Source organism: Lontra canadensis, unplaced genomic scaffold (assembly GCF_010015895.1).
Source record: "Lontra canadensis isolate GAN:19392208 unplaced genomic scaffold, GSC_riverotter_1.0 scaffold62, whole genome shotgun sequence".
Classification (NCBI taxonomy): Eukaryota; Metazoa; Chordata; class Mammalia; order Carnivora; family Mustelidae; genus Lontra; species Lontra canadensis.
Window position 1 is genome coordinate 6,979,937 of NW_022631056.1, and position 143,731 is coordinate 7,123,667.

At 37.2% G+C, this 143,731-nt stretch overlaps 3 protein-coding genes across 7 annotated transcripts; 1 reads left to right on the plus strand and 2 right to left on the minus strand.

Annotated features, from left to right (window-relative positions):
- Positions 1-4,839: 4,839 nt before the first annotated feature.
- LOC116879648 (protein CEBPZOS-like) lies at positions 4,840-5,202 on the minus strand. Its single transcript, XM_032878022.1, has one exon. It carries the CDS (start codon positions 5,137-5,139, stop codon positions 4,894-4,896), a length of 246 nt encoding a protein of 81 aa, XP_032733913.1. The 5' UTR covers positions 5,140-5,202; the 3' UTR covers positions 4,840-4,893.
- Positions 5,203-7,371: 2,169 nt separating this feature from the next.
- On the plus strand, positions 7,372-16,769 carry HSPA13 (heat shock protein family A (Hsp70) member 13). The gene is made up of 5 exons (XM_032878021.1): positions 7,372-7,474; positions 9,090-9,430; positions 11,104-11,317; positions 13,324-13,491; positions 15,549-16,769. Exons 1-5 carry the CDS (start codon positions 7,450-7,452, stop codon positions 16,214-16,216), a joined length of 1,416 nt encoding a protein of 471 aa, XP_032733912.1. The 5' UTR covers positions 7,372-7,449; the 3' UTR covers positions 16,217-16,769.
- A 9,443-nt stretch (positions 16,770-26,212) lies between these two features.
- On the minus strand, positions 26,213-116,827 carry LOC116879649 (multidrug resistance-associated protein 1-like). 5 transcript variants are annotated; one of them, XM_032878023.1, is made up of 28 exons: positions 116,701-116,826; positions 111,391-111,452; positions 104,252-104,399; positions 103,369-103,511; positions 95,851-96,028; positions 86,437-86,691; positions 83,701-83,766; positions 81,550-81,687; positions 79,616-79,762; positions 77,694-77,778; positions 77,534-77,600; positions 77,011-77,137; positions 72,633-72,809; positions 69,481-69,648; positions 67,741-67,903; positions 62,320-62,395; positions 55,081-55,141; positions 54,407-54,626; positions 45,016-45,170; positions 43,020-43,175; positions 39,724-39,923; positions 37,955-38,081; positions 36,332-36,433; positions 33,537-33,680; positions 30,493-30,651; positions 28,794-28,960; positions 27,678-27,872; positions 26,213-27,329 (listed from the first exon to the last, which is right to left on the minus strand). In XM_032878023.1, exons 1-28 carry the CDS (start codon positions 116,770-116,772, stop codon positions 27,203-27,205), a joined length of 3,885 nt encoding a protein of 1,294 aa, XP_032733914.1. In that variant the 5' UTR covers positions 116,773-116,826; the 3' UTR covers positions 26,213-27,202. The 5 variants fall into 5 exon arrangements, with proteins under 5 accessions (XP_032733914.1, XP_032733917.1, XP_032733915.1 ...); XM_032878026.1 differs by lacking the exon at positions 69,481-69,648 and having other exon boundaries at positions 116,701-116,827; XM_032878024.1 differs by lacking the exon at positions 79,616-79,762.
- Between the last annotated feature and the right edge of the window lie 26,904 nt (positions 116,828-143,731).

Sequence of the window (143,731 nt, forward strand, 5' to 3'; positions counted from 1 at the left end):
AGATCACTAACATCTAAACTTTGAGGGTTATTCTTTTTTTTTTTAATTTTTTAAATCATTTTTAAAATTTATTTTCAGCATAACAGTATTCATTGTTTTTGTACCACACCCAGTGCTCCATGCAATCTGTGCCCCTCTTACATTGTTTGTGGGAATGTAAGTTGGTGCAGCCTCTTTGGAGAACAGTGTGGAGATTCCTCAAGAAATTAAAAATAGAGATTCCCTATGACCCTGCAATTGCACTACTGGGTATTTACCCCAAAGATACAGATGTAGTGAAAAGAAGGGCCATCTGTACCCCAATGTTTATAGCAGCAATGGCCACGGTTGCCAAACTGTGGAAAGAACCAAGATGCCCTTCAACGGACGAATGGATGAGGAAGATGTGGTCCATATACACTATGGAGTATTATGCCTCCATCAGAAAGGATGAATACCCAACTTTTGTATCAACATGGACGGGACTGGAAGAGATTATGCTGAGTGAAATAAGTCAAGCTGACTAGATTCTTAATAGTGGAGAGTTACTTTTAATATTTACATTTGACAATATTATTTTGTGTTTAAATTTTTATTATAGGTACTTATTGAAATATTTAAGGATAAAAGGATTTATCTCCTATTTGCTTCAAAGTAATATGAGGTTGAGGAATAGGGCAGATAGACATAAACCATGATCAGTCACTCACTGATAACTATTGAATCTGGATGAGGGGCATAGTAACTAACCATCTCTGCCTTATGCACGTTTAAAATTTTCTATAATAGGGCACGTGGGTGGCTCAGTGGGTTAAGCCTCTGCCTTCAGCTCAGGTCATGATCTCAGGGTCCTGGGATGGAACCCCGCATTGGGCTCTCTGCTCAGCGGGGATCCTGCTTCCCTCCCTCTCTCTTCCTGCCTCTCTGCCTACTTGTGATCTCTCTGTGTGTCAAATAAATAAATAAAATCTTAAAAAATTTTTTTCTATAATAAATTTCTTGAGTTTTCCTATCCAAAAAGGTATTGTCTTTTTATTTACTTCAGTATTTTATTCTAGTCTTAGGAGAGATTGATTAATTGATTGACTGATTTTTGGAGATATTTAAAGGTTTCTTCTTTTATTCTTAAATGTACTTCTAAGGATTTTGTTTGCTACTGTAAATGGTATGTTTCCTGCCATATTTTTTTCGAGCTAGATATTCTTTGCATATAGAAAAGTTATTCTTGTACAATATTATTAAAGAAGCCCTCTATTCAATTCTCACTGTTTCTCAGACATTTTCAGTGTGTGTTTTTAATTTATATAATTGTTAAAGACTGTGTCTCCACTCTTCCCCACCCCCCAAATCTATGTTGAACCCCAATCCTCAATATAATAGTGTTAGAAGGTGAGACCTTTGAAAGGTGTTTAAATCATGAGGGTAGAATCCTCATGGGTGGGATTTGTACCCTTATGAAAAGACCCCAGAGATTTCCCTTGTCACTTCCACCCTGCAAAGACACAGAGAGAGGACAGCAGTCTATGAACCAGGAAGCAGGCTTTCACCAGACACCTAATCTGCCAGTGTCCTGGTCTTGAATTTCACAGGCTCCAGAACTGTGAGAAAGACATTTCTGCTGTTTAAGGGCTACCCAGCTTGTGTTATTTTGCTATAGTAGCCTGAACTAAGACAATAATCATATAATTAGAAAATGTTGATAAATTTGCCTTTTTATTCTCCCTAAATTTATAATTTCTATTGTGTTTTCTTACATAGGCTGTTAAGGCCAAAGCAATGTTATATTCTAGTTATAAAGGAGTATTCTTATCTCGTTCTCAATTTTACTGGTAATAATTCTAAGTTTGGTACTGGTTCGTTGTTTGGGACATTTTTTTTTAAGATTTTATTTATTTATTTGTCAGAGAGAGAGAGGGAGAGCAAGCGAGCAAGCACAGGCAGAAAGAGTGGCAGGCAGAGGCAGAGGGAGAAGCAGGCTCCCTGCCGAGCAAGGAGCCCGATGTGGGACTCGATCCCAGGACGCTGGGATCATGACCTGAGCCAAAAGCAGCTGCTTAACCAACTGAGCCACCCAGGTGTCCCTGGGATATATTTTTTGATCATGTAAGAAGTACTAGTATGTTCATATGCCTTTAAGTTTTTGTTATGTTTTGCTTTGATTGGAAATAGATTTTTTTTAAAATAATGTTTATTATAAACATATGTAATATACATTTCCACTTAAATTCATTTGAAACTTACAGAAAATAACCAGAATATAAGCTATTTTTAAAATAAAGGGCAAACATACTCATCCTTCAAAAGTTTGGAGGTATGATAATAAGTTTCTGTGAAAAAGCAACAACACTGGTACCAGCATTTTGGTTACAAATCGGGTTTCTTTCCCAATACCTTTACATGAAAAATCTTCATGCAATAAATTTTCAATTCCCAGAAAACAGAAATAGATGGAGCCATAACAGTCTAGCACAAGGGGGAAAAATGTGTAAGTACCTGGTTCAATAAGTGAGATTTGTCCTGTTATGGCATAATTTTAATATAGTGGTAATTTTTTATGTTTAAATATTACAGTGTTCCATAGAATCTAACAATGTAACTAAAACTAATTTGTAATTTTAATACACTTATTCTTTTAATGAATGTGCAGAGAACTGGATCAATTCTCCATTCAATGAACTTTTCTTATATAGATGAACGAAGAGAAAAAAGTGTGAGTTAAACAACAAGGACAATATGTCCCCTGAATTAGACTGATATTTAGTAAGATTTCTGTTATTTGGCAATGATTTTCCTAACAGAGCACATTTCTGAAATAATAATGAGAAATATTGGGATATATAATTAGACAATTTTTCACTCCAGCTTCTATTGTTAAAGATTACCTCTAATCACTAAATTGAAGGTGAAGTATAATTTTTTAAGAGAATGAACACTAATTGAGATCATAATTTTCTTGACTTCTCTTGGCCTCTATTTTTCTCTCTATAAATAAGGGGGTGGGTCCAGATGCCCTCTAAGATATTTTCCAGCTAACAACTTCATTTAGTTACCTATTTTAAAAGTCTCTAATAAATAGTCACAACTGTATATAAAAAAAAAGACAATCTGGCAGTTTTTAGTCTATCCTGTTTGTATGTATGCATATAATAAAAATTGACCTTAAATCTGTCGTCTGATATATATTTTTTGCCATATTGCTTCCTTTGTTCATATATTTTTGCTATATGGATTTTTTAAACTTTAAATTGTATATATTGACACTTCTCTATGGAAAACGGAAAAAAAAAAGTACACATTTAAATTTTGTCCCACTTATTCTTCTCTATAGCCTACTCTTTTATCTATATGTTTTATCATTTTTTAGTCCTTCAGAAAGTTGCCTTCATAGTCTTAAATTACCTATTTAGGTTTCTATGTCTCAAATTCTCCATTCTAAGTATCTGTGAACTCCCTGCTAGGAAAAATGAAGAAAACAGTATATCTACATTTCTTTTCATATCCCGGCCCACACCCTTATTTCCCAACTCTCTTGCTGTTCTTTATAACATTAGTATAACCGACATTCTTATCTAAGTATTTCATTGTTCCTTTTATTGTTAAGCAGACAAGAAGAAAGAAGTGATAACAGGCCACAACCCAATTTAGATGATTTAGGACAGTTAGGACTTTTGAGCTGATGAGATTTAGAAGAGCTTTTCGGACTTTGAATTGATGCTGTAATAGGATGAGACTTTGCATTGGGATGGACGTAAATCTTTGGGAACCAGAGAGCAAATTGTGGTAGGCTTAAGTTCACATTCTAATTCCTGGAACCTGTGAATATGTTATTTTACAAGACAAAATAGACTACAGATCTTTTTTTTTTTTTTTTTTTAAGTTACAGGGCTTGAGATGGGGAGATTATCTTGGATTGTCTAAGATAGGTGGATCCAATTTAATCACATGATGTCGTCTGAGCCTACTGTTGCCACGTAAGTAGAAAGTTTCTCAACTAAGTAATATGGGTGGCCTCTAGAAGCTGGGAATGACCTTCAGTTTACAGCTAGTAAAAAAATAAGAACTTTGATCCTACAATCATAAGGAAAAAAAAATTCTGCCCGCAACTCCTATATAGCAGGAAACAATTCTCCCCTAGAAACTCCAGAAAAGAATGCAGCCACCTGCTTACTTGATCTGTTCCACTGAGAACCACAAGAGATTTCTGATCTTACATAAATGTAAAATAATAAATTTGTGTTGATTTAAGACACCAAATTTATGGTAATTTGTTAAGGCAGTAAGGGAAAGGTGGAAACTGTTTTAGTTCATTTTAATCCTTCCTTATATTAAGAGCATTCCACTCATGTAATCTCTACTTACTTCTTGACCATATCAGGATCCTATTAAGAGGAAGGAGTGGTGGTAGGGATAATAAACAGCGATGGCCAGTGCCTGCCACAGATAACTAGTCCCCCTGATTTGGTTTATGTCTCTAGTCCTACCTCTCAGACTTTCCCCTCATGCTTTATGATCCAACACTTCTAATCTATGAGATTATCTTCAGTTTCTATGCTCTTGGTAATTCAGTTCCCCCCTTTCTGGAACACCTTTAGCCAATTGCTTCATATTATCCTATTAACCCATCTCCTGGCTCCCTTTCACTCTCCTACTTCTTCTTTTTTTTTTTTTTTTTTCCTTTCTTCTCCTAGTCTTTTATTTGTTAAACAGTAATCTTTAACAATAAATGCCAAAGGAAAGCAACAAACAAAAGCAGGGATTTGCATAATAGATGGGAATGACTGTGAGCCATGGCAGACCAGAAGTTTCTGTTTTCTTCTGTGGGGCCAGGAGTCCACAATGTGGTGTGCTCATCTTTCTTTTCCCCCACAAAGGTCACAAACAGCTTAGATGGGAGGCTGAACGCGATGACTGGTCCTAATTTTTGCTATTCAACCATTTTTCTTGATCTTGCTCTCTGACTCCGTACATTCCAGACTGTTCAATGGATTTGTAATAAACTTCCAAGATGAAGGGAAATTTCTTGCTCATCATTTGCCTGAAATCTTGGCTTGTGTTCATCTTATTAAATAAAAAATATGCTCCAAAAACGCCCAAGAGTTCAGCTACTAAAACTCCTTTAAAGATCTTCTTTGCCACTGGTTCCATAGTGCGGGCCATCATATAATCAACAGGCAGGTGAGTGGGTGGGGAGAACTGTTTTGCTGTTTACGATGCTGTACCTGAGGTGCTCTCACTCTCCTACTTCTTAATGCATATTCTTTCACTGAGTCTTCTTGACTTCAAGATTACATTACAGTGTTTATTCAGTTCTGTGTCTGCCCTTTATCCATACACAATTATGCTTTTGTTAAACCTAAAGCTAGCCAGTTATTTCACTAGCAGAATGAGTTTATTTGGGAATAGCAGAGGAATTACAATTCAGGACAAGCAAACTATAGTGAATCATAGGCAAGTCCAGAGAACCAAATGAGAGAGGTTTATTTCTATGGAGGACAGGACAAAACTGTGAAGGACTTTCCTGAACAAAAGTGCACTGGAGTGGGGTGAGAGTTTGAACTTAAAAAAAAAACAATTTTTTAACAATTTTATTTGAGAGAGTAAGAGAGCGTGTGAGTGATGAAACATGAGTGTGGAGTGGGCTGCAGACTGGGGGAGAGGCAGAGGGAGAAGCAGAGGGAGAGGCAGAAGCAGACTCCCCACTGCAGCCCGGGAAGCCCAAGGTGGGGCGAGGGGGTTCCATCCTACGACTCCAGGATCATGACCAGAGCCTGAACCAAAGGCAGATCTCAACTGACTGAACCACCCAGGTGTCCCTAAAGAATTTGAACTTCTCATTGGCTATTCCTATTGCTGGGCAAGGAGAAAAGTTTACTGGGGCAGTAAATTAAGCTTCTTCCTGCTGAGGATGCAAGGTATGGCTCTTCCCTCCCTCCCCGCCCCCCCTTCTTGGCATGCAATTGACAACCTGTGGTAGTCCCAGAGAGCTCTCCCTTCAAGGCTTCTCCTGCTCCATTTGAGATGATATTTCCTTTATTTTCACAGTATATACCATAATAAATTATGTTTGTGTTTACCTTCTGTCTCTCCTTCTGACTCTTACCAGTGGCTACCGCTATGGTCAAATGTTTGTTAATATGATCATTATACCTAATAATATTCATGACTTGAGTGTTTGAATTATGTGTTCTTCATAAGGAAATTATACTGAACAGTACTCACTATAGACCTACACACACTTTTCATAATTTACATTATTAAAGTTTTTTTAAATGTACAAAAGTGGAGAGATTATAATTAATCCCCATTAACGATACTTCAACTTCAATAATCATCAATATTTTCATATACATTTTAAAATCAGAAAGCCAGTAGTATATATCCCAGCAGCATGACCTATTGTCAACAGGAATTGACTTACATCTAAAATGAGGAAACATATTTCAATTCTCCAGGATTATAGTTCTGGGGAACTTTAACAACAATGACAGACAAAACTCAAAAAGAACCATGAAGTACTACCAGTGACCAAGAAGGAAAAAAAGAAGGTTCTCTTACAGACTAGAATCTGAAAAACAAGTGTCCTGGGTGGCCATCACATGCTACAGGACTTGTCCATGAAAGCCATTCCTGCCAATTATGACTTAATTCAAGAGAAAGTTCAAGTATTTTGTTTTCGTTTCCGTTTACAACAGCCGATTTCAGTATTAGCAATTGAGAAAACGCGTCCCTGCTCTCTTGGATAAATGACATTCGCTGAAGATTGCTTGAACTCATTTATCCCAAAACAAAAGCAGCGGGCTGATGATGTCATTAGAAGTTAACACGGCTGTCCCTCCGGCCTTCCTCTGCGCCCCGCAAGGAGGTAGGGGTTTCTTGTAGGAAGGCTGGAGGGGTGTGGGGTGTTTAGAGGAACCCCATCCAGAACCCATCCAGATCCCAGGCAAAGGAGCATTCTTTAAAAGGTAGGAAGAACGAAAAGACAAAGGCTCTGAACCTAGGCCTGGGATAGGAACACGGCTTAACAGAGCGAGCACCTAAGGTTCTTCACTCCCCTACCTCGAATGGGGGGCGGGAGGGGAGGAATAGGCCCGAACTACACTTCCCAGAATGCAAAGCAGTGGGGCGGTGCTAAAGAAATGGTGTGTTTTTACCTTAACGTGGCTCCAGGAGCTTCGGGTTTGATTATAAACTGCAGTCGCTCTTCTTGGCTCTCCTTAACCTCAGCCTAATTGGCTCCGTAGTAGTGGCGTGGGAGGGCGCTTAGACGTCACGGGCAGCGGTTGAATGGAGGCTCTCAGCCCCGCGACCTGACGGTAAATGAAGTCCCATCTCTGGTCAGAGCCGTAGCTTCTCTAACTATGTTGGAGCAAGAGAACTACATTACCCAGTAAGCCTCGGGGCTGGGAGAGGGCGTGGGGGCGGCACCTCACGTCTGGTACAGTCATCCCAAGCCTCTTCGGCGGGACTGTGATGGCTGGAGAGATGACGATCTTAGGTCAGTGACCAGGGGTTCCTTGTGGTTGTGGGCACCCGCGCAGTTTGGGGAGGCCGGGATGGGCGTGGGTGGTTGTCACTTCCTGGGTCCAGTTGGCGCAGTGGGAAGGATTCCGGAAAGGTGACTTAAAGGCGGTTTTTGGTTCTTCGGGGCGCCGGATTGAGGGTCGCGTCTAGAAACGGTCTGGGCCAGAGTAGGCCTTGTGGGGCCGGCGGCGACCCTCTGCGTACATCCCAGGAACATCGGGCCTCGGGAAGGGTTCTTTTCGAAAAGTCGTTGGTTTTGAATCGTTGGTTGAATTTGGGCCTTTGGGAGGCTGCAAGAACGTGCGTCTCCAGGACCCCTTCGTAGAGGAAGGGGGAGGAGCAGTACCGGCGGCCTGAGCTGTAGACGCAGGGGATGCTGCGTTTTGAGAGAGCCAGGCCTCTTGGAGGTATAGTCTGACGCACTCTCCGCCAATCTGGGTTAGTAATCAACCGTCCCCGAGCGAGAAGATAATGAAATGTTTCTGGCGTTCTCCACGTAGGAGCTAGAGGAAAGTGGGGTTGGCACTTGATTTTTCTTTTCTTTTCTTTCTTTCTTTCTTTCTTTTTTTTTTTTTGAGTTATGTGTTGATGAGGATGAGCTCACAATTAGTAAAACAGACTCCTGCCAATTGACGTTTTGGGTCGTATGTAACACGTATGGACATAGTCGCCTGAAACCGAGTAACAGATTAGTTGTAAATTCGAAGTGGCATCTTCATCCCTAATGTTTGCGATCTGCATGGCGTTTGTTCATATTTGTGTGTGTGTGTATGTGTGTGTGTTTCTTTAAATCATTATTTGTTGAGCATCTGCTGTGTCCTAGGAGACATTCCTAGTGCAAGGGATACAACAGAGAATAAAACCTGCCTTCAGGGAGCTTTATGTTGCATTTAGGGTTAGACGTTTATGGTTCTCCTTCCCTAAATGTTAACTTCTGCAAGAAGTATTTGCTTAATTCGTATTTAAATACAGAAAAAGTTAATTGTTTCTGTTAATTAATTCTGTTGTAAAGTAGCAGTTTCATATTTAAACAACTTTCAAAATAATCTTCCCAATTTATCCAGTTCATCCTTTTGAAAGGAAAAAGAACATGAGGGGATAAAAAGTTTTAGCCCTTCAGTAACAGAGTTTTTGCTGTCGAAATTCTAATAATGGAGTTTCTTTTTAGTAATGATAAAGCTGTCTATAAAGCTATGAGATCTAAATATTAATTGACCAAGAAATTGAATTATATCTATATTCCATTTATCTAGTTTTTGGTAGAGCTAAATGGCTTTTCCTGTCAGCATCAGCACAATTATTTATGTTTTTACTTTATCTTCACCCATAGGTGAAGTAGTCAGACATACAACTACAGGGTTTTGGTTTTTGTTTTTTTGGTTGTTTCTTCATTTTAACGGTATTATAGTTGTTTTGCATTATGAAAAACTTGGTGTCTGAGGAAGTGTTATCTATAGTACTATAAAAGAAAATATTTGAGAGTGCATTAGTCTTGTTTCAAAGAGTGATATTAAAGAGACTTTGCTATGGTAATTTAGCATATTGTACTAGTTTAATAAAACATATATTTTAATTTGCCTATATTTCAGGATCAGCTGTTTTGACTCTTCTGTTGGCTGGCTATTTGGCACAACAGTATTTACCGTTGCCTACTCCTAAAGTGATTGGCATTGACCTTGGTACCACCTACTGTTCTGTCGGGGTGTTTTTTCCTGGTACGGGAAAAGTAAAGGTCATTCCAGATGAAAATGGGCATATCAGTATACCCAGCATGGTGTCGTTTACTGACAGTGATGTATATGTGGGTTATGAAAGCTTAGAGCTGGCAGATTCAAATCCTCAGAACACAATATATGATGCCAAGAGATTCATAGGCAAGATTTTTACCCCAGAAGAGCTGGAGGCTGAAGTTGGCAGATACCCATTTAAGGTAAGTGATTAAGCTAAAAATCTATTGTAATTTTAGTTCAGCATACTGTTTCAGTTGATGCCTTGGCCTCGAGGTACAAAACATTCTGTTTCAATTTACTTAGTCTGCATGGAAGCTACATTATAACAGGCTGTCCTACAGCAATTCCAGGATGAATTAATTCATGGGCTTCACAGAGCTGCTGTGTTCTTGCTCTGCCATTTTCAGAATATCTTCTCTCAGAATATCTGCTTAGCTCTTTTTTCGCTGTAGCAAGAAAGCTGATGAAACCCCATGAAATATGGTTGGATGGAGGGATGATGGATGTCTGCTTGCCTACCTGCTTAGCTCTTCTGTTGTAGCAAGAAGGCTAATGAAGCCCCATGTACTATGGATGGATGGATGGATGGATGGATGTCCAGATAGATGGAAAGATGCTCTCTGTGTTAGGATAATCATATTTATATACTTAAAAAGAGATAATAGAGGCATGCGATTTTATGACTTGTTTGAAACTCAACAATATGACTGGTTCCTTAGAATGATATTTGGAGTTTTTTAATTTTCTAAGTGTTGGATTTTTGTTGTTTATGTTTCATGTGGGATCTGACAGGATAGTGTCTTTGGGCCTCATTTTAATAGTATCTGTAGCTTTTTATTTTTCCCTGATAGGTTGGTAGATGGTCAATTTTTCATCATTGAAACCTAATTATGTAGTCTAGAATGATGGGGGTAAAAATTCTTATAATTTCTTAGAAGAATAATTCCCTTTACTCTTGATATGAATAGTCTTTGGTGAAAGTAGGATAGTATGTTTTAGAATTAACCTAGTTTTTTAAATGCACAACCACATTAGCAGGGATAGTGACCTAATACATGTTTTCATGGAAATATGAATGTAAGTGATATTTGATTCTTTTTTTTTAATTTTTAAAATTTTAAAAAATTTTTTTATTAACATATAATGTATTATTAGTCCCAGGGGTACAGGTCTGTGAATTGCCAGGTTTATACACTTCACAGCACTCACCATAGCACATACCTTCCCCAATGTCCATAACCTTACCACCCTCTCCCTACCCCCCTCCCCCGACAACCCTCAGTTTGTTTTGTGAAATTAAGAGTCTCTTGTGGTTTGTCTCCCTCCTGACCCCATCTTGTTTCATTTATTCTTTTCCTACCCCCCAAACCCCCCACGTTGCTACTCAACTTCCTCAAGTGATATTTGATTCTTGGATAAGAACATAATGAAGTACTAAATTATTCTTGTTAATATGTTCCAGAGCATTTTTTCAGGTATCTATTATTTTTGGAAACAAGTTAACTAAATAAAAAAGATCCTAAGTCAAATACATGATCCAGCAACTTTTATTCCTTATATATTTCATCTTTTTTTCTTTCATTCATTTAACATATATATTAAGAATCTTCTGTGTTGCCTTCATATGCTTGGTGATGGATTATTTTTATTCTGCTGTTACTGTAGATTACACTTTATGGATTTTTAAAGTATAGCTTTTAATAACTTCTAATCTTAGTAAATGATAGATTACAAATAAATGACCTTATAAAGTTTTTCTTGAGTAAGTCCAGTGTGTATGTATGTATTTAAGTATATGTGTGTATGTGTATATGTATGATTTTACTTTTCTTTTCTTTTTTTTTTTTTTTTTTTTGGCAAATCCTATCTACAGGTTTTAAACAAAAACGGAATGGTTGAGTTTTCTGTGACAAGTAATGAGACCATCACCGTTACCCCAGAATACGTTGGCTCTAGACTATTGTTGAAGTTAAAGGAAATGGCAGAGGAATATCTTGGAATGCCAGTTGCCAATGCTGTTATTTCTGTACCAGCAGAATTCGATCTAAAACAGAGAAATTCAACAATTGAAGCGGCTAACCTTGCAGGTAATATCACCCTTGCTTGAGCTGTATTTTTCTCAAAATGTTCTTAGGTTGAAAATCTTCCGTAGTAAGGTGTATCACTTTGAAAACCACCTAACTAGGCACATAAATAAACCCAGAGTGGGTTAATTAGGTGGATTTTGATATGTTTACAAACAAAAATTAAGAAAATTCTATAGCACAATGTAAGTTGCAACATGCTATGACAATAGCCAGTCAGGTAGGCCTCTAACAAAGGCTGAGAACGTGGGTGCACGTTAGCAATGAGGAATTTTTTTCTACCAACTTTCTTTAACGTTAAGATGACTGAAATATTTTTTTTTGAAAATCTGAGGTAGAAGAGAACTCATTTGAAGCCATTCATTAAATATTGAGTGCCTTGGTAAATGAAGCAAATAAATCTCTGTTCTCATGGAATTTATATTCCACTGGAGGGAAACAGAAAGTCTGTATTAAAGATAAGTATATTCTGGGGTTTCCCGCTCTTATCATTATTGACATTTTGGGCTAGATAATTCTGTGTTGTGGGCAACTGTCCTGTGCAGTAGAGGTCACTTAGCTCACCCCTAACCTCTGCTCATTAGGTGCTAGCAGCCCTCTCCTCTCCAAGTAGTTGCAACCTTTTTTCTTCAAATGCTGTCAGATATTCCCTAAGGGGCAGAATTGCCCCTGGTTGAGAACCTTGATAAAACATACATCAGAAAGTAACATGCTATGGAAGAAAAAAAGAACAGAACAGGAAGAGGATTGCTGGCGGTGATCAGGAAGTGGGGGAACTTGCAGGTTTTAGAGTGGTCGGGTAGGCCTCATTGAGAAAATAACGTTTAAGCATATTTGAAGGAGACGACGAGGTTGTTAGCCAAGCTGATGTATAGGGGAAGGATCTTGCAGGGGAGAGAACAGTCAGTGTTGCAGCCATAAAATGGGAATTTGCTAGTGCTAATGAAGATGGGAAGTTGGTCAGTGTGACCAGAGCGGAGTGAGCGATGAAGTCAGAGAGCTAAGGGAAAAGGTATGAAAGGTTTTTAAATAAATTCTTCAGAATTGGAATAGTTATTTATGGCTCCTGATGCATAAATGCCATATTACTTTCCAACCACTCATGACATGTGGCAGTTGGTTAAAGTAGGAAGTTTGTGCAAGGAAATCTGATCTTTTCTGCCTAAACTTTCACTGTTTTGCATTACCTTCAAGATCAGATTTGCTGTATATTTCAGATTTACATGTGAGAGTCTTAAATTTTAAGTACGTTTTTAAGAGTCATTGTACCGATTGGAACACTATATGGTCTGTGGTGTGAGTGGGAGGGGTAGAGAGGAATAAATCTACATCTAAAATTTTTTTATAATCTCTTCTGTTTACTTACCTGCTTTTTTTCAAAGTCACTTTAAAAAGAAGAGCTTAGTAAGCTTATTTCATTTCCACAGGAATTTATTATAGTGCATAATGATTAAAGTTTTATTACTCTTATATTCCCAAGTAAAATAATGAAAATTAAAAGGGGCTAGGATTTTTTAAATTAAATATTAAATAATACAGAACATAATGATATATTCCACTAAATCTGGGCTTTTCTTATATTAATAATTTTTAAGATGATTTTAGTGATTCCATTTAGAACAACCAATATTTATCATTCCCATTTCACTATTTTTTTTTAAGATTATTTATTTATTTATTTATTTATTTGACAGACAGAGGTTACAAGTAGGCAGAGAGGCAGGCAGAGAGAGGTGGAAGCAGGCTCCCTGCTGAGCAGAGAGCCCGATGCGGGGCTTGATCCCAGGACCCTGGGATCATGACCTGAGCCGAAGGCAGAGGCTTTAACCCACTGAGCCACCCAGGCGCCCCCATTTCACTATTTTTGATGGGTTTGTGACTGCTCCCATTGTTACTCAGTGGAGTCCTTGTCACATAAAACACACTAACATGGTATGAGGTTGAGTGGGAAGGAATTTTGATAATGCTGTCCTCTGATGACTTGTTCTTCCTTCCAACCAATCTTACAGGACTGAAGATCTTGAGGGTAATAAATGAACCCACAGCGGCAGCTATGGCCTATGGCCTCCACAAAGCTGATGTCTTTCATGTCTTGGTGATAGATTTGGGCGGAGGAACTCTAGATGTGTCATTGCTGAATAAACAAGGAGGAATGTTTCTAACCCGAGCAATGTCTGGTAAGAAAAATACATGGAGACTGAAAGAGGTTCAGACGTGCTTTTCTTATTAGCACACCTAATGTGTTGTGTTGATTTTAAAACTTTTTTCAGGGGGCACCTGGGTGACTCAGTTGGTCAAGCGTCCAACTCTTGGTTTAGACTCAGGACACAATCTCAGGATTATGAGATTGAGCCCCGTATGAGGCTCTGCATTTGGTGTGGATTTGCTTGAGATTCTTTACCCCTCTGTTCTTCTCCTTGCTCGCACGTGCGTACGCTTGCTCTCTCCAAAATAAATCAATGAAAATAAAAAAACAAAATTTTTTTTCACTATACTTGGACTTCATTTTGGTGGTCTGTATATGTGATTTTATAACCACCATTTATATATATAATAACAACAAAAAGTGAAGTAAAAAAAAAAATGAGCACCCTCTCAAGCAAATAAATACATTGCCAGTTGTAGCTCACTGAGCCAGTAGGACTTCATGGCTATGGTGAAGGGAACAGAAAGCAAAAAAAATCCTTTAAGTATTTACCCTAAAGATACAAATGTAGTGATCCGAAGGGGCACATGCACCCAAATGTTTATAGCAGCAATGTCCATAATAGCCAAACTATGGAAAGAACCTAGATGTCCATCAACAAATGAATGGATAAAGAAGATGTGGTATATATATACAATGGAATACTATGCAGCCGTGAAAAGAAACAAAATCTTGCCATTTGTAGCAACGTGGATGGAACTAGAGGGTATTATGCTGAGTGAAATAAGTCAATCAGAGAAAGACAATTATCATATAATCTCTCCGATATGAGGAATTTGAGAGGCAGGACAGGGGTTCATGGGGGGTAGGGAAGGAAAAAATGAAACAAGATGGAATCAGGAGAGAGACAAACCATAAGAGACTCTTAATCTCACAAAACAAACTGAGGGTTGTTTTGGGGTTGGGGGGAGGGTTAGGTTGGCTGGGTTATGGACATTGGGGAAGGTATATGCTATGGTGAGTGCTGTGAAATGTGTAAGCCTGATGGTTCACAGACCTGTACTCCTGAGGCAAATAATACATTATATGTTAATAAAAAAAATGAAAAAAGAAAAATCCTTTAAAATGAAGAGTGATCAGTTTATTTCATTTGATACATGTTTTACAAAATATGTTTAGAAAATCTAATAATAGTGTTCCCTAGGAAATTATAGGATTTTGTATTCTAAATCTTTTAAGTTTTTTTTTTTGTTTTTTTTAATTTCAAGAATGGAGGCTGTTTGAAAAGTGAAGCTATAAGTTATAGGTTGTCTAGCATTTTTCTTTTTCCTACCTGGACTCTTTAGAACCATATTCAATGCCAGAGAGTTGTATCAACATTAATCTTTTGCTTCTAAATCTCTCTCTCTCTCTTTCTTTTTTAAATTTTAGCTCTTAAGCAAAAGGATTGAAAGATAAAGATAAAATGGCTACTGTTACTTTTTAATTATAAAGACTTTTTTTTCTCATGAGAGTAGTAACATTCAGTGTTTTTAAATTGCTATTAAAAGCTAATCTTTCGTCAACTTTTATCTTTGGAAAAATTATTTGGTATCATTAAGTGATAGTTCATTTTTTATAAAAATTTTTTAACCAGGGGCTCCTGGGTGGCTCAGTGGGTTAAAGCCTCTGCCTTTGGCTCAGGTCATGATCCCAAGGTCCTGGAATCGAGCCCCACATCTCTGCTGAGCAAAGAGCCTGCTTCCTCCTCTCTCTCTCTGCCTGCCTCTCTGCCTACTTGTAATCTCTGCCTGTCAAATAAAATAAAATCTTAAAAAAAAAAAAATTAACCAGATATCCACTGTTTTTAAATAATATACATTAGAGTTAAAATTATTTTAATCCAATTATTTTACATCAGTCTTTGTGTGAATAAAATCTAAATAGTTAAGTACGTTAAGCAAGAGATTTGTTATTCCTAGTATATTGTTTTCATACGTGCTACACAGACATATATATATATATATGCATATATATATATATATATATATATACATGTACACATACAAATACATAAGTATAACATATGCCTTTTTATTTCTAACTTAGGAAACAATAAACTTGGAGGACAGGACTTCAATCAAAGACTTCTTCAGTATTTATATAAACAGATCTATCAAACATACGGCTTTCTACCCTCTAGGAAAGAGGAAATTCACAGATTAAGACAAGCTGTGGAAATGGTCAAATTAAATCTGACTCTTCATCAGTCTGCTCAGTTGTCAGTATTACTAACAGTGGAGGAAAAGGACAAGAAGGAGCCTCAGAGTAGTGACACTGACCTGCCAAAGGACAGATTTTCTCCTGCTGATGGCCACCATGTGAACAGTGTGGTTGGAGCTGGGCTTTCTGAAAAGAAAAGTGGAGAAAGTCAGGTGTTATTTGAAACAGAAATATCACGGAAGCTCTTTGACACCCTTAATGAAGATCTCTTCCAGAAAATACTTGTACCCATTCAGCAAGTATTAAAAGAAGGCCACCTGGAGAAGACTGAGATCGATGAGGTGGTTTTGGTTGGGGGTTCTACTCGTATTCCTCGAATCCGCCAAGTCATTCAGGAGTTCTTTGGGAAGGATCCCAACACTTCTGTAGACCCTGACCTGGCAGTGGTGACAGGAGTGGCTATCCAAGCAGGGATTGATGGGGGCTCCTGGCCTCTCCAAGTCAGTGCTTTAGAAATTCCCAATAAGCATTTACAAAAGACCAACTTCAACTGAATTATGGAGGAATGATTATTTGTGATTGTCTGATGAGCATTTCCTCTTTATCAGACCACCTCCTCCAATAAAGAAAAGTCTAAAATACTCAGAAATTTACCTGAAAGGTAGCATTTAGATACACAGAATTTTACATAACATTTGGTTTTAGGATTAAATGTGACCAGATTGAGCCTACGTGATTTTGGAGAGATCTCATTCCAACAAATAATTTTCACATGATAGAGTTGAAGTAAAACTGTTGCAGGAGCATGGGTGGTTTTATTTTCTGGATTCTGTAAGTAGATAACCACATGCACTTAAAAGGACATTCTGTAAACATTGCCTAGTGCCAATATTACGATTCCCAGTTCTTACTAAATTGTATTAGCAGGAGCTGGTAATTGATTTACTTGGATATCACATGTAACTATTAGTTTGAACTATACTTGAAGGACAGTATTGGTGTCAGGTTTTTACATTGGCTGGGAGATAGCAGTATTAGGAATATAAGCTGCATATATAATGTTCAGTAACTGCCATATTATGTAATAAATTTACTTTCACAAATTCCGTGTCCTATTTACATAACCTGCATTCTTCAGATTTTTAAATTATTTATTGTATCAACTTTCTTTCTAAAATAGCTACAGATTTATTCAGGTGTTTCAATACCAGACAGTAAATGTAACCAATGTATATTCCAGTTCTTTGGTTGCCATCATCATCTTTCTCTGCTTGGATTTCCATGATTCTGCCTGATTAAACACAGTTGGGAATTATTTATTTCATTTTACACATGTCTTAATGTCACAATAAAGCCATCATTACTATCTCTTCTTTGTTACCCAAGACCTTTGCAGACATTGATAAGTACCAGTAATTAGCCACAGTATTTATGTTTTTGTTTCTTTATTTTCAGTAAGCCCGGGAGCATGTAGCTTGCATTTGAACTAGCCAATCATACTTGATTCAGTTTTTACTGAGATTTTTTTTCCATGTATTAGTTTTGAATGAGGAAAACATGCTCACTTGTAAAATATTGTTTCCCACTATCGCTTTACAGTAGTCCCAGTTGGACTGCTTTTAGCCTTAAGGTGGTTAGTATGTGATGCGAGTAAAAAAAAAAAAAAAATTAAACATTGGAAGTAATGTGGCAATATAATGTGGAGGGCAATGTGGAAAAATTTCTACAAATCAGCATTTGTAGCAGTTTTGTATGGATTTTGTTTGTTTCCTTTTAGAAATGCTACAGGGACCAAGATAGAAAATGTAGCAAGTAGTTCTATTACTGTGATGCCCAAAGTTGAAGGGTTTTTTTTTTTCTTTTCCTTAATGCATGCTTCATACTAATATTCAAAGATTATACTCTGGTCAACATGTTTGTTAATGTAAAAAGTATGTCTGCTTTATCTGTTGTTGAATTTAAAGGTTATTCAATTTCCAATCACCGAAAAAGAGAACTAAGCAGACATTTCAGCAACATCGAACATTTCAGCTTCTCACAGTAAAAAGCTTAATGTTAATATTTTTTGCAGATCTAAAAAAAAAAAAAAATTGTAAGCGATGAGATTGCTGTTAAAACACAATTTCAATCACATAGTTTTGTGTACAGATTGTCTAGTAAGTAGATAGAAAAGTAAAAAATGTTTGTTGACATATTTTATTTTAAAACTAACGGAGAAATGCCAAAGATGAATCCTTCACTGCATTATGAAAATCTTCATGTGTTCTCTTGGACTTGATATGAATCTTTAATAGACTTAAAATTGGAAAAGATCTTTTTGCTTAGGTCTTAAGAGGAAAGTGTTCAATCTATCAAAGTCTCCACATATATTATCAGCTTTAACCTAAAGCATTTTAACATTTAAAAAAAAAGTCTTGACTCTCTCAAATACATGAGATAGTTCAGGAAGATCTGTTACCACTTTTTAGTGGAAACAGTTTGCAAAACAGGGCAGCTAATCTCATACTAATGTTAGAATTTAAATAATTTGATCGTGTCCAAAAAAGAGAACAGCGGTGCTGGAACTTGGGGGCAAAAGTTTAGCGTATTCTCTAGTATAGTTACGCCTTTAAAAATACAAAGCAATGTCTATCTTCAATCATATTTTAGGGGCCTCTGTATAAATGGTCTTGAAATCAATGTAGTTTATTTATTTAAAAAATCAAAATGCATCCCAAAAGGGATCGTTTATGCCTCATAATCTTGACATTTTCCGTAAAAGAATACGTTTTGGCTGTACCTGTAACTAGTGTTTTTTGAAGTGCATTAACTTTTTAAATATTAACTGTTGTATGAGTAGAATATGTGAATGAGTAATTTATTTTGTATCAGGAATGTTTCGGTACTGTGTTTTCACTCCAACCACTGACTTAACAGATGCTACCATGTATAACATGTACTGAAATTTATATAGTTATTGTGCATAACAGATTGTGCCTCTTAAATTTGTGTGTGTACAGGTAATTCACATTTGAATGTAAATAAATACCACTTTGCAGTTTGTTTTTTAAACTGTGTACTTTCTTTTTCCATGCACGGCTAGGCCAGAGTACTTTTTTGAGGTTTGTAAGTGAAAAGGGAAGCAGGGCCAGCTGATGGGATGCTCATGGCGCATGAGCTCTGTGGCTCTTGCCCTCTCCCCTGCATCCTGACGCTGGGGTGGCTTATGTCCTTTTCCACTTACTTTCCTAATTTAGAAGTGACAGTTCCTTTATCATAGAAGCAGCAGTTCCAGAATTCTGAATACCAATTCATGACCTTTGACTATAATGGAACAAAGACCTAAATTAATCTGTAGTTCGTGAATAATCCCACATAATAGACTACTGTAATCCTTTGGTGGATTCAGTAATACTTCATCATTTTCTAATAAAGTTTGTTGTCTTCTTTGCATAAAAACTATATATACATATTTTATCTATTTAAAGAAATTCATTTGATTAATGTAGTCTTTTCAGATGAGCCCTTGAAGATAGTAGACTTGACTTTCCAATTGTTTTCTGTGATTCCTTCATGGTTTTTCTAACCACCATTGCTGAGGGACTCAAATGAGGAAATAGAGTGACCCTCCCGCAACAAAAACACAGCAGCCCACTGAGATAGGCAGCCTACAGTGTAGCTTCCAGTGACCCCTATTTTCTGGTATTCACCTTTTGTGATCTTCCCCTGAATGTGTGCGAGATTGGAGGACTCCCTAATGATGGGAGGTAGGTACATGGAGGTGAATGAGCTCCCCAGCGGACAGCACCAACTTCCGGCTGTGAGAGCCTTCTCAAAAGTGAGCCCTCTCTTCCTTAGATAATGCGGCCACAGTTGAAATTCAAGTATAATCTCATGAGAGATTTAAACCGGAATAGTCCAGCTAAGTGGATTCCTGACCAAGGAAATTATATTTTTATGGTTTTAAGCCATTGAGTTTTGGACTAATTTGTTGTTCAGCAATAGATTAATAGAGTACTATGTATCAGTACTGCTCTAAATGTTTAATGATAGGGGCACCTGGGTGGCTCAGTGGTTAAGTGATTGCCTTTGGCTCAGGTCATAATCCTAGGGTCCTGGGATCAAGTCCTGTGTTGGGCTCCCTGCTCAGTGGAGAGTCTGCTTTTCCCCCTCCTCTGCCCCTCTCCCCGCCACTCACTCTCTCTCAAATAAGTAAAGAAGTAAAAATCTTTAAAAAAATGTTTTAGTGATGACCACTTAAGTTTTGTTCCAGCAAACCAATGAGTAGGTACTATTATCCCCATTTTCAGATAGGGAAATTAAGGCACAGGTGTGTCAAGAAATTTCCCTAGGATTGATTATACAGCTAGTAAGTGGCACAGAGTCAGGATTCAAATCCAATCCATGCTCAAATGCAGTGCTGTGCTGCTTTATCCATCACATAGTAAAACCCCATAGTACCGACTTTATTCAGTTACTTAATTACTGGATGGTATCCATGAAAGACTTCTTATTTAGCAGATGATAGATAGTAAAATTAAAGATTTTGATGCTATTTAATCCTTTATACTTCTGACTAAATAACTGGTTTTTGAGAGTACCTAGAGCAAAAAAGTACTTGATATTACAAATGGCTGTAGTAGAAAGATAAAGAAATAAGCAAAGAAGTTCAGTGACTCGCCAATTTATGTGGGATTGTAAGAAAACGCCACAGTAAAATACGTTATTATTTTACCTATGACTCTCAAGCCCCTGATTCTATAGTTCTCAAGTTTCTGCAAGTTACTGAAAATTTTCCTGAAATATGAAAGAAAATAAATTTACCTTGGTAAAGCATGTATGTACTTTGTAATAAGAATTAATAGATATTAAGTAAAAAACATGTTTTTAATTGACATTATTTGGATGTTAAAGCTGGACCAAATGCTGTTTTATACCTTATTGAATTAATTATCATCTGGCTGACCTAAAAAATCTCCTTGTAACTTTATTAACGTATGCATATCACATAAACACACATACATTTCTCCTATTAAAGAGTTGATCCATTCACCTTAAAATCATCTAATGTGGCCTATATAGTATTGGAAATTGGGAATTGGATCTCAGTTAGTACTTGTAATAACTGCTCTTCCTCTGTCTCCCACTTTGCTAAATTAAAGTTATTTTGCTGAGATTAGTTCTGGTTGAAAAAGACTGTGGCAGAAAGCAGTTATGGCAGAACCTGCCGAATGCTATATTGCAGTATCTTTCCTATCAAAGATAGAAATATGTTTAAAGCAGCAACACCCACTGCTTTAAAACCTGTTTCCCATCTTTCTTTGCAGCTAGGGGTGGCTAGTGATACAATTCTGACCACTGAGATGTAAGCATAAATCCCTAGATAAAAACCCCACAGGCTTTTATTTTCTTTAAAGTTTACACATTTGTGCTATTAAATGTTTTGTTCCTCACCATTCCTTTCTTCTTGCAATGCAGACAAAAACAACAGGTTTTTCCAACTACCAACGAAGATGGGCTATGGATGATGTTTGAGCAAAAGATAGAAGCAGCCTGGTGGTATTATCGAACCATACTGGCCAACTTTGTCCTCTCTACCTTGAGACTTCTTTCTACTTAAGAACAATAAACCCCACAAGGGGTGCCTGGCTGGATTAGTTGGTAGGGCATACAACTCTTGATCTCAAGGCTGTGAGTTTGAGCCCGTTAGGCATAGAAATTCCTTAAAAAAATTAAAAAAAAAACAAACCCTTAGTTGTTTACCCTTCTTTCTTTGTTTTCCTTCTTTTCTTCCTTCTGCTTTTAAACTTATGACCCTTAACTGCATGGCTAAACATTTGGTCCAAGTGTCATTTGTTGGACTTCTGGTTTTGGTCAAGATGGAATAAGGAGTAACTCATTTGACTAAATAATCAGACAAAATATATGAAACAACAGGACTTTGTGCACATCATGGTCAACACTAATTCATATCCATTACCACTGTAAATCACTGATACGGTAGTACAGGGAAAACAGATGGCTGTTCTGTAATACCTGGAGATTGTTACACAAAGATTGAGAACCAAGAGCCAAAAGCAAATGTTCAGAGGGATTTAGTGGCGACTGAAGTGTTATCAATACATATACCTAGTTCCTATTTGTGCTCCACTGCCACTCATTCCAAATCATTTATTCCAGCCTTACTCTCTGATCATTACATTATATTTTCTACTACACGTGTCGGCAAGAAATCAATGATCATTCATAAGTATATTAATGAGTTACATTTTTTAAGCATGAATTAAAAAATCGATCCTATATCACTTCGCTTGGTGCACACAAAGCAATGCATAGGTGTTATTTTCGTTCTAAACATTGTGGAGCAAATATTTTTCAAATCTTTCAGATTTTTTAATATCACAAATATTTCTTAATTATGACCTATTTTTACATTTTACTCCTATGTCTGTCCATTTTCATTTTGTTCTTTGTGCCAGGAGATAAAACAAGATGGCTACCTTTGATCAACTATATGACTAACTCTGTGCTCAGACTGCTCAATTTATGAATAACCAGTGGGCAACTCTGGGTACCTCGTCAGCAGCCATCAAAAGAAGCCAGTTGGCCTTTTCCCAGTTGATACCTATTACCTTATTAATTTAGTCACAGAGCAGCCACATGGATTACCTATATACTCTTCATCTCCATAAGCACATTTAGAGAAATGTAGCTTACAGTATAGCGGCAAGTCTTGATTTCCGTATTCTACAGATGGCCCACTCGCTTGCAAAATGACAGCTAGCAGAATATGAATCAGGAAAGCTAGAAGGAACTGGATCTGTACTGATTGCTCCCTTCTCAAGTGACATAATACAATAACCCAACAAAAACAGGATACCATATTGTGTAGCATGGGGGACTGTATATTACTTTAATCTCCAGTTATCCCAAGTTGCTGTGAATAGAATAGACTTTCATAAACATTGGTATGATTTTGCCCTTTTTTTTACTTAACGTGTGTTCCATGATGTGGGTTTGTAAATGTGAGACTACAACTAAAGGGGCTGTGACTGTTGATATTTAAATAATAGCTAACATGTTATTGAGTATTTTCTACATGCCAGACACTGTCCTAAGTGTTACATGTTATGATTTAATTTTCAAAAACTTTAGGAGGTAGATAAAATTGTTACTCCCAAGTAAGCCCAGAGAAGTAAGTTAACTTGCCCCAGCTGACTCAACCAGAAAGTGGTGGGAGTGGGATTTAACTCAGGCACTCTGTCCCAAGATCCTGAAATCTTTTTAACCAGTCACTATATTTTCTTATTTTATTTTTCTTCGTTATTTTTCCTAAAAGGAAGTCCCTACAGATAAGTTATAACTATTTGTGTGTATTAAAATACAGCATTATGTCTTCTTTTTAAAAAATATTTTATTTTTTAATAAGAGAGAACAAGTAGAGGGAGCAGCAGCAGGAGAGAGAGAAGCAGGCTTTCCACTGAGCACAACGCAGAGCTCGATCCCATGACCCTGGGATCATGACCAAAGGCAGATGCTTAACAGACTGAGCCACCCAAATGCCCCAGCATATGTCTTCTTAATACTGTTTGATATCAAAAAAAGTATATGAAATTTAATTTAAAAGTATATGAAATTGGGATGCCTGGGTGGCTCAGTGGGTTAAGCCTCTGCCTTCGGCTCAGGTCATGATCCCAGAGTCCTGGGATCGAGCCCCGCATCAAGCTCTCTGTTCAGCGGGGAGCCTTCTTCCTCATCTCTCTCTGCCTGCCTCTCTGCCTAGTTGTGATCTCTGTCTGTCAAATAAATAAATAAAATCTTTAAAAAAGAAAAAAAAAGTTTTTAAAAAAAGTATATGAAATTGCCATTATTAAACCATTTTGACCTACAAAATGCCTATTTCATATGGTTCAAACTTAAGATATATTTGTAAAAGCAGCCTGCCCCCAAATTTTAATTTCATTCGCTATACTTACAAAGCTGTTGGTTTAAAATCTTTCTCCCTCACTTTCAACCACCAGACTCTCTAACTAGTTCTCCCAAGAATGAGACATTTAATTGGAACTGGAAAAGACATCAATTTTCTCACCATGTAGACCTGGATTCCACATACTATTGGCCAATTTCCCCTTGAAATCTTGTTTTTGACAAAATGGGGTAGATAATAATACCTTTCTTATATTCTTTTTTCAAGACCTTTCTTATATTCTTTAGTGAAGACTGAAGTAATAAAAGGTCCCAATGCCTTGCACATTATGTGGCATATGGTATGCTTTCAATAATAAATATCCTCATTATCCTTTAAAGAATTCAACTTAATCCTGCTTAGGATTTTCCTTCTATCGGCTAAGGTAAATATTTCTACCTATTGAAATTATAATCATTACTTTCTTAATATATTTTATGGTTAAAATCTTTAAACAAAGCAGACAATCATCGAATAAAAGTGTTTTTTTTTTTTTTTAAATAAAATTCAAACTACCTCTCTGTAATCCAGTCATATTGAGAACCCAGCTCTTTGCTTACAGCGGTCTTCAGTGACTGGATAAGCTTGGTGAACATAACTGAAATGAACATGTAATATTAATTTCTTAAAATAGGGCAAAATTATCTTTGAGTACTTTGGGCTTAGTCTTTTTGTTTTTATTTAAATTTCAGTTAGTTAACATATAGTGTAATATTGGTTTCAGGAGTAGAATTTAATGATTCCATCACTTATATGTAACATTTTTTATATTTATTTTTGCTTTCTTTTTCTCTTAAGTATACTATATATTTTAGATATATCTGTACATATGTTATACATATTTTGTTACACATATATCTGTATATGTATATATAAAACTGCAAATATCCTAAATATACAGCTTGGTGAATTTTCACGAACTAAACCGATACTCAGGCCCGGATCAAGAAACAGAACTTCCCCATTATCCCAGAAGCCTATCTTGTGTACACTTCCATCTTTACCCCTCAATCCTTACCAAGAATAGCCAGTATCCTGACTTCTAATAGTACTTAGACTACTTCTCCTTTTTAAAAAAACTTCTGTATAAACAGAATTACAGAATCGCATACTAATATTCTTTTGTCGTTGGCCTCTTTAATCCAACATACTTGTGAGAGTCATCCCTGCTGCTGTCTGTCGCTGTGCACTCATTCTCATAGCCGTATAGAGTTCCACTGTTTGACTCCACTGTAATTTATCCAGGCTATTTAACCACTTTGTTTTCTCTATCGGAGTCTGTTTTTTTTTTTTTTTTTTTTAAATTTCTCTTCTCATCTTTATTTCTTCACTTCTACATATGAGTGAAATCATATGGTTTTAGTCCTTTTCTGACTTCTTTCACTTAGCATTATACCCTCTACATCCAACCATGTTGTTGCACATGGCAGAGTCTCATTTTTTTAATGGCTAGGTGATATTCCATTACAGAGATTTTCTTTATCCATTCATCTATCAATGGACACTGGGTTGCTTCTATATCTAGGCTATTGATAATGAAAACACTGGAAGAATATATGCTACAATAAACATTGGGGTGCATATATCTTTTAAAATTAGCATTTTTCAGTTTTCTGAGTAAATACCTAGTAGCATAATTATGGGATGATATGGTAATTCTATTTTTAATTTTTCAAGGAAACTCCATTCTGTTTTCCACAGTGGCTGTACCAATTTGCATTCCCACCAACCGTGCATAAGATTCCTTTTTCTCCACATGCTTGCCAACACTCATTATTTCCTTTTGATGTTAACCATTCTGACAAATGTGAGTTGATATCATACTGCAGTTTTGATTTGCATTTCCCTGATGATGAGTGATGTTGAGCCTCTTTTCATGTCTGTTGGTTACATCTATGTCCTTTTTGGGAAAATGTTTATTCAGGTCCTCTGCCCCTTTTTAATTGGATTACTTGAGTGTTGAGGTGTAAAAGTTCTTTATATATTTTGGATATTAATTCTTCTGAGATATATCATTTGCAAATATCTTCTCCCATTCTGTAGGTTGCTTTATCTACTCATTGATGGTTTCCTTCACTGTGCAGAGGCTTTTTATTTTGGTACAGTCCCAATAGTTCATTTTTGCTTTTGTTTCCCTGTCTGAGGAGACATATCCAGAAAAAATACTGGTAGGCCAGTGTTCAAGAAATGACTCTGTTTTCTTCCAGGAGTTTTATGGTTTCAGGTCTCTCCTTTAGATATTTTTAAAAATCCATTTAGAGTTTATTTTTGTGCTTAGTCTAAGAAAGTGGTCCAGTTTCATTCTTTTGTAGGTAGCTGTCTGATTTTCCCAGCACCATTTGCTGGGAGTCTAGATCTCTTTCTTAATGGAATTCAACAGATATTTATTCATTGTTTACAAAACATACTGATGGGCACTTCAGGGATTGTAAAGACAGGATAACACTTCTAGTGGCTTACATTCTAATGGGAGGAGATTTTAGATAATATAGTGTTTTATAACTTAAGGCAACTTTTCGAAAATACCTGTAGGGAATGAAGCTAGGTTGTACATGGTTTTGCATAGAAGGAGAAAAGGTAAATAAATAGTTGGTAGGTCTTCAAGAACATGTTAAAATATTTTATTAAAATCACCTTAGAAGGAAAATACCATTAAAATTTGAATGCTTCAAATCTAAAGGGCAATTCAAGAAATAATATTGCTGCTATTACAATAAAACTACTAAGTTAAAAAGTCCTTCAAAACATGATTAGTATTACAAGAAAACAATCTTCTTGTGAATGTATACTATCTGATTCCGAAGTCACTGAGGTTAATCCAGCCAAAAAAATAATGTTGCATAGAAAGTACTGTTTTTACTCAAAATCAATAGTAAGAAATATTATAAAATATTATTTTAAAATAAAGTACACCATAAAATACAGTTAATATATAGTTACTATTTCTAAAAAGTGACTGAATAACTCCTAATATTTTTTCTGTGATTCCCCCATCATTTTATACACTGTACAGCAGCTCAACACACATCACATCTGTCTATAAATACCTGCATTATATTACTCGAAAATGCCAAGTCATTAATTCTTCAAACATTGCTCAGGTATCAACTAGATGAAAATAACTATGCTAGAAACCCAACATATAAAGATGACTGACATTGGGTACTTGCCTTCAAGTAGCTTTAGTGGGAAGACAGACTAAAATAATTAAAATAGAACATGGTCCCTGCCATGACACCAGTAGGCACATGGGGTTGGTGAGACTACAGAGAGGGACTAGATCAGATCAAAGAGCAGGGAGGAAATCAAGGGACACTTCACAGAGAAGGTGACTCATGAACGAAGTCAGAGACTTAAAGGATACGTGGCATGTAGCACTTTGGGCAATGTGGAGAAAGCAGACACTCCAGAAGCACGAGTGGAAGAGAGAAGGTTGGGTGCATCCCAGGATAGCTGGAACGCTGATGCTTTTTGGTATTTATGCCAACATGCAGCTGGGGGCCTGCCTTTGTGCAGTTCCCCCCATTGCTATTTTTAAAAATACTAATCTATTTTGTATTCAGTATAATCAATCTATTATAGCCAAAAGTATTTATTATTTTTTCACTGAGTCTTGTGTTATTCCAGCTTCTGTTAGCATTTCAAAGAAAAGTCCTTTCTGGCATATCAAATTCTGCGGTGTTTCAAATTCCGTAATCCTTCCAGAGTCTAGAACAAGTACCCTGCAATGCGAAAAGAATCCAGTTAGGAACCTTTAGTCAATTTCCTGGTTTACCCCTTTTTGTTTTCTTGCTAATGTAAAATGTAGTTTACTGTGTGAGTTATGTCACTATCAAATACGGGTACCACTGAACTCAAGAAGTATATCCGTTTTCAAAATATTCTTTTGGCATGAATGTATTCTTTTAATTGTTTGAAAAATATGTTTCCTACTCTTAAGGAAAATTTTGTATCTCTCAGCATGGATACAATCCTTTATGAGCGGCAATTAGTATGTTTGGTATAATCAGTGGCTAACTCTGTAGAGATAGATAGATATGTTTTATTTCTGAAAAACAAGTAAAGCGTACCTATCTGAATCAAGGATAGAGTGCAGTCTATGAGCAATTGTCAGGATGGTACAGTCGGAGAACTCTTTCCTGATCGTGGTCTGCACCAAGGTATCAGTCTCAAAATCAATGGAGGCTGTTGCCTCATCCAAAATGAGGATTTTTGTTTTTCGAAGCAAAGCACGAGCAAGACAGACAAGCTGCCTTTGTCCAACGCTGTTGGAAAAAAAAAAAAGTAAAATAATTTCAATAGTGGACTTCATGGTTACACATTTTCTGTTCTAAAATTCCAATTATATCACTACTCCCTCTCTTTCTCAGCCACACATTCATTCTTTTATTCAAGAAACACTTATTTTGTCAAAAGAGACAAAAATCTCTACGCAGAGTTTACATTCTCGTGGGAGGACAGAAAAGAAATAAACATGATACATGAGTAAAATGCACAGTGAGAAGAATTCAAGCACACAGAAGGGGAGGTATAGAGTGTGGGCCTGGGGTAGACATGTCAGATGGGCCTGCCAGAATAACCTCATTGGACTGGAGGCACAGCCTTTTAATTCAAGACCCTTAGGAAGGGGAGAGTGAGCCATGCAGATTTCCAGTGGAAACTTGTTCTTGGCAAAGGGAGCAGCAGATGCAAAATCCCTGAGGCAGGCAAGAGCTGGCCTGGTATATTCAGGGAACAACAGCAAGGAGGTCCCTGTGGCAGAAAGAGTGAGGTAGGGCGAGCATCAGAGAGACCGAGTCGTGCAGTGGAGGGCTGGAGCTCACTTTCCGTTGGTCTCTGATCATGTGAAAGGAGCTACCATTGGGTATCAAGCAGCTACGAAGGAAAAAGGAGCCCCTAACAACCTTTTTAAGGAAGAAAGCTATTCAAATAGGAGTCTTTACAAAAGAAGAGTCAATTAAATAGTAACTTTTCATACCAGATTGTTCCTTTTTTCCCCTTTCTTTCCTTCACCAGTGGTATCCCAGCCAGTGGTTACCATTATATTCCTTGAGCAATCGTGTGCTTTCATCAGACCAAAGGCGATCCTTGGTGACTCAGGCATGACTTCCCTTTAACGCTAACTCAAAGTTTCTAGGGAGCCTTGGAGTGTGTAAGTTGGCCAAGCTTTGTTCTTAGCAGCTTACCTGAGGTTTTCACCTCCCTCTGAAATCTCATGCAGCAGCTTCTTGGGAAGGGACTGCACAAAGTCTTTTAAGTGACACAGTTCCAGCACCTCCCACAGCTCGCTATCAGAATACTTGTCTAGGGGATCCAGGTTCATTTGAAGGGTACCAGAAAATAAAACAGGATCCTAGAGAATAAAACCATCACCAGTAATCTTACTTTCACATGAGGCACAAGCACATTTAAAAAAAAAAAAAAATCAGATTCAGAAAGTAAAGAAAAAACAAAATGATCAAACCTAAATAGTTATAAAATTCATTTTATATTGAAAATAAAAGAGAAGAAAATCAGGATAAGCTGTAAATGAGATTAAATCATTATAAATTTCATCATCTTTCACCTTCTCATGAACAATGTCAACATCAGCCACAATAATAATGATGATGATAGCTGCCATTTAGTCAAAGATATAGAATAAATGCAAATTACAGTATGGATATAATATTATCAATCAGCATAGCAACTCAAAACGATGGAAGTCATTATCCCCATTTCACAGAGACTGAGGTGAAGGGTTCAAAGAGCTCTTGTTGAAAGCCACACAGACAGTGAATGGTTGAGCAGAATTTGAACAGGACAAGTCACGCTCGTTGCAATATACCAACATGCCTGGTGAAACTGTATTTTACTCCCCTGTATTTATTTATAAGAAAGGAATGACTCTCTTTTCTTCATTAAATGTTTTTCTCTGCCTGAATTCCCTTCAAATTTGCTTTTGAAGTAAATTCATGAATATGAGTATATGTCTAAACAATATGAAAAAGAGATTGTATTTTAAGCTTTTTATTAGAAGGTAATACAAAGATAGCTTAATCTCTAAAACAAAAATCAGCTAAAACAAAAATACTCAGCTTAAATCTCTCAAACTCAACTGAATAACTCATCTTTGACTGTAGATGCATGTTCTTGAGCCAATTTGCATATTTGTTAATGATAACGTTCCTTTGATGGCACAGACAGACAAATCAAAGGACTTAAAAAATTATCTAACTAAAATATTGTTCTTTTCATCTTTTTAAATGTTTTTAAACTTCAAATCAAAGAGGCAAAATTTTACACTCACTCTACCAATTAGGCAAAAGCCTCAGTAATTTTTTTTTAAATATTAAAAAAAATATTATTTGACAAACAGAGATCACAAGTAGGCAGATGCAGGCAGTGAGAGAGTGGGAAGCAGGGTCCCCGCTGAGCAGAGAACCCAACGTGGGACTTGATCCCAGGACCCACAGATCATGACCTGAGCTGAAGGTAGAGGCTTAAACCCACTGAGCCACCCAGGCACCCTAGTAATTTTTTTTCTTCCAAAAAACAGCAATGCATTTCAGTCTGATCTCTTCATTCAAATTTTATTATTTGCATTTACTATTATGAAGGAAACTTGTAAAGCAACATACCAGTTTTTCAAATGGATAAATGCTTTTAGGAAAAATGTTTTAGAGTAAGAGTGTTTAATAGGATTTAGTTATGTAGTGATTTTTCATAACACATTTAAATGCACTGGCTTCTAAAAATGAATTTAGACACTTGGAAGGAACACACTTTAAAAAAAGAAAAAGAAGAAGAAGCAGCAACAGCAGCAGCAGTAGAAGAAGAAGAAGGGAAAGAAGAAGATCACCTAAAGGGAGTTAAAAGAAAATCTACTGACAAAATAGGCTTTACCTGTGGAATAATATTAAGTTTGCCCCGAAGGTCGTGAAGTCCAATAGTTGATATGTCAATGCCATCGATAATAATTTTGCCTCCTGATCTTTCCACAGTTCTAAACAGACAATTTGAAAGTGTTGATTTGCCTGCTCCAGTCCGTCCCACAATTCCAATCTGTAATGAAATGATCATAAACAGTTTGCACTGTGCTTTTGGTAAGGGACTGGGGCCTTTTTGTACTGACAACAAGTACATTAGGTGTTGGCTCAGCGGGATTTAATTTTGCCTAACAGAGTAACACTGCCTGACATGGAAGATGTAATGTGACTTCTAAGGTATAGTCTTTATCCAAATACTCATTACTCAGTGGAAAAGCCTGGGGTAATATATAGGTTTTCTCTACTTTTGAGTAATTTAATAACCACCTAACTAGAGCACACCAGCAGTCGCAGGAAGAGCAGACAACCCCTGAACCATCCTGGGACTAGCTCTTCAGAGTGTGGCCAAAGATGACTCTGATAATGGGGTAGTTTTCTTGGGACTTTCAAAATGAGGCTTCTCTACCCACTCTTCCGCAGATAAAACAAACTAACAAACAACAAAGGGGACAGGAACCCTTTGCCAGAAGGACAGAAAACCCAAAGGAATGCTTGCAGATTTCCTTGGTTTATCAAAACAACTCTGGCATTAGAACTATTGAGGATGGCTATGGGTAACATCTGAGATCTTGGATTCCTGGACAAGATAATCAACCTGACATAAACATCAAGTGACTGTACACAGTCCTTTCACCACAAAGACTAAAGCAATCCCTAGAGGGGAATCTGTGTGTCTCAGTTAAATGTCTGCCTTTGGCTCAGGTCATGATCCCAGGGTCCTGGAATGGAGCCCCATATTGGGCTCCCTGCTCAGCTGGGAGCCTGCCTCTCCCTCTACCTCTGCCTGCTCCTCTGCCTGCTTGTGCTCTCTTCTCTGTGTCAAATAAATAAATAAAATCTTAAAAAATAGATAAATCAAGCAATCCCTCTTGGTGTTGATTTGTATCTTGGTTTTAATGGGAACATTAAGCCAAGAAAACATTAAGGAGGTTGGTTTGCCCTGATAAAAGATCTTAAATCTTAAACCTGACCCACTATACTAGAAATATCAGATTCTGTTGAATTAATTGGGATCATCAAAATTCTACAATGACTTCCTTTGTTCCAAAGACATTTTTTGTTCTTGATGCTCCTGCGGTGGACATGGTTTAGACAGTTAGAAAAAAGAGATGCTTGGGGTTATAAAAGTCAGGTCTCTGAAAAAGAAAAAGTGGGACATTATTGTCAATTTTTTTCTTCATTTTTTACTTTTTTTCACTTGTAAAATCTTTCTAAGGAAATAATATTTTTTCATAAAACAGTTTGAAAAATGCAGGAAAAACTATAGTAGTAGAAATTATTTATAAACCTGTCACCTGAAAAGAACCACAATTTATGTTTTACAACTGTTTTCTAGGATTTTTGCTAATGTAGTATACCCGTCTGCTATTTTAAAACAGAAAATTGGTATACTATCAACAGTTTTGAATATAGTTTTTTTTTTTTTTTAAGATTTTATTTATTTATTTGAAACAGAGAGAGAGAGATCACAAGTATGCAGAGAGGCAGGCATAGAGAGAAAGAGGAGGAGGCAGGCTCCCCGCTGAGCAGAGAGCCCGATGCGGGCCTCGATCCCAGGACCCTGAGATCATGACCTGAGCCGAAGGCAGAGGCTTAACCCACTGAGCCACCCAGGCGCCCTTGAATATAGTTTTTATTAACCAAATTAAATCTCAAGTATTTTCCCTTTTCACTAATAATCCTGGAAAACATGGTGTCGAGAACTGCATAAATATTCTCTCCTATGGATTTGCTATATTTTGGGTAACTTAATTTTACTATCTTCTTACTGCTCTTTACATAATAGAAGGAAGTAAAAATAAAGTATACTACTGGGTATATATCCAAAGGAAACGAAATTAGAAATCTGCACTCCTGTGTTCATATTCACAATAGCCAGGACACCAAAGTGTCTGTCCATAGAATGGATAATGAAAACGTGTATATATATACACATATACATATACACTGGAATAATTCAGCCATAAAAAGGATGGAAATCCTGCCATTTGTGCCAACACAGATGGACCTGGTGGACATCATGCTAAATGGAATAAGCCAGAGGGAGAAAGGTAAATACTATACGAACTTCCTTATATTTGGAATCTAAAAAAGCCAAACCCATAGTACCACAGAGTAAACAGTGTTACCAGGGACTGAAGGTGGGGAAAATGGGAAGATATAGGTCAAAGGGCATGAATTCTCAGATGAATAAGAAGAATGTGTTCTGGGGATCTAAAGTGAGATGATTACAGTTAATAGTTATGTATTGTATACTTGAAATTTGCTGAGATAGTAGATCTTAGGTGTTCCTACCACATCCAAAAAAATCAAAACAAAACAAAAACAAAAACCTTATAACTATGTGAGGTGATGGATGTGTTAATTGATTGTGATAATCATTACTCTCTCTATATATGTATATATATCCCACCATCATGTTGTATACTTTAAATATATACAATATTTACTTGTTAATTATAACTCAATAAAGCTGAAAAAAGTATGCTAAAATTATGGGGTGCCTGGGTGGCTCAGTGGGTTAAAGCCTCTGCCTTCGGCTCAGGTCATGATCTCAGGGTCCTGGGATCAAGCCCCACATTGGGCTCTCTGCTCCTCTCTCCTCTCTCTATGCCTGCCGCTCTGCCTACTTGTGATCTCTGTCTGTCAAATAAATAAAATCTTAAAAAAAAAAAGTATGCTAAAATTATGTTTCATAATACAGTATGCACAATTTAAAAACAACTTTTGTTTTTAAAGAGGAAAAACTTGCTCTGTATATACCAATGACATGAGTTTATTACTTTTATATGAAATTTGAACAAAGACCATATTATATTCAATACCATATCATAGTTAGACCTTAACAATGAATGAATTCAGACAAAAGAGAAAGTGAAACTTATGAAATATATATGGTACCTTCTCTTCACCATGAGTCTGGAAAGTGATATCTCGTAATGCTAAACCAAGATCATCTCGGTATTGAGCCTGGTAATTAATAAATTCCACTATCCCTTTCTCGGGCCATTGTGATGGAGGCCTTTTAGACATTATCCAGGGTGCCTTAAAACAAAGAAATATTATAATAATCACAAGGAGGGAAATCACGTTTCCCTCCAAAAAATAATTATCCTGCATATAAATAAAAGTGATAGAAAACATCCATGGATATTACGATCTCCTGAAAATAGTTTTAAATATTACCAACACAAAACTTCTCATGTAGTTACAAGAAAAGCTTAGAAATGTTTTTGGGGACACCTGGGTGACTCAATTGGTTGGGCGTCTGCCTTCGGCTCAGGTCCCGATCCTGGAGTCCCAGGATCGAGTCCCATGTCAGGCTCCCTCCTCAGTGGGGAATCTGCTTCTCCCACTGACCTTTCCCCCTCTTTCACTCTCTCTGATTCTCTCTCAAATAAATAAATAAAATCTTTAAAATAAAAAAAAATTTTAAAAAGTTTTTGGAGGTAACAAGGCTTTCCATCTCCTATACAGTTATTAAAAAGAATCTTCTAGGGGCGCCTGGGTGGCTCAGTCGGTGAAGCAGCTGCCTTTAGCTCAGGTCATGATCCCAGGGTCCTGGGATGGAGCTCTGCACTGGGCTCCCTGCTCAGCAGGGTGTCTGCTTCTCCTTCTCCCACTCTCCCTGCTTATGTTCCCTTTCTCTCTCTGTCAAATAAATAAACAAAATCTCTAAAAAAAAAAAAAAAAAAAAAAAGGAAGAATTTTCTAACTACAAAGTCGCTGAAGGTAACCTTTTTGAAATTTTAGCTGAGAAGAGGACTGTTTGTCATTCATTCATTGCCCAAATACTATTTCCTATGCTAGTCAGTACTTTAGCTGATGGGATTAATTCGTGAGCAAAACAGATAAAAATTCTTGTCCTTACACAGCATACAGGATGCCAGAGAGAGACAGAAAGAACCATACAGCATATGTAGAATGTCAGATAGTGATAAAGCTTCAGAAGATGGCGGTGTAATTTTAAGTAGGGTGGATAGAGAACTCTTGGTTGGACAGTATATGGGAACAAGCCCTGTGGATACGGGCTGAAGCGCTTTCCAGGCAGACAACTAACTATACATGCTGAGGTCCTAAGACAGGGGCCTGCCTGAGACACTGAAGGAACAGCTGGAGGCAGAGAGTGTGGTGTTTGGGCAGCGAGAGGAAGCGTGAGGGGGGGTGATCACTGGTGTCAGAAGATGGATTAGGTCAAGTGATGACTGACAGGAGACCACTGGTGATCTTGACAAAGGCAGGTTCAGTGGAGTGGTGGGATTTAAAGCCTGTTTGGCCAGAGTCCAAAATAGAATGAAAGACATATAGGCAATTCCAGAGAATTCTTCTGCAAAAAGGTGCAGAGAAATGGGGTTCCAGAAAGATAAACAGAATTAACTGAACAACTGACTTCTTCCACGTAAAAGCTTTTATAACAATACTCGTCACACCTGCATCAAATTACATAAAGATGATTTTTTTAAATGTGTGGGTGTATGTGGTTTTTTAATATGAAAAGAATATATATTATAAATTTATACATACATAAATAAGAAGTTTATACACAAAAGTATATATACAAAAAATTAGAAGGTATATAAAACAATAAAGTTATACAAGGTATATAAAACAATAAAGTTATACAGTGGTCATCACATGGCAATAGATTGAGCAAACTGAATGTTGATAATTGGAAATGGTGAAGGTAGGTTAATCTTCCATGAAATTTGTGTGAAAAAGGAAGGTAAGACCTGGGGAAGAAACTAGGGTGGGGGGATTCAAAATTTAGGGAAGAGTTGGAAGATGCAGATAATATTTAAGCATGTTTATAGGTTGAGAGAGGCAAGGGGGTCAGGGTGCTGAGATGTAGAAATGAAAGGAAGTGGTTAATGGAGCAACGTTTGACAGAAGACATGAACAGATACTACCAAAAATTTAAGAGGAAACTCTGGTTTTCTCTTTGAAGGAGGGACACCTCTTCCTGAGAGTCATGAGTGAAAGAGGAACATTTCATGATTTAGATACCTTTATAGGTGGTTTGAAGAAGATACAGAAATTCAAGTCAACTTTAACACCTGCCTTGTTAATTCATGGAACTGGGAGGCAGAAGTAACCGAGATGAGTAACATACGCAAGTAACTCAAATATTATACTCTGTCAATAGTGTAATCCTTCTCCTTTCTAATTATAATTAATTAAAAGGAACAAAACAGACTGATGTATTCTCCTCCTCCTTTCCATCCACAGAGATGTTAATGATGAGTAAATGGAACACAAAGAATAAACAACAAAAATGTAGTTAATTTAAAAATTGCACAGACTTCCATTATGAGATGATTATAGTAAGACACGTTTCACAATGTACAATCCTCACAGTTATAATCGTAAGTTGCATATTTTACTCTACTTTGGTAGAGGACAAATCATTGCGCCTTCTAAGAACAGGCACTCATATTTCATCTCTATAATATAACATATCCTATAATTTGTATACTACTGCAATTCAGTTAACTGGTATTTTTTCTATTTTAGTGATATATAAAATAATGGTGTATTTAACAGTAGATTGGGTTTTAATTTCATTGAAATGCTGAGTATTACAACATGAATTTGGAAAAGCAGGTTGTGTTTAAAACTTATTTTTTTAAATGTCAATTTAAGGTGCATTAAAATGTCTTAATCCTGCATCTACTTATTGGTTATTTGGGACTGCTTACCTCTTTATCCATATTTTCATATTCACAAACTCTTTCAATGGAAACTGCATTGGTTTCAATTTCACAAGCTTTCCTCACCCAAAAATTCAGAGACTGAGTAATCTGGAGGAAAAAAACCCAAGCTTCATGAATGGTTCTTTAGTTTTTTACATAATATGAATAATACTTCATGAAGTTTCACTTTCCATCATTTTCATATATTTTATCTCTTCTGATTATTCAATAACTTTAGAAGTAAGCATATTTACACATAAACACACAAGTGTTTAAGTATATTAAAATCATTCATATCATAAATAATGGTTTTTTGGCATAAGAAATAGTTCAGCATATGTTGAAGGAGTCCCTACTTGGGTGTAAGGAATGATGAATATTGATGAATCTATTTCAAGAAATGTACACCCCGGAGCGCCTCGGTGGCTCAGGTGGTTAAGCATCTGCTTTAGGCGCAGGTCACGATCCTGGAGTCCCAGAATCGAGTCCCGCATGGGGCTCCCCGCTCAGCATGGAGTCTGCTTCTCTCTCCGATTCTCCCCCCCTCTTGTGCTTTCTCTTTTTCACTCTTTCTCTCTCAAATAAATAAATAAATAAAATATATAAAAAAGAAAGAAATGTACACCCCGTGAGAAAAGAGTTGCGCACAGTATTACCTCTGGCATTCCTCACTATCTTTTATCGGAAGGAGGATTCTCCTAAGTTTTGACCACTCTTGTCTCCCCTTTTCCTTTCTTTCTTTCTTTTTTTAACTCTACTTTCTTCTTACCATATCCACAAATATAGGTTGTAATCCAAGCCTAACTCTAAAAGTCAAAAAACTCTGCCAATTCAGTGTTTTCTCAAATTTGGTGCCAAATAATTTGATGGCCAACCTGACTTGAAAACTAATATGGGGCTCTTTGAAGTCTTTACTTAACACACTTAGGGTAAAATACCCAAATATTTCACTGCAGAACAAGTAGTCTGATTGTGGGATTCTGCCCTAGACCTTGACTATGGTATGTATATCATATTTCCTTTCTACAAGCCCAAGTTCCGAATTCTGAAATGCAACTTGCCTTAAACGTTTTGGATAAGTGATGAAGGGTAAGTACTCAAATCATCTAGACTTATCGTTTAAATAATGTATAAGTATATTTAGTAGTTTAGGGAATATTCTATTTACAACGAGGGCATGAACACACTGAAACAACTAGTACTTTTCAGCATAATACAAAACAGGGGTTATCCGGGAAAAACTTTTAAGCATAGAAGAAGCAGAGCATATGTTCTCCCCAGAGTCTGTATTATCTCCTCGGTTAGGCTGGGCAAACTGGAAGCACGGGCCACGGCGCAGAGAGGCTTACAACGGTCACACTGTATAAATCTATAAGGCTATGAGAACAGGAAACTTCTAGGTAACTATGCCACCCCAGGCGTTTCCGAGGCTTCTAGCACTTAGTCTGTTCTTTTTGTGAGCTAACTTGGAATTGCTGAGCCAGCTTCCTACTACAGAGGAAGAAATGAGCCTCCAGGGCCTCTCATTACTTAGCTAATACGATCTATAATTCAGACAGGCAAAGGAGAGGAGAGTTTAATTAGCTGGATTATAAACATATCACATACCACAAAGTCATTATTACTTACATTTAGGGCATAGGATATGGACAAACCAACTATTGCTGAATCTATAGACTTGCCAGCCAGCACAGCGAGCAGGGCTGCAAAGAATACCATTAAGTTGCCAAGGAATTCCAGTCTGACAGACAGCCACCTGTGATAATGGAAAATATTCCTCAGCTGAAATGCAAAGGTTTTGGTACACTTGCTGTGAAATCTCTCCTGGGACATGAAAATGTAAACATCGATGGCCGCTTACTTTTTTCCTCACATACTTACAACCCAATCACAACAGGATCACTGCAGTGACAAAAGACTAAAGGATTCCTCTGCATAAAAACACACTTTACTTTTACAGAACTTTGCTTTAAAACTTAAACAGAATTAAAACTCAAAAAAAAAAAAAAAACACCAGTTATGCTGCATCATATTTTAAAATCCTCTCAGAAAATCAATCACCTTTTGGATTACCTGCCCTTTCTTACATGATAAAATTAGTCTCCAAAAGTTAAAAATGTGCCCAGGTACCATTTAATATTTCTTTTTTCTCCTTTATGTGAAATGATAATTTTTTTTTTTTTATTTGACAGAGATTACAAGTAGGCAGAGAGGCAGGCAGAGAGAGAGAGGAGGAAGCAGGCTCCCTGCTGAGCAGAGAGCCCGATGCGATGCAGGGCTCGATCCCAGGACCCTGGGATCATGACCTGAGCCGAAGGCAGAGGCTTTAACCCACTGAGCCACCCAGGCGCCCCTGAAATGATAAATTTAAAATATAAATTATTGTATGAAAATAAAATATATTCTACAAATACAAAATATAACACAGAGTCATATTATTAGTAATTCCAATAGTATCCTATATAACCTTCAAAAACTTGAGACCTGAGGTGCCTGGGTAGCTCAGTCAGTTAAGCCTCCAACTCTTGGTTTCAGCCCAGGTCATGATCTCATGGGTCATGGGATTGAGCCCCTGCATCGGGCTCCATGCTCAGTGGGGAATCTGCTTGAAGATTTTTACCTTCTGCCCCTCTCCTTGCTTGCTGTCTTTCTCTCTCTCTCTCTCTCTCAAATAAATAAATCTTAAAAACAAACAAACAAACAAACAAACAAAAAGGCGCCTGGGTGGCTAGGTGTGTTGGGCCTCTGCCTTCAGCTCAGGTCATGATCTCAGTGTCTTGGGATAGAGGCCCGCACTGGGCTCTCTGTTCAGCAGGGAGTCTGCTTCCCTCTCTCTGCCTGCCTCTCTGCCTACTTGTGATTTCTCTGTCAAATAAATAAATAAAATCTTAAAAAAAAAAACAAAAGCAAAAGCTTGGGACCTTATTTTCATGTAAAGTAGTATGTACTTTTCATTTGAATATAAATAGATGCACTTTCACTTAAATGTATATTATGAACCTTGAGAGCTTGTTTGGAGGTTCTAGCAGGGGAGTGCAGCTACTCGTATACCCTTGACCGAAGAATGGTCCTCTCCTCTATCGGGGAAGGTCATCCTCTTCTACCAAGCGCGCAGCTTCGGGAGGGATGCACATGGAGCGGTGAGGGAGGAAGGGGACACCCGCCTAGCCAGCCAGATCAGCCGAATCAACCCTGGCAATCAAAGGGGTGACAGATGTCGCAGCCAGATTGCCCTCACATCCAAATGTATATTAAGTATTAGAAATATGTAAGGCTTTCTTCTTTTTTAAAATAATCTGATGAAATGCCATTACAAAACTCTCTTTCTGTTTAAAAGTTAGTGCACAAGACATCTAAAAAGAGACTGGTCTTGAACTAGGTATACTGATACGACTCACCTGTTTGAAATTACGTTATTGTAGAAGCAGACCAAGTTCTCATTCACTACCTCTTTGTTTTGCTGGATGAACCTCTGTTCATGTCCAAATGCCCGGATAGTGGACACCCCTGATAAGGTCTCACTAAAGTGTGAAATGATGGGAGACCGAGAAGCTCCTGCCAACCGTCGAATTTGCCGAGAACTCGCCACGTAGTATCTCTAACCCGAAGACAGAAACAGGCAGTTGGAAAGATGTAGCAGAAATTGCTTCAATGGTTTGCCAATGGCAAGACACTTGAGTGACCCAAAAAGTGAAGTTCAAGTTTTAACTCCAGCACCTGTGAATGTGGCCTTATATGGAAATGGAATCTTTGCAGCTGTCATTAAGGATCTCAAGATGAGATCATCCTAGACTTAGGGTGGGTCCTAAATCCAGTTCTGGCTGTCCTTGTAGGAGACAGAAAAAGAGAAGACAAAAACACAGGGGGAAAGCCATGTGAAGATGAGATTGGAGGGATGTACACATTCGCCAAGGAAAATGCCAAGGATTGCTGACAGCTGCAGTTAGGAGAGAAGCATGAAATCAACGTTCCCTCAAAGGATCCAGAAAAGAACCAACCCTGCCTATACCTTGATTTTGGATTGTTAGCTACCAGAACTGTGAAAGAATAAAATTCTTGTTGTTTGAAGCTACCAAATTTGTTACCGGAGCCTTAAGAAACAACTACACCCTAACAGTAGAAAGCCCCAATTCTGGACAGGATGGCTAGAACAGCATTGGGCAAATCTCCACTTTGATAATCCTTTCAAACAACCATTACTGAGGACCGACTATGGAAGAAGCTCTGTATCACAGGTTGGCAATGTGACTAGGGCGTTAACCCATTAAACGAAGGAAGTCAACCAAGTGTATCAACAATAGTATTTTTGTTCCTAGATATCATCATGAGAAAATTTTGTTGTTGTTGATGATGAAAAACTCCTACCAGTGCAGCCACACAAGTATTACTGGCTACTTCTCCTCTAATTTGGTTGAGACTGGTTGAGATAAGTGGAGACTGGAGAGCTGGAGGGAGAATGCCCTAGGTTAACCGGACCATCATTCACCAGCCCCAGATAATTGCTACAAACTAGAAACGCCAATCAAGAGTTGCCACATCCTGCAATTTTTTTCAAGGAAATCTTTGGATCTGGAGTTTTACATAAAATCCCTGATTAAAATGTCCTCATTTTGGTAAAAACCTTGAGCAAGCTGAGCAAAAACCTATTTGAAACTACCTGTCAAGCTGCAGCCTACGAGATCTACTCTGTGCAAGTGCCCTGAAGAACACAGAAGACTGTGGCATTCTGGGACTGCAAGGGGACTTAAAAGAGATTGTCATAAAGAAATTTTGACTCTGGGCCTCACCCTGATAGATTCTTTATTTCCTCCCAGTTTTATAAAAATGTGATTAACAATAACAACAATACACAGACACATAAACAGACACAGACATTGTAAAATGTGACTTAAAAAAAAAAAAAGAGGTACAGGGGTGCCTGGGTGGCTCAGTGGATTAAGCCTCTGCCTTTGCCCCAGGTCATGATCTCAGGGTCCTGGGATCAAGCCCCGCATTGGGCTCTCTGCTCAGCAGGGAGCCTGCTTCCCCTCTCTCTTTGCCTGGCTCTCTGCCTACTTGTGATCTCCCTCTCTGTCAAATAAATAAAATCTTTTAAAAAACTAAAGAGGTACAATTAGAGATTCTGATTCAATAGGTCTGGGGTATGGCCCACAGATCCAGGGACCATCCTTTGAGTAGCACTGATATAAAGCAAACCTCCTATTTAATAGGGGGAAGCAAGGAAGCCTGGAAACACAAGTGATGTGCCAAGCATAGGAGTCAGGAAACAACTAGAATTTGAGTCTCCTGAATTCATATTCAGGGCTCACTCTATACCGTGTCCCAAACAAGATATGGTTTCTAGACTCATTTCCACTCCTGGTCATCCTATTCTAATTCACCAACCACAAGACCATCACATACATTTTCATTTGTGATATGAGGGTTTGTTTTTTTTTTAAGCAGATATAATTGATTATCAATACCACCCCTCATATTCTAGATTTTTTTTCTTTTAGCTCTAAGACACAGTGTCTTCCCTGGAGGACTTACAATCTCATTGGCGAGACAATTTGTGGTCTAAAAAAAAAAATAGCCTGTAATAATAGCAGTATAATAAATCCATAATACCTGGATGAGTCTGAGCTCTTTGCACTATTTTGGTAGAGAACAGTTCAAACAGAAATGAAATATGACCTAGGCCATGAAGGGTAAGTAAGATCCAGTCAGGCAGAGAGAATAGGGAAAACATAGGAAGTAGGTGGAATAATAATAGCATAGGTGTAGAAATGAGAACATGATTAACATTCTGGTTTGGGAAGATTAAACTCCAATATGAATTTTAAAAACCTGAGTTTTGGGAAAGCGTCGAACTACAAGAACCACATCCTTTTCTGTAAAGAGCCTCAAAATACTTCTGTTTTTAAATTAAATATGTGTTAAGAAATTTCCTTTTACACTGTAGCCTCCTGGTGATATAACCTTCGAATGTGGTTGACCGCATTTTAATTGGAATATAAAGATACGTATCACGAGAGATCTATTTAGTTCCTCTAGGAGTCCTTTGCTGATATTGGGGATAACGGGACAAGAAGGCAGTTACTGGTTTCTTTTTTGGATTTACAGGAAAAGTTACTTTCTGCTAAAATGTAAATATAAGACAGATTCTGTGGTGGCCATAAAAATGCACAATTCCATTCTACTGCAGCAGGGGCCACAGCTGACTGACGGCCCGGCCGCTGCCCCTCTGGATCCGCTACTCTATGAGCATGGAGGCCATGTTTCCCACAGGTGGCTTCCAGGCAATGACTGAGTACGGCAGGGGTGCTATAAAGCACCCTTATGGGTGCATAAAGCAGGCCCATTTCAGGAACACGTGGGACACTCCAATGCGTGACACTGATTGTAGACTTCCCATTCATGCAATAAATCTTTCATCAAACTGTCCTGTAATCCAAGATGTTTCCTACCCAATCCTCTTCTCTCCCTCGCAAGCATCAGACCTGCATCCTTGTCGGAGGGCTCACGCAGCCTTCTGCAGCTCCCTCTCCTTTATCTTCTACAGGCATTCCCCAGGAACTCTCTGCTATATGGAATTCTTTCTTGGAATCTGCTTTTTGGAGAACATAAACTAATGGGCCATCGAAGTGGGTCTGAACCTGAAATCTGACTGTGAACTTATGTTATTAACACACATAAAAATCCATGTACTTACCTGTATAGTGAGATAGAGGAACATCAAGGGAATAACCCCAAGAATGAAGAGTGGTAAAGCTCCCCCAATGACCAAAACTGTTCCAATAACATCCAATGTGCAGTTCACCCAGGTCCGCAAGTAGTAATGGAAACGTGTATCAATTATAAACATGTCCTGAAAAAATTGGTATCAGGTCACTTTATTTTTAACTTTTCATGATTTAAAATGAGGAAAGAAGAAATATATCACTCAATGTAAAAATTTAAAAGAAAATTTCTCAGATGTGACAATCTGATGATTGAATAAGTCTAACTACATGGTCTTTTTCCTCCCCAATCTACCCTTGTATATTTTTCCCTTGTGGTCAGTTGTAATAGTTAACAAGTTGTAATAGTAACTATTCTAGCAACAAGATGCCCATGGTCAAGCAATTTGGATTTCCCAATGAAAACTACGCAGCACTTAGTATATATGACTAATGTCAGACTCTGCTTAAAAAACATTTAAAAAATGGAGTCCAAACCCCAGTAACTAGGTGTTCAGGAGCACTGGCCTAACCACTATTTACTACTCTGTAAAATACTAGTGAGCCATTCTTAACCAATGAGAACATGTTCAGTGGTCTTTTGGATAGCTGGATCCTGTCAACATGCTGAGAGGCAGAAAAACAAAATAATCTCATCTGCAAAATTAGAAACTGAAAGATGGAAGTGGACAACGAACGAAAGAAGAACACAGGAAGGTCATGCATCAATTCACAAATTACTTAAATCTATGTTGTCAAATCTATGGCATAAGGCATGACCTAAGAAATTCCAGGGAGTAGGAAGATACTCAACGTAGAGGCATGGACAACTACTCAGTTCATGACAAATATGAAGTTTCCTGCCTGTCTTTAGAACACATCTTCCCATATTCTCACCTGTTTAAGACCCAACCATTTGACATGTTACTGTATAAAAGTGACATATTTTCATTAGGGTCCCAGACAAATGTCCACTGAGAGATAAAAATGCTAGAATTAGTTTTCCATACATTTTCAAAAACAGTATGTACATTGGTATGACGAAGCAAGATTATTCCACCACACATTTATTATGTTAGGTACTTTCTTTTAGATTTTCATGTTTTATTCTCACTTCCTCCCATATACACACCAAAAATCTTTTACGTGTCCACACAATATATTGGCATATTTTATGGTTGTGGGTCTGTACTATCTTATTCAGGAACCACTAGCGATATGTGTCTACTGAGTGAGCACTTGAAATGTGGCTACTGCAAACTGAGAATGTGCCATAAATAATACAAATCAGTTTTTGAAGACTGTGTAGAAATAAAGAATGTGAACTATTTAGTTAATAATTTTAAACAACTTTAAGCAAGTTTAAAATGTTTCAGACATTCTCTGTTAAAGTATATTATTATAATTAATTATTTCCAGTGGTCTCTTTTTTACTTATTTATTGCAACCATCAGAAAATTTAAAATTACTTATGTGGCTTGCATACTATTTCTTTTGGACAGTGTAATTTTAAGTGTTTGATAGAAAATGAGGAGGAAAACCCTGTAGGTAAGCAGAGACACTCTGGGAAGCCCCCCCCATCCCCCATTCACCATAAGTGAGTTGACAGTTTTCTTAAAAGCAGAATGCTTAAAATTCAGTTATCGTCATATAGACTTCTATTTTTTTTTTACTTTCTCACCCCAAACCAGTGATTCTCAAGCTAAATGTATGTAAGAACTGGAGTTGTAGGCACCAGAGCACACGTGCTTTTTGGATCCTTTCAGCCATTTTCAGGGGTTATTTTGATTATGTGTATGAGATGTGGTACTGCTGTACATCAATAATAAATGTTCCAAGAATTAGAAATAAAATAACAAGGAAATCTATACTACACATAACCCATATTTTCAGGATGATATATATATATTTTATAAATACTATTACAAGGTCCTAAATACGAGTCATCGTTTTTAGGTATGCTGTTCAATAAGGTGTGGCTTTACGGACCTTGGTGAAGCGGTTGATGATCTGGCCTATGGGATTGGTTTCAAAAAACCTGAGCGGGAGGTGCAGCACATTATCTAGCAGTTGAGTATGCAAAGTTCGAGAGGCAGCCAGGGATCCTCTGGTGAGTATATAGGCTCCAGAGCAGACAAAGAGACCTAAACACAAAATGGTGGCAGGGGTATGTTAACCTCTTAAAGGAATTTTGCACCTTAAATCTCAAAAAGTTGCTTATCCTAGTATCTTTTAAATGGCAAACTCAAACAGCAAACTTAATCATGTATAATTGTGGACCAAACCAAGTACAGATATACAAAGCGCATTGATAATAAATATACACTCCGATGGGTTGCCATCTCACCAAAGGCTCTCCTTATTCACAGGCACAGATTCTAGAGAAATGCACAAAACATAACAGGACAACCAGGTTCACAGAATACTAGCAACCTATTAATTTTGTGATGCCCTACAGGACAATATGGTATTCACTGGTGCTGCTAGCCAAATAATTATAGCTCTCCTAGCTTCTAGGTCCATGACAGAATTGTTCTTTCTAGCCTCCTTGTGATTTATGGGACCTTATAAAGAGTTCTGAGCAAGCTGAAGGAGAAATAACACGTAATAACCGGTTACAGCAATTAATTGCTGATATTGGAACTGCTGAAGTTTACTAACTTTGTACGGTGCCTGCCAATATTTATAATGGTGGATGGATTGCTTCTTCAGCTTGGGTCCCAAGAATAAGGATAAACCTTTTGTTATTAATTAATTAATTTATTTATTTATTTATTTTGGTCTGTTAAGCTACTGAGGTTTGGTCGGTGGAAGGACTGTTCTTGCAACAACTTGAAAAGGCAGACATATAAATAATAAACATATAGCTGTATTGGAAGAGGTTGGAAACAGTCATCAGCATCTATCGATTCTATAACAATAAAACTATTGTTACACGCATTTGACAAGCTATGACAGGAAAAAGACAAGTTCATAAAAGAGCTATCCATGTGTGAGAAGAAATGAAAGGAGAAAAAGTTGTCAAATTGGAGAACTTGTAGGGCTGGAAGAAGACATGCTTTGTTACAGTGATTGGTCAAAGATGGATATGTGATTCAAATTGTTTCAAGAAGAGTAACTTCTGGATTTCTATGGAAGGAAGTTCTTTGAGGGAGAACATTTCCAACACCATGTGAAGCCTGATAATTAAGGCGATGCAGAGCTGATAAATAAAGAGTAGTGAACACTTCATCTGAGCACAGGGACAGAGTGCATATACAGAACCACGCCTGGACTTTTTAGTTTGGGGAGTCAGTAAGTTTCCATGTTACTTAAGCTAGTTTGCTCTGAATCATAGGGGTTACACAATTGCTCCACTGCTTCTAATACAGAAAATTGCTAATAAAAGTGTATTGCCAATATGGTTCTCATTCCTTTGTTAAGTATGTGTAAAACAAAACAATGACAGTTGACCCCAACCATCTTAAATTATTTCGGCTAATTGTTTTATATTTGAAATATCACATACTGCTGTTAAATGACTTCTTAGCTTTAAATATTTTCTATTTTTTTCCTACCTCACTCTCCCCAAACTCCCTTTTTCCTTTTTCAATAACAGGTTGTCACCCTCTTTCCTCAAATAAACATTCAATATTTATATTGCCACTAAGCATACATTATGCATGAAGTTCACCACTCTTTTCCATATTCTTAGTTTCCTATGCAACAAGCACTAATTTATTCCCAAGCACTTCAACAGTCAGTGAATCTCTTCTGAATATATTCAAACTCATCAGATAGTCTATTATTTCCTTCATCCTATGTAGCCCCCTTCTCTTAGCAATATACACTACTCTCTTGGATCCCTCTCTTTCTCTAAACTGGAATGGTTGCAAGATCAGACACTTGCATTCTTCAGTTATGGGAAATGTTAAATATTATGAATTTGGTAATTTTCACTTGCATTTTCTGACTTATGTGAGTGTTGAACTTCCTGGATTATTCCTCTAATTTTCTTATCACTTTTCATCTCTTTTAATGTTATACATCTGGAATCATTTCTTCTAGTTTATCTTCTCACACTTGTACAATCCTTTTACATCCTTCAAATATTTCAAGAATTTTTGGTCTAAGATTGAACTTATTTCATCACATTTTTGCACTTGCTTTGTGAATATAATATTTTGAATCTCTGAAGACACCAATTTGACATTTTAAGCTTCTCTTTCAAATAAGATTATTTTATTTCTGGGCTCCATTGCTTTGTTACCTCTTATTTATACTGTTGGTTTGATTAAAATGCAAGACCATCCATCATTGTCAGTGTCAACATACGAGATAAACATATGGTTAATTCACAGAGGTACCTGGTACGGCTTCCTTCTGCTATTGAACACTTTAATTTCCCCCAACATTGTTTCCCTCTGAATGGACGGGATTGCTTCAAATTCCATAGACATGGGCAGATGTAACTCAGAGAGTCAGACTATTGGGATCCAGACATGGAGGCTGGAGCTTTTCCAAAAGCTATTTAAGGAGGATTTCTTCTATGTATGCCACACACACTAGGAATCCTAATTTCCTCTTTAGATGTCAGCTTTCTAGTTTTCATTGAATTGCTGCAATGCCAGTTGGTGTGCACATGATGGTGGTGATGATTGCAAGAAGGACTGATGGGCCAGAAGAACAATGGTCTAGTGAATTATTTTAGTTATTTCCATGCAACTTAATCCTACTCTTTACCTGTGACCATGAATTTAGTGTTTCTCTCCTGCTCAAATGATCATCTCCCTCTTGTGTTACAGCTTCTCCCCTATACATTTCTGGCTGTAGATACTTCTGCCCTTGATTGACTATCAGTTTGATTGTTTATGTAGAAATTTATCACTCAGAAATCTTCTCAAGTCTTTCCTTTTATATTTATTCACTGTCATCTCATTGGAATTTTGTGAGGTGAGTAAAGTAGATGATCCAGTCACTCATCTCAAACTAGAAGCAGCTGTGTACTCATTAAACATTTTACTTTGAAAATAAGGTGCCTATATTGTTTACATTGAATTGGAGAAGGGAATTTCCTAACAGTGAAGCATAAAATTAAATAATATATTGGGGATGTTTAGAGTGTCCTAAAGATTCTAAGGGGAATAGCTGGGGCTTTGGGAAAAATGTGCCGAACTATTTCTTGTTTAGAAAATGAGGTCAGATTTTTACTACTATTACAAAGTATAACTCTAACATTGGGCTTTGAATTCTAGTTTCTTTTAGAATGTTGCTTTCTATATTATTCACAGTAGGTCTGTGGTATTAACATGTGACAAACAATGTTGCTTATGCTTTAAAGCACTCCTGCCCTTTTTATTTAGTGAGCTATGATGATGTAAATGAATATAGCCTGCTCTTCATTGGACAAGATTCTGTAAGATGTAGCTGTGGTCTACTGAAAAAACCCAGAAATTACACATTGTTATTTCTTAGGCTTACCCACTTACAGAAAACTTATAATGGGATCTAATAAATAAGTCCTCAGAAAATGTTAAATTTTAATGCAAAAAAAAATTAAAAATGAAAGAAAAATTAGGGAGGATTCTTTTTCTTAATTAATTAATTAATTTGTTTATTTTTTACCAACTCATGAACTCTGAGATCAAAACCTGAGCTGAGATCAAGAGCTGGATGCTTAACTGACTGCCACCCAGGCACCCTGAGAAGATTCATATTTTAATTATTGAAGACCACTCTACACAAAAAGCCAATCAGGAAAAAATCATTTTGATTAGACTGCATAATCTGTTGCCTCATTACAAAATACTTCCTATATCTACTGATAGCTAATTTTTTTCCCCTTCTGATAGTTAATCAAAATAAGAGAATCTCTTCAACAAATGGTGTTGGGAAAACCAGACAGCAACATGAAGAAGAATGAAACCAGACCACTTTCTTATACCGTACAGAAAAATAAATTTTAAATAGATTAAAGACCTAAACTTAAGACCTGAAGCTATAAAAATCCTAGACGAGAACACAGGCAGTAACCTTTTTGACATCAACCATAGCAACTTCTTGCTATATATGTCTCCTGAGGCAAGGGAAACAAAAGCAAAAACAAACTATTGGGATTTCTTCAAAATCAAAAGCCTCCTCACAGTGAAGGAAACAATCAACAAAATGAAAAGGCAACCTATGGAATGGGAAATGATATTTGCAAGTGACATATCTAACAAAGGGTTAATATCCAAAACATATGAAGAACTTATAAAACTCAACACCCAAAAAACAAATAGCCCAATTTAAAAATGGGAAGAAGACACAAATAGATATTTTTTCAAAGAAGACAGATGGCCGAGAGACATATGAAAAGATACTCAACATCACTCATCATCAAGGAAATAAAACTCAAAACTACAATTAGGATATCATCTCATGGGGCACCTGGGTGGCCCAGTGGCTTAAGCATCTGCCTTCTGCTCGGGTCATGATCCCAGAGTCCTGGGATCGAGACCCGCATCGGGCTCTCTGCTCGGCAGGGAGCCTGCACCCCTCCCACCTGCCTCTCTGCCTACTTGTGATCTCAGTCAAATAAATAAATTTTTTAAAAAATCTTTAAAAAAAAAATCACTTCACACATGTCAGAATGGTTAAAATCAACAATACTAGAAACAACAGGTGTTGGGAAGGATGTGGAGAAAAGGAATCCCCTTTCACTGTTGGTGGGAATCCAGTGTGGTACAGCCACTCTGGGAAACAACACGGATGTTCCTCAAAAAGTTAAAAACAGAATGACCCTATGATGGAGGAGTTGCATTAGTAAGTATTTACCCAAAGAATTTCAAAATACTTATTTGAAGGGATATAAGCACCCTGCTGTTTATAGCACCATCACCTACAATAGCCAAATGTCCATCCACTGATGAATGGATAAAGAAGTTATGGTACACACACACACACAGAAATAATAGCCATAAAAAAGAATGAAATCTTGCCATTTGCAATGACATGGATGGAGCTAGAGAGTATTATGCTAAGCAAAATAAGTCAAAGAAAGACAAATACCATATGATTTCTCTCATATGTGGGATTTAAGAACAAAACGATGAATACAGAGAAAAAAAACAAAGAGAAACAGAAAACAGACTCATAACTGTAGAGAACAAAGTGGAGGGGAGCTAGGTGGGGGGAATGGGCTAAGTAAGTGATGGGGATTAAGGAGGGCACTTGTGATGAGCACTGGGTATTGTACATAAGTGATGAATCACTAAATTTTACACCTGAAACTAACGTCACACTATACATTAACAAAATGGAATTTACATAAAAACTTGAAAAAGATAAAAAAAGATATATGGCAAATCAAAAAAAAATGTGTACCTTAAACCAATATTACACTGTATGTTAACTAACTGGAATTTAAAGAAAAAGTCTAAAAATTCTGATAAAAATATAAGACTTTTTACAGGTAAAATTGCGAACAGTAAACTTAACATACCTTGGCTAGTGTAGGAAATGATATTTGCTCACTTACAATACTCTTCAAAGTATATTGAATTTCCCCTAAAGTTCTTACATGAGCTCTTGAACTGGTATGAGTTTTACAGTTTCTTTTGCTGCTCAGAATTCTAGACTGCTGTATCTATTCTTTCTTCAATGAGCTGCAAACTATAAGCCAATAATCTTGACTCTCACTGATTCAAAACCAAACACATTGTATCTTTCATAGTATAGATATTCCTTACATCTCATTTTAATCATTAAAAACATCTCTTCCCCCAATGAGTATTGTTAACAGAATGGCAAAATAAACATAACTCTGTCTCATGATATTTGCATACTTTTGATGGAGATACTTCTAAGCAATACAGTGGCCACACAATAAAGATAAGAAAGGAGAAGAGAAGCAAAGCCCTAAGTTTCATACTTTTTATCTTCATTTTTTTTCCAAATTCATGTATCTCTTTGTGTTTTCCCTTATGAATATCCTTAGATAGCATGACTTCCACTTATTTTTTTTTTCTTGTTTGAATTCTCCCTGAATATCATTCCCCCTCAAGGTACCTTTTTTTCCTCTTATAAACACACACTAAATGTCTGTACTTAAAAATCTTCTGTTTATTTGTATTGTACTTTTGAATATCCTTTTTTTCTTTCAAATCACCTAACATCTTTGAAGGATAATACGTATCTACTCCTTAATCATCAATTGTTCAACTACCTACAATCTGTATTCTCTTCTTATCTCTTTCTTGATGATGTATCCTTGACTACAATCCTGGGTCTTTCCTCAATTTTCTTTCTTCTTAACATTTCTGCAGCATTTCAGAATCACTGAGAACTTCTTTGAAGCACTCCTTTTCCTCCTTTCCTTTTTTTTTTTTTGGCTTTTGTTACATCACATTTTTCACTTGGAGGCACTGTGTCATCATTTAGAGTTTTCCAAAACATATTCTATGGAAAACAAGTTGCTCAAGATATTAATGGACAATACAAGAAAAAAAAACACGCTTTCTATGGTTAAATGATTTGAGAAACATTGGGTTAGATAGAACTAAACAGGTCAGTTTGCTGAAGAATATCTCAAAACTTTTAGTGAAAGGAAAGAAAGATTTCAGATGCACAGAAAAATACAGTTCTCAGTTTTCCAAACCTACGGGAGTACAGAACCCTATACTTATGGAGCCTCTCCACTGCTTCATGTAAAACTCTTTGGGAAATGTTAATTTAGTGGTTAAGAATAATTTGGGGAAACTGGTACACATGGATTCAAATCTTCCTTCTGAAACTTTTTATCCGCAGGACTTCGTACATAGTATTCATTTCCTCTAGTGTTAAATAATACCTAACATTTACTGCACTCTTGCTATGTGCTCAGCACTTTTCTGTAAGCTCTATACGTATTAGCTGATTAATCACTAAAACAATATTTAGGTAGAAATTATCCACATTCTATAAATGGTAAAACTAAAAGTTTTAAGTAACATGCCCAAGCTTAAGGAGTCCCTCATTAGAATGTATGTTAAATGAATTGATATATTAGTCTATACCATATGAAATTACCATTTTTGTGCATCATAAAATTTCATGTATCGGGGCTCCTGGGTGGCTCAGTGGGTTAAAGCCTCTGCCTTCTGCTCCGGTCATGATCCCAGGGTCCTGGGATCGAGCCCCGCGTCGGGCTCTCTGCTCAGCGGGTAGCCTGCTTCCTCCTCTCTCTCTCTCTCTGCCTGCCTCTCTGCCTGCTTGTGATCTCTGTCTGTCAAATAAATAAATAAAATCTTAAAAAAAAAGTTTCATGTATCTAACCTCTATAACTAAAATGCTTTGGGTTTCCAGGAACAGAGCAAGCCTTCATATTATTGTGCTTTTGTGTCTTTTTGCATCTTTTGTGTTTATCTGTTGATCAAGAACTTACCTCTGCTCAAATTCTCTGAAGCCAGTCCCCTAACTGACTGTACATGCGCATTCTCCAAGTATCTATCATTCACCCTTGGAGCTCTTAATCCTCATTCGTAGTGATCATATCTGCTCTAGGGCTCATTTGTTATCTCTATTAGAATAACTCAACATCTTGGAAGAACCACAGAGCTATAGAGTCTTAGAGTTTGGAGGAAATGTAGAAATTATTGAATCTAAGCCCTCCATTTACAAATAAATGAAATCTGCTTCCCAAACTTCCAGATATGCATTTAAATTTGCCTACTGGGAGGAAGAAAAAAGTAGAAAAATGTATCTACACTTTCTATTTAATGTGTCCCAAATTGGATTCACTGTTGAGTTGAAGTCAACTGAATTCCCTGTCCCACCTATTAAGATTTCCCCCTGGTTTCCTTATTTTTGTCTTCATCATTCTCCAGTTACCCAAAATGAACTTCGAAACCATGAATGAGGCCCTCTTCTTATCTTCAGATCACCCATTCTTATATACGTTTTCACTACAAGGTCTTCCCTATCTATCCCTTTTCTCCAACTGCATTGCTATTCTCTGACCATTCATTTGTTTATTCATTTATTTTCCTTCATTCTTTATTCATTCAATCCTATTCCATTCCCTACTCATTGCTTAGCACTGGACTAGATGCCTTGGATGAAGAGATAGATCAGAGATCTTTCTACATTAGATTATCTCCCATCCAAATTTACACCTAGAAGATACCTGACTACTCTTTCCCTATCCATCCCAAATTCTCCCTCATCTTGATTTAATGCCTCCAATAAAAGTCCATCATTCTTCTTCATCACTGCTAATTCATTCTTAGTTTGAAAAATTACTCTAGTTCACCTCTTTTCCCTCAAATCTCAAAGTTTTCCACTTGCCTTTCCAACTATCATGTCCAACAGGTCTCCAAACTACCTTTCCACCTCTAATTTCCCTACTCCCCTACCAATAACCTGAAGACCACTCAAATTGGCACCCTCACTCATGCTTATAGTCCCCTTTCTCTCCCCGCCCTGTCTTTATTCATATCTTTCTCTCTGCATCTGTTACCTCTCCTTTTCTGTGATTTCAGTCTCACAAAATTTAAATCATTCTTTAGTGACACCTCAAATGATAATGATTCCTTGGAAATTATATATTTTTTTAAAGATTTTTTTTTTTTTTTTTTGACAGAGAGAGATCACAAGTAGGCAGTGAGGCAGGCAGAGAGAAAGGGGGAAGCAGGCTTCCTGCTGAGCATAGAGCCCTATGCGGGGCTCAATCCCAGGACCCTGGGATCATGACCTGAGCCAAAGGCAGAGGCCTCAACCCACTGAGCCACCCAGGCACCCCTCCTTGGAAATTATCTTAACCCCAATATGGCTTTTTCCTGCTCTGTGTCCTTGCACATTTTCTTTTATTACTTTTATAGTACTTATTGCTTGCCATGTAGTTTTAGATTTTATTCACAATGTAAGTTTGTGACTGACTCACTTACTGATCTTTGTATCAATCACAAGTCTCACACATTCAGTGAATAGCCATGTTGTCAGGAAAAACCTTTCCAAATACTTTATGTCAAGAATAGAGTGGGCCGTGGTGCCTGGGTGGCTCAGTTGTTAAGCAGCTGCCTTCAGCTCAGGTTATGATCCTGGGGTCCTGGGATCGAGCCCCACATGGAGCTCCCTGCTTGACTCTCCAACTACCTCTCCCACTCCCCCTACTTGTGTTCCTGCTCTGTCTCTCTCTGTCAAATAAATAAAATCTTTTAAAAAAAGAAAAAAAGAATAAAGAGAGGACCATGTAGCAGACACACATAAGTTTTGGTTTACTTTCTCAAATATGATCAATTAAAAACATATGCATTTGAATTATCTCAAAATATTTGAAAATATGGTATAGGTTTTATTTGAAATAAAATTATGCCATATGCTCGCATTTCAATAAATTAGGTCAGAAAGAGAAAAAAAGAAGCCCCTGGACTTATTTTTTTACCTTGCATTAGTCCCAATAATCCATAGATGTTAAGTTTACTGCTTCTTATTTGATTCCATCCTGTGAACTCATTCATGTGTTTTGCTTCTTTTACCCAGGCGCTAAGCCATAGGTTCTGTGCAACGCCCACCAAATTCTGCCCAAGGTAAGCAGCCACACTCAGCCACACCCAGAGCCAGCCAAAGGCTTGGAGGTACTTTAGAATGATTGAGAACTTCACCTAAAGGCAAAATTAATATAAAATTAGGTTGCGGTACTTAAAAGTCACACAAGGTAGATTTAAATCCTACATGACATTTCTTAAGCTTTGTGATCTTGCTCAAGTTACGAACTCCTCTAATTCCTGGATAACTCATCTGTAAATTGGAATTTTAACAGCAGTCATCTTATAAGTACATGTAAAGTGTCCAGCATAGTCCTGAGCACTTAAAAATGAAGGATGTTCAAATAATATTGGTAAATATCATTAGTAAACAAAATACAGATATCTAAGTAACATGTTATCCTAATTAACACCACTATAATAAACCAACAGTTTCACTTAATATAATTTCTTCAAACTATTTTATAGCAACCCTCCTCAAATAAAAATATATGGTATTTATTGATAATGCATGTAATCTTTTATATTTGTGTGGTTAATAACAAATAATACTAGAAATTCTGGTGCTTACCCCACCAACAGGAATCTTTTCTTTTTTCATTGAGAACTGTTTTCCTTGATTCAGTGAGGGCCTAATAAAGCAAGACAATGCACATTTTGTAGTTTTCAGAGCAACCACTTTTTTAAAAGCTATACATTATCAACCATTTTACTGCATATTCTTCTGCCCCAATAACATTGTTCCTTTAATCTTTTCAAATGGAGATTGTTTATTCTCCGATACCCCATATATTTTAAAGTCAGAACATATAGTCTGATTTTTTACTGCTTCTTCTAGATAATTATCCTTGAGTCAATTCCCTAGGTTATTTACCCTAATGCTACCGTATCAGATTATCATCAAGGGCACCTGGCTAGCCTAGTCAGTAGAGCAGGCAACTCTTGATCTCAGAGTTGTGAGTTTAAGCTCCAAAGTGGGCATGGAGCCTACTGAAAAGATAAATAAATAAATAAAATTTTAAAACTTTTTTTTTTTTTTTTTTTTTTTAAAAAAAAGGAGGCTCCTAGGTAGCTCAGTTCGTTGAGCATCTGACTCTTGATTTTGGTTCAACTCATGATCTCAGGGCCACGGAATCAAGCCTCACAGTGGGCTCTGTGCTCAGTGCAGAGTCTGCTTGTCCTCTCCCTCTGTTCCTCCCCCAGCTCATGCACTCTTTCCTTCTCTCTCTAAAATAAATAAACAAACAAATAAATAAATAATAAGACTGGCATCGGGCTCATTGTCCCACTTTGTTCTGCCACCCTCCTGGGTGATGTCACAGTTTATACAGACAGCTTATTAAACTCAATGTCTTTTCAATCTCATGACCTTCCTACTTCCGGGTCCTTCATCTGCATTCTGCTTTGACCATCAACTGTCAGGACTTCAAGCCATGAATCTTAATACCAGGAGCTAACCCACCTCGGAAAACCCAGCTTTAAACGTTTCAATCTCTGGCCATAACCCCTTCTATTTCTTTTCTTTTTTTTATTTTAAAGATTTTATTTATTTATTTGACAGAGAGAGAGATCACAAGTAGGCAGAGAGGCAGACGGGGGTGGAGGGGAAAGCAGGCTCCCTGCTGAGCATAGAGCCCGATGTGGGGGCTCAATCCCAGGACCCTGAGATCATGACCTGAGCCCAAGGCAGAGGCTTAACCCACTGAGCCACCCAGGTGCTCCACCCCTTCTATTTCTAAGTTGTACATTCAATAACTCTCACTACATTTGGGTTTAGTTCCATTTAGACTTCCAGTTTCTAAATCCTTGTTCTCCTCAGATGATTGATGATTCTGGTTTCCAGATATTCCTGATTTTAGCACTGACTATCCAATATTCCAGGAAAATCTCAGTCCCAGGCAAACCTATTACCTCTTTCTTTTGCCTTCATTATCCGGCCTGTGCTCCATGATTATAGTATTATCCAAACTGCAGTAATATTCTGAACTCTCAGACTCTGCTTTCTTTCCATTAAACCTCCATGTTAGAACTCACATGTCGGTCTTCATCACACTCGCTTCAACAAAATCATGCAGCTCTGTGAATTGGTTCCACCATGAATTAGCGTCTTCCCTCTACCTGGGCTCTCAACAGTGCCTAGAAATTCTTGCATGAGTCTCAGAAGGGGCCCCACATCCTACTTGATGGAGAAAGTAAGGGCAGACAGGAAAGTCAGCCAACAAATCTCTACATTTATATGTAGCCTTTTCTAATTCTCTTCTATGGAAAACAAAGGAAATTCTTTCCTCATATCTAAGAATAACCATAAGATCTGAATCCCATTCTGTCCCATTTCCTCAAAACACATTTATTAACTATAGTGTTTCCACACTGTCCTGTCAAGGAGTCACTTGATGGTACTTGCTAGAAATACAGATTACAGGATTTTCCCCACTAGAAACCTGCCTTTCAAACAAATGATCCAAGGGATTCTCATCTTAAGGCAAATCTAAGAAACCCTGAGTTGTTCCCAATTTTTTCTAACCTTCATCTTCTCCTCCCTACACCTACTCCTTCCCATCACCCCATAGAGAACAACACATTCTTCTCATCTTAAAGGTAATACCATCACCACAAAAATGATAACTACTCTCAACTCTGTGTCCCTAGTCAGTTACTATCCTACTTCTTGCCTTCCTTTTATAGCCAAACATTTTTCTGCTAAACAACTTTGTCTCCTTCAACTTTCTGGCTGGAAGTGTTTCCTTCAATGGTGTCCTGATGAAATGAGTAAAACACTTATTCTTATATTCATGGGATACCTTAAAAAATATTCCACTTTAATTCTTCATGACATTTAAAAATCATTGACCACTCCCTTGTTAAAGGAATGTTCCCTTTAATTTCCCTACCACCATGCATTTTTTCTCACACCTCTCTGGCCCTCCGTGAGTTTCTTTTTAGGCTCCTTTTTCTGTCTTCTCCTTAATGTTTACATTTCCTCAGGCTCAGTTCTAATCATGACAGTCGATCCTTGAACAACACAGGCTTGAACCGCGCAGGACCACTTACAGGCAGATTGTTTTCAATAAATATACATATGGTACTATAAATGTATTTTCTTTCCTTTTTGATTTTCTTAATAAGTTACTCTTTTCTCTAGCTTACTTTACTGTAAGAATACGGTATATAATACATGTAACATATAAAATATACGTTAATTGACTGTTGGCTATCAATAAGGCTTCGGGTCAACTACGGCTATTAGTAGCTAAGCTTTTGCAAAGTCAAAAGTTATACTCAGATTTCTGGCTACGTGGGGAATTGATGCCTTAAATCCTCACACTGTTCGAGCGCCAACTCTATTTCCTTTATATGCTCCACACTCTTCTGAGTAATCTCATTCACTCAGTTTCAGTGACCTCCTTCTTTGTGGGTGACTCTCAAATTGATTGTTCTAGTCCATACCTCTCCCTTGAGTTCCAGATCTATAGAGTAAAATGCTTACCTCATTGCTTTGCTGTTTATCTCTATACCACCCTAAATTGAACCAGATATTTCCCTACCTCCTTTAAAGCTTTCTCTGGCTTTGTAAAGGGCCACAAACACTTCCTCTGTCTCAATCTTGGCACCTTTCTAACCAATCACCAGGTATGTGTCAATTCTTCTAGAACTGTATTATTGGAAAAACATTTGGAAAATACCTAACAGAAGGAAGAAAAGTAATGCCAAAGGAGGAGGAAAAAAAAGATGCTTGAGAGTACTGCTGTAGTCTTTTCTCCACATGTGTGTAGTATCATAATACACATGTTCTAAAACCATTCTTTAACTTTTAAACAATTTTGTATATGGTCTTTGTAACCCAGCATGCAATGAACCTAAAATATTATTCTATAACTGCATTATATTTTTCATTTTACTATATTAAGAGTCATTTAACAAACTCAGTAGTTATACTGGCTGTAGATTTTCCCCACTTTTTTGCTATAATTGTCATTCTTTTTACACACCTCTCTCATCATCCCTTGAAGGGACACAGGAGCATGTGGTATGCTAAGTTTTAAGTCATTTGATATACCTAGATCAAAGTGACCTCTGGAAATACTGAACTGAGTTTAATTTCCTCCATTTCTACATGTTTTCCATTTTATTTACCAGAATAAGAAAGGCTTTATTTGATCACTCCAGTGGCTCTTCCCTTTCTATCTCTGGCACTAGTGTCAAGAAACATTCTGCGGGAGGTTGCAATACATGGCCTTTGTAGAATCAGCTTCACCATCAGGAAAAGATACACTATTTAACAGACACTTTCATTGGAACAGCTCCTGGTATATGATTTGGGTTAATTACTGTCATCATCCTTCAAGCCCTTGGCATGGCTTCTGTTTGGATAAGCAAATTCAGCATTGGTATCAAGCCAAAAAATTAATTCTTAATGTAGTTGGATATAAAACGCTATGAAACCCAACTGTTAAAAGGGAATTAAAGCATCCTAATTAGACACAACTAACAAAGACAAAGAATTTATTGGACACTATGCAGGAGGGCATTGCTTTTGCAAACTATAATGTTATTGATTCTTTTTCCACAAAAATACTGCATTTGGTTCTGGAAACTTTGTAGTGAATAACAGGTTCCATCTGAATTTTAAAAGAGCAAATTATTTTATGCTAGTAGAGAAGTTTTAAAAATGAGTCTTGTGTTGTCCTTCAGAAACCCTCAGGAAAGTTGGCACAATACCCGTCTGCATATTTTTGTATAAAAGATATAAAATTAACATACTGAAACCATTATCCCTGAACTGAGCAAGCAGTTGCAAAGTACAGAATATGTATGGGAGGATTAAAGTGATTAAAAAGTCTGACATGAAAGACAGAAGGGGGCAGTCTAGATACTGAAATCACAATCCTGATTCACTTTATTCAAGGAAGATATTAATAAAAATTTTTGAAAATAAAATAATTAATATGTACCATGTAAATTTAAACCAGGAAGTGAGAAGTAAAATGTAGAAACAGTTCATATTATTTTAGTCCCTATTATAGAACTGAACGAACGTGTCATAAAGTAATTCTAAGTCTTAAATTTCAGACATTTATTTAGTCCAACTGCCTTGTCACCCTTCTCCTGATAGGCAGTTAGCAACTTTCCCCATGAAATACCGAATTCTCCCATGAAGAAGACTCACTGCATTCTATCTCTCAGTACATCCCATTGTAGAGCGTCTCTAACATCCCATTGTAGAGAGTCTCTAACTGCCGTAAGGTTCCTGCCTTTGTGTTCCTTCCAGTCCCTTGTCTATCTTAATGCTGCACGAGGTGGAAACTGGACAATTCCAAAAAATAGAAAGTTAGGTTAAAAATTCAGGAAAGTTTTCTAGGTGTAATATTATCTTACCAAACAGTGAAGCAGATAAAAAAATGAAAGCTAGAATGAGAAGTAGCACAGAAAATAATAAACCAGGAAATACACAGGAAGTAGCCAAACATGCACATATTTTGGAAAAAATAGGTCTCTCAAACACAAGATAAAAAATGATTTAAATACTCTGATGACAAAAAAAAATAATCTGATTACAAATAAGAAAAGATGAGCATGGGGGAATTCATGGACCTCCAATCAACATTTTTATCGCAGTTATCGAAGAGTAAGCTTGAAGCTTGTTGTGTTGACAAAAATGTAACATATTGGAATGGAGGCGATCTCCCCAGTGTACTCCTCGTTAGAGAAGTAAGTTTCAGAATGCTGGCTTCAGTCTGAGCCTCCACAATTTGAGAAATGTTTAGAAATCAATTCTGTAAATAAATTTTTATAGGGATTGGGATTCTTGTTTCAAAAAGAAACTTCCCAAAATTGATTCAGAAAAACTTCAAGGGGTTCAATTTAGGTATTATGACTGACAATGATTTTATAAATAAGGACAACGGATTTATTATAGAGAGAAGGGTATGATTAAGTTAACAACAATACTTACTGATTTTTAAGTTTTAAGATTTTTAACAACTTACATATTGACGGCATGGTGAAACTATACACAAGTGAAAATTCTCCTAATGATCAGAGATATGTAGATTTTATAGCACATGAATTTCAAAGTCTGTTTCAATGCTTCTAGATTCACTTCTCTGGGGAATCCTTAAAAACTGACATTCATTTAAATGAAAGGCATTGTCATAATGGTCAAAAAAATAAAGTAGAATAAATAATGGATCAAAAAACCCTTGAGTGTTCTTTCAGAATTCAGTTACTTATTCATCCATTCAACAATTATTTATTGAACATCAGCTTATATGTTATAATAACATATAACTCATATATTCAGTGTTTAGTTGAAATTTGTTATTTAGGTAGCAATAAAGCAACGAACAAATAGATAAAAATTTAGACTGTTATAAAGCTTAAAACCAGAAGTAAAAGGTAAAATAAAAGGAAATAATTTTTGCAGTATACTGAAAATTAGTAAGAATTATAGGGAAAAAAAATTAAGCCTGGAAGGAGCTGGGAAGTATTGTGATAAAGTGGAGTGGCTAAAACAAGGAATTTTGGAACCCTGAAAAGAAATAAAATAAAATAAAATGAAAAAAGAGTAAAATAAATAATAAATAAATATTAAATTTATAAATAAATAAATATTAAATAAATAATAAATAAATAAAATAATACTAAAAAACTAAAAAACAAAACAAAAAACCAGAGTGGCTAAACCCAGTCTTCATTGATAAGGTAATATTTGAGCAAAGACCTGCAAAAGGTGGGTGAAAAAGTCATATGGGTCTCTGGTAGAATGATTTAGTTGATTTGTTGACTCAGCTGAAGCTGATGTAGAGGCAAAACTCAAACCAGCAGCATCCACATCATCCACACATCCTTAGGAATATCCACTCTTTTCAAAATAAATAAATAAATTCAAGGTCCATTTTTTAATTCAAGGTCCAATCTACAAAACTCTGAGCCAATGGATCTCTAAGTGCTTGCTTCTTTATAATCCACCCCAATTCTCCATTTTAGCAATTCTGATGAGTGGCTGCTCCTTGTAATTCTGGCACCGACTTCTTAAACAGTTTATTCCTACTATTTCTTTTTTTTTTTCTTTCAGTTTCCTATTTGCAACGACTAGAGGGAATATTGAGGCAAGTAACGGATTATGGTAATTTGTTTTAATTACTGTTCATTTTAATCACTTTTGAAAAAAAGAAGTATAACAAAATACAATGGGGGTCCATGTTTTATGATTTTTATTTCTCTCATTTTCTTCCATCCTCCTTTCACTTCCTCCCTCCCTCCTTCCCTTCATACCTTCTCCCCTACTTCCTCCTTCACTTCCTCCCTTCCTCACGTCTTTCCTTCCTTTCTCTTGCTTCATTTGACAGATTCTTCAATTCCTACACCTAGTCCCTATTTCTAGGTCATATATCCTGGCCTGATAACTATACCAGTCCATTGCAGAATTCTCATGTCTAAAGCTTATTTTCACATTCACATCAGCAGTGGGTACAAATGTTATGAATTGGGGATAGTGCCCGTGCGCGTGCACGTGCACACACACACACACACACACACACACACACACAGACAAATTCTGCTGCTAGAATTTGTCTAGAAGTTAATGAGAGTCTAATAAGCATGTATTTCCCAAACTAAATCACATCCATCTCTCTTAAAACCTTAGGGGCATCCATCTAACTGAGAGTTTAAAATTTGGAGACCACTAAGTACATTTTGTAGCCATTGTAATGTGTAGATCCTTTATAAAGCGAGCATTTTAAATGCTAAAAGGATTGTAATTAATTATTTGTAATCCCATTGAGCCTCATATTATCCTAATACTCACCTATCATTTTGCTCCAAGATTTGGTCTTTCAGTATAGTTCTGGAGTTGATTACACTGACTCGCTTTAAAGCATGAGCTGGAGAGGAAGATGGTGAGTGCTTTATATATACATATAGGCAAACAATGCATAAAATAGATGATGAATGATTAAATCAGTTGGGGAAATTTTGGGGTTCTGGATCCACAGGTATACAGGGAGCCCTCTCATTTTTCCCATTATTTTCCCTTCACCTGAAGTATCTTCTAACATCTTCTAAAACTAAGATTTCATAATGAAAAAGCCTACAGAAATTCTTTTTTTGGACATTAGAGAGGAGTGCTAACTTGTTTTGGACTTCCACAGAGGGGCTAGGTATTTGCCCAAGAGGAACACGACTCTAGTCTTTAAAAGAAATATGCAATTTAATGAAGCCTTATAGACAATTGTGATTATTATGAAGATTACTAGTGAAACACAATGGTAAATTCCCCAAATCTCTGTCATGTTCTTTCTAATGTCACTAACACTAATAACAGATTCCTATGTGGAAGATACTATAATTATCCCTTTATTCTAGAGATAAAAAGACTGAGGCACAGAGAAGTTAAGCAGGTCATCCAAACCAAGGTCTCACATCTAGAACTACAAGACTGAGGTTCAAGTTACTGCTTGTGAATTTGATGGGAAACATCTCAGAGCTTGGCTGAGTTTTGTCTTTTTTTTTTTTTTTTTTTACAGTAGAATACTTAAACTCCTTGAATTCAGACTTCTCATCTTTAAAACAAAGGAACTGTTCTTGGGAATTTCTACAATCTCATATATGAATTGTTTTTTCTTATTTCTAGAAAACATGGTATTCCATGTCTCACAGAATGAAAAGTTGATCTGGAACTATTTCAGCCCCTCCTGCCTAAGGCATGTTTTCATTTCTATCGTTTATAATAATAATTTTAAAATTTATAAATTTACAATTTATCGAGTGCTTTCACATACATTACATAATTTGAGTACCAAATGAGCTTATAAAATAAAGAAAATAGTTGAGCTCCTCCATATTTTACAATGGAAAAATAAAACAAAGGATAAGTGACTTGCCTGAAACCAATAGTCATTAAAGAGACAGAGTGAAAGGAAGAGAGACAAAGACAGAGCAAACAAGAGTGAGCTAAGACACACACTCCTTCCTGTCTCTTCATGCCAAGTTAATGTACTTGTTCTACATGTTTAATACAAAGTTTAAGAGTTTGGCTGGCCTCTGGCATGAAACAGAGGTAGTATGGGACTCAAAGTCTGCCGCTTACAATCTGTCTTAACTTGTACAAGATATCTGATCTCTGTAAAATCATGACCAGGTGGTCTCAGGAGGTTTCCGGGAAGATTAAGAAAGGCAAAAGTTGTGAATATATTGACTTACTATCCATGATGTCCTAGCTATCACCAGGATTATTAGTGTGGGTAAGAAGTAGCCTACACTAAAACTATTAATATGTAAATTTATCATCAGGCCTCATATCTTTTTTCATTGTCCTTTCTTCTTATCTCTGATTGATTCTCTAATATAATATTCCCTTAAGTTGAGATTTGTAGACTTTTCCAAGCTGGATGGAGTCTTTGAGACCTGATGTATCCAAACCCAAATTATACTATAAAAACTACTTTTTTCTAAGTTATCTGTTATTAACCCTAATAGTGAAGGTGAGGAAGACAGGAAAAGAAGTAAAAGTGGTTAAGTCATAAGCAGTTTTGAGAGCAAGGGAATGATAGAAATGTACTTTGTGCAATTCCACATCAGCCACCAGGAGAAAAAAAGACTTAGTTCAAGTCCCATTTTTCATAAATGGGAAGAACCAGAGGTGTTAAGTCATCCTATGAAGACTCACTTAGTTATTCAGAATCAGAACTAGAGCCTGGGGCAATGTAAACTTGGCCCAGAGATTTTTTCCACAAGATTGTGCTTCCTGTTGCTCCACCCTGGTGTCACCTAAGTTAACACGAATTTTAAAATGGAAGGATTGTATAACTTTTATAAATATTCTTGAACAGACTCAAGATCAAAGAAGATAAAATATATAAATGATAGATCACAGGGTGTTTTAGAAGTGGGGATCATACCTCTCAAATTCCACTCCCTGTCCAGGGAACCCTTTTCTTCTAAATCCCAACAAAAATGCTCTCAGATATAATTTGAGTTTTCCCTACTACATACACAAATAAAAAAAAAAAAATGCTGCATAGAAACAGGCCTGTGCCTCACATAGGTGGGTAACAGGGCAAGAATATAAATGAAGGCCCCACATACCATAGTCCTAATTATTTAACAGTAACAGATGGAACCAGCCAACTTCTATGGCTTATCCTGACCAAAACAGCTTCCCAACCATCTAAATGCTAAGGTCTATGTAAGACTGTTTGGAACCCCACGAGCTCCTTGGAAACATGACAGTCTTAGGTGAGGTGGTCCCGGTTAAGGCCCCTGCCCCCTTCTCTCCCACCCTGACCCCATCCTGCACTGTGTCTATGGACACCTCAGCCCATCTGTCCCAGCTTTGTTCACCCTAACCCACCGCTCCAAGAAAGAAAAAATTCCTCGGGTCAAAGAGCGGCAAATGCCAGTAGATTAGCCAGGCTTCGGGAAGATAGGACTGAGGAGCAAGTTTATGTAATTTGGGCAGAGAATTCTGGAATCCCAAATACCTGGAATACTCAAAAAGTAGATGTTTGGAAGGGGACCCTGATAGGCACAAATCCCTGGGCTCTTGACTACAGAGCCAGCTAAGAAAGGCCAGAACAGGGACTCTCTAAAGCACATACTATAGTACTGAGTCATGCTGGTCCAGGTCTAAGGGCAGCATTATAAGAACTTGATCCTGGGGGTGTGTGGGTAGCTCAGTCAGTAAAGTGTCTGACTCTTGATCTCAGCTCACGTCAGGATCTCAGAGTTGTGAGATGGAGAGCCCTGTGTAGAACTCTGGGCTCCAGGCTCTGGGCTCAGTGCAGACTCAACTTGTCCCTCTCTCTGCTCCTCCTCCTCTCCCTGCCCGGCTTGTGTTCATGAACACTCTCTCATTCATAAATAAATAAATAAATAAATGGTTAAAAAAAAAAAAAAAGAACTTGACACTGGATGTTATCTGGTTTGAAGCTATTGTTTAGTGAGGTGCTTTATATCATGAAAATCTCCTTCTGTCTTGCTCTGTGTGGCCCCTAAGGGATTACACTATACATGGCTGACCTTTTACAAATACCTATCTAACATCTAGTATCGACATGTGTAACTTTATGGTTGCTTTTAAAAGACCTTTACATTTTTTTTTATTCAGGATCCAAAAAAAATAAAAATCCCAGAAATCTTATTTTTCAAAAATATTTTATATTTTTAGTATAAAAATTATCTCTACTCATCACCTTCCTGAATTTTAACAGAGAAGACACAATAGTGAAGTCATTAGGAAAAAAACAGTTCAATTTGCATTTTTCTAACTCAGGCAAATTTCTGATACAGGGAGTAACATCTATTAATGTCAGCCCAACTTCAAGAATAATACTGCTTTCCATTTGTTACCATAGAGGACTTATGTACGTAAGAAGGTATACAGAAATAAAAGAGAATGCACGATACTTGTTTTCAAAACTGGGGTTTTAAACAAGAGCAAGTTCCACAACTTTCAAAAGACACACTGTTTATATTTTATGGTAAATTAAATATTGAACATAAAACTTATGCATTGCCTGTTTTTCGAAATACATTCTCCAAAGTAATGCAACTTGTATTTCATGTGACCTTTAAAATAAATGGCTACATGAAAAAGACACTGGCTCATAGCATTCCAAATCATCCCATTAACTCCTGAGCAGACATACTTCCGGCAGATTCACTTGTTCAACAGCTACTGAGGACCGGTAATGTGCCCAGCATGAGATTACCTAAGTGCTGAGAATACAGAAAAATGACAGACCACATTTTCATCCTAAGAGATGCTCACAGTCCTCTCTTTCCTATACATACTGTAAGCACAAATTATTACTTAGTCTGGCCAAGAACGCAAGAGATCATTTCCAAAATTGCTAGCCATTAAGAGAAGAGAAGGTGTTTCTTTTATTAAGAATGACCATAGCCATCTAATGATGCATCAGAAATCTCTGAACGCATCTACAAACAGAATATTTGAATTTGAGAAAGGAATAAAGACAAGAAATATAAAAACAGTAGTATATAACTAAAGTGGATTAGTTTATGTTCAAAAAAGAAACATATCAACAAAAGCGCTTTGTTTTTTTGATTCCATGATACTCAAATAATGAACTGTACTGATTCCATTATAAAATGGTTTCATATTTTCAATGACTGATCTCGTTATAAACTGGTTTCATATTTTCATGACTTTTCTAACTATGTACAGTGTAAAGTGATCAGTGGATATGAGTTCATGTAGGAAATACTGAGATAAAGCTCTATATTTCTTCTGTTACCCTGAAATTATGAAGTAGTTAATTGATTTTATAGTCATTTCTCAATGGTATTCTGGGAAGTTATAGGACAAGGATTCTAGAGGTCTCTCTGATAAAGCATCTGTATTTGGAAAAAATGATGATGCACATAACACTTCCTTTCATTTCATTTCATTTTTACAGAGAGAGACAGCGAGAGAGCACAAACAGGGGGGAGCAGCAGAGGGAGAGGGAGAAGCAGACTCCCTGCTAAGCAGGGAGCCTGATGCTACGCAGGGCTCAATCCCAGGACTCTGGGATCATGACCTGAGCCAAAGGCACACGCTTAACTGACTGAGCCACCCAGGTCCCGCTACGCTTTCAAAGATGGGAAATCACTGACCTTTAGAATATTAAGCTAATACTTGACTTTAAACATCCCTGTGTCTTAATTAGGTAAGGATCAAACTATTTACATAAACATTTATAATCTTAATTTAGAATGGTAGGAGTAGGAGTATAGTAGCAAAAATTAGTGAGTAAACTCAATTGTTATCTCATAAAAGTTAAACAAGTATCATTCCCCTTTGTCTTTCCTCAGATTCCTTTTCTGTTTGTTCATTTCTCCTCCTTGGCATGCAACAATGTTTAAAATATTTATTACTTACTTGACGTGGATTTATGCTCCCTGTTCTTAATTTTAAAGAAAGTAGAATGTTTAGACCCATTATATTCTAGACCCGCTGTAGAGCTTATAAATCATCTAATCTCTCATTTCATAGATGAACAAACAGATCTTGGGGCATAACATTTTGCTTAAAAAATCGTAAAGGAGGTTATTTTTTAGCTGATGTGTCCCCACGTATGTTTCTTTTCTAGAGAAAGGAAGGTGCCAGCTCCTGACTTAAGCGGGATGAATGAAGAAAAATGCACTGTAAGAAATCACACAATTAACGGACTTTCAGGATGGCTAGGCATACTGTGTCCTAGGCTTATTTTTCACTGTGTCTTACCTTTTTCTTGTTCACTAAAGGCCTGAAGCAAATTTGTGAGGTTTCTGGTTTTAGACAGCAGCTCGTGGTACGTTCCCATGTGTGCAACTCTGCCACTCTCCATTACAACAATCAGATCCATCTGTGGCAGAAGTGTGAGGTTGTGTGTCACTAAAATACGAGTCTGAAAAACAGAGTGTTTTATTCCTTGGGTTACAAAACAAAAACAAAAACAAAAAAAAAGGTAAAAATACTTTATTTTAAAGAAAGATATAGGGTTTTTTGTTTGTTTGTTTTTTACTAGTTCAGAATGTAATTGTGAGTAGGTACCAGTTTAAGGCAGCATATGGCTATTTTGCAATGAATGATTATATGCTGTTAGACAAAAAACAGACAAACAAATAAAAGATTGCAAGTGTTTTTATTGTCTGGTTCAAGTATTCTTCATTCATTAAAAATGAATCAATTTCATAACAAATTAAAAAATTTCTCATCTGTTATTCGTGCTCACTTTTTAAAGGTCCTATAGCATCACAATAAAGTGTTTGATTCCAGTCATAATTCATAGTATTTCTTTTTAATCCTTTCTATATTATTGTACACATTCACATAAGATTGAATCAGAAATTTTTATCTTGGGCTCATTTTAATAAGTAAAGAAATTTATCTATTATTTACTTAGATATATACTTTAACATTTTATGCATTTATTTAATGTTTGCCAGAGTACCTTATATTAACAAATCTATAAATGCATACGATGAAGGAATGAGTATGGCTTTGTGGTCAGACAGACTTGTTAAAATCTCTGCTGTTCTTTTTTTTTTTTTTTTAAATTAAAGTACAGTTGCACACAATGTTGTATTAGTTTCAGGGGTATAACATAGTGAGTCAACAATTCTACATGCTGTTAAAACCTCTGTTGTTCTTGGGGCACCTGGGTGGCTGAGTGGGTTAAGCCACTGCCTTTGGCCCAGGTCACGGTGTTAGGGTCCTGGGATGGAGCCCCGAGTCTGGGCTCTCTGCTCAGCAGGGAGCCTGCTTCCCACCCCCTCTCTCTGCCTGCCTCTCTGCCTGCTTGTGATCTCTGTCTGTCAAATAAATGAATGAAATCTTAAAAAAACAAAACAAAACAAAACAAAACCTCTGTTGTTCTTAAGTTAAGCAACCTGTATCAAATCATTTTGAGACTCAAGTTCCCTCATAGGTAAAACAGGAATAATGATAATACCTACTCAGAGACTTGCTATAAGAACTAAATGAACTAATTTAGTGTCAGACATGATATGCCCTTGGTAAATATTAGTTCCCTTCTTGGCCCTTTCACAAGAGAACTGAATGGTTACTGCTATATTAATAATACCAAAATTTTACATATTATACACAATATGTATAATTTTAAGTAAAAAATAATCAGTAAAATAATACTTTTTTATGCAAGTACTATGCATGAAAATACCATTTAAAAAAATCAAGTAAACAAAAAATAATTCATTTTGACATACAAATCCCCTTAGTGTATGATATCAGTCTATAACGTAACAATCACATAAGTTATTGTCGGAATAAACTTGGAAAAAGAAACTTCAAAAAATATTCATTAAAATTTATCTATAAAAAGACCAACATGACATCCCCTTTTTCATATGAAATATCACTACTTTACTTCAACAAATGAACAAAATGTTGGAATTTAGGCACAATGGTATGCAGATTATGTTCCCCTTTCCCCCCAAAAGCGTTAAGTGACACTATGGCTACCTTGTTTTTCAAAATACCTGAGGACCCAATCACTTTCTCAAAAAGCTGCTTTCCAACATGAACGTCAACTGCAGCAAAGGGATCATCCAAGAGGTAGATGTCAGCCCCACTGTACACAGCTCTGGCCAGACTTACTCGGTGCTTCTGGCCCCCACTTATATTCACACCCTGAAAATGGAGGAGGAGGAAGAAACCAAGACCACAAATGTGTAAATCTCAAAGCACACACAGTGACATCCAATTTCTATTCTGCAGCATGGACAGAAAACAACTCAAGATAACCCTCAAATCTTTCTTTATTAGAAAATCCAAAGGCCTAGCCCCCAACCCCAATTTCCAAGGTCTACTAACTTGTGCAAATTAACAGCTATATACTTTCTCTTAACTGCTTGCTCTCAAAAGTAGATGCTAACAATTAAGGAGAAAAGAATTTCCAATCCCCTAACTCAGAATAAGTCATGCCTTTGAGATATTAAATAAGACTTTTGGCTGCCAACCATATATGGACACCAGTGATCATTTTTAAACTGACACATGGAAAATGGAGAATAATAATAGCTAAATTACCAAAGCAGTAATCACCATGTCCTATTTTATTCTGTAGAAAGATCAGTACAAGTCTTGTTGGCAAAAGTACAACTCTAAGAAGCAGGAATAAGGAATATACATCATTCCATGTGAGAATTAAAGTTGACATGTACAGCCACATATAGAGAATTATGGGGCCAGGCCCAATTTACTTGATTTATTTTATGTTTAGTGTTTACAGATCTAGCTTAAAAGCCCTCCCTGCAGCATAGAACTTAGCCAGTTACCTCTAATTATAAAATGCCATTGTTTTTTTGCTTTTCTCATCCTCTGCCTACTCAACAAATACCTCCTTTGTAGAACCATATTCTGGGTGCTACACCAACACTTGGCATTCAAACATAAATGAAACTGAGCCTCTATCATGAGGAGGTCACAGTTTAGCAGGGGAGAGGCATGAAAACATATATAAAGTAATATGATATCTGTGCGTGTATGAATGTGTGTGTATGTGCGTGCGTGCATGTGTGTGTGTGTGTGTGATTATAACAGCCCCCAACTCATGGGTGTGTCATAAGCATCTAATAAGATGAATGTAAAATATTTACAACAAATCCAACATCAAGTACCGATCCAATCAGCCTCGCTATTATCACCCAATCACTCCTCTCTCCAACGTACGTACCCCTGCCTTGTCATTGCATAGCCTGGGATTATGTAATCACCTTGTTTAAAAACCTACAATGCCCACATCTCATCTGCCATCGTCCATGAGCAACAGCAAGTTCCTTAGTATAATACTCCTGTTCTCGTATTAACTCATATTTCCATACTGTCCCAACGTGACTGCAGCCTGCCAACCAGACTAGCAGATGCTAGTCTGCTCTGCTAGGGAGCCCAAACCCTCCCTTTTCAATTCCAAAGCTATTCACTCTAGGAAATCCTCTCTGAAAGCAATCTTCCACCCAGTGTTCCAAGTAAACTGACTCGTCCCCACCATCCCTGTCCTGGCAGTGCTCCAGTTACTCATCCCATTGCCAGAAACGGCTATACCCACATCAGTCTTCCTCACAAGATTAGGAGCTAAATTCATCCTTGCACTCCCAGTACACAGACTGTGTCTGATGATTAATAAATATTAATAAAGACGACTGATAATTTCGTTGGCAGAGATCCACTACACTGAAAAAAGCAGGGTGACAGCTCTCTTGCTCACCACTGTGTACCCCACAGCACAATAAAGGCATATAATACAGTAATAAGTAATTGTGGTCAATTGAAGAATTCCAAAGGGAAAGATAAGTGAAAGTGAAGAAGATTCTAAACAGCTGTAAGCAGACTGTCTTTTGAAATATTCAATTACATGTTTATTTTAAAGCATATCATCAGATTGGGAGATATTTAATAATAAAAAGCTAAAGTTATAAATGGCAATAGTATTTATGCCTATATTAAATATATACTTTATATTTTGGAAATTTTTCTTCTTTAGATTCTTTTTAGTTACATACTATCAACTATTTCATATTATTAGAGATAGGCTTTATCAGCATAATATTCTGTGTAATTTTAGCTATGGAGCCATTTTTGCCTGCAGACAGTGAAGACACTAGAATAAAAACAGAGATGTGGGGAAAAAAATTAAATCTGTTTAATAACTTGAGAAAATATATCCGCAAAGTAGCAGACCACGAGCGAAGCCAACGTAAGTCTACTTAAAAGGTAAATTTCACCTCATTCTAGATTTTTAAAATGTGCACTTGCTATAATTTTGTTCTCTATTTTATCAATTTATATCAGAGGACTAGGAAACAACAGGGGGCCAGGGGTAAAAATGCCTAACAATGCTAAGCTGACCTGACGCTTTTTTCAGAAATGCAAAGCACTTGGCAAGGATTATTTCCTCATCTTCACAGCACACATGAATCGCAGGCAGAGGCTGCTTTTGCATTCATGCTTAATTAACGGAGATTTTAGTCATGGGTCGGAGATAATCTCTTGGGGTTCATGCTTTGGCTCATGCTATCTTGTTTTGTTTTAACTCCAAAACACTGGGCAGCGTAATGACTATTCATTAATGCAATGAAAATAAAATAGAACAAAGACTATGGGAAACGAGATCCTCTTAAGCAAGAATGAGCCAACATGGAGAAGGCACAGTGATGACAGCATTGTCCCTGAGCCTTTTTAGAACCTGGCCTCGGTGCCACCGCTGGAGACTGGAGCTCTGTTGCTGCTGTCCTAGGCTTGACTTTGTGCACAAGAGACACAGAGAAACAAAAACAGAAACAAAAACAAAAACAAAAACTATCATTCACTCATTAGACAGTGAGCCAGCAGCGAAAACAAAGCGTTGATGATCCCGTTGGTGGGCTCTCATTCCCCCGCATGGGTCCTAACGACAGAATTTCCTGCTGATTTTAAATCTGTTTTCCAAATAGTCAATTACAGATAATTATTTGTCCTTAATATTGCCATCTCTTTCATAGGAATTCTGTCATGATTTTTAAAAAATTATAGTTGTGTGTGGCTCTCCAGGACCTCAGGAAAAAGACTATAAATATTTTATTAGCATGGCTGAATGGAGTTTTATTCCTGCATATGATAAATTATATTTTCCTTACTCTTTCTCCAATCTCAGTTTGATCTCCATTTGGTAACTGCTCCAAATCAGGAAGGAGAGCACAGGCTTCCAATACTCGCTCATAAAACTGCTTCTGCATGATGGAGCCAAAGAGAATGTTTTCTTGTAAAATGCAATTCTGAATCCAGGCCTGCTGGGCAACATAAGCCACAGAACCCTAAAAAAGGAAGAAATAAAAGAGATGCTTTTAACAAGGAAAAAGAAAAAGTTGCATGTACCACATTAAAGGAACATATTCAGTCCATGGTTTTGCTTTCTTTAACTTTAAACTGAATTTCTTTAAAAAAAAACTAGGTTATTTCTTAAATGTAACTATATCCTCTGGACATTTTAATTTTATATATGTTTATTAGAGGCCTCTTCAAATGAGCTACTTTGTGCTTATTTGTTTTCACTGTAGTTATCTGCCTCTGGTAGAGATTTCTGGAAGCAGAGGCTGAGTGTATTAGTCAGCTCCAGTTGCTGTAACAAGATACTACAGACTAGATTGCTTAAACAACAGAAATTTCTCTTCTCACAGTTCTGGAGATTGGAAGTCTGACAAGTTGTTGGCAAGGTTGGTTTCTTCTGAGGCCTAGCTCCTTGGCTTGCAGATGACTGTCTTTTCTTGAGTCTTCACATGGCCCTCCCTCTGTGAGGGTGTATGTGTCTTAATTTCTTCTTCTCTTAAGAACATCAGTCATACTGGGTTAAGGCCCACCTTATTATATTTTAACTTAATTACCTCTTTAAAGACTCTATCTCCAAATACAGTCACATTCTTGGGATCAGGACTTTAACACATGAACTTGGGGGGAAACACAGTTCAGTACATAACACTGAGACCGGAGTGTGAGTTTTTTATTTGGGATCAGTTCTGGGGGAAGGAAAAAGGGTAGGAGGATTGGGTGGATGGAGAAGTCACACCATGATCCAGATCCAACAAAGCTTTGACCAACCCTCTAGACAGATACAGAGTATCACCCATCAGAGCTGTTCCATGTTACTGTAAATTGGCCTAGATTTCTGCTGTGCGGCCTCAGCCAAGCTGTTCTCATCAGGCCAACACTGAAGGAGCTGACTTGCTGCATGAACTCCCATGGCTGGAAGGCAAGCCCTTTCTAGATGGGGCATTTGGGTGGCACATCTCGATTTCCACATACTCACTGTTCCTAAGCTCATTTTATGATGATTTTATAACTCAAATGACTCCTGAATATATGATACTCTATGGTATAACATATCCTTTTAACTGACCCTTCTTTTCTTAGAAAGGACCTACAGTATTTGAACTAGAGTCTTACCTTTCAGTCTGCCCCATGGACTCTATCTATACATTGATTTTAGAGAATTTATTTTGACTACTGTGCATTGTATAACAATACAAGACACTTAAAGTACTTTTTGACCTACGACCCTACGGATATGTATGTAACTATTAGCCTTTTGATTTCTCCAGGTACTTTAAGATCAAAGATTAACTTTTTTTTTTTTTAAGATTTTATTTATTTATTTGACAGACAGAGATCACAAGTAGGCAGAAAGGCAGGCAGAGAGAGGGGGAAGCAGGCTCCCCACCAAGCAGAGAGCCCGATGCGGGGCTCGATCCCAGGACCCTGAGATCATGACCTCAGCCGAAGGCAGAGGTTTAACCCACTGAGCCACCCAGGCGCCCCCAAAGATTAACTTTTAATTCTTCTTTGTTGTGCACGTAAGACATGGAGTAGCTTTTGATCCCAAACAATATAATTCTGATCTGACTTGATTCTGAACACAAAAGTAATTGCTCTTGAATTGCCTTGCCTAGTGAATAACCTTTTATTAAAATAGTATTAAGTCAATTCTCAAGTGATAGAGATTTTGAACACTTACATATTTAGCAAGATAAGGGGAACAGAGGAAGAACACAGAAAAAAGACTGGAGAACAGGAAAAATGGTGCAAAATATAAAACGGAAACTAAATATTACATTGAGAAGTACAGACTTGATGTGTTAATATGAATGGAGCTGAAGAAGAGTTGATCCATTTTCACAGAGGTATAAATTTTTCCTTTAATTTTTAGAATAATTATTACTTCAATTTCATATACAAGTGAAAATGTGTTAAATGTGTTTTTGTTTCATTTTATTTTTAATAATGAAACCACAATAGAAGTTTTGCTAATTCAAAAACTGTCTTCCAATCTCTAATGTTCCTGATGGACTGAATACTGAAAACTGCATGAATGGTGCCTGGTGTGAATCTTTGATATTGAGAACGAGGAGACTGAAGGCTGAATGTTGTGATATGATATGCCTCAAAAAAATGCTCACCAAGAACAGAAAGATAAAACACGAAAGCACCTTGTAAATACTAAGTGTTAATTTTGTTGTTGTTGTTGTTATTAAATTAGGGAGGATAAGAATGACAGTTATAAATTAAGGATTAAAAACGTTTTTAAGGGTGCCTGGATGGCTCAATCGGTTAAGCATCTGACTCAGGGTTTCGGCTCGGGTCATGATCTCCTGGTTGTGAGACTGAGCCCTGAGATGGTCTCTACACTGGGCAAGGAACCTGCTTAAGGTTCTCAAGATGCTCTCTCTTCCTCTCCCTCTGCCTCTCCCCTGTCCTTCTCTCCCTCTCTTTAAAAAAAAAAAAAAAAAAAAAAATTGGGGGGAAATAATTCAGAGTGTGACACCTCATATCCTGCCATTGCTCCAGACCAAAGAACTTCCTGAAGGATGAAACTGTCCATTATACTGACAGGTAATATCTTCTCTCTTCCACAACCCTTCCTTAATATACACAAAGGGTGTCCTCTCTGTCTTGTGACTAGTAACTGCATTGTTATGATTTTTTGCATCACTATGAACAGTTTCTTAATTTCAAACCCTCAAAGGTATCAGAAATAATCTTTAAATCTTACCATGAGAGCTTTAACAATCATAATAAAGATAACAATAACCATAAAAATTCACAGGGAGCTAGCTGACTCTGTGCCAAGAACCAGGCTAGGTTTTTGGACATTAATGCATTAGATGAAATCCAGAGTTGATATTGTTTTTATCTTGATCAATTCCTAATTATTTTTCAAGATCAAGTGAAAGGCTACCATCTCTAGTAATTTTTCTAACTCTTCAGTTTGTTGTTTTTTTTTAATATTTTGATTCATTTTTTTATATCTGATTTAAACATTTATCATATTTGATTTTAGTATTCCCCCTACTAGACTATAAACTGTAAAAAGAGTGGGTATACCATATTCATGCCTGTTTCCCTGGTACTAAGGCCAGCCACCTAGTATGTGTGCAATAATTGCTCGGTAAAAATAGCTGAAGGCACTCAATAAACAAAAATAAAGTCAATATGACAATTATATTTTTAAAGGATCCTCACTGGTCTAAGAGAAGTTACAGTCATCTTCAACTATAGACAAATGACTGACTGTAATCATTATGAAGAACAGAAGGGTACAAAGACAGTACACTTAAGGTTAAAAAGTCATGTTATTCATTAAGTATAATCTTATCAGAAAAAGTCCCAGATACCATAGTTGATTCTAAAATAAGTAACAGTAATGCTAAAAGAGAAAAGAAAAAGGACTAATCATTAGAGGACTGGAATCAGGAAAGATATAAGGATAAGAGGAAATACATATTATGAAGAAAAAAATGATAGAGTTGGAGTTGATTCTTCCTAGAGAGAAAAACTGTGAAGAAACTGGTCTAACATCCATAGAACTCTGCCATCTTGTCAGAAATGAGGAGGGATTAGGTTAGTAGTTTACCTAAGAGCTAGTTAAATCTAAGGAAAAACTCATTAGATAGTCTAGTGTTTCAAAAAAAACAACAGCTGATTAAGAACTTGTAGAATTCTTATTTCTGTTCACTTTTAAGAACAGAACAAAAGGCTTGGAGTAGTCCTCTCTATAGTCCAAGGGCTGAAATTTAAAAGTATTTAAAAATAATATTACTGGTTTTCTGATAGTTTTTCTGGGTCAAAGATCCTACCCCTGAGCAACTATAAGTCTTCTTAGAAATGTGGCTGTAATTACTTAGGCAACTTTGCAATGAATGATAATTAGAAACCAAATCAAATTAAAATATAAATCATATTAGTTTCTCTATAATTGGCTGCAATTCAGTTAATATCATCAAACAATTACCATAAGCATTCAAACATGATTCACTAAAGTATTTGGAGGACAGAGTGCTGTTACTAAACCATCCACAGCTAATCAATTTTTTGTGGAAATTGAAATGTTTGCTACAAACTAGAAATGCCCATTAAATACTTACATCTTCAATTTGATTTGATAAAGTCTTATTGACGCTAACCATGTGCTGGCCATAGCCTATTACACTAGGAGATGTGGAATGAGAGCATTGTTGGCTTTACCTTTCTTTGAACAACTCCTGTAAGTTTCTCCATTTCCCCCAGAATGGCAGAAAGCACAGATGATTTTCCAGATCCCACTTGCCCTACAACAGCCACTAAAGCTCCTTCTGGAATCTTTATGTTCAAGCTGCATGACAAGAAAAGGACAGAGATGATACAGGAAGTTCTTGTTACGTTTTTAATGGTTTTTCCCAGATAAGTCAGAGCACTGAGGATCGTCCTTGAGATTGCTGCTCTTCATATGCTACTACATTATTCTAGGAATACCCAACCTTCCAAAATGCAAACAACAAATGCTGCAGTGGAAACAGAGGAAATGAGTAGAAAACAAGAGAGTTAAAAAAAAATCCGTAAAAATAGAAGGTATCTTGAGAGGTTTAAAAAAAAATATTAACAACCTTTTAAATTTCAATTCAATATCGTCATCTTTTCCTTTAAAAATGCTAAGAAATAAAAATATGGAACACTATAGAATTAAATGCTAAAAAAATTTGTTTTTAATTTTTCCCAAACCATGACTTACTTTTTTAATACTGGAATCCCTGTTTTATCCCAGGAGAAGGAAGCATTTGTAAAACCAATGGCATGATCTGAGAAGAACAATAAATACAATGATGCATTGTAGAGTCAATGATTTTCAACCTGGAAGTCAAATAAATATTGAATGCAGAGGAAATGCTGACCTCCTATATAGTTTGTTTCAATATTTTGAGGATGAAGCTCTTCAGTGTTGAGAAAGTCTTCCAAACGATCCAATGATACTCTTGTCTATCAAAATAAACACAGATGGAATTTATCTGGGGGTCAAGTAGAACTTCAATTAGAAAGACTTGCAGCATGATTAAAAATCTGCGATGCAAATTGAAGACAGTGATATAAATATTCAGCAAGCATAGCTTGAATTGTTCTAATGTTTATAAATAATTTCATTCCTGAAAGGAAAGAATGGCTTCAAGAATCAAAGATCAAAACAGATGTCATTTATGCAGGAAGGTATGAGAAAAAAGAAACAAAAATTCCTCTTTAACACTCTAGTAAAGACATAATAACTAATTAATAATCATAGAAAGATTAGTTTTTAAAAACAACATCAGAATTGTTGAATGAATTCAGCTTCTGAATATTAAACAATAGCTTTGGCAATAATAACACCCAGTTTCAGTAAAATAGCTACAAAAGTGCTTAGCTACACCCAGTTTCAGTAAAATAGCTACAAAAGTGCTTAGCTACAATTAGGATAAATAAGATCAATTTTGTTTTCCTGAAACTGACTTACAAGAAATCTCTAGTGCATTTTTATTCACTCAATGCTAGAAGACATCTATTGTTAATGGATAAGATGTAACTGGGCCATGGTTTGTTTACCAAATGCATCATATTAGTATGCAGGGCTCATTCTCTTTCTTTCCTTTCCTTTTCTTTCTTCCTTTTGATAATTGCTCTCTGTTTTTATTTAGTGAAGGCAGAAGTGTACCATTAGGAGTTGGAGAACACTTTGAGATACCAGACCTTTAGCTAGATTCTAATTTCAAAAGCAAAACAAAACTTATTCTAAGAATGGCATCTTTCTTAAAAGAAGAATGCTACAAAACAAGCGTTGTTACAAGCATCACATCAACAGTACTTCTATGCCCTCTGTTGGTCATTATTAGTAAAATGACAACAACAAAAAAGGTATCCTGTAACAAAGGTGGATTATTTGGTATTCCCTATCTAATTAATTCTTTATTCAAATAATATATATTATTATTACTACTATAATCTCCATATAATGAATACAATTTAATATCATTATTACCATTATAGTTACCATGAAGTAACTATAAGTTACTATTTATTCAAATAATATAAAAGTTTTAAAGGCAAAGTCCTTAATCAAAGAGCTGGTTCTAATAAGCCAAGCTTCACTTTGTGTATGAACTCAGACTTGAGAAAAAGGATCAGTAGGGGACACCCAGGCAATCCAAACCAGACATTCAAAAAATTTAACAAAAAATAGCAGGACAGAGGATTTAAGAAACTCACTTCTTCATATTCCCTGTGGTTTTAGCAGCTTTCTACTCATTACAGTATTCAAAGCATCTCCAGAGACTGGAGATTACAATGAAGGCAGGCTGAACCAAATACTTCATACAAGGTTGGTTGGCAGACTGGTATTAGCCATGCACGGGTCTCCCTGCTTTATTCATTCAGTGCAGAGGAAATGCTGCTGAACCTTGGGAAAACATTCATATCCAGTTCCATGCAAAGCACCTCACTAAAAATTTTCCAACTAAAATCAGAAAATGAGCCTTTTGATGGCACAGCATCTGACACCAGTTTTAAAAAGCTAAATAACAAAAATGAACACTTCGCAAAGAAAACAATATCCTATACTGAAATACTTAAAAGTCATTTTGATAGAAAAAAAGCATAGGCAAAAAAGACATGTCTCCTTCCATTCTTTAAAATTTTCTATTACTCCTTAATTCAGGGAGATTAATTTTGAAAGCAGCGTGAAACTACCACAAAAAGCAAAATAAATAATGAAAAAAAGAAAGAGAGAAAATGTGTAAAACCATAGACTCCAGTGGATGAATGATTCTTAAACATATTTTGGATGTACCTGGACTACAGCTGAGATCACCATTGGTAAATCAAACAGAGGAAGCCTCAAAATATTAAACAAAGACATAGATGTAAACACTTTCGTGGCTGTTAAAATATTTCCTTCATCCAATAAGAAATAGATGCCAAATGTTGCCAGAGACACCTGAAAAATAGAGACATGTTCCTTCCTTCAATGTTCCTTCCAAAAATAGGGGAAAAAATTTAAAACCTGTTTTATTGTTGTTTACAAAAATTCAACGTCATCCAGTGTGATTGCTGAAGAATATAAAATAAACGTTCAGCACACTAAGATACACAGATCATATAATTATATATCTTAGACCATGGCATTCTTGGGACCATGCAGTCCAGCTCCCTTCTGTAAGACACTACGTTCTTAACTAGAGTCACCCCTCCCATTTAAATTGTATACTACTGGAAGTCTGGGTGGCTCAGTTGGTTAGGCATCTGCCTTCAGATCAGGTCACGATTCTGGGGTTCTGGGATCAAGTCCTGCCTCAGGCTCCTTGCTCAATGGAGTGTCTGCTTCTCCCTCTGCCTTTCACTTCCCTTGCTCTCTCTCTGAGAAATAAATTTAAAAATAAATAAAATGTATACTAATTGACCTTTTTTTCAAGATGGAGTATTACGTAAATTTATTTTCCAGTGGTATGTGTATGTTCTGATTCATATGTAGTGGTTATACTTTCTGTGAGTCATAAAATTAACTGAAGAAAGTATGAATAACTTATGGCCCATACCATTTATATTTACTCTTGTAAGTTTCATTTAGAAAAGGCAGAAAAGTTCATATATGCATGAGAAGGTACTGACTATCATGTACCTAAGACTTATCTTAAGGAAAATCTTCTTGGACATTTTTACCAAAGAATTCCAAATGTAAATATTGCTTTTATTTTCATAATACCAACATATATTTTTAAATAAAAAATAACAATATTTTAACTTACCAATGAAAGAGACATATGGAATTTCTCCTGACTCTCTGATCATCGGAAATGGTAACTTTAATTAAATCTGATGCTTCAGTTCTATGTGGTTTCGTTACCCTTTGACTTTTACTCATTGCTTTATACCTCAAGGCAATTTATACTCTAGTTTATATAGCATGGAACTCCTAATGTGTACATGGTATGATAGAGAATGGCCTCCGTTCGTATCAATTTGCCTCCAAATACTAATTCTATAACTTTGAGGATGTATCCCAAACTAGAATGGACTTCCATTTCCTATTGTGAAATGAGAAAAATGAGGCCTTATTATTGCAAGAATGAAATAAGGCAATCTCTATAACTTATCTGACATGCAGGAATAAGATTCAATAAATGTTTATTCTCTTCCCAACTCCATATAGTGTGTGTTGGGTTTTGCTTAAAAGGGATTAATCACACAAATCAAGACATTCTACAGCTGAAACGAAACTCTGGAATACAGGTTATATGGTTTAAGAATAGAATAGCATAGGGGCTCCCCGGTGGCTCAGTGGGTTAAGCCTCAGCCTTCAGCTCGGGTCGTGATCTCAGGGTCCTGGGATGGAGCGCTGCATCGGGCTCTCTGCTCAGCTGGGAGCCTGCTTCCTTCTCTCTCTCTCTGCCTGCCTCTCTGCCTACTTGTGATCTCTCTGTCAAATAAATAAACAAAATCTTTAAAAAAAAAAAGAATAGAATAGCATATGTTTGAACTGTGAGACATTTACAAAGAAGTAAAATTTTATTATTTGTAAAAAATACAGACCAATGAGAAAGCACATATTTTCCCCTTCTTTAAAACTTCCATTCCCTAATCTACATAAATCAATGACTGTATTTCTTGAAAATTTTATTTCAAATATAGAAGATTTCACTTTGGACACCTTAATTCCAGGTAACTTGGAGGTGAATCTACAAATCGAATTTGAAAATCAAAATGGGAAATATTATATACACTCACCAAGAATGGAATGCAAGTTAATGTCAGCATAGAAAATACAGCAAGATACCCAGCTGATTTTTGAACTTCCAATTCCTGTTCTCGAATTTCAATAATCTTCTTTTGATAGGAAGATTCCCATGCATAAAGCTTGAGAATCTGTAAAGGAATCAGACAATGACTATTTGATCATCAATATCAGAGAAGAAATAAAAACATGCATACATGCAAATATACACAGCCTATCCCCCCCCCACATACACAATTGTAAAAGTTAAAAAAAAAAGCTGGTAAACTCATAAAGTAAAATGCCCCTATTTTTAGCTGAGTCAAAATATTTTCTTGAATTGTGATTTTTTGGGGAGGTAGTGGCTGGAAGAAGAAAATCACCATCTCTCTCTAGCCTTAGGTCCTTCTTACCCACCAACAGCTTATTCTTGAGTCAGACTTTGGCAACATCCCAGCTCTTGGCATAAGCTCCATAGCACATTCTGTTTAGCTTAATCTTGGTACTTTTCCTGCTGGTCCAACTCTCACTTCAATCCACTCCTCATTTCTTAATAGCTACGCTCTTCTCCCTGGACTCCCAGTTTCTTGGAAACTGATGGCATGGGACTTGAAGCCATTTTTCAGAAAGATGACTGGTGTTTTGAGATTATAAATTGGAATATAAATAATTTATTTTGTTTCTCTGGAGAACCCTAAAAATCTCTCACTGGCACTGTGAACTTAGACATGACACTTAATTGCACAGAGACTTAGTTTCCTTGTATGAAAAATGAGAATGAGAAATTATTTTCTTGGGGTTTATAAGAATTATATGAGGAAACAGACATAAGTAGAGTGTATGATCCATAGAAAATGTTCACTAAATGGTAGCTACCATCTTATCAGAAAGAGGCCATGGCATCTGTTATCCTTACCCCAGGAATGCTGACCACCCACACCTTTAAACTATGCTGTACTTTCAACTTGCCTATACTTGGTCCTCTACCAGTATTCTCGTTAGTCACTACTGGGATTGCGATTTCAAATTTTAGACTTTGCTCAAATCTTCAGGAGATGTTCTTTATTTTGTCTACACTGTCCTAGTCTTACTAATAATATAAATTTCCTTTTAAGAATATCAATATTTAAAACCTATACACATACACTGCTGTACTTTTTATGAATACAGGGGTTATCAGTTAATCCACTGAGAGGTCCAAGATTCATCTGGATCACATTACTTTGGGAATGTCTGACCTTAATCACATAATCTCAGTTATTTAATAATTTAATCTGAGTTAAATTTCAGAGCTACTTAAGGCTATTCTTAATTTCAGATAAATAAATAAATATTAGTCTCTTTTTAGGGTATCTTTTATCTAACAATATCTTTCACTTTAGTAATTTTCAATGTTGTAAAAGTTCTACATGGCACAATACAGCGTAATTTTTATTGATTCCGAAAGTGAATCAATGTGTACATATCATGGGCATATCCTATGTTTACAATGGTAGATGCACCAGACAGAGGAAATTTCCAATGAAACTATCAGTTCCAGAAGGAAATTCTATGTGGGCTTTGTAAATTTTGCCCTTTAGAAAAACTGTTAAGGCATAATCCAGATGCAACAGGATTTGAAATTCTATCTAACCATCTGAAAGTTCATGAGGTTGGTTTCACTGTTTTATCATAGAGAAAATATTAATGGCATGTGGCGTAACTTCCTTATGGAACAAGTAACTTCCTTATAATGTACCTTTTGCAGAATAACATTTGTATGATAATTTCTATTCCACATAAAAGAACCTGAATGACATGTCATCATTTCCCGCATATAAACCTGCCTTCACACTGAGGATGACATTATTGCCACTCTCACCTGCTTTATTCCAACTCTTCTACCCAATCCCTTCAAACAAGCCATTTTTTTCATCTTTTGGGGTATTTGTGTTCACTTTTTGGGTGAGAAACAAAAAAAAAAAAACTGCATTTTATTTGGTTTTATTTAAATACTATTTTAGCAATAAGAATTCCTATACATCTGAAATCTTTAATACTCTGCCAATAATTTTATATACAATTATATAATTACTTTGATATTAAAAATGATAAAAAATTCATTTATTGACTAACATTGCTATATTCTAAATAGTGAAATTAAAGTCATATTCCTTGTATATTACCTTAATTCCGTGTAAGATTTCATTGAGTAGTTTTATCTGTTTATCTTTGTTCTTCGTTTGGCTTTTCTATTTAAGGGAATAAAATGATAGCATATTTGAGAAAACACTATTTTATCCTTATTATTGCTTGGATATTGCTAATAATTTAACTTACATGGCCACAGCTATTTAAAAAATACAGTCTATTTTTTCCATTTTACATAATATTTAGTTGAAAATCATCTTAAAATATTCATATATTATTCTACTGATAATGTTAAAAATCAGTTATAAATAGATATTTTGAAACCTAAAAGTAGTCAGCAGTAGATATAAGGTGTACATTTCACAAAATAGCACAAAATATAGTATTAATTTAGATGTAATTTGTTTAAAATTGAATAATAAAATAATATCCATCTTCTATTAAAATGGGATAAAATTCCCCAAACTCTATCAATTATTTACATATAGAATACATATATATCATAACAGAAGTATCACAGGAATAAAAATAAAGGTCTGTATATTGTACATACACTATCTTGAGTATTAATACTTGTGATTAAAATGTGTATTTTAAGATTCCTGGGTGGCTCAGTCAGTTAAACATCTGCCTTTGGCTCAGGTCATGATCCCAGGGTCCTGGAATCAAGTCCCACATTGGGCTCCTTGCTCAGCAGGGTGCCTGCTTCTCCCTCTGCCTGCGCCCTCTCTCTCTCTCTCTCTCTCTCACAATTAAATAAAAAAAAGTCTTTTAAAAAAATGTGTATTTTCAAATACTGCCTCTTCTTTGGCAAAGCCTATGTAATTACTGTGTATTTATTCAAATATTTAACATTTATATTATTTTATCCTTATTATTGCTTGGATATTGCTTCTTTTTTTAAGATTTTATTTATTTATTTGACAGACAGAAATCACAAGTAGGCAGAGAGAGAGGAGGAAGCAGGCTCCCCACTGAGCAGAGAGCCTGATGTGGGGCTCAATCCCAGGACCCTGGGATCATGACCTGAGCCAAAGGCAGAGGCTTTAACCCACTGAGCCACCCAGGCGCCCCTGGATATTGCTTCTTAAGAGTTTCTTCTAATAATACTGTCACAATTATAATACAAATAATCATAAGTACAATATTTGTATATCTAACAAAGTACACATTTACATGTTAATATCCGTAATATTGTTTGCACAATTAAAGGCCTATTTTCTGCTTAGCATATTTGTACATAATATTGCACTCTTTGAAAGTTTTAGGCCTCTACATTAAGGTCCCCCACATCTATTTCTAGTCCTAAATATCTGAATTTAAGTTATTTAAAATATAAAAATGTTTAAAAAGCTAGCTTAAAAGTATTTATTAAAATTATAAACAAGCTTGTTATTCTAAACACTAGTGTGTCAGTGGTTCATAATTACTTCATAGTCACATGGTATTTTCTGGTTCTCATCTTTAAAGACTAGTCATCTTTTTGGTAATTATTTGGTAATGAATCTGAATTCTTAAAATTCAGAAAAATATAAAAGAAGGTGTAAATCCTCATCACCTCAATGTGTTAAGGTAATAAGTGAAAAATCTCCCTCCTTCCATCTAATTCTACTTTCTAGGTAAGATTAATTAATTAATTTATTTACTTATTTATTCATTTATTTAAAGGTAGGCTCCATGCTGAATCAATGACCCTGAGATCAAGAGCTGGTGACCTGACCACCTGAGCCACCCAAGCGCCCCTCTAGGTAACTATTCTTCAAAGATGGCTTTATCTCTAGATTCTTTCTATGCATATACAAATTCATTCATATCTATATAACTTCATTTATGCATCTCTATAATACCCACATGCATTGGCATATTCACATTTTAAAAACTGGATTAAGGATAGTTATGTACCTATGTGCATAATATACACATATACATACATACATGTGTTTCTTTCTTTTTTCCCCTAATATCTGATTGACATATTTGCATGTCCATATATAGATATTATTCATCTCTGATCCACTTAAAATAATAAGTGCCATAAGCAATACAGCTGCACCTGTGTCATTACTTTAACACATGAAACCATTTGTCTCTCTCCTGACGGCGTGTGTGGCTTTCCAGGGCACTGAACTGTGTCCTGTTTCTCCATTCCTACAGTACAGCACTGTGCACACTGTCTGGCACATGGCAGGTGTCAAAAAAATTAAGATGAACGACTGAATGTAAAGGAAGAATATTCAAATGAATTCAGTTAAGCACTTACTATCTCCTTGCTGTACGAGGTCACTCCTGGATCACTGTAGCCCATTCTTTAGACACAATATACGCTCACCCCCCAGGCTGTTTGTACACCGTTTTTTCTGCTTAGTAAATCTTTTTCTCAGATACCCACATGGATTCCTCCCTTACCCTGCTGATATATCGTTTCCTTCCTGAGGACTTTACTGCCCCTGTATGTGAAATGGCGCTCTTTGTTACTCTATCGCCCTAGTCTAAGTTCTGTTTCTTTCTATACAAATTAACACCAGGCATTATCTTCTTTATTTATTTCTTAATGCCTGTCTCCTCTAATGAAAGCAGGAGCTGATCAGCTCTCCTTACTGCTGAACTTTGCACAGGACAGATATCCAATCAATACTGGTTGAATGAATGAATGAATGATAAATCTGGATTATTTCCACATGTACAGAATTAACTAGATGGTTACTGTCAACTCTAGTCAGAAAATTCAGCTTCTGTTTGACATATGTCAAAGGACGCTGTCTTTTTCTTACCTTTAGCTTTTTGACTCTAGTTGCAACTAAAGCATTTACTGGTATCACAAACACAAGGACTGCCACCCCTGCTAACACAGCTGGACCCAGCTCTTGCCAAAGAAGTGATATGGCCATCAGGATCTGAAAAGGGGCTGACCAGAGGAGACTGAGGTTTGCTGTCAAGTCCATGAGCTGCTGGGCATCTGCTGACATCAAGTTAGTAATTTCCCCAGTTGAAAACCTCTTTCGAGAAACATTAGATAGAAGTAGGGCCTGAGAAAAGAGAGGCAAAATATTTAAAGAGTTCTGTAGATGGTGGGGCATCTTTATCGCCAAATGATGGTAACTTTTAATGTCAATTTTCAATACATTTAGGAAAGTCTACAAGATTATTTATGTGTTAGGATTATGAAACACTGAAACTTTTAAAAATGATTTTAGATGAAGAAGATACAATTACTGATCAAAACACATAGTTCTAAACTTTACCACATATTTGTAGAGAGTAACTTTTGGATTCCCAAGCAAATATATTCACCAAAACCCCTCCACAACTTATCAATTACAAAATTGCAATCTAGCCTAGGGGTGCCTAGCTGGCTCAGTCAGAAGAGCATGCGACTCCTGATCTCCAGCTCATGAATTCAAGCCCCATATTAGGCACAGAACTCACTAAAAAAAAAAAAAGAAAGAAAGAAAGAAAAGAAAAGAAAAAAAGAAATCTATCCTAGATTTCTAGCATTGAGGATCCCCTCCATTTTCTGCCACCCCTATAATGCTAAACCATCTAAATTTTATCAGTACAAAGTACATAAATAATTCAATAATTACCAAATGAATGCTGATGAATAGTACATGCTTGAAATTATAAAGTTTAAAGATGACACTGTCCCAGTTCTCAAGAAGATTATAATTTGGTTGTGGAGTCCACTCCCCACCACCCACATACACCTCCTACACAGGATGGTCGTAAACATAAAAATAGTTAAGAAGGGCCATGGGAATTTGGAGAGAGAAAAATACTGGAAAGGCTTCTTGGAGCAGATGGAAATACATCTTTTCTTCCAGAACCCAATTCTCACTTTCTGTGCACATTATTTTAATATTTGTATATTGAATTCAATATTCCCAAGCTTAATTATTGGTAACTCCTACTAAGCTTGATCTTAGAAATTCATTTATTAAATTCTCCACCCATTTAAAATTCCCAGTGAAATGCATAAGTAAATTGTCAAAGTGGTCGAGAATTGGTATGTGTACTGGAAGCCAGGCAAAAAAGCCCATTCATATGCCAAGAATTTTAAGGAATTTCCACTACACTGATTTAAAGAGACAGAACAGAGAGGTGGAACTATCAAGAGTAAATGAGATACAGGAAGCACTCAAAGTCTGTTTTTTCAATAAATGAATAAGACAAAGCCTCCCCCAAAAAAGGCCCATGTGGAAAATAAGTAGTCAGGGTCTTCAGTGGACCTCTTCTGACATTCCTAAACTCAAAGCAGGAGGGCTTCATGCAAAGGGGGAGGCCACAGGGCCCCCTGGAGGGACTGCTCAGTCCTGAGACGTTCACAAGGTTCCAGGATCCCCCAAGCTCTATGGGTTACTTCAGTGTCCAATCCTCATTTACATTTCTACACAGTGAATTGGAAACATTTCTGTTACTGATTAGTAAGAGGGGACAGTTGTGCTGATGATACAAGAGAATGACCACTACAGACACAAGCGAGGAAAAAGGAAAAATACTAGTCCCTATGACAGTCAAGCTTTAGCCATGTCTCCTCCAAAGGTAACTCTTTACTCCTGATTCGTTACTGACCACCTAATGCAGCCAAGTGAAACAATGGAAATCCAAGCACAAAACTCTCATTTCATTAAGTCTCCAATATCTCTCCAACGATGTCCACTATTCTCTAATAAAATCCAGCAGCAACTTAAAATTATAAAAAATATATTTTCTCTCATCCTTCTATAAGGAAAAGATAAATAGTATTTAGTACTTATAAAAATACTAGCAGATTGAAGAGTTCAAAGTAGCTCAATTAGCCAAGGAATCAAATGAATGACCTCCTATTGGAAAAAACATATCACAAGAAACATAAATATATGGCTATCTCTTTGTAATCTTTATAATGGAAGAACATGATACCCATTAAAAATGAGTAAGAACAGAAAAATTACTTCAAATTGAAAGCATAAATGTCAAATTTAAAAAAATGTAACGGAGGCACCAAAAATCTAAGAGTATTACAACAAATGGAATTCTTAAACTATGAGTAGATATGCCAAAAAACTTTCCCCAGAAATTAGAGAAAACATGTTTTTAAAAATGAAATGATTTTTTAAAAACACTTCAAGCATAGAGAAATTTCAAAATCACACACACACAAGATATAAATATATACACATTTATGTATACGGTACATAAACATATATTAATACAAATATTGATATATTTACATTTATATTTCTTTATAAATTCAGAGTAATGAATAACACAACTTCTAGAGGAGAATGCCTAGGTTCCAGGGCCAGTTACCCTGTTTCACATCTCTTTGACTATGGGTAAGTCACTCATTGTTCTGAGTTTAAGTTTCCTTATATTATATGTCCACACACACACAATCATTATATCTACAGCAACCTCTGTATCTACAACTGATTGTATCTACTTCTATGCACATAACAGTGCTTAAAACAGAGTGCAACAGACACATATGTTAATATGTGTTTATTATATATGTATTATTAATGTTTACTACATATGTATATTACATATACAGATAACACATAAAATACACACATATATTACACACATAAAACACAACACATAACACAATTTACAAGCAAAGAATAAGAAGAAATAATTTTAAAAAAATAGAAATCTTGGCCGCCTGGGTGGCTCAGTGGGTTAAGCCGCTGCCTTGGGCTCAGGTCATGATCTCAGGGTCCTGGGATCCAGCCCCGCATCAGGCTCTCTGCTCAGCAGGGAGCCTGCTTCCTCCTCTCTCTCTGGCTACTTGTGATCTCTCTCTCTCTCAAATAAATAAATAAATAAAATCTTTTTTAAAAAAAGTAGAAATCTCTCTAAATGAAGGAAAGATTTTAAACCAATAGCAGTCAGAAAATAGTAGTCTAATTAAAAAACAGTATACCTCCTCTTACCCTGGTGAAATCTGTAAATTTTATAATGTTAAAATTATCCTGAAAAAGAAATACTTACAAGTACCCAAACACAGAAAAATCAAAACAAGACATGTTATCCTAAAATGGTGGGGTAAGAGGTAGGGGTTGGCAGGCACTTTGTTATGTACTGAGTGAACCATATGTATTATGAGTGAAGATGAGGATAGCAAGGTGGAAAGCAAAAGAGCAGAAAAATTGAAAATAGTAGGAAAAAAGTTTAAAATATATACGAAAGTTTCTGCTATGCATTTATTTAAATTTATGCTTAGATATAAGAATAAATGTACTTAAAAACAAAATCAAACAGATTATTTTTTTAAGATTTCATTTATTTATTTGAGAGAGAGAGAGAGAGCACATCAGCATACACTCGCGAAGAACCTAAACAGGGGGTGGGGCAGAGGGAGAAGCAGACCCCCAGCTGAGCAGGAAACAGGATCAGGACCTAAGCAAAGCCAATCCCTTACAGGACTGAGCCACCCAGGCGCCCCCTCAAATTGATTAAATACAAAAAAAGAATCATAAAGAAGTCATATAACAATGTATTTTCTCAATATGTTCTGTCAAGATATTTTATGAAGCACAGGGTATTATATGTAAACAATGAATCCTGGAATACTACATCAAAAACTAATGACATTCTGTATGGTAACTAACATAATAAAAACTTTAAAAATGAAGTAAATAATAGATTATAAAACAGTGTATTACAAATATATATGTATGCAGGTAAAATAAATGTTAGGAGAAAAATACACCGATGCTTATGTTTGCAATCTAGAATTATGAATGGTTGCCATTTTCTCTTTCCTATTTTTGTATTACGCATATTTTCTGCAATATACATGAGAAAATTTGCCTTAAAAATTGTTTTTAAAATATTAAGGAAAAGACTAAAGAGCACTATATAACTGGATTTTGTTCTGATGGCATTTTTAACATCAAGAGCACTGATTTCTCTTTCAGTATTTTTGACTGCCAAACTTTTATGTTTCTGTAAGGAACAAAATGCACAAGCCATGAAGGAGAATTTAGTTACTGCTTATTGCTAAATTATACAATCTAACAAACAATTTGGAAAAATATTGTAATATGATAGCACAATTATACTGGATGATGCAACATGTTCTAGAATTGTCTGATAAAAAAGTATTTAAAAAGATAAAAGAGAGAAAGCCAGAGTGAGGTAAAGAGAAAACCAATGGTAAAATCTAAAACCATATAAAAAGTTGGGAGTTTATAAATACTCTTCAATCAAAATGATAATCAACCAATTTTCATTTACAATTACATTTTAATCATAATCACTTTCACAAAACTCTGTTATTTTTAAATTCCATCCAATTTTGAGATTTCTTTTCTACAATATTTTCTTTACCTAGTCTACAGACACACACACACACACACACACGCACAGCACAACGATGTGATTTATCACTTCCTGAAATTTCATTGATTTCATTTGTTGAATTATACTCTAACAAGACCCGGATGAACCAGATAATGCTCCAGCCTCAAAAACCTGTATTGACTGGAAATATTGTGATTATCCCTGCCCTCAATACACTAACATATCACTTTATCATCTGATGATGAATTTTGTTTGCAATTTCACATTCTCCCTCTTGTATATTTGCTCCTTTCTAGACTCACTGCCATGGTCCTCGTTCATATCTTTTTTTCCAGAACTACTGAAATAGTTCTAAGGTACCCCTTATTTCCAATCCTCTCTATTTTCATTAGTTTCTCCTGTTCATCCGTCTGCCCTATGACTCAAATGAGTCCCAATTTCCTCTAGAATTAAAGTCTGTTTTTACAATGTATCTTTCAAGTTTCTGAAAAAAGAGCGGCAGTCCCTTCTGTTTTACCGTTCTACCCCTCCCCACCATCCTACTCCATAAAAATATGATCTCTAGCTAAATTAATCTACTCATCATTTTCTGAGCAAGCCATGTATTCATCTGTGTACTCCCTCCCACAACATATTCCCAACAGTAGAGTCTTTGCCTCATGCAACTCACCCTTCTGACTTAAACCATGCAATATTATGCAATATTAACCATGACACTTTCCTGACTATCCTAGCTATAAGCCATCGAAGTCACATAATTTAGATCTGGAAGGGGCCTAAAAATTCCTCACCCAGTGATTCTAAACCAACAGTTACTAAACTTCTAAAGAGATACGGTATACCTAAAGGTGGACCCTCATAACATTTATAGGAACTCATTCTTCTTCAGTTTTTTTTTTTTTTTAATTTATTTATTTGACAAAGACAGACAGAGAACACAAGTAGGGTGAGCGGCAGGGGGAGAGAAAGAAGCAACTTTTCCGCTGAGCAGGGAGCCCAATGAGGGGGTCGATCCCAGGACCCTGGGATCATGATCTGAGCCGAAGGCAGATGCTTAACCAACTGAGCCACCCAGGCGCCCCTCTTCTTCAGTTCTTCTGTATGCAAAAGAGTATGCCAGGATTCTCTTTTTGACTCTAAGTGCAGGATTTGGATTCTGTTTCTCCTCTTTCTGACTACATTTAAGTGTTTTAATTTTTAACTTTAATTTTTATTTTTTTAATTGTATTAAGTTTTATTAATTTTCTTGCATTTTATAGTTATCACAATTAAGGTTAAGAACAAATCTTTAAACTACACATATAGACAGTGTAGGCACTGCACTATTGTCCAATAATGGTAGCCACTAGCTATGTGTTGTTATTAAATGTAATTAAAATTAAAAATTCACTTCCTTATGAGCCACAGTTCAAGGGCTCAATATGTGGCTAGTGGCTGCCAAACCGGGTAGTGTGGATGTATTACTTTTGTTTAGTTAAAAAAATGTTTTAGAAGTCAGTAAGTTTTTATTGTATTTTGGTTATTTTACTTTATTTCATTTTTTTTTTCAGATACCTCCTTCAACATAAAACAATACTTTGGTCTCTAACTCAAAGCTATTCTGTCAGTACCCCATGTTCCAAATCTCTCCTGTTTTTCCTCTCCCACCTTTTTAAAAAATTGTGATATATTTAATTGACATATATTAGTTTCATGTGTGTAACAAAATTATTTGGTATTTGATACGCTGCAAAACGATCACAAGTCTAGTTACATTCATCACCACATATAGTTACAAAAATTTTATTTTTTGTGATTAGAACTTTTAAGATCTACTCTCTTAGCAGCTTTCAAATACATAATACTTTTTTTTTTTAAGGATTTTATTTATTTATTTGAGAGAGAGAGAGCAAGCACAAGCATGGGGAGAGGCAGAGGGAGAGAGAAAGGGAGAAGTAGACTCCCTGCTGAGCAGGGAGTCTGATGTGGGGCTCAATCCTAGGACCCCCTGATCATGGCCTGAGCTGAAGGCAGTGGCTTAACTGACTGGGCCACCCAAGTGCTCATCACAATATGGTATTATTAACTATAATTGCCATGCTGCATGATACATCCTCACAACATTTATTTTTTAACTACAAGTTTTTTACCTTCTGATCACCTTAACCTTTTTTTTTTTTTTTTTTTTTACCTTAACTCATTTTTAAGATCACAAAGATTATACTGGACAGTGTTTGGAGGAAGAATGCCCCCAGACAGCCCATATTAAACCCAGGACTAACTGATGCTGCTTTTGAAGCATATCCTGTTTCTTAGTCCTCAAGAATTGTCATGGGGCCTGCACCTGTGAGCTAAGGGGTAACAAAATCTGAACTTTGAGACTCATGAACTCTTAAAGTTATCAAGTGGAATGCGGCCCATGTTTTTCCCACAAACCTTAAAAATGATATTCCTTGAACTTTATTCCAAACCATCAGCAGTCATGTGGAGGGACAGAGAACAAGAAATTCCTAACATTTCCCTTGCTCACCAAGAAAAGGATCTGAGACCATGTTTACCCCACTCTTATAGCAAGTCCCTAATGAAGTAGAGCCAATGTCAGATTAATATGGGTCCTCTGGTGCCACTATGAGAGCCATTTTGGATATTGAAGGTATCTAAATACGATAAAAGTCAGAATTCTACAACCTGTAAGGAGAATGGAAATCTGGGATGCCTGGGTGGCTCAGTCGGTTAAGCGGCTGCCTTCGGCTCTGGTCACGATCCTAATGTCCTGGGATCGAGTCCCACATCAGGCTACCTGCTTGGTGGGAGCCTCCTTCTCACTCAGCCTCTGCCTGCCACTCTGCCTGCTTGTGCTCTCTCTCTCTCTCTGAGACAAATAAATAAATAAAATCTTTAAAAAGGGGCGGGGGGAATGTAAATCTAACTACCTTAATTAGTTCCACAGAGACAGACTCTAGGAAAGCGGGTGTAGGATACAACACTTAGAAAAAAGGCGAACCTTATATCACTGCCACATTTAAGTGCCATCTCAGTGCCTCAGTACAGGTTATAACAACACAGGGTATGACTTCTGCTGCTTGTTGGATGGACTTGGCATTAAACCATAATGCATACACAAAGCCCTACTGAGCTGGCTTGATTGCTGCACTCCTTTGATCTTGAGTGCTCTTTGTTCTTAAACCACCTCTAGGGAATTGGTGGTTTCCTCCCTGTAGTCAGGGTTACCTCTCCCGTTATTATCTCCAGGGTCTCTCTACCCTTGAAATAGACTCACCTACAATGCTTGATTTTCTTTTTTCATTTGACAGCTTGTTCTAATTTCTACTACAGTCCACTCTTTTATATTTGTATATCCATCCAAATCCTGTTTCCAAACTCCAATGTGGTAATCACTGAATGAAATCCTGTTCCATATGGACTATAGATCAAAAACAGGTGTTAAGATTTAAACTGATTCCTAGACTCTTTGATATCCTTCCTCCATATTAGGATTTCTCAGAATTTGCAGCTTCTAGAATTATGACCCTAACAGTATATACCTGCATTTGGGCTAAGACCATTCCTTACCCCCATTTTGGCCCAATATGGCCAAATGGCCTATAAACTTCATGCCCAGCTCAGCCCAAATTATAATACTTCCGTCCGCTAATACAAATTCTACACCTTTCCCAAAGACCATATGAAGGCTTCCTTTCTATGTGAAACCTTCTTTAACTGCACACAATCTTTGTAGATTTCCTGCTTATCTGACCTCTTATAAAACCTGCATTTAGTTCTACATATTAATATGTATACTAATGATTCCCCCCAATTTCTTGAAGGCAGTGGCTCAGTTATTCATTTACTCAGTCATCCAACTTTTATAAAAATACATTAAAGTCACTCTCCCAGATAATAAAAGTACAACAGGTAAATAGGTTTCTATTTCAAATCTTAAGGAGCCCACAATTTACAGAAGAGTACAGAGTAAGATGGCAAAATACACTTGATTGACTAATTCAGGTGATAATTATGGGAAGGAAGAAACTCTTTAATTGTTCATAACTATGAAGCCTAAGTAAAAGGCTCTGAATGGTAAAGAGGTGGTACTTAAAATTGCATTTTCAAGAAAGAACAAATTAAACCTCAGTATGATCACAGGTATAAAGGTCAGCCAGGTTGTTTTGGAGGTGGGTGGCTACAGAGGCAGAGCCTAGAATGAAAGAGAAGCAGATAATGATTGTATAGAGAAAGATGGCTTTGCTGCACGAGAAAGCAAGTAGAGCCAGCAGAGGAAGAGGAAAAAAGTAATATGAAGAATTAAAATGATCATGAAAAGAAGAAACTTTACTGATACATAAACACAGACAACCATGAAAACATTCATCGCCTTCATTTTGGGAGGAGGAGTTTGGTGACGCAACAGTGACCGGGCTCACCAGAATTTGCAGGAGGGGTAGGGACTACAGAGAAATTAATACAATTAACATGGATGAGTCAAAGTTCTTTTAAAGCAAAACAAATGTGAGTGCTGTGAAGTGTGTAAACCTGGCGATTCACAGGCCTGTACCCCTGGGGCTAATAATACATTATATGTTAATTAAAAAAAAAAAAGGCAAAACTAACATACACTCAAAGGGCACCCTAGGAACCTTTTAATACTCTCTTATTTTAAAGTATGCAAGGAAAGAAACCATTTAGAAATGGAGAATTTCAGGGCACCTGGGTGGCTCAGTGGGTTAAGCCTCTGCTTTCAGCTCAGGTCATGATCTCAGGGTCCTGGGATTGAGCCCCGCATCGGGCTCTCTGCTCAGCAGGGAGCCTGTTTCCTCCTCTCTCTGCCTGCCACTACTTGTGATCTCTCTCTGTCAAAAAAATAAATAAAATCTTAAAAAAAATTTGTTTTAAAAATGGAGAATTCCTTAATTTTTTACCTTTTTGTAGATGAGTCCAATTACAGCTGTCTTAATTTTTGCTGAAGTGAGCATGTTAAAACGTTGGTATTGCTGAAGGACCAAGGTTTGCAAAAAGACTACAACAAAAAGTGCCAAAGCATAACCATAGCCACTCCATCCAAAATCTGGACGATGTTCACAGAAAATGATCATTTGCCTGGATGTCATATGGAAATTGAGAAAGGGGAAGAAAGGTTAAACATCTGAGGTAGTTAAATGCTTATAGGAGTTAAGTGTTGTCCAAATGTTACACACACTCACATGTCTACCTGCTCTTTTTCTCTTCTTGCCAAGTTGGCCTCTTTTCTCCCCTTTATTTTTAATCCAAGTCTTGTAATAATAAAGTAAACAGAATCAACAGTTACCTTCAGAGGCTTTTGAGTACAAGGTGAATCTCTAGTTTTCTTACGGTAATCTCACCAATGAACGGTTCTGGCCTAACTTCATCATACAAACTGAGACACAAAGACCGTTAAAGCTTCTTTTTTTATCATTATCATGAATTTTGTTAAATATAGGGAAACATGACAATTAGAATGTTAAGTAGTGAATCTCTCAGAATGGCACACAGTTTTTTTCAAAGGCCTGAATTTTATCTCACCTCTTATTACTTTTGTCCGTATCCAGTTTCTCTCTACTCTATCTTCCCACATTTCCTCTTAAGTTTGGTGACAGCATGGTCACGATGATCACGGTCAGTGCTGGGGTACAGTGGGGTACAGTGGGGATGGTTCTAATCATAGCTCTCTTGGTTGCTTATTGTCCTTCAACTGTGAACACTGGTTACAACTCCAAACGCCTCATATCATAGTTAATAACTTTATATAGGTGCTCTCAACTTTTTAAAACTGTATCCGTGTGACTAATAATACAAATTTTAAAAGCCTACATATACTCTATGTCATGGTGCAAACAACTTGGATATATTCTCTCAGATACTACAGATTAATATGTCATTTTTTTTTTTGCAGCCTCAATTCTTGGTTGACTTAAGTAGTTTCTGTTATTTTATAAGTAAAATGTATAATAATGTTTTAGAAATGTATACATATATATTTTTTACTCTGAGTTCTGGAAATGCAGAAATGTACTTGGTATTGTAAATAGCCATTTTGAATTAACTTAAGGTTATAACCAGAAGGAAGCCACATGTGATTAGGTAGAGTACACCTAAATTTTTTTAAGAACATTGACTTAAAAACTCATCTTTGTGTGAGTTTACATTTTTAAAGTTTATATTTTTAAAAAATAAAAAATTAATGTCTAAGCCTTAATCTGGTTTTTTTTTTGCAGTCTGGACAACTTATGGGTAAAAAAATTAAAAGTAATTTGTGCTTCCTGAATTGCTTTATAAACCAAAAACTTCAAAAGATTAACTTTATTGGAATTGTACTTTGCAATCAAATATATACTAGTGTTTCTAAAGTTACTATTAAAACCTCTAGTCACTGAAAATTATTTAGAGCACTGTGTATTAAATTATACCTTAGCCCACCTAGATGAAATAACAGGAAGTTCTGTATTTCTGAGTGGATTTCTATCAGATGCCATCCACTGGAACACCAAATTATTTTTACAAGAGTAACTTACTGGGGCGCCTGGGTGGCTCAGTGGGTTAAAGCCTCTGCCTTTGGCTAAGGTCATGATCCCAGAATCCTGGGATCAAGCCCCGCATCAGGCTCTCTGCTCACCGGGGAGCCTGCTTCCTCCAATCTCTCTCTGCCTGCCTCCCTGCCTACTTGTGATCTCTGTCAAATAAATAAATAAAAATCTTAAAAAAGAAAAAAAAGAGTTACTTACTAAATGTCTTTTTGGTCTATGAATTAAATTTCCTGAAAGAGGTGCACTATTCTTCTTATTGTGGGTGTATTTATCAATTAGACTTTTTTCTTTCTCATAAAATCAAACAACTAAATGTCTATCAACAGGTACCATAGTGGTTCTACACATATAAATCAGGAAGTATTAAAAATAATCAATGATCAAGACACAGTGAATACCATAAAACCAAATTCATCAGACATGAATACTCACTGGTTTGACTAATATTACAATAAAATTCACAGAAAGGGGGAAAAAGAGTAAGCATAACCATCAACAAGAAACATTTCTTCTAATAGTTAATGAAGGTATTATTTTTATATATTTTTTTAAAGATTTATGGGGCGCCTGGGTGGCTCAGTGGGTTAAAGCCTCTGCCTTCGGCTCAGGTCATGATCCCAGGGTCCTGGAATTGAGCCCCACATCAGACTCTCTGCTCAGTAGGGAGCCTGCTTCCCCCCGCACCGCCTGCCTCTGCCTACTTGTGATCTCTCTCTCTCTCTGTCAAATAAATAAATAAATAAAATCTTTAAAGATTTATTTTTATTTTTATTTATTTGACAGAAATCACAAGTAGGCAGAGAGGTGGGGGGGGGGTGAAGCAGGCTCCCTGCTGAGCAGAGAAAATATTAAAGCTATTTAGCTACTCTAGAATGAGAATCTCTTGAAAATATGTGACTTTAGATAAGCCCATTTATTCAGTATTCAATTCAGGAAAAGGATTTGAGTTCTATGTGCCAGACTCTGTGCTAGGCAGTAAGGACACAGAAATTGAGTAACACAGAATCCTTTACCAGAAGGAGCTCATAGTCTAGGCAGGGAGAAAGATAACATCAACCAACTCATTTCAATGCAATACTGACATAACTGTTTTTGCAAGTATGGTCAAGCTAGTGTGTTATAAAAGTGTGTCACAAAATAAGGGAGAACATTCTTTACCCCATAGACAAGGATCTAGTGATTATTTAGCATCCTGTAGACTGCAAATATTTGGAGAAAACAGAGACACTGAATTGCCATGAACTATGCTATTTTAGATAACAGTCGCCACAGGGAGATTCTAGAATGAATTTTTTGAGCAGTAGTCACTGAAAACTAGGAATCAGAGCATGACTAAAAATGGCCAGGAATCTCTTGCTACTCCTCCCACTCAGAAGTCAAACCTAACTATTCTAAGTCTCCTCTCCTTCCATCTGGGCTGATTCAGGGGGCCTGCTTGACCAAACTAATGTGGCACAAGTGACATCCTGGGGTTTCCAAGGCTGGGTCATAAAAAGACTAGTCAGAGCCTCTTGGCATGTTCAGTCAGAAAAAAATCCAGCTTCTATGTAAGGATTTCAGCTGCTCTGAGACTTCTGTGCTCAAGCTAACCATTTGGAGAGGGTTGGAGTGAGAGAGACAGACAAGACAGAGTTGGAGATCTGGCCACTTTTAGCCATCTTAGCCCAGGCATCAGTATGCATGCTAAGAAGCCATCTTGGACATTCCAGCACCAGCACACATAATAAAGAACCAAGACAACCCCGCTGACAGCCAAAACCAAGGCCCCCAACATATATCTCTATTTGAGCTTCTATAGCTATCGGTAGCTGAGCTAATCAGCTAAGGCCCCCGTCATGGTGGATCAAAGAAAAGCCATCCCTCTCTGAAGTTCAGATCCATAAAATCATGTCTTATGTCTGTAGCTTAGTGGTTATCACGTTTGCCTCACAGACATTGGTGAACGTAATAAAATGATCATTGTTCTATGCCACTAAATGTTGATAATCTTAATACTACAGCAATCGATCACCAGAAGAGGGCAGGAGAGGAAGATGCTGGTCAATACATTTCTGAGAGACAGATTTCTGGCCACAGATGACAGAACTCTACGGCAACTCCTTAAAAATAGCTGTAATATACAAAGGTGAGTGGCAGAAGCAGGGGAAGAAGAGGTATGTTACTTTTTCTGGTGGGGGTTTTAATCCAGGAGACATCTAGCTTATATCTCCATAGACAAGGGGGCCAAACAGACGTTGGGGTGAAAACTGAAAGGAGCAATTTTCTGACAACAAAGAAACACCTTCTTGCCTTAGATTCCCTGACACCACACTTCTTTGGTTCTCCTCTCCTTGCACTAAACACTCCTTCTCACTGTCCTTTGATGGATATCCCCATCTTCACTAACTCCACACATTGGAATAGCTGATGTCTTTACTTCTCCTTATCCATGCTAAGGGGGTCTTATTGACAAAAGTGGTTCGACCTATCCAGTATAATTTGGAACAATTCCTCAATTTGTTACTCCAGCCAATATTCTTCCCAACTCCAAGCTTATGTAGATAATTCCTCAATCTTTCTGGATTAGCTAGATGGCTGTCAGGGATCCCCAAGGCCACTCCTTAGTTAAATGACTCATTAGAAGGACTTACAACAGTCAGCATCTAGTCATACTAATGACTATGATTATTACATTAAAGGATATTTTTAAAAAAATCAAAAGCAAAAAGAAAAGGTACATGGGTCCCAGAGAAAACAGACACAAGATTCCCAAAGTCCTTTCTCAGTAGGGTCACACAAAACACACTTAATTATCCCAGCAACTAGCTGTGGTAGCATAGATGAAGTATTGTCTACCAGATGAGCTCATTAGAGATTCAGCATCCAAGGCACCCTCTCCCTAATATATGCCAAAATTCCAAACTTCTAGAAGGAAAGTGGGTATTCAGAATGAACTATATTGAATGTTGAGTAGTTTGGACAAATTGAGCCACTCTAAACAGTTCTGGCAGTAGGACTTCTCCTGATACGCAATTTCTAGTTGCCAGCCAAAAGTCACCCCTAGAAGCCGCCCAAAGGACAGCAGTCAGGCCTTCCAAAGGACAGCAGTCTGTCAGTTCATTCCTTCTTGCAAAATGGCTAATATGTTTTCAGATTTAGCAAGTCTAGGACAGCCCACTTCCTACTCTACTCCCTCCTGAGCTTCTACATCTCAGTAAATGGTGCCTCATTTACCTTGTGACTTCAAAAAAAAACTCTGAAGGCATCCTTGATTCCTCTCCTCTCTCAAGCTACAGTCAATCCATTAGTGTACTATGTTGACTCTACCTTTAAAAGAGCCAGAATCTTTATTTTCTAGAGTTGAATACAAACACTAATAAATATACATCAAGCTGTGACTTGTTCTTTCTGTTAGCATATTACTGCTTTTGAAAATTGTATTTTAAAAACTGTACAGACATTTTATTCCCATCCTGCATCAAATTTTGTATCAGTTTTTTATAAAGAACAAATATTACATTTAAAAAATCATTCTGATAATATTGAAATTAGACAAGTTGAATTTTGAGGAAGAATATACTGAAACAATGGCAGAAAATAAATATATCTGATTTCTATCTCTAAGAATTATAGGAAAGCAGAGCAGCTGTACCATATCTCTCTTCACTGCCAGATGCCTGTGTGATTTTCCACTAACAATTCTAGTATAAATACAGCTAAATGAATTATCTTCTAATATAAATAAATGTAGGTCATAACATCAGATTGCATGCCATATGTTATTTTTTAAATAAAAGGAATATATGGATTCTGTAAACTTGGTGCTTGACATTTCTCTGAATTTCTTCTTTACTCTTGAGGAGCCTTGAAATTAATGACTAACTCCTACACATGAAGGTTAAATGCTTATTAAAGGGTTTGCTGGGCATCTCATGATGGCACTTAGGATATTTTAAATCCAATTCTAACAAAACTTGGTGAAATTACAAAAAAAAAAAAAAAAAAAAAAAGAGCCAGAATCTGACCACTTGTTATCACCTTCATTGCCACAACCTAGTTGAGGCCCCATTGACCTTCACCTGGACTATCTCAGTCTTCCAACTGGTGACACTTCTACTTTTGCTCCTCTTTACATTATTTTCCACACAGCAGCACAGTGATCCTTATAAAAGTTAAGTCTAATCATATCAAATCCTATTCAGAATCTTCCCAAGTTTTCCCTTCTAAAAGAATAAAAGTCAATATCCCCATCATATTCCATAAGGCCCTTTAAACTCTTTTTCATGCCCAGACCTTCCTAACCTCAATCTATCACATTTCTTCCCAGCTACTTTGCTCGAGCCTTACTCACCTCCTGCGGGTCTTCAAAGACATCAAGCATGCACGTGCCTCGTGGGTTTTGCCCTTCCTGTTCTTCCTATTGGCAATGGGTATGGTCTTGGCTTCTTCCCTAACTTCTTTTAGGACTTTTCTCAAATGGCACCTTATCAACAATGTCTTCCCTAACCTCCTTAAATTAAACAGCACTTCCATCTCTCCCCAGAGTGGCATTTCCTACCCACTCCCTTGTACTTTTTTTTCCTTAGCACTGATTATTTCTTAATATCATTTATATTTATTCATCTGTTTACTATTTATCTCATCCCTGAAGGTCATCAGAGCAGAGACTCTTTGATTTTTGTCCACCCCAGGGTCTATGAAGAAGAGGGGTATGTAGTAGGTGCTCAATAAATATTAGATAAATACATTTCTGGATATTATCTAGATTTTAAGGAACTAAGGATTAATTCTGTTTTCATGAATTAAACAGTTCTTAAAATAGTTCCACAGGTTTCTTACAGTATAAGTACCTAATTAAATAGTTCTCCCACAACTTGGGAATGTATTCAATTTTAAAATATTATCATATAACTCGAAGGGGGTGAGGATAAGAAGAAACTAAAACTTATCCACAATCATCCAGATACACCTACTGTAAATGTTTTGGTGTATGTCCTTCCAGTACTTTTTCTCTGAATATATAAATATTTATATATGCTTAAAATATTTTACATGCTGACTTATAGCTTTCTATTTTGGCTTGTTAGGATATTCTGAACACTTTTCCATTTCTTGAAATATTATTTTAATGGCATTATGTCTAATGACTAAAGAGGACATACCATAAAAAAATCATCATAGATTAATTAAAAAAACCTTATGTTTCCATAAACCATATAAGAGATAGGGCAATGACTTCTTGATGAAGGTCCCACAGAGTCAAGGTCCCAATTTCATTGTCTGGCTATAAATCCTTGCATATAGATACTAAAGAAATATCAAGAAAATTCTTCTAACAGTGTGTCTCTCTCTATGTATATGTGTGTATATATAAACCCATACGCATTTACATTTATTTATATATTATTACCCTGGCTGATAAAGTTCAACTCCCAAAAGGTCACAGCTAAGAAAAATAGTGAGGGTATGTACACTTCATTTTCTAAATATATATTCAAGACAGGCTTCCCTGGTTTTAATAATAATTCCTGCATTTTCTATCTATGTGAACTTAAGCAAATTACTTAAACCTTTGTTTCTGCATCATGATAATGAGTGTAACAATATTTCCTGTCTCATAGGATTGTTGTAAATACTGAATAGGTTAATTAATACAAAAATTTTAGAACAGTACTTAGTATATGGTTGATTTCAGTAAATATTGACTGTATTACCATCATTCACATTTGCGTTATAGCAAAGCTAACAGAATGTCCATATCCTAAATAAAATTTGCAATAAGGGCCTTCCGTACTCTTTTTTAGTATAACTTTTAGAGTGGAAAACTTGCTTATAATTTACCTGTGGGGAGATAAAAAAAAAAAAAAAAAAAGGAAAGAAATACACAAACAACAAAAAAACAAGACTACAACTTACTTCATTATGAGCGGGCTAGTGAAGGACAAAATATCAGCAAACACTTTGAATAAAGCAACTTGAATCAGGACAAACTTAAAGGTGTTCCACAATGCATAGACCAGAGATGGTTTCCTGGCATGTGTCTCTTTAGGAAAGGATGCCTACATAATGAAAGAGAATAAGAAGCAATGAGAAAATTGGACAGAGCTAATAGAAGCAAAAAATGAAATATATATACAAACTAACCATAAAACTAGTAATGTGCTCTAAAGATAAGAAGAATGGGATAAATTCAGTTAAACTTGAAAATATGATCTATATCATTGGTATGGTATGTCTTCAGATCACTGATATTATTTACACCATGTAATATAAACGGGCAAAAAAAAATTTGTATTTTTTTACTTTTGTCAATGTTGAAACTGTTTTATTAATGTAATTAATATTAATATAGATACAGTGTTATCTTCAAATTATATTTTCTTTTTGAGAATTCTGAAAAGGACATATATGTATGTACATGACACTAGGTAGATATGGAGTACCTATCCGTCCCTGCCCCATTAAATTTGATCCTGGTCACCATATTATACCTGGAACAACAGATATAAAGCCATAGGGAGATACAGAAATCATCTTTGCCACAACAGTTGAGCAAAAGATACTGGTGAAGAGCCAAGATAACATATCAACACACTGTTCCTGATATTAAAGGGAGGGGTTGCTGAATAATTTGTTGAGAGAAATTAGTTGCAATAACCAACTCTGCTTATGAAAATAGGTTGTCACTTCACATATTTTAGGGACTTTCTAAATTAATACTAATAATATCTCATGTTTGGAAAGAGGTCTTACTAGTTTTACGTAGTAATTAGGTACTTAGGATTTAATAATTAATTACCTTTACTTCTTGCCTCTCTTGAGTCCTTAAGACTTCCTTCCTCCATTGTTTTTCAAAGATAGGACACACAATATAGGAAGAATCACTTTCATGTAGCTCACAAAGGTCCTCTCTTTCCAAAGGTTTCTTATAGCCTAAAACAATTACTCTAAAAGTGAAAGAGTAAGGTAAACAATTCAGCAAAACTAATAATCAAGTTAAAAATAATTTTTGCATGTATTTATCTTATTCTTTGATGTATAAATTATTTTTTAAAATCAGGATGCAATGACTAGATTGTATTGTGGAAAGTCATACAACATATCCTGCAGTTCAGTAATGTGCAATAGTCATTTGTAGCTTTCAGAAGAATTACCTGGACTTCCAATTATTCAGTAAAACACTAACTTCATTTACTCATCTCATATTGGAGGCACCTCCTACTTTACCTCTCTTATTGAAATTTAAATAACTAACTTTCACAGTAAGGTGTTCACTTCAAAACCCCAGCTCCTCTGTCTTGTATCAGAGGAGAAATGGACCCAACCTCTGCATTTGCAACTCCTCCTATTCCACTCGGACATCATATTCCCTTTTGCACTTGACTTTACAAATTGTCCAACTAGATGTGGAATATCTGGCTCTGTCCCATAAACTTCAGCCTTGGCCATATTACCTTTGACCAACAGAGTATGAGCCAGGGTGACAGTGCTGTTTCTTAAGGTGCCTTAAGAAGCATGACAAGTTACCGCTAGCCTCAGTACCTCTACTCCCCCCCCATTCAGTGAGCTTACCCCAGGGGACACTGAATAATTATGCAAGAACAATGAGTCTAAATCAGGACTGTCCCAGGCAAACTACGAGGCATGGTCTGGTTACAAATATTGTTGTGACAGACAGTAAGTTATACTTACCTTACAGTCTTCCTTCCGTCTCATCATCATCTGACACCTATTCAGTTGAAAATCTTTTGAACTCAGGGTAACTCCTTATCTCAGCCACAGAGTCATAACGTATGACTGGTCTAATGTCGTCCTGGTAATCTCAGTACCTTTGGCTTGGCATTAATAATTTAACTCCGCTATGGTTAAGGATACCGAAACAAAAGTCTGCTGAGGAGAACTTTCTTTTTCAAAAAGAGGTACAAAACTTCAAGAGGAGAAAATGTTTGCCTTCTTTTTCCTTTCCCTTCCTCCTTCCTGCCGGCCCTGGAGGCATAATGCTCTGACAGAAATCATCTCTGCCACCCTGGGTGAAAAGCCAAATAAAAAGGAAGGGAGGTGGAAAGAGAGAAAAACTCTGGGCCCTTTACAACATAGTTTACCAGCTGGTTCCTAGCGTTCTGCCCAATAACAAGAACATAAATACCTATTTGTTTCAGCTATTATTATTTGGCTACTCTGTTGCCTGACATGTTCCTTGTGTTTTTTTTTTTTTTCTTTTCAAATTTTTACTTAAATTCTAGTTAGTTAACATGTAGTGTAATATCGGTTTCAGGAGTAGCATTTAGTGATTCATCACTTACACATAACACTCGGTGCTCATCATAGCAAGTGACCTCCTTCACCTCCCTCCATCAACCCTTGGTTTGTTCTCTGTCGTTAAGAGTTTCTTATGGTGGGACGCCTGCGTGGCTCAGTTGGTTAAGTGGCTGCCTTCGGCTCAGGTCATGATCCCAGCGTCCTGGGATCGAGTCCCACATTGGGCTCCTTGCTCGGCAGGGAACCTGCTTCTCCCTCTGTTTCTGCCTGCCCCTCTGCCTACTTGTGATCTCTCTCTCTCTCTCTCTCTGACAAATAAATAAATAAAATCTTAAAAAAAAAAAAAAAGAGTTTCTTATGGTTTGCTTCTCTCTCTCTCTCATTTTTTTTTCCTTCCCACATGTTAATCTGTTTTGTTTCTTAAATTCTACACATGAGTGAAATCATATGGTCTTGTATTTGTTTTTTCTCTGACTGACTTATTTCACTTAGCAAGGATGAGGAGAAAGGGGGACCCTCTTATACTGTTGCTGGGAATGCCAACTGGTGCAGCCACTCTGGAAAACAGTATGGAGGTTCTTCAAAAAGTTGAAAATAGAGCTACCCTAGGACCCAGCAACTGCACTACTAGGTATTTACTGAAAGGATACAAAAGCCAGACAAGTCCCTAAGTGATATAGTTCAGATATGCTCAGTTTATGAGCCTAGTGACACGGATTGCTCAGGAAGAAATTAAACCCATGTTTAAACCCAGGCCTTCTGACTCAATAGTTCTGTTCTTTCCATTATGAAGTACATTATTAGTCCAAGAGACCATGACAAAGTATTACACTACTCCAAACTGGGACGGCTTTCACTGTCATTATTACTGAACAATCTCTATCGACTGACCCTCAGATGGATTTAAAACCTACAGTAACCAGAGTCTGCACTGGATTCAATTTCACTTTTATTATACTACATAATACCATATTACAATTCCTATTTAACAAAAAGGCTTAAATGTAGTAAGGAAGGAGCTTCAGTAATCATGTTTCTGTTGGCTCAAATACCCTGGACATTTTCCTGCAGTGCACTTTCAAAAACATATTAAGCAATAAACTACTTTTATGTCATATTAAGTCTTTCTATCCCATTCTACAAAATAAATATTCATTTTCAAAATAAGATTGCACTGATTTTCACAAAAGCATTTTTAATAATGTTTACTGCCTCAGCATTTTGAGTTAGAACAGTGCAAAACTCAGCGGTTTTGGTTCATGGGACTAAGTGACCCCTGGCTTTCATGCTGAGTCTCCAAATAATGCAGCATCGGAAAGTGACACTTGGACTGAATTGATTGTGATGAATGTGGTTCAGTTGTTTAACTACGGTGACTTCCCTTTTCCCAGGTGTGTGCTCCTTTCTCCTCTCTTGGCTCTCTTTTGGTACATTTAAATAATCTCATCACCCTGGCTCGTCTTTCTATCACACAGAAGCATCCAGGAAAAGAGGAAGGAGTGTGTCTTTAAAGCAAATGATGAGGCAGCTTTTTGGGGAAAAACGAGGACCAAGAGCTGACCCTCCCAATAAGGGGACTGTAGCATGTGTAAACTACCCATAAACTCTGGACCTGATTCGTAAGCATGTATCTTGTATTTTTTAGACTGATACTTCTTTTCAAAGGTCATTCAGTTAAATTAATTTGATCCTCGCAGCTCTCTAAAGCAGGCAGAGCCGTATTAATTTCCCATTATTACAGGCCGTTAAACACCAGGAACTCCAGGGACTGGTCAGGTTTTTAAATGTGAAATAAACCATTGCTTTCAATTCTGTGATCTTAGAGAGAATTTCGAGCATATTCAACATAAACAAGAGGGAGTAAGCATCTCATCCAACTGATGTTAAAAGCAGTAAACCAGTAGCAGTTCGCTAGGAAGATGAGATGAAATGTAAACTTTGTAGATGGGTAATACTGGAAAACTTGGAAAGTAAAGATATATATGTAGTTGTATTATCAATTTCATTACTATGAATCATTTTTTTTTAAACAAAGGAGTGACTGTGTTATGGGAAAAGGCAAAGGTCAGTCTGTCCAAAACTTGTAAGATAAGACAAAGTCAGGTAATATATAAATTTTATGAATATGTGAGTAAAGGGAGGACAAACTGAATAGTATATCCCTGGTTAAAACAGTGATTCAACTATTTTAACTAGATTTTTCCATGTATGTCAAGGGGATTACTCTATGACAATGATTATTATACACTGATGACAGATTATATTTGCTAATAAAGGCTTCATAATTATTTGGTCATCAAAACTATCTAGACAGCTCCTGCCTTAGGAATTAAGGCCCATAAGCATATAATTCCCTAATTATTTGTATCATCTAAGCACAATTCAATTGTTAATTGAATTATTCATATAATTACGAGAGCTTGACTTTGGCCTAGGAAATAGTTTCTGACTTTATTCTGTAACTCAAAGAACAGATCTGAGAACACAATTAACCACTGTCTTCATAGAGGCATTCTCTTAAACAATACCTATATTTTAGCTGCAATTGTTTAATTACCAGATAAGAAATCAAATTAGATTCATGTCAATGACAGTTCCAGATAGCAGCATGCTATAAAAATATTTCCTATCTAGTTCTGAGATGTTAAATCTAAACAGAAAATAAATGTGATATTCAACAATTATAGCTTATTGGTTTATTTGATTGATCTAAGATAAGGACTTCAAGACACTGAGGTGTTATATCTTAAAATCCTCTAAACCTTATCTTGCTTATTAATTTAATTTCAGCTCATATTTTAGCCCTCCTAAAATGGTGTTTGTAGTAATTAAGATAAATGCATACAGTCTTTACAGTTTGATAAAGTTTTAAAAGTACATTCCCTTAAAATTAATTTTATTTGCATTATTTAAATTCCATGATATCCTGTGACTGAAAAATTATAGTCTAAAATTTTTAAAGCCAGAACAGACATCACTCTTCCTCTCAACATGAATGAAATATAATGCAGGTTTGAAAAATGTGTTTATACATATACAAATTTGAAAAATCAAAATCATTAAATGTAAATAACTCACATTTACATAATTCCCATGTAACCATTCTTTTTTCTATTGTGTAACTTAATGTAGCGTTTTGGTTTTTTTTAAGATTTTATTTATTTGACAGACAAAGATCACAAGTAGGCAGAGAGGCAGGCATAGAGAGGAGGAAGCAGGCTCCCCACTGAGCAGAGAGCCCGATGCGGGGCTCGATCCCAGGATCCAGGATCAGGATCATGACCTGAGCCGAAGGCAGAGGCTTTAACCCACTGAACCACCCAGGCGCCCCTAATGTAGCGTATTGATATAAAACTCTTGCCATCCTCTGTGACTCCTAGATTTGTATTAACTTGGAATTCTTATAATTCAACCCAATTATTTGCTTCTGTCCAATTATTTGCTCACCAAGTATATCAGTTTTCTACTTAAACTGCTTTCATAACAATCACCAACGAACTTTATTTACATTGCCAAATTCAATGAAGAATACTCAGTTCTTTTTAAAATCTACCCCTTTCCAGTACTGGGTGCGACGGACCACCTTATTTTCCTCCTGTTTCGACAGTTTCCTTAGCTTTCAAACACACCCTTTCCTTGGTCTGTCTCTTACACTCTGAATGCCTTTCCTTAGCTTCCTCGGTAATTGCCCTCCTTCCACCATTTGAATACTGAGGATTCTCAATGTTCTTTTTGCTCATCCCATTCAGTAGTCCCTCTCTTTCTGGATGAGCTCATTCACACTCAAGGCTTCAACTACTGACATACAGTCAATGACTCCCCAACCCATATCCTAGATCAAAAGCCTATATATCCAAACACCCGTTAGATATTTTTCATGAGGAGGAGTCAGACATCTCCAGTTGAAGCTTCTCCAAACTGAACACACCGTTCTTCCACCACACCTGAATCGGGCAGTTATCTGAGCCAGAAACTGATTAACGTTTTTCCCAGTTCTTCAATGTCCTGATCTAATCAGCTCAATCTGTTCATGCGCTTTTGAATCTGGTAATTTCTCTGACCATAGGCCTAAATTTACAGCATAATTGAAGAACCTCCTAACCACCCTCTGTTTCCATTCTCACCTGGTACACACCATTTGCATACACCTGCAAAGGGGATTTTCTGAGGAGCGAACGTGGATTACATGACACTCTGCTTGATCTCTGGCCCCATCGACACACCGTAGTGTAGGAGGGTCAGTCCATGCTTGTCTCTCTGGTTTGCATACTTTGCTCGACTTGGAACACCACTTGGCTCACTCTCACACATTGTTACATGTTGGGTTCAAGCATGAATTTCTTGTAAAACATTCCCTAACTGTGCAAATGTGGTTAGATGGCATTCCTGAAAACTGTGTTTATTGTGCTTATACTGCCTTTCGCTTTTTTGGGTAACTGACAACATACTTTTTAATCTTTCTAAATCTACTATGAATTCCCAGAATATAGGAACTAGGGCAACTGGTTCTGCATTTTTAAAGGTTAGCATAATGCACAGAATCCAGCCCACAATCAACCTTTCCTTTTTTTTTTTTTTAAGCATTCATCTACTCTTGAGAGCATATTTATAGATCATACTGGGCAATTTTGTTTCTACCAACTGTAAAGCAAGGGGCATAAGGTTAAGATAATAAATTTGGTTTCATGTAACATTACCTTTCTGTTATAGGGGAAAGAAATACATCTCTAAAGAAAGCTTCTGAATTTATAAAATTGTAAAACTCAATTCTTCTCTTTTACTATGATTTAATTCTGTGTTAAAGCTCTCATCACACATTATAGATGAATTGTTCCATGAGGTAAACCACAATATATGTCTTATAACAATGACTGTGTATGTGTTTTAATAGCAGTGTGTGTGTGTGTGTGTGTGTGTGTGTATATATGTGTATATATATACATATATATATGTATATATATGGCAGTATTCCTAGTAAAGAGTAGACTATCAAAGTGAAAAGAAAAGCTTGAAACATGGACTCAAAAACTGACTTCCAGCACCAAGTTGGTGTACTTCTTCTTGGGTATCAACGGACAAGTTAATTCCTCTTCCTAAGCTTCAATATTCAATTTTCTCATATGTAAATGCCAATCTCATAAGACTTGGGGGAGAATTAAATGAAATTATACATACATATATACTGGATGTTAAAAATAAATTCAAATTTCTGGGACGCCAGAAACACTGACTCAGTGTTGGCTCAGGTCATGATCTCAGGGTCGTGAGACATACCCTACCCATGAGCTCCGCGTGGAATCTGCTTGAGATTCTCTGCCTATCCCTCTCCTTCTGCCCCTCCCCCTGCTTGCTCATGTGCTCTTTTTCTTTGTCTCTCTCAAATAAATAAATAGAATCTTAAAAAAACAAAATTAGATTTCTCTCCTTCCATAGTGCTAACAGGGTTATAGATATTATACAGAGACAGACATATTGCAGGAGCATTAGCAATCTTATCTGTGGAACTACTTAGTATGTTATTATCTATCATTTCTCTGTAATAAAATGAGAAAAAAAGTCTTTACAAAGTAATTTTATAAAAATATTCATGCTTAGATTAGAGAAATAACATTTAGGTGTCATTTTCCTTGGACTCTTCCTCAGGATGGTATGCTACAAACAAATTAGTAAAATTCCTACCTGCTAAACCAGGAATACGTCATCCTGCTGAAGAATGAAGCACTTTTCTCTGGGTTGCATTTCTAAAAAAAAAAATATAACAAGTAGTGAAGAACATGCCTTTACTTTAAATTTGAAATATCTTCGTCAATAGGTGGAAAAGTAAACATGAAATAATTTCAACTACTAACAGCTGCAGGTATGTTGATATTATAATCCTTAAGGAATAAAATTATTAAAATGGTGGTTGGACTGGAGGCATTTTAAGATTTCTCCCAACATTATCATAATGACTCTGTTTACATAGCAAGAAACCATGTAGGAAAAAAAAAAAAAAACATTTCTGAAATTTCTACTTCTCATTCTACCTCTCTGTATATATATCCCCTTGAATTTCTATGACTGTGTATATATGTATGTTTATGCATATGTATACATACATAATTTAGCATCTACATATAAGCTAAATTTAAAACATTTTAATCACTGAATTAAAGATAGTTTTGTCTCATTTTCTAAAAATATAAAAATAAGAGAGTATAAGAGGCATTTGGCTCACTTCTGTGTGCTTAATTACATATTTTAGAATAAGGTATAAATACATAAATGTTTATTTATCACAATTACATATTATTTTGGGAGTTTGTAACATTACCTTAAAATTCTTTCTGTTCACCTGGTGAGTTCAACAAAAAGAAGGGCTTAAAAAGAAGGCCTCAAAAGTAATCATTTTATGTTTTTAGAGTCGGAACCAATGCCTGTATTTTTAAAAAGTGAGACTGATTACTACAGTAAAGTTCATTATTAGAAACTATCCCGTATTTGACAATTGTAGTACCGATCCCCTCTAATCCAGTTCTGATTTCATACATAAAGTATTAACTATGTTTTGAAAAATTCTTGTCCTAGAAGGAATGTGTACAACAAAATTCCATCCTATACAGCAAAATGTCCTGAGTAGGGAGGAGAAAACATTATTCACTCCCTATCTGTTCCCTGAGTTACAGCAAATGATATACTATAAATCATTTACTCAATTGCTATCTGTCCTTGTATTATTGTTGCAAAGAGTAAATGAAATGATAGCTGTAAAACCGGGGCCCCAAATAACCACTCACACATGTGAACTATAATGTCATCATCACTACTATTACCAAACATATTATTTGGAAAATAAGTGCACATATTGTGGAAAATGTTTTGAAAGTTCTTGAATTAACCCACAAGTCACATTTTATTTCACAGGGAGTTGCCAATCTGATAATTTACCACCAATGTGAAGATCTGATTCACCCCCAAAACATGTGTATTTCTGTGGCGGACTGCAAATGGTTACAAATACTTAGCAGCTTTTACCATCAAGAGGTAAACTCTATTCTCCACTCCCTGAACAATTTTGATCATGAAAATGCCATGAGAGTGACACCAAGAGAGCTCCAATTCTAAGCCTTGAGAGGCTTGCTGTGCTCAGAACCCTGAGTGTCACCATGTGTCTGATCCCAAGCTGACCTGCTAGAGGATGAGAGACCCCACAGAAAAGACCTGATGTGCTCATATGACAATCTGTCATCCTGGCTTGGAAAGAGCCAGACACATGAGTAAATTTGTCTTAGACAAATTTAGATCCTGTCACCAGCCAGCTTTCCAGCGGACTATGGTGCCTAAAAGAGTTCAGCAGAGATCAGCCAAGCTGACCCAAACCAGGTCATGACCCAACTGATCCAAAGACTCAGGAGCTAAGTAAAAAAAGTGGTTGTTTTTGGCACCACATCTAGCAAAGCTACTAGAGAGGGTTATTTTAACAGACCCAAACCTCAGTATTTGACTTAGCATTCCCTCTAGGCCCCTTTTCCTGTGTGAAAGCATCTCATAGGAGGCCCTTTGAGTCCTTTGGTAAATAGCCCCCTTAGATGTGGGCCAGGCATCTTACACTAAACTTATCACAATAAATTTCAAATTTACCTCCCAGAAAAAAATTACAGTGGACATGTAAAATATCTGGTGAAGGGAATATGCCTTCTCAAGCCCCAAGAATATACAAATGACTTTTCAATAAATACTGAATTCTTAGCATGGGTCTCACTGAGTTCATTATTGATATATTGCTACAGAGTAACTTCTATGTAGAAAAGCAAACAGGACAATTCTATCTTTCAGTGTTCTAATGTACTCCGATCTTCTCCATCAAACATTTCTCAATCCTTCTAACTCACTATTTTCACTGTGACAGCGCTTCTGGTCTGCAGATCTGACCCCAAATGTTTCCCATTTCCCTTGTTGCCCTGAGCCTACTACAGGCCTTTGTTTTCTAAGCCATTTTCTTTTCTGTTGTACTTATTTACCATTAAGTGTATAGCAGGAATCCCATAAACACACCTGAACATTGCTGACTTAAGGGCGATTTTCATTTGAATGGAAGTCCTGTTATTTCTGGGTTTTGACAGAGAAGGAGGAGCAGGAAATTTTTAGACCATGAGACCACAGCATAGCCAGGGTCCAGGATTAGTGAACTGTTTTGCTTTCAGTCTTCCTTGGGTTCAACCTTGAGATGTGGTCCCATGACGAAATGATTTGTGTGACTACTGCATTTAACAATAGTTCATAACCCCTAACTTCAGGAGCTTCCTTTGTGGGCATTGGAACAGTGTTCTGGGATTGCTGGAAGAAGACAGGGGAAGTGAAGGACAGCCTAATGGAGAAGGGAAAACATCCAGAAATCAAAAATTTATGTTTCTTAATCACTTATTATGTGCCAGATTCTGTACGAAGTATATTACCTCATTAAATACAACATGTCTTTGTGGGGTGACCGGATGGCTTAGTCGGTGAAGCACTGCCTTTGGCTCAGGTCCTGGGATCAAGCCTCATCAGGCTCCCAGCTCAGTGGGGAGCCTGCTTCTCCCTCTGCCTCTCCCCCCTGCTCATGCCTGCTGCCTCTCTCTATCTCTCAAATAAATAAAATCTTTTAAAATGTATATATAACATATCTTTGTGGTGAAACTATTTTTGTCAACCCCATTTTACAGGAGAGGAAACTAAGGCCCAGAGTTTAAGAAACTTAAGGAAGTTTAAGAAACTTAAGGAAGTTTAAGAGACTAGATCTAATGCAGTTAGTCCATTCCATCTTCCAGTCATAATTCCACACTCTCAACTCTGTTACAGGCTGCTGCTACTTAGAGATACCTTTCCTCCTGTCCACATCCTTCTACTTCACTTCTGGCTAATTCTCACTTGTACTTTAATCCTATTTAAGATCCATTGCCTTTGGAAAGGGAAAAAAAAAAAAAAAAAGATGTATTGCTTTTGGTAATTCCTTTCCTCCCAATCCCAGCCTTCAAGGTTTATATTCTTATTCTGGGTTACCATAGCAATCTCAACATATTCCTCAGGGAGGATTTAAAGGGGCTTTTCACAGCTGTCTTTACTGAATTTACCCTCACTCTTTCCTGACTATGGAATCTTTTGCTGACAGGTGCTTCTCTCTTGCTAGACTTAGTTCTTCTGGAAGACAGGAAACTCTATTTGATTTATCTTTATATTTTAAGTTTTAGGCTAGAGCCTAGCTCATAATAAACATGTTTTGCTGGGGAATGAATGAATGGCTGCCCACCAATCACAAGTATTTGTTAGTATTCTGATCACAAGTCACTGTGCCAGGGCTAGAAACTATCAGAAAGTCATGTTCTTAGCTTATAAGTAGGTGGGATTTCTGTCTGAGATCTATTATGTCAAAACATAAGGTCTCAGCAATGAAAGGTAATCATTTAAGGTCTTCCATAGGCTTTGAAGCCATCAACTCTTTTTTTTTTTTTTTAATTTGGCATCAGAGAGATACCAAAAAGAAAATGCAATTAAAACTAGCATTTTCAGGGAGCCTGGGTGGCTCAGTGGGTTAAAACCTCTGCCTTTGGCTAGGGTCATGATCTCAAGGTCTTGGGATGGAGCCCCGCATCAGGCTCTCTGCTCAGCGGGAAGCCTGCTTCTCCCTCTCTCTCTCTCTGCCTGCCTCTCTACCTACTTGTGATCTCTGTCTGTCAAATAAATAAATAAATAAAATCTTTTAAAAAATAAAATAAAACTAGTATTTTCAATCCTGTCTAAATGGATTCCTGGTCCACAAAGCTAGCCAGGTTGAATTAATAATCAAGGATATAAATGATGTTGAAATCCTACTGGAAGAACTGCAATTTGGGGTGAGAAATTTGTTTGAGTTTTATAATTTTCCACCCTACTAGTTTGTGATTCACTGCCTTTGGCCACCTCTGTAGTTGTACCAATGATGTTAAACCCGTTTCTCTGCTTAAGACTGCCATCTCTCCTATAAAGTTAAAAAAAAAAAAAAAAGAAAGAAAGAAAGAAAAGAAGAGAAAGACAGGAAGAAAGAAAGAGGGCAAGAAAGCCGGAAAGAAAGAAAGAAAAAAAAAAAAAAGGAATATTGTCCTGGTGGAGCTCTTTCACATTTTCAAAGGATTTATTCAGCATCTATATTTTATCGACTTTACATATAATTTGCTTTAAAGACATTTATAGTTTCATTTTATATGTACTTAGAAGAATGCTGTCATATTTATTTGACACTTGGAGTCACTAACAAGAACCAGGATTAAAACAAACTCCCCTGAACCTGAATTTTTTTTTTTTTTTTTTCCTTTTCAGAATTACAGAGCTACTTGTGGGAGGGGCTATTTCTAAGGCTTTGTCTTGTGGTGAAAAGCAAAGCAAGTGGGATTTTGGTTAGGGAAAGTGCTTTAACATACCGCTGCAGGGTTCGTCGCCCTGTACGACTGTCCCGGCATGTGACTTCCACTGCGGAAGAAGCACGTGTCGTCACGAGGGCAGAGCAAGGCACAGTCAAGTGCCCGCCGTTTCTGGACTGCCCCGTCTAGTCTCCCAACACCCCTCAGTTAACCCCTGTCGGTTATCGGTGTCCCTGATCCCGCATCTCCCCTGCGGTGCCGGCGGGTTCTGCCACTGCTCGTGGAGCGCCATCCCAACCTCTCGGCCGTCGGGGACGCCAGGTCCATGCACGCTCTTCTCACGCGCTCGATTCTGGTGACGGGGTAGTTATTCCCCCTTCAAAGACGCCCCTTCCTCCTCCCGCCGCCACCTTGACGGAGATCTGGACGGCTCCGATTTCACGTGGTCCTGGGGACCGGCGTCAGCTCTCACGACTGCGCGCGCGTCCGTGTGTCTCTGTGGGGGGGCGACTGCTGCGAAAACGCGGCTCGAAAGCATCCGTGCCCCGGGCCGCGTCCGAGCCGGCGGCCTCCCTCTCCCCACCCGCAGCGGCGAAGAGCGCCCGCCTCTCCCTCCGGGACCAATGAGCATTACCTGCGCCTCAGGGCCCGCGGGGACCCGCTCGTAGCCGCTGCCGGCGCCCCACCTCCGCGGGCTGGAAAACATGGTGCGCGGGCGCCCGGCGAGGGGAGGCAGAGGGAGGTACCGAGGCGGGAGGTCCGTCGCCGCAGCGCCCCGAAGTGGGGAGGACGCGCGCACTCGGCCAGACCTAGTTGGCAGTCGCCCCGCCCCGAGCCGGCCCTTCCGGCGGGCGCGCCCAGGGTGAGGCGGGGGGGCGGGCGGATCCGCGCGGGGCCGGGACCCGGACCGGGACCGGGACCGGCGTGGGGCGGGGGCTGGGGGGAGGGTGGGGGGGGGGGGTCGGGCAGAGAGGTGGAGCGGGGAAGGGGAGGAATGTGCAAAGACGGGACCTTCTGGAGAGTACGAAGATCTCTGCAGCTGGGGCAGTTTGCACTTGACTCCGTAGTTCTCCACGCCTCAATTTGCAGGACTGCGCTGTTAGGAAAATGTTTCTTTACGATCGAAGCCCAAAACGCATGTCTCCCTGATGTTTGTAAATAGCGTATTAACAGCTGTCCCGGACCAAAAACTGTTAAGGACAACAGGTGGCAGTAGAACTTTATGGAGCGAATTTCATTGCGAGGACTTTAAAATTAGAAACAAATGAAATACTCCCCTTATTAGAAAACCATGACAGTATATGAAATCTAAATTTTACTCTTCAAATTAATTATAAAGCAACATAATAAATGAAAAGTTAAGTAGTAACTAGAATCAGCAAAGGGCTAAACGAGAAACATGACACATAAAAGGGAATATGAATATTAAGGATGGCATTTTGAGTTTTAATAACTCTTGGCGAACCGTGAGCCTTGTACAAAGAAGTACTGATGTATACAATACTTTGAAGAAGATACGCTGGTCCCTGAGTTGTATCATTGGTCTGAGAAAATATTTTGTTTCAGTTAACTTAGAACCTGAAGCAACAGGAGTAATTTATTTTTATTTTTTATTTTTTTAAGTAGGCTCTCCCCACCCCCACATGGGGCTTGAACTCCTGATCCTGAAATCAAGAGTGGTATGCTCCAAGACTGAGCCAGCCAGGCATCCCAAGAGGGAGTAATTTTAGAAATTCTGAATAAGGAGATAAAGTTAAGACAATGCGATAATTTCACAAGGATGGGTAATTACGTTTCAGGACTAAGCAAGATTCTGTCTGCTTCTTGAAATTCATGTTAGAGGTACATTGAAAGAATTGAGATTTAGGATTGAAGAAAGCCTGTTTCCTGGAGAAAAAGGCCCAAAGATGGTACCCGGATGAAGTTTGGGTTTGCCCATAGAATGAGTCTAACTGTGAGGAACCAGACAACTTCCATGTAAGGATTAGACTAAATGAGTCATCAGAGAATTAAAGTTCTGGGGGATGTTTACAATACAGTTTATTGGGCTTTCGTCCTCTCTAGACCATATTGGTCTAGCCCTATGCAAAAAGGAAGTTGTAGATTTTAGTTTAAAACAAACCTGTCTGTAAAGGAGTGAGGTTGCAGCTTGGGGTTTAGAAACTTTTTCTCACTTCTTCCAGAACTTTACACAAACTCCAGTGCAATCTGGGGACATTTCATATTCAGCAGCGGCAGCCTGAGAGGTCCCTTCTCCATCTGTACTTTTCAAATGCTCACTGTGTGGATTCCATGTGGAAAATACAAGATCTTGTGGAATTAGTCCTTGCTTTTCAGATACAAGGAAAGAAGGAACTTGGAACCTGTGCCTTGAAAGAGGAAGCCAGGAAGAAGAGGCCTAAAAATAGCTCAGGCTTTAAATTCAACATGTGTTTCCCTTCCTCTTCTTGGAATCAGTCCCCTCAGAAAAGGCTGGTGTTCTGGCAACCAAAAGCAGACAGATTTCCACAAAGACTCTGTATAGACACACAATTCACTAATCAGTGGGAGGAGATAGAGATCCCCAAGGTAATTTAGTAAAGGTGAGAGACAGCTATACATGTATTGGGGAACTGGAATGATGAAGTCTCCACTCAAAGGAATTGGGGGGAAAAATCTCTGGGAGCCCCCACAGAATTCCATTTTAAATTTGTCCATTTTGAAGAAGGCTCAAGGTAAGACTGTGCTAATGAGATGGAAGACACAAGGGTTTTCAAGAAAGGAATGACCATTTTCATTGCCTCAGTGAAAAAACAACAAAATATTCAGATTTGCCTAGGCAACAGAAAGTATAAAATAAATGACCTTGACATAGGCAAAACACTGCTGCAAAATTAGCATTCTATCACTGAATTCTCACACTAGCTGGATTGTGATATAAATATTTCCTCTTCGGGTGGGGGGGAATCATGGAGAGATGGAATAAAAGGGCATTGGATTTAGTAATGGTGGAGCATGTTTTATGTCACAGTTCCATTTTCTAGGTTCATTTTGAGGATTTTTTAAAAGACTTTATTTATTTATTTATTTGATAGGGGGAGCACAAAAGCAGGGAGAGTAGCAGAGGGAGAGAGAGAAGCAGAGCCCAATGCAAGGCTCCATCCCAGAACCCTGCGATCATAACCTCAGCCAAAAGCAGATGCTTAACCGACTGAGCCACCCAGATAAGAAAATCTTGAGGATTCTTGTCCTCCCTGGGATTCTGCTCAACTTTACAAGCTCTGCAGGCGCTCAGCTTATCCTTTTCTTATTGAGGGCTTCACAGATCAGGGTCAGAACCTCTGAGGCTGATTAGAATAAGGCTGAAAGAAGGAGCCACCTGTTTCCCATTGTTAGCGGAGCAAACGCTTGTCACCATGGCAGAAAGCGGAGAATTCTTTTCCTCAAGACAACTGTAGGTTGTGTTTTTATGGGGGGTAGAGTCTGCAGTGGACTTTATTTTCATTGCTCTTGTTAACCTTGGTATTAAAAATTCAATTAACAGTACTTTTCAGTTCATGGCATACTACCATCATTTTGTGAAGCACCATTTTTCTTTTCTTTTTAAGATTTATTTATTTATTTATTTATTTATTTGACAGAGAGAAACACAGCAAGAGACAGAACACAAGCAGGGGGAGTGGGAGAGGGAGAAGCAGGCTTCCTGCCGAGCAGGGAGCCCAATGAAGGCTTGATCCCAGGACCCTGGGACCATGACCCGAGCCAAAGGGAGACACCCAGTGACTGAGCCACCCAGGCATCCCATGAAGCACCATTTTTATTTTATTTTGTTTTCTTTTTATTTCCCCACTGACTTGATTTCCAATCCCTTTATTACCCACCATAGGTCATTTATCTGGAGTGGCACAAAAGTATACAAATGGCATTTTCCTAGAAGTCATTACAGTACAATTCCTTTCCTCCCTCCCCTTATTTATTAATTTGTTATTTGTAGAGATCTACTCATGTGAGGTCATGCAGTACTCGCTATTGTTCCTGAATTCTCTGTGGTACTTTTTTCTATGCAAATACAACAATTTATAGGAACTTGAATGTGATTAAGCACATAGACTCTGAGGTAAGACTTCAGGTTGAAGTTCAGCTCCACCATTTAACAGCAAGTCATTTAACTTCTCAGGGCTCACTTTCCCATCCATAAAATGGAAGTGTTAGAGATGCCTTCTTTATAGATTTGTTGTGAAGATGACACAATTTAAGCATGTAATAAGTAAAGCACTAAGAACAGCATGAGCACATGGGGAATATTGAATGAATTATTATGATGATTATGATTTATCTAGTCACCTAGTGAACGAGATGTAGGCTAAATCCAGCTCCTTGCTCCCATGGTCAGTGCTGTGAGGACTATCTCTCTGAGGACTGCTGTATGACTTTCTCCTAGATCAAGAGATCTAACTCAAACTTTCTGGACTCAGGAACCCTTTACATTCTTCAGAATTACTGAGTATGTAACTAACTTTTGTGTATATGGAGTATCTTGATGGATCACTATATTAGAAATTAAACTGAGATTTTTAACTTATGTATTTATTAATTTATTTAAAGATAATAAACCCATTACATGTTTTCATTAATGACAGATTACTTATGAAAAATAGCTATATTTAAAGAACAAAAATTTTTTCTGAGAATACTGACATTGTTTTACATTTTAATGCCTGGTTTGTGAAAAGATGGTAGAACTCCCATACCTGCTTCTGCATCCAATCTATAGCAATATATGCCTTTGATCGAAGAAGATGAAGAAAATCTGGCTTCCCACACATATGTAGTTAGAAGAGGTGGGTTAATTTGTGGCTTTTCAGGTAGTTCTGAGTATTTTTCTTAGCTATAACAACAAAACTCTGTTAGTTTCTTAAAAGTTAGTTACAGTGTAGAAGCTGAAACCCTATCAGTAAACCTTCTGTGCTACATTTAAATTCATTGGTCTGTCTTGCATTTTTTTTTTTGTCTTGCATTTTGAATGAGGCTTCTATAACTGTATGATTTTGTAGCATGATGTATTGGTTATTTGGTTATATTGGTTCCCTGAGTAATGAGTTCTTTCAAATGATGACACTTGGGGCGCCTGGGTGGCTCAGTGGGTTAAAGCCTCTGCCTTTGGCTCAGGTCATGATCCCAGGGTCCTGGAATCGAGCCCCACATAGGGCTGTCTGCTCCGCAGGGAGCCTGCTTCCTCTTCTCTCTCTCTGCCTGCCTCTCTGCCTACTTGTGATCTCTGTCTGTCAAATAAATAAATAAAATCTTTAAAAAAAAATGTTGACACTTATCATTATGTAAAATCAAAAAAAAGTTTATTGATATCACCACCAATGTCATCAAAAAATTCTTTAAATATTGGAAAGCTGCCAAGCTCGAAATGCTGGAGAAATGTAACTTTCTCTAAAAAGCTTGAATTTTTCATTGACAACAAACACTATCATTTATATTCCTTGAAATGGCAGAATCACTTTATTTTCTCTTGAGCAAACTCTGCCCGACATCCAAGTCTGAATAACCATAGTTTGTCTTCCGTCATTCTTTCATGTGAAAATGGTGTTCCACGAAATAGTGGCCAATCCAGCTTCAATTCAAACTACTGTGTAAGTGTTTTTCCTTGAAACTACCCTCGTACTTCAGAATGCAGCAGAAGTACTTTGTGGGAACTTTGAAGTTCATCTCACAAAATACGAGAAATACATATTCAAGGGTCAAGACTGAATATTTGTCCACATACACATTTTAACTTAGTGTGAGTGCACAGCGGTAAAGAATGTGATGACTCTTTGCACTCGGCTTTGCTGCATGGACTTGTTCCAAGGAGCCAGCAGTTTCACCCATGATTACTTTTACATCACGGGTCCAAATATTAACAAAGTGAGAAAGACAAGTGAAAAAAGACTAGGTACCAACACTAGTTATATGTCTGTGGTACACAGCAAGACTAGCATCCAGGAAAGTTCTGAAGAGGGTTTACATTAAATTAAATGTAAATTTAGGCGCGCCTAGGTGGCTCAGTGGGTTAAGCATCTGCTTTCGGCTCAGGTCATGATTCCAGGGTCCTAGAATAGAGCCCCACATCAGGCTCCTGCTTGGTAGGGAGTCCGTTTCTCCCTCTGCTCCTCTTCCCTGTTCCTGCTCTCTCTCTCTCTCTCTCTCTCAAATACAAATTTAAATAAATTTTTTAAATGTAAATTTAAAATTTAATGTTAAATAATAGAATTCACCATTGATTCATATTCTATCCCAAGGAAAATAAGCAGCAATGAAGTCAAATACTTCTTATTGATAAATATTTTCACTGAGTCATTATTTACGTATTTGGAACAAAGAAAAAGTAAATTATAAAAGTAGGACAACCTTTGAGTTAATTATATATACAACCACATAAGGCAATATTATGCCATGATAAAAATGACATTTATGATAAAAGTTAATATCTGAACATGCTAACAATATAATTATATAGTTTTTAAAGGATATAACCTTCATAGATGACATCAACTATAAAATATATGTAATTAATTAAATTACTACAGTACAAAAATATTAAATTATTTAAAATGTTAAATTAGGGTGCCTGGGTGGCTCAGTTAGTTAAGTGACTGCCTTTGGCTCAGGTCATGTTCCAGAGTTCTGGGATCGAATCCTGCTTTGGGCTCCCAGCTCCATGGGGAGTCCACTTCTCCCTCTGACCTTCTCCCCTCTCATGCTCTCTCTCACTTTCCCTCTTTCAAATAGATAAAGAAAATCTTTAAAATGTTACATTATTTACTATTTGCAAATAATCAGATGTTTTAGTGAGATTATGAAAGATTTTTGTTCTCTATATTTATTATTTTTTCGAAATTTTTAAAGTAGACAAAAATAGATGTAAAATGAGGGTGCTTTCACCAATAGGCGATGTGTTTTTAAACAGGTACATAATTCTTCAACACAAGCTTTGCACCTCCATGGCTCACGTTTCCCCAGATGATTTATCAGCGCAGGAAAGGAGATGATTGAGGGCCGGTTTGAAAGCAGGGCTTGAGTGTGAGACCAGAGGTAGAATCTCAGTCTGCATTTGCTAGCTGTGTGAAACTACGCAAATCACTTCACTTCTTGTTTCTTAGCCTCAGTTTTACAGCCTAATTTTTACCTCACAGGGCACCGGAAGTACTATACTAAAAACTGAATTAGAAACCAGATTAAAATGTTAGGCATAGAACCTAACACGCAGGTAAGCACTCAGTAAACATTGCAATCATACTACATTTAGAGCCATATCTAAAAAGTGTAAAGGTTAGGGCCCTGCTCAGATTGGAAACCAGAAATGTAAAGCAAGGCCAGTGAGCAGAATTATGAGGCTGACTTTTCAGATCTCCTTCTCCACAGGAGAACAAGAGTGTTTCAAGGAATGATTGGATTCACTCAACAAAGAGAACCTGTAAAATATTAAGATGCAAGAACTGAAAAGGCTTGTGACGGTCACAGTGGCTGTCCAGATTGGATAGAAAAGTGATAGGCCAGGCGCCTGAGTGGCTTAGATGGTTGGGCGTCTGCCTTCAGCTCAAGTCATGATCTCCAGGTCCTGGATGGAGCCCCGCATCAGGCTCCCAGCTGGTTCGGGGGGCAGCCTGCTTCTCGCTCTATCTCTGCCTCACCCCCTGCATATGTGCTCTCTCTGTCCCTCTCTCTCAAATGATGAATAAATAAAGTCTTTAAAAAAAAAGTGATAGGCAACCGGAGACGGAAACATCTCAGAGTATAAACCTTTGTGAGTTATATTTAAACAATCAGTCACCAGATCGATTCCAAATATGCCCTAGGAGGGATAGACGGAACAACTTTCCACGTGAGTCTGACAACAGACTACTGCCTGTTAAGAGTGAACTTGGGGGTCCCTGGGTGGCTCAGTGGGTTGAGCCTCTGCTTTAGGCTCAGGTCATGGTCTCGGGGTCCTGGGATCGAGTTCCGCATCAGGCTCTCTGCTCCACAGAGAGCCTGCTCCACGCCCCCCCCCCCCCCCCCCCCCCCCCCCCCCCCCCCCCCCCCCCCCCCCCCCCCCCCCGCCCGGCCTGCTTGCCTCTCTGCCTACTTGTGATTTCTCTGTGTGTGTGTCAAATAAATAAATCTTAAAAATAAAAAAAAGAGTGAACTTGGCTTTCTTTTACATACATGAAAATGCATGTGCAGGTTCGTCATTTGGAGTTGGTAGCTTTATTCTTGATTGAACATGGGTGCTGGTTGTTGTTTTTTTTTTCTCCCCAGTAATAAGCATAAGCAAATTTCTTCAGAATTTCCATATTGATCACAATAGCATTTAGCAGCCAAAGGGCAGGTATTAATTTTGACAGGGAGAATCAAACATTTTTTAAGTTAGAATGCCTTGGTTTATTTCTGTTAAATATGCACAGGTTTTTCTCTATGAAGCTCAAACCGAAGAATCTGACAGCATTGAGAAAATTGCCAACTTTTTAATCCCTGCCTTCTTCCTAAAATGAGAGCCAATAGCAAAACGGAGTGAGAAGAACAAGTTGGCCTTCAAAACAAAAGAGCCAGTCATTTGACCAGCAACATGAGTTAATTCGAGAACAGCAAAGGAATTGCAATGATGAAGAAGCAGAGGTTGGCAAACCAGAGGGAGGTCTGGAGAGCGCAGGAGAGGGCCTTGCTTTCATAGGAGGAGGGAAGAAGCTGGGCGGGGCTGTTCTGTGGAGTTCAGAGGTGATGGCTTCTCATTGGCTCAGTGTGGCAGTTTCTCATTGGCTGGGCTATTGATGGGCATAGACAAATTCTTCCTTCTTGCTGGGTTTCTTCCAGTTGGGGAATGCGAGGTGTCCTTTTCTACTGATTTGTAGTGCGTGAGAGCGCCCCCTTCAGGGCTTCCTGACTCCATTTTAAACGTGGTTTGTTTTCTATATATATATATATATATATATATATATATATATATATATATTTTTTTTTTTTTTTTTAAGATTTTATTTATTTGACAGAGAGATTGCAAATAGGCAGAGAGGCAGGCAGCGAGAGAGGGGAAAGCAGGCTCCCTGCTGAGCAGAGAGCTCGATGTAGGGCTCGATCCTAGGACCCTGAGATCATGACCTGAGCCGAAGGCAGAGGCTTAACCCACCGAGCCACCCAAGTGCCCCTGTTTTCAAATAACAGTGGAAAAAGCAAAGTCGCTTATTAATTCCATGTAGTAAAAGCAAGTGCCAGTTGCTCTGATTTCGACTGCATTACAAAAGCTAAAAGTCAACACCAGAGAAGCTAAAAACAAAGCAATCGTAGAAAAGATCTCAAGTTTTGAAGGATTTATTCTAAATCCACCATGTCACAGAGCAAGAGAGGACAAAAGAGAGTTTAATGATTTTCCCACCATTACAGTTAGAGAGAAAACCAGGGCAAAGTATTTGATTTTCTTAAATCCAGGATTCTTTGCGTTTGCTTTTCCACTACACCGATATGCTACCCTTTCATTTTTCTTCAAAACAAACAAACAAACAAACAAACAGAAACCAAACAGTGATTTGCAAATGTGTGAGAGTAGCTACTAAGTCTGGTCATCTTCTGGTAACAATTTACTTGTTATCATTTTTGTTTGACTCCCTCTAAAGTTGTATGCACATCATTAGCAAAAAGAAATTTCCAAATTTTTCCAGAGAATCTCTTCAAATCTTCACTGCTTTATTTAATCAATGTATTTAACAAACATTAAATGACTATTTCTATGTGCTAGGCATTCTGGTAGGTCCTGGAAATGTAGCGACTTGTCCTTATCCTCATTGGATTATATACTAGAGGAAGAGACCAAGAAGAAACAAGAACACCAAGTAGATAAATAACTACAAAATGTATGGTGCTGGGGAACCTGAGTGGCTCAGTGGGTTAAGCCTCTGCCTTTGGCTCGGGTCATGATCTCAAGGTCCTGGGATCAAGCTCCGCATGGGGCTCTCTGCTCAGCAGGGAGACTGCTTCCTCCTCTCTCTCTGCCTGCCTCTCTGCCTACTTGTGTTCTCTCTATCAAATAAATAAATAAATATCTTTAAAAAAATGTATGGTGCTATGAAGAAAATGAATAAGATGCAATATTAGAGAACAATGAATCAAGATATGGATCACCTTCCAGTTAGTTGGGGAAGGCTCATAGGATGGAACCTAATGAACAAACTATAGCCAGTCACAAGAATAGCAGGAGGCAATCATTTTCAGATAAGGAAATACTGGAAGCAGAAACCTAAACACTTTTTCTTTGTGTTTTTTTTTTTTTTCATGCTTTTTATGGTACAAGTTACTTGAAAGCATATAAAACACATAATTTGCCCATGACTCAGTATTGCTAAATATGCAGCCGAACTGTATTTTTTTTTTAATTTTATTTATTTGAAGGAGAGAGAGCACAAGGGGGGTGGGGAGTAGAGGGAGAGGGTGAAGCACACCCTGCCAAGCAGAGGCTCGATCCTAGGACCCAGGGATCATAACCAGAGCCGAAGGCAAATATTAACCAACCGAACCCCCGGGCACCCCCAGAACTGTATTCTTTATTTCTCTATCTTTCCCCATCGTTACCTGAATCATTATTTGATTTCCAAAGAGACATATGTGGGGCAAAATCCACATTTATCTTTTTTAAAATGAACATTTATTGAGCCATATTACACGTCTGTACATGTTTCTTTCTGTACATTCTGTGCATAATGCAAATCTAGATTTGAATAGTTTTGGAACTCACATAGATGCTAGAACAGAGCCTTGAAGACGTTAAGCTCCAAGCTTAATAATAGCTAATATTTATAGCACCTTTATTATGCCAGTTGGTATGCTATTTCCACTTAGAATCTGAAGAACTCCACGCGACCAAATCCATGACTTTTTGAGAAAATAAGTCCCTTGAAAAGAGTCATCTGGCTGATAAACTAAGAATTGACCAGTAACAGTTTTACCACCAAGCTCTTCAGAATAGAAAGTAACCATGCAAGCAAACCCAAGGGCTGGGGCACCTTTTGCACACGGAGATATTAACACAGCGGGGGGAGGATGGTGTCAGCACAAAGGGGTGGGGTTGTTCTCATAGAATGGGATTCAGAGAAGAAGACATTTTCTTAGCGTATAAAGCCAGCATTTCAAAGGGAGGGCAATTCCTGCAAACTATGAGTACTTTTTCTGAGTTTTCCTGTTCAGTTGAATAGTCATTTAGTCATTCATCTGTTATTCATTAAATATCTATTTTGGAGTAGTCACTGTGTTAGGTGTTTGATAAAATTTCCCAAAAAATTAGAAGAGGAAGTAAAATCCTGCCCACATAAAACTTACACTCTCTTGTGTTTGGGAGGACAGTGAATACACACATAAAGAAATCTTTTGATGTTGGATAGTGTGCTAGGGGGAAAAACACTGAGAGAAAGAAGCAAAAGACTATGAGTGATGTTGTAATTTATAGTGACAAGCAAAAGTCTCTCTGAAAAATGATTTTAAGCAAAAACCTAAGGGAAAAGGCAAACAAAGAATTTGCTATCTGGCAAAATTCAAGGAAACTACGATGAAAATTTGCAGAATGGATGTCAGCAGTTTGGAAGAAACTGGGCAAGAGTGGGACACTTTTCAGAACGTCCATCAATGGGACGCTTGGGTGGCTCAGTTGGTTAAGCGGCTTCCTTCGGCTCATCAGGTCACGTTGGGCTCCTTGCTCAGCGGGGAGCCTGCTTCTCCCTCTGCCTCTGCCTACCACTTTGTCTGCCTGTGCTCGTGCTCTCTCTCTCTCTCTCTCTCTAACAAATAAATAAATAAAATCTTTAAAAAAAAGAACGCCCACCGCTCCCAGTTCTTGATGGCACAGTGGGACCATAGGGTGGGGACAAAGAGGACCACAGCAGCTCTGCTTGGAAGAGAGATTCATAAAAGTTGGATCTGAGTAGAAAGAAGTTTTAGAAATGTGTCAGTTGATTTGGTTTACTTCTGTATATCATTTTCACGTAGGCACGGGAGTGATAAACAAAAACCTCTACCTAAAGCCTAAGAAAATTCTCTCTGTCCATATAAAAGAAGACATATGTGAGGTAAGAAAACATTGTTTCTTAGTTTAGCTGATGATATTGTTTTTCCTTAGTGGTCCATGAAATAATGGTAAATCCTAATCATTGACATCTTAGAGCCAATGAATTACAGTATTTACAGTATTGGGAACAGCAGATAGTGGAATTCAATAAAGGATAAAGATTGGCAAACAAGGCTCCTTATTTAAAAAAAAATCTTTTCAAAATAAAGCTAATGTCTCTCAAGTACCTAGTAGTAGAAATGATAACATCACATGTATTTAAAAGCTTAAAAAGAGGTCAGATTTTGCACCATTTCTGCCTCTTTCCTTGCGCCATGCTTGGCCAATATTCTCTTAACTTAGAATCACCATCAATCTTTATCTATTAAAGAAAAGGTGGTGATTATGACACAGGAAAGCAGTCATTATCTTCCCATTAACATTAACAAGATGAATCTGTGGGATAAGGATGAGTCATAGAAGCAAGAGTTTTATTAATTTGGCTTTTAAAAGGCACAGTAATGAATAGGAGAAGTCAAAAAAGCTTTAGATTCTTCCAAGACTACCAAAGTGATTATCTAGCCTTAATTGTAGTACAACTTACAAAAATTTAGACATGGGTTCTCCCTCCAATGATTAGTTGTTAATTGGGAGTTAATTTAAGGATTAAAGAGAAAAATAATTTTTATCCAATTTGGACAAAATGGAAGAGAAAATGAAAATATGTATTATTTAATATGTTAAATTTCTTTCTTCTTAATAGCAAAACTGTCTAATTTAAATGTCACATTATTTTTAATGCAAATGTCAAATACACCTAAGTTCATATTTGAAATTACACTTTTAAATACATGAAGCAAATCACCTGAATGTATTATCTCACAGTTTTATGAATTGAACAAACACAAAAAAAGATTTTTAAAAAGAGCAAAGAAAAGAATAACCCATATTCCATCGTCCTCTGATGACCACTCTATATATGAGTTCTTTTTATGTCCTAGTTCTTTCTATAAACACTATTACTGTGTTTAGTTGCAATTTTACCAGGATCACATTTATGTTCTTCCTTTTTGCTACCATGGTTTTCTTTTTCTGTATTTTCTACATAATTATTTTTTTAACTCCCTAATATTCTTTTGCTAATGAGGTATAATTTCATTAACGCAGTAACGGTGATTCTTCAAATTTTAGATTATTTTGAAATTTTTACTGTCACAAAGGACTCTTTGTGCAGAAGAGGTCCCCATCCACTTCTTTTCATTACTTCCTTGAAGTGAGTTACCAAGAATTGTTAGTTCAGGAGGTTTAAACATTTCCATGGGTCTGGTTAACTTTGGCAACATTATGCAAAAGTATGTACTATGACTTATATTTTTCCACCTGGTTCTGCAACACTCCTCCAACTCTGTAGATCACAATGATTGTGACAGCGACACCACCACTAATGATACTTAATCTAGTTCAAAATATGCCAGGTACTATTCTAAGCACTTTATATAGAATTGTAATGGAAAATCACAGATTTTATATTCAAATGAACTTGTGTTTGATTCTTTCCTCTTCTTCTAATGAGCTCAGTGACCTTGGGTAGTTACATAATCTCTTTGAGGTAAGTTTTCCCAGTCATGCTATGCAATTAGTACTTAAAAATCTTGCAGGATTTTTGAGAGAATTGGTTTTCTTAAGACTTGAATTTTTTTTTTTTAAGATTTTATTTATTTATTTGACAGAGAGAGATCACAAGCAGGCAGAGAGGCAGGCAGAGAGAGAGGAAGGGAAGCAGGCTCCCTGCTGAGCAGAGAGCCCGATGCGGGACTAGATCCCAGGACCCTGAGATCATGACCTGAGCCGAAGGCAGCGGCTTAACCCACTGAGCCACCCAGGCACCCAGACTTGAATTTTTTTTAAATCTACCCCTTTAAACTAACTGGCATTTATTTTTAATATGTTAAGATACATGAATATAATTCTTTTAGATAAATTTTTCATTTATCACAGCATTGCTAATTAAGTACTATCCATTTTGCTGTTAGTGTTATATACTTCCTTGTATTCTAAATTATCATGTATAATTGTACCTACTTCTAAAATATCTGTTCTTTTTCACTGATCTATTTTTTTTTTAATTGATCTATTTTTATGGCAGCACAATAATATTTTAGTTACTATTGGGGGCACCAGGGTGGCTCAGTGTGTTAAAGCCTCTGCTTTCAGCTCAGGTCATGATCCCAGGATTTGGGGTTCGAGCCCTGCATCGGGCTCTCTGCTCAGCAGGGAGCCTGCTTCCCCTCCTCTCTCTCTGCCTGCCTCTCTGCCTACTTGTGATCTCTGTCAAATAAATAAATAAAATCTTTAAAAAATATATATTTCATTCTTTGGTAGGCTATATGTTCTTTGCTTTTGCAAATTTATTTTTACCAGAAAATTTCTTTAGTTGTAAAATAAGTTTACGGGGTGAGATTGTATTAAATCCATATGTTAAATGTCAGGAATATCGATATGTTTTCAATACAGATTGTTTTAAATGCATATGTTAAATGTCAGGAATAGCGATATGTTTTCAATACAATCAAAGTGAAATTGTTGAAGTTTTGTTGGTAGGGTCTCAGTGCAACACAGGTGCAGCAATTTCCCTAAATGAGACTGTTGGGGAGAGAAGAACATTCCGGTGCTTTCATCAAAGTCACTTTCATCAAAGTCACTATAGCAGCTATTATGATTATGTGATTATAGTTTTAGAACTATATGATTGTAGCTATAGAATTAACTGAAATATATTAAATTGGATACCTCATTTGAAATATATAAGGTATGCATTCCAAACTGTTTATTAGATTTAAGTATAAAATTTGAAAATATATTTAAATTATCAAGAATGTAAATATTGGTATAGTGAGCCAGCATGTGCCATTTATAAAATAGAAAGAGAGAATTAATTCTGATTCCTGAATTAAATCTGGATTTAATTGAAATTCATTTAAACTTAATTATATATACTCTGTCAGGCTACTTAAATGAAAGATAATAACAATGCATTCTATAAAGAAATTTGATTTGCATAAAATATTCCAATAAGAAATAAGGACACATTTACCCTAAATGAGTGTCCAAATTATACAGTAAGATTTTAATATTTTAGACACATGTTCACGAAATTTCAATTTGTTAAGTAATAGTGATAATATTATCAGCATTCATTTAGCACTTCTTATATGCCAGACATATTCTAAGTGTTTTATTTGTACTCATGTTATCTCAGAGCCATTCTATGAAGAAGAAGCTATAACTACTTTCATTTTACAGCGGGGGAAACTGAGGTGCAGAGTGAGTCTAAGAACCTTGCTCCAAAGTATACAGAAGAAGTGTATGCACCCAGATCATCTCCTGAACCTTTGCTTTCAACCATTTTGCCCCAAACAATTCAATCCTTTGTACACTATAACTTCAGCTTTGTAGAAAAAGTGCTCTTGATTATCTATAGCTTTGCAAATTTAAATTAAATCCCTTATAAAATCTCAGCTATTCATTTCAGGTGACGGGGGAATTCCTGTAAAAGATCAAATAAAGCTTAACAAGTGTTCTTGTTCAGGATTAAATACTAACCGTAGAACAAAATAGTATGCATGGTATGGATTAAAAATTGAGCGCATCTCTCAAATGTGACTTTTCAATTAAAATATATGATATATGGCTATAAAGTACTGTCTTTATGCCCACACACTTTGGATTTCATTTCAAGAATGTTTTATGATTCTATAAAAACTGTATCAGTAAGTCTATAAAGGCTAGAAGATATTGGTTTAACCTTTATTCTTTCTACACCCCAAGTAAAACAAGCAATTACAGGCAGCTTCTATATAGAGGCAGGAGTCTGGCTAGCTAGCGTTTACAATTGTAAATGCAGACTTTACCTTTCCAAGGCAAAGGACAGCGAGTTTGCAGTGGGAACAAATCAAATCTTGTACTAGCCTGCAGGAGCCCCCGAATCAACTATGCATGTTACTTGGGCGCCATCTGCTGGACACTTTAAATAATGCCCCATTTGCTGCGAACTTGAGAATGCTGAGATAATGCAGGGAGAACTCCTGAATTCCACATCTGCTCATGCCTTGTGTAGTAACAATCCATGTTCTCTACCTAATCAGAATTAATTGCCCGTTCAGAACATTTACCTCCCTTTTTGCCTATTGATTTACAGGCATGAGGAGCTCAAACTGGCCAGGTGGTAGGCTCAACTTCTCAACTTCCAATGTAATAGCACAAAATTACTGGGTTCCCTAGTGAAAGAATTACTCTACTGGGAACCAAGATCGCTAAGTTAGAAGCACAAATCCTGAGGGCCCTGAGGACAAAACCACTCAATGCTGCCATTGCCATATGGAAGCAGCCACAGACAGGGTGTGGCTCGATTATTACAACAAACATATACTTTAGAAAAAATAAGCAGCAAGATGAATGTGGCCTGTGGTTCATAATTTCGAACCCCTGGTATATATGACAGAAATCTTTACATTTTTTAAATTTTTATTTTTTAAAGATTTTATTTATTTATTTGACACACAGAGAGAGACACACACAGGGAGAGGGAACACAAGCAGGGAGAGTGAGAAAGAGAGAAGCAGGCTTCCCGCTGAGCAGAGAGCCCAATGCGGGGCTCAATCCTAGGACCTTGGGATCATGACCTGAGCTGAAGGCAGACATTTAACAACTGAGGCACCCAAGCACCCCAAAATCTTTATAATTTTTAATGACTTGTTTTATGACGCAGTTTAAGTTCAGCTTTCTTAATTGTTTAGTGTTCTTTTTGATGTGATGATAGACGGATACAGAGGCAGATAGAAATAGTCAAATAATGGAATTATCAGTTAAATTGATATCAATAGCTAACATGAATTATCTACATTTTGATATCAGTATCAGTTAATTATAGTTGATAATTGCCTTGTTCAGCTTTTCTAAATCCTTTATTGATTTGTGTATGTGCTTCTTTATATTATGTATGAAGATGTAAAAAAATCTCCCAGTATAATTGTGACTTTATTTCTCTTCATATCTCTGGCAATGTTTTGCTTTATGTGTTTTGAGGATGATATTAGGTACATACGATTTGAGATTTATATCAAACTAATGAATTGAATCTTTTCCTATGTTCAGGTGCCCACTTTATCATGTGTAATAGTGTTTGCTTTAAAGTCCTTATTTTTGGGGGTGCCTGGGTGGCTCAGTGGGTTAAGCCTCTGCTTAACAGAATTTGCTGTTTCAGTTTCAACTCCTTTACCTTAAGTGAAAAACAGAGCTTCAAATTCCAAGGTGAAAACACTACGAAACACAACAGAAAACTGCAAAGAGGTTTTCTAAGGGGGGCCTTTGAAAGAACAAATGCAAACCGGGAAGACCTGTGAACACTGCCTCCCATCGAGTGTAGACACTGACACAACCAAGCAATGAAAAATTTCATTCTGCAGATCTGACATATGTTTCCAGGACTGTGGTCTCAGGTGAGTCCAGAGCAGATGGGGAAGAAAATAATGTGCTAAATCTCTAGGATGTTCACTTTTTATCAATATGTCCATATAATCAGAAAATGTGGGTTAACAGGTGTTTGTTTGTTTGTTTGTTTGTTTTCTCAATGAAGAACCCCATACCTCCATAGGGTCAAGTGAATAAGATTTAGAATAGAAGCCATGAAGAATTATTTTGGGGATATCCATGGAATGGAAACATGAGGTGAATGGATAATGTATTTCCCTCTAACATTGCTAGGATTTTCATTCTCTGACCCATTGGGTTTAACCCTTATGTCCATACTGATCGGGGACAGGATATTTTCCTTTAGAGGGGGAGACCAGCTGCTATCAGGGCAAACAGCTTCCAACTTCAACAGCCAAATCCTTCAATGCCCTACAGTACTGCTCTATTTCTAGATTTCCTCCTAGGCCGTTAAGAAGCAGTTTATAGTTCCTCCCAACCAGCAGAATAGTAAAATCAAGTGAACACAAAACTGAGTTTTAGGGTGCCCCAAATTTGAGACATATGGCCCAGAATTCTAAAGGGATAGTTTTCTAAGGGAAGGTACCAAATGTCACCTAGAGCTTTACAATATACTGACCTCCCTCTATTCTAACTATATTAACCACTCTTTAGATATGTTAGGAATTTTGTAACATAAAACTGTTTTGATTAAATTCATTTCTCAGGCCCACAGCATTGGAATTAGTACTTGTATTGATGTATTAACACTATAGCTTTCTTTCTATCATAAAAATAAGAAAAATTAAATTAAATTAAATTAAAATTTTTTAAAAAATTTTTTTTCTAAAGTAAACTTTGGATTCATGCAAAAAAAAAAAAAAGAGAGTTGATAAAGTCATCGGTAGGTATGACATATCTTTCCAGAGTTACCAGGAGACACAGGCCCCAGGGCTGCTGCTCAAAGGAGGTGCTCTGTGGATGGGGGTCACCCCATCTCGATGATCTTCCTGCAAATAACCCAACAGATCACACTCTTAGTCACACTTGGACCTTCTTTGGCTCAAGCTCTCTGCAGACTCTGGGTCTAGAGTATTTTTATAGCTGCCCCACTATGAGGGGTAAGTGTTTGGGCTATGCTTTTCTTTCTTTGAGGTTTCTTTATGGGTTTTTATCCCTTATTTTTGGCAAATAGATGTAAATACAGATACATTTCTTTTTATTTTTTTAAGATTTTTTTTTTTAATTATTTGACAGAGAGCGATCACAAGTAGGCAGAGAGGCAGGCAGAGAGGGAGAGGGGAAGCAGGCTCCCTGCCGAGCAGAGAGCCTGGTGGACCCTGCAGGACCCTAGGATCATGACCTGAGCTGAAGGCAGAGGCTTTAACCCACTGAGCCACCCAGGCGCCCCTACAGATACATTTCTAGTAATTAGGAGAGTCTACTGGCCTCCTGAGACTGTTTTATCTCACACTGTGAACCAGTCAACCCCTTAAAAGCTCCATACTAATCTTTTTCTCAATAAAAATGTGTGTGTACATTTATGTCATCTAGAATCTTCTGTAATAGCTGAACCCTTCCTACTATTTAAGACTGTAAGATTGATTCAAATCCCAAATCCATGTCTTATCAGGAACGCAGGGAGCTCCTCCAGATTTCTGGGAGTGCTATAGTCTTCTTTATCTTCAAATTCTTGCTTCCACTAAACTAATACAGATAATACACTGGCGCTGCTGCACAACTTATTGACTCAAACATTGAACTCAGTTTTCCTCATTTTCAACACACGTGCAGGGGCGCACCCGCACAGAAGGTCTTTACAGGCCTAGTTGACTACTGATAATCTAGATGGATGACCCAGGTTGACATTGCAGTAAAGTAATCTGAAATTGTAAATAATCTGAAACTTGAGAATAAAACATCTCTCGTGGTGCTTTCCACCAAGAAAGGGTCCCGTCTCACACTTTTTTGATCGTCTGTCTTCTCTCTTGCTCTCCTATTTTTCTCAATTTCCCTTCTTCACTCTCTCCCACACTGTCCTATTCGTTTCTATGCAGGACTGGTATGTTTCCTAATTTCCCATGAAGCATCGCCCTCTAAGGGCATTTCAAGGTATTCTAAACCAAGACTGCCTAATCACTCCTGTCAGCTGTTCAGCTTAATTCATTTCCAACAGTTCACTTACAATAGATGAAGCCAGTTACCAGCACAATTTTTATATAACTGTATTTTGTAACTTATTTAAGTTGTTGAGGAATTGATTAGAAAGATGTTAAGTATTTTTTCACTTATTTGCAAGAACGTGGTTTCTCTGAAAAGAAATGATCTCTCAATGAACAATCTACAATAAAAATGAACAATCTACAATAAAAATATCTTCTGGGAAGTAATTCACTAGGCCACATATCAGCGTGATTCATCATGTTTTGCGGAACAGAGGAAATCATTAAAATGAGAAGGTTTAAAGGAGCCCTAGGGAGGGTTTTGGTTTTGTTTGTTTAATGGCACTGGCAACTGGCTTTTAGTCCCCATGTTACAACCCTCAGACACATGTAAGGTGTCACTTTTCTCTTTCCTATTTCTCATTGCAAAAACGAATTTTGTAAAGGACTTCATGATCATTTATCCAATAGGAGCAAAGGGTATGATGAGTCAAAACACTAATGTTTTTGCATCAGTAAAACCATAGAATAAGTAAAGTTTTCTGGTGAACACTTGCACCATCTGGCCATGTCCCTATGACATCACTGCACTCTGGAATCCCCAAAGAGTTGCCTTGGACTTGCTAAGAATTTTAACTCGCTTTCCTGCTGTGTCACATGGTAACAATTTATCCCTTACAATCTAACTACACTAGTTAGATAATGGGTAAACCATTTTAGGAAATGAGATATCTTTCTCTCTAATCATGTTTTCTATAGGATAAGAAATATTAAAATTCATCCTTACACAGATAACTTGAATTGGAGAATTGTATCAATTATCTGACTCAGTGGATAAACATAATTAAATGGTGCCACTGTGTTGAGTGTTTTCTCACTGATGTGGAACAGAGCCTTGCTTTTAAGTGTTCGTATGGAAAAAAATATCAGTCCATTTCCATGTACCTCTTATGATTACAGACAGAACTCTTGCAATAAATATGATGCATTAGATTTTTTGGTAGTCCATAAGGAAAAATAATATTTCCTAAATATTTATAAGGTGTCTAAGACAGTCTTAATTGCATTTATCCTTCACATGTGAAATAGATCATTGTTTTCCACTTAGCATGTGAATCAACTGAGAACAGAAATGGTACAAGTTTCATGGCCTATGTTTCTATATTTGATTTGGATTGGATATAGACTTCAGACATGCAGTTTCTTGAAGAAACGTTAAAGGATCTGTTATCCAGAGAATTTAGGACAACTGGCATATGGCAATTTCTGAAAATGTCCTAAGAAACGGTATGTCAGTTAAAATGCATATGTTCTTGCAATCAAATTATTTACCAGGGCACACTGACTTAAGTATTAATAGACACTGATATTGTCAGATGAGTGCTAAGAAAAATCAATCTGCAACCCCATCTGCTTGATTCAAAGGCACTATGAAAGAATGTCCGTCTAAAACAGAACCAGAGAATATATCTGGAGAAATCTCATACATCTGCTTTCAGAGAAGCAAAACTTAAGGACTGAGAGATTGATTTCTCCCGAATACCAAATTTATAGAAAATTGGTAATAATATTTGGATTTTTTTTTTAAATGATAGGGAAGTAATCAGGGATTGCTTCATACCAACTTTGGAAAATCTGGCTTATTTTCCAGAGTCTTTGAACAAAAAATGACCCAGGACAGGTTGGACTGGCAAAGGAGCGGAACTGAACTTTGTCTGCATAACTGGACTAGTTTTGTCTGCTCGGCAAATTTGTGAGGCTGGTCTCCATTTGTTTAGATTTTATCAGACTCTAAATGAACTCTCCCCTCTTTATATCCTCTGCCTGTAAATATAGTCCATCCCAAACCCTCAGTACATTTGCTTGCCTGTCCCAAATTATAATTCGTCTGTTATTCCCAAATAAATTCACTTTTTTTTTAAGAGAGGGAGAGGATTTTTTTTTTTAAGAAAGAGAGGGGTTGGATTTGGGGGCGGGGAGAGAACCTTAAGCAGGTTCCACGCCCAGCATGGAACCCAACATGGGGCTCAATCCCACAACCCTGAGATCATGACCTGAGCCGAAATCGAGTAAACTCATCTTTTAAAAATTATTTCAAGGGGCACCTGGATGCCTCAATGGTTTAACGCTCTGCCTTTAGCCCAGGTCATGGTCTCAGTGTCCTGGAATGGAGCCCCATGTCGGGCTCTCTGCTCAGCGGGGAGCCTGCTTCCCCACCCCCCCCCACCTCTGTCTGCCTCTCTGCCTACTTGTGATCTCTCTCTGTCAAATAAATAAATAACATCTTTAAAAAATAATTTCAAACTTGCCTCTTTATTTAGGTCGATGGTACTATATCTTCCTCAGAAGCTATGGGGATGGAACAGATGAACTCGCTTTCATGATATGAGACTGCCATTAAGAGAACTAATGAGATTTTTACAACATATTTATTCTTTCTGTTTAAATTAATTGTGCCCATAGCACGTATTTAAATGCTTTTCTTAGTAAAAGAGTCAGTGATAGAAAGTATCACTGGTTTGCATTTTCTTTCAGAATTATTTGAAAATAAAATGTATCTTTCATATAGTATTTTTCCCCACATGCTTGTTGGGTTTCCTTTTTACATTTCACAAATAAGAAGTAGTTGGTTAATGACCTCTTGCCTTTTTAAGAAAATAGTTATAATTACTTTGCCTCACTCAGCTCCCGACTGAAATACTTGATTCTCGAAGCAGAAGAGAAGAAAAACTCAAAAAGTGCACAGTAGTAAACTTGTCTGAATCATAGGAAATTTTCTGCCAGGCTGGTACAAGTGAGAAGCCAGTTAGTCATTCTCCCTCCATCAGGGCCATTCCCTTCCTGTTTCAAAGCTTGGAAATCATTAACAAATAGAAAATTGACAGCTATTTCTCTGTAGCTAATAGTAGATGCTAGTAGTAGATGAAACTTTGTAATGTCAATATTAATATCTACATCCTACCAACTTCTTCTATACCTAATTAGATACCAAAATTCCCATAATACCAGTGGGATAGAACAAGGGGCCACCCAAAATCAAGACTGGTGGTGGCAGCTTACTACCCTCTGCAAAAGGCCATGCTCACAAATTAAGCACTAGAAATAGGGATGGGGTCGGAAAGCTGCTGGCCATGGTGCACACTGAGGGTTCTAGAGATCCACGTGCATTAATCTGTTCAGAATGTTAAAAACCCAGGTGGTGAATATAGAAAAGGCTCATCTCATTCCTGCAGGACAGAAATAGATAGAAGCCTTCTAAGTAATGAAAAAGCTTATGAACTCAGCACATGCTCCTGAAACAGTATTCTGGATAAAGTCCCAACACAAGAATGGGAATTGCACCCAAGTTGGCACACGATGGACACAAACTCATTCCTCATTCCATGTAATTTGGTAAACACTGCTTGAGGAAAGCTCTCATTTGAAAATGAGTACATTTTAAGAGAGGAAAATTAAAATGTATGATAAAGCCACAGAGAAGAAGTTTCCAAAAAGTTTCTGAGGAGAAAAGGTAACTCCAAACGTTATTTACTTAAAGCAGTGTAATAGTGAGCATGTTTATTTGCCTCGTGACACGAGAGATGTCCACATTAACTAAACGTGCGGGGAGAACCACAAAGAAATTGCAGGTTGGCATGAAGGTGAATAAGACATGATAAAAAGGGAGGTGCATGAGAAAAAGAGGGATTTTATATATCCCATAAATGGGGGGGGTGGGAAGAGCCAAATTGGAAGAAGAGCAAAGCATTTCTCAGGTAAAAGCAACAAGAATATCTTCACACCTTTAAATATCCTGTAAATGAGATGAAAATAACACCTTGAATATACCTACAGTTAAAAAAAAAAAGAAGAATGGTAGAGAGAAAAATCGTGAAAGTATAAAGAGGCAAAAACTAAATTTCTTACAAAGGATAAGAGAATACTCATACTGGCCTCAAAGTTCATCTTTGGAACTTTTCTTTTTGCCTTTTGTCTTCTGTGAATCACTGGTTAATATTATCTTCTATTTTTAAAACTAAAAGATTTTAGCTCTACCACTGATTCATAAATCCTGGTTCTTCTTTTAAAACTCAAGCAATATGGGCGCCTGGGTGGCTCAGTGGGTTAAGCCTCTGCCTTCAGCTCAGGTCATGATCCCAGGGTCCTGGGATCGAGCCCCGCATCGGGCTCTCTGCTCAGCAGGGAGCCTGCTTCCCCTTCTCTCTCTGCCTGCCTCTCTGCCTACTTGTGATCTCTCTCTCTGTCAAGTAAATAAATAAAATCTTAAAAAAAAAAAAAACTCAAGCAATACAGAAGTATAAAAGAAGAAAAGATTTCATATCTCTCCATCCTCATTAAAACTCCTCCAAGCAAAGCTAGCCACTTTGAACTAATGCAGCAGGAGTATTAAAAGATTATCTTTCTGAATCTATGAACCTCTAGAAATTCATAGAGTAAATAAACTCATTAATAATCAGCACTTTGTGCAAAGGTATCTGGCATAGTATTATCTACGATAGGGAAAAACAGTTCAAAGTCCTAATAGAGTCATCAAGCAATATGAAATGAGTTCTATAGCCTACATTAGTTCTATAATTAGTTCTATAGTTCTATAGCCTACATTAATTAGTTCTATAGCCTACATTAGCTCAAGGTTTAAAATGTGATTATATGAGCTCTTATAATCTCTATCTTCCTCACCTGTTAATGGAAAGACAGAAGTTGTTCAGTGAAGTGTAGAATTCTTGAAACTGAAATATGGAGAAGTTGCATTTCTTGGTGATGGGGCAAAAGTCTAACGTATGAGTGTGGGAGTGAGTGTATGAGCGTAAGAGTTGAGAAACTCCAAGAAGAGTTCGGGGAACTAAGAGACCAAAGCTTTAGAAGGATCCGCTGGGTGTACATTGACATCACTGAAATTTTGATGCGAATTGTGTTAAAGACAATGACAGTGAGCTGGAAGTTAGATTCAGGAAATGAGAGAAGGTAGTAAATGATGCAATGAAGAGGTATGGCAGGAGATATATTTGGAATGAGAGAAGAAGGGAGAATGATCTTGAAGTGACAATGTCAGGGAAAGAGACAACGACCCCTCTCCCAGGCTAAGCAGTAAGGGGGCAGTGCATGAAGAGAGGAGCCGGTCGCCCCTTGAGAAGGCTTCAAGGGAACCCGTGTCCTCAGAGGAGAATCTAGTTTTAGTTAGAGCAAGAAAGTATGGGAACAGGTTAGGGAGATAGGATTTTTCTGTTGAAAGACTGAATTCTAAATGCACAGCAGGAAGGTTTGGAATTGGGAAGGGGTGGAATGTGGGTCAAGAGGAGGGATGCTCCCAAAATTTCTGGTCCCAGTAGTCTGGGAGATGAGGAATAACTTAATGTGCTTTTTGTAGCCACTGAAGAAAATCAAGATGAACACCATAATAAGACTGATCTTAATGGTCTCAGGGAAAATAATGGTGGGGAAGCTGTGGGGAGAGAGAATGGTGAGGCTCCCACCAAAACGTCACAGAACTATGGAGCCTTCCTTTATTAGCCTGAGGAGACCCGAGGAAGAGACATCTTGTCAGTACACAGCTGTTCTTTTGGGTGGAATCTCAAAATAATCCAGTCTCCTGAGGGATTTGGAACTCTGATTGAATCACAGAACAGCTATAGAATCCAGATTCTTATTTATATAATACCTCATATTCTACACTATCTTAGATCTAGATTCTAATTTAATAGCTATTGGAAATATTGGGGTGCCTAAAACCACTTAGATGTTTGGAGTTAGAAAGCTTGAGGATAGGGGCGCCTTGGGTGGCTCAGTGGGTTAAACCTCTATCTTCGTCTCAGGACATGGTCTCAGGGTCCTGGGATCGAGCCCCACATTGGGCTCTCTGCTCAGGGAGCCTGCTTCCCCTTCTCTCTCTGCCTGCCTCTCTGCCTACCTGTGATCTCTCTGTCAAATAAATAAATAAAATCTTAAAAAAAAAAAAAGCTTGAGAATAACAACAAGGCTGCATCTGCATGACAGTCACTGAGAATAAACAGGATAGATTTAGAAAAAAGATGGGAGGAGACTACTTTGTCTCCCTGAATGAAATGTGAAGAAATAAAAGATGTTCCCTGAGATGAACAGAGCTTTTGTAATCTTACTCCACCTGAGAAGATTAAAATGGATATGAAGCTTTTCTAGGTTGTGTGGCTTGCCCCGACCAGAGTTAGTTGTGAGGGAAGAAGGCCAAGAGACAGCTTCACGGGTGGCCAGCTCAGAGAAGACGCCAAAAGTCAACACCAAGCAGAATACAAAAATTCTTAGAACAGCTTTAAAGTGAGTGATTTCCCAAGACTCCTTAAGACTAGATTTTAAACATACCTGTTTATGGATATAGCATATGATTAAATAGGATTTTTTATGGTTTAAATTAAATGAGCATTAAAAATTTTACAGATTAACTGTAAGGGTTGAAGTTCTATAATTTTACTCATTCTCGAACTGTAAGGAGGGAGAGGTGCCACAGAGATTTCAATTCCCCAGTTAACAGATATGTTGCCAAAAGAGTCAAGGCAGGTTGACTGCAGAAATGCATTTAAATTGTTCGGTGAGCATATGGAAAGTTATTTGCATTGGTTAATGGAACATGACAAAAAAAAATCAGCTCTTTCCTCTCCATCTCACTAGTATCTAAAAGCAAATAAAACCAATGTGATTGCATTAAAATTCTGAAAATTGGGCTTGGCAGAACTAATCTAGAGAGGGATGAAAAAATATCCCCCCCAAAGCTCCATCTGAATTCCAAAGATATAAGAAGACAAGGAGTGACCAAAACATAACAATTTTTATTAATAAAGCTTGAGAGGAAAATGTAGAGTATTATATCTAAATAGTCCCCAATTATTGAACTCCAAAATTCTAAAAGCTTACAAACCCAGTAAAGGTGGTGCCAGAAAAAAAATGTATTGTCTGGGGAACACATGATACCTGCACCCAAGGCCCCAAGAAGACCAAGGGAAACAGGAGTTCCTCTTTTCCATATTAAAATGATATAAGTGCTTTCTCTCTGTGTCCCACCAGCGCAGACTGAGATGACTTACCTGAAACATTGTTCCTGTCGCCTACGACAGTGCAATGAATGACCTCAAAGTGGCTAAAACCTGAGGGGCTAAAAATCAAAACATTTTATGATATTTCATGATTCCGTCGGTCAGAGATGTAGGCAGGGCTCAACTGGGAAGTTCTTCTTCTCCCTACGGTGTTCGCCAGAGTTATTTTGGTGGTATTCAGCCGATGGGTCCAAAATGGATTCACTCATGTGCCTGGACTTTGCAGGAATTGTAGGAAGGGGGGATTCAACTATGCTCTTTTCCCTCTCCGGGTATCTCAGGACCTCTCCACTTACAGAAAGTGTAAGTGCTTACAGGAAGATTCAACACAGCACAACCATTAGTCACTTAAGGCTTAGACCCAGAAATGGGCACTTAATCACTTTGTCCATATTCTCTGTGCCAAAGCATTCAGAGAGCCCATTCAGATTCAAAGGGAAGACACAAACACCCCCTAACTCAATGAGGAGAATGCCAAAGAACTTATGGTCACCTTTATTGGGTGAGAATCTGCCTGCTCTCTGACTATACAGAAAACACGGTCAGCCCCTCCTGTGACCCCTGGGGTTCTCATGGTACAGCATCAGGCTCAGGGGGTCGTCTTCTAAACCAGGTCCCGGCATGGGTGAGGTTCTTTGGCTTCTGGGGCGTGGTTCTTCTCTCTCTCCAATAAACTGTAAACTAAAGAGAACTTTTTGGTTTCAAAGCCTTTTTTTTTTTTTAAGATTTTATTTATTTATTTGAGAGAGCGAGGGAGCATGAGTGAGAGAGAGCACAAGCAGTGGGAGGTGGAGGGGCAGAGAGAGAAGGAGAAGCAGACTCCCTGCCGAACAGAGAGCCCGAAGTGGGGTTCGATCCCAGAATCAGGTCCTGAGCCGAAAGCAGAGGCTTAACCAACTAATACAACCAGGCGCCCCTAAAGTTTTAAAGTTTTTC

Bases quoted from the DNA above. Each gene is read 5' to 3' on its own strand.
- LOC116879648 (XM_032878022.1), bottom strand. From the start codon at position 5,139: ATGATGGCCCGCACTATGGAACCAGTGGCAAAGAAGATCTTTAAAGGA.
- HSPA13 (XM_032878021.1), top strand. From the start codon at position 7,450: ATGGCTGGAGAGATGACGATCTTAG. The intron at 9,431-11,103 runs GTAAGTGATTAA...TCCTATCTACAG, and splicing joins TTGGCAGATACCCATTTAAG to GTTTTAAACAAAAACGGAAT. The intron at 11,318-13,323 runs GTAATATCACCC...CCAATCTTACAG, and splicing joins TGAAGCGGCTAACCTTGCAG to GACTGAAGATCTTGAGGGTA.
- LOC116879649 (XM_032878023.1), bottom strand. From the start codon at position 116,772: ATGTTTTCCAGCCCGCGGAGGTGGGGCGCCGGCAGCGGCTACGAGCGG. The intron at 83,767-86,436 runs GTAAGAAAAAGA...TCCCTTAAATAG, and splicing joins CTAGAGTCAAAAAGCTAAAG to AAAAGCCAAACGAAGAACAA. The intron at 69,649-72,632 runs GTAAGGAAAATA...CTCCATTTTCAG, and splicing joins AAACTGAGATTGGAGAAAGA to GGTGTGAATATAAGTGGGGG.